General features: G+C 42.8%; 6 protein-coding genes across 6 annotated transcripts in view; 3 read left to right on the forward strand and 3 right to left on the reverse strand.

Annotated features, from left to right (window-relative positions):
- SNTB2 (syntrophin beta 2) overlaps positions 1-24,986 on the forward strand; it is a 133,511-nt gene extending 108,525 nt beyond the window's left edge. Inside the window, exons 4-7 of the mRNA XM_007940301.2 lie at positions 7,177-7,319; positions 18,925-19,121; positions 22,351-22,535; positions 24,894-24,986. Of these exons, the coding sequence (XP_007938492.1) occupies positions 7,177-7,319; positions 18,925-19,121; positions 22,351-22,535; positions 24,894-24,986 (618 nt within the window). The remainder of the gene's footprint in view (positions 1-7,176; positions 7,320-18,924; positions 19,122-22,350; positions 22,536-24,893) is intronic.
- Positions 24,987-37,878: 12,892 nt separating this feature from the next.
- VPS4A (vacuolar protein sorting 4 homolog A) lies at positions 37,879-47,886 on the forward strand. The gene is made up of 11 exons (XM_007940302.2): positions 37,879-37,899; positions 41,244-41,355; positions 41,447-41,594; positions 43,315-43,376; positions 43,489-43,608; positions 44,087-44,243; positions 44,833-44,981; positions 45,356-45,437; positions 45,712-45,931; positions 46,917-47,057; positions 47,785-47,886. The coding sequence occupies exons 1-11, from the start codon at positions 37,879-37,881 to the stop codon at positions 47,884-47,886; spliced, it is 1,314 nt and encodes a 437-aa protein (XP_007938493.1).
- Positions 47,887-50,451: 2,565 nt separating this feature from the next.
- On the reverse strand, positions 50,452-58,625 carry COG8 (component of oligomeric golgi complex 8). Its single transcript, XM_042780870.1, has 4 exons — positions 58,276-58,625; positions 56,761-56,968; positions 55,095-55,922; positions 50,452-50,577 (listed from the first exon to the last, which is right to left on the reverse strand). The coding sequence occupies exons 1-4, from the start codon at positions 58,623-58,625 to the stop codon at positions 50,452-50,454; spliced, it is 1,512 nt and encodes a 503-aa protein (XP_042636804.1).
- A 313-nt stretch (positions 58,626-58,938) lies between these two features.
- NIP7 (nucleolar pre-rRNA processing protein NIP7) lies at positions 58,939-60,763 on the forward strand. Its single transcript, XM_007940303.2, has 5 exons — positions 58,939-58,994; positions 59,107-59,193; positions 59,286-59,424; positions 60,286-60,426; positions 60,644-60,763. The coding sequence occupies exons 1-5, from the start codon at positions 58,939-58,941 to the stop codon at positions 60,761-60,763; spliced, it is 543 nt and encodes a 180-aa protein (XP_007938494.1).
- A 1,481-nt stretch (positions 60,764-62,244) lies between these two features.
- On the reverse strand, positions 62,245-69,744 carry TMED6 (transmembrane p24 trafficking protein 6). Its single transcript, XM_007940306.2, has 4 exons — positions 69,532-69,744; positions 68,006-68,132; positions 66,323-66,474; positions 62,245-62,478 (listed from the first exon to the last, which is right to left on the reverse strand). Exons 1-4 carry the CDS (start codon positions 69,742-69,744, stop codon positions 62,245-62,247), a joined length of 726 nt encoding a protein of 241 aa, XP_007938497.1.
- Positions 69,745-73,102: 3,358 nt separating this feature from the next.
- On the reverse strand, positions 73,103-98,673 carry TERF2 (telomeric repeat binding factor 2). The gene is made up of 10 exons (XM_007940307.2): positions 98,304-98,673; positions 98,102-98,197; positions 97,296-97,426; positions 86,575-86,661; positions 85,475-85,621; positions 83,905-84,011; positions 81,836-82,225; positions 77,104-77,189; positions 73,701-73,744; positions 73,103-73,261 (listed from the first exon to the last, which is right to left on the reverse strand). Exons 1-10 carry the CDS (start codon positions 98,671-98,673, stop codon positions 73,103-73,105), a joined length of 1,617 nt encoding a protein of 538 aa, XP_007938498.1.
- Between the last annotated feature and the right edge of the window lie 4,961 nt (positions 98,674-103,634).

A 103,634-nucleotide genomic window follows, 5' to 3' on the forward strand; every position in this document is an offset into this window, starting at 1 on the left:
CTTTGATCCATCTGGAGTTTGTTTTTGTGTGTGGTGTGAGGTACAGATCTTGTTTCATTTTTCTGCAAATGGATCTCCAGTTTTGCCAGCACCATTTACTCTTAAGGTTTCTTGAAGTAGTCTTTTATATTTTTCTTTGTACAGGTCTTTTGTGTCCCTGGCAAGATTTATTCCCAAGTATTTTATTTTTTTGGTAGATATTGTAAATGGTACTGATTTCTTTATTTCTTTTTCAGCAATCTCTTTGCTGGTGTAGCGGAATCCAACTGATTTTTGGATGTTGATCTTGTATCCTGCCACTATGCTAAATCTCTCAATTAGTTCCAATAGATTTTTTACTTAGTTTCTTGGTTTTCTGGGTATAGGATCATATCACCAGCGAATAGGGATAGTTTGACTTCTTCCTTACCAATGTGGATGCCTTTGATTTCTCTTTCTTCCCTTATTGCCCTGGCTAGGACTTCCAGTACAGTGTTAAATAGAAGTGATGATAGAAGGCATCCTTGTCTGGTTCCTGTTCACAAGGAGAATGGTTTCAGTCTTTTTCCATTGAGAATAATGTTGGCTGTTGATTTTGCATATGTGCCCTTTATTATGTTGAGGAATGTCCCTTTTGTTCCTTTTTTGCTGAGAGTTTTGATCATGAATGGGTGTTGGACTTAATCAAATGCCTTTTCTGCATGGATTGATACGATCACGTGGTTCTTTTCCTTTGTTTTATTTATGTGGTAGATGACATGGATTGTTTTTCTAATGTTGAACCAAGAGAGCACCATTTTCTTAACAGTAAATGATCTTTCTTTAGTTCATCTTTTTTGTTATTTTACTCTGTCATAAATTGGTTTTGCTTAAAACACGAAGTACCTCTACTATGGAGAGGTGACTGATAGCTAATAAATTCTCTGCATAAGAACTTCTGCCTGTTTATTGATACTGGTTTTTGTATGATTGATAGTTCACTTTTAATGTGTTATATTCTTAACAGGGAATTTTCTTTGAGGCTACCAAATGGTGAACATGTATTACTTCTAAACTCAGTTTTCTGAAGTTTTTGAATATTGATTAGAAAATTCATGACAGCTAAAGAGAAGCTTCAGTTCAGCAGTTCCTACTCCATCCCTGATGATTCCCAAATTATGTAAAGACTCAAACTAGGAGTGTATACATTAAACCAGGATTAATGGGATGGTTTCTTTAGTTTTTGCTGCTTTCTTTCTTGATTATAAAATAAGGGATAGAAGTACATTACCTGTCAAAAAAGAAAGATTTATAAGATTAAAAGGCTTAGAATATGAACAATAATTGTAACGATTTCCTCATCTTTAGTTCTATCCAACCATATTTATTGGAAAATAAAATTTAGACAAAGCTGTTGTTTGGCTAGGTGTATGTGTGTGTGGATGTTGAAACACAAGCAAACTAAAACTCTAACATTACTATCTCTTTTTTCTCCAGGCAAAAACTCAGTAGTGGCCTCATGGCTGCCTGTCCTGGTACCACGACCCAAAATTCATACTTTACATAGCAGGCAACATTTTGACTCAAGGGAAAGCAAACAATAACCTTATATAAGTTAAGGCAAATATCCAGTCAGGATGACTTTTTCAGGTTTCATTTTTTTTCCCATGGTTAGTAGAAGAAAGGAAAGATACTTTTAAAACAAAAAAACCACTTTGTTTTGGTTACTTAAACAAAAAGTTCTCTGTCTTGACATTGCTTCTGTTGGTGTTAGATTTTTTTTCCTTCAAAACCAAAAATATTTTCTTTAGGAGAAAATTAATTCAGTTTAGGTTTTCCAAATGTATGTATTCTAGTCTAGACTTCAGAATCTCTTGTCACTTAGAAAAGCAAAATTAATTTTAAAAATAAGATTATCATTTGAACTCCTTTTTTTTTAATGCATTTTATTGAAGTATAATTTATGTACAGCGAAATACACAAAACTAAAGTGACATGGGTCAGTGCATTGTTTTCTTCTTTTGCAGTGTTCCCTCCTCTCCCCTCCCACCCCCAGCCACCAACAAAGAAAGTTTCCCTCTATATAGAAACCTTTCCTTGACCCTCCACAACAATTAACTAATACTATATTTGTCCTTCTGTGATTGACTTACTTCACTCAGCATAATGTCCTCCAAGTTCATCCATATTATGCGGTGTTTTGCAGACTCTACATTATTCTTTAGTGCTGCATAGCATTCCATTATGTGTGTGTACCATAGTTTGGTCATCCATTCTTCCACTGGTGGGCACGTAGGTTGTTTCCATCTCTTTGCTATTGTAAATAGTGCTGTGATGAACATGAGTGTGCATTTATCTGTTCCTGTCCTGGCTCTCATCTCTCTAGGATATATACCTAGTAATGGGATTGCTGGGTCAAATGGTATCTCCAATTCCAGTTTTCTAAGGAATTGCCATATTGCTTTCCACAGTAGTTGTACTACTTCCCAGTCCCACCAGCAGTGTATGAGAATCCCAATCTCTCCACATCCCCACAAGCATTTGTTATTTTCTGTCTTGTTGAACCTTGCCATCAGTACTGGGGTGAGGCGGTATCTCATTGTTGTTTTGATTTGCATCTCTTAGATGGCCAGTGATTGTGAGCATCTCTTCATATATCAGCTGGCCACCTGAATATCCTCCTTGGTGATGTGTCTATTAATGTTTTCTGCCCATTTTTCAATTGGATTGTTAATTCCTTTGGTATTGAGGTATTGGAGTTTTCTATAAATCTTAGAGATAAGTCCCTTGCCAGATATGTCATTATTGGCAAATATGAATTTGTTGCTGTCATTTTTGTTGTATGTTTTTTCATGGTGTCGATTTCTTTGTTCCATATAATTTTCTATGCTGAGCTTGTATTTGCTAAATATTTGTGCTGATCTTCTTTTTTATTTTGATGTGAAAGTTTATCATTTTTCTTTGATGTTACCCTGTGATTTATAGTTTTCTTCCCAAGTTTGGAACAGTCCTTTCTATCTTGTAGTTGTCTTGATTTACCTACCATCTAGAAGTTCTATAACAACACAGTTTTTTCCCTCTTTTTGTTTTGTGGTTGTCCTCATTTGTCAATTGATGTCTCTGGTTCCCTGTTTACAATCTTGTAGGCTTATTTACTTTGGGTACTTCCATAGCTGGATTGGTTTCTGGGTTATGCCATTATGTGTGTTAATGGTCACTTGTTGGCTGTTGTTGCTTCTCTGTCCAAAGGATTCCCTTTAGCATCTCTTATAAGGTTAGTCTGGTTTTGACAAATTCCGTTAATTTCTGCTTATCTGGAAATGTCCTTATTTCACCATCATATTTGAGGGATAGTTTTGCTGGGTACATAATTATTGGTTGGAAATTTTTCTCTTTCAGGGTTTTATATATACCGTCCCATTATCTTCTTGCCTGCATGGTTTCTGCTAAGAAATCTGAGCTTAGTCTTATTGTTTGCCCCTTGTAGGTAACTTTTTGTTTTTCATGTGCTGCTCTCAGGATTCTTTCTTGTTCTTTGGTTTTGGTGAGTTTGATGAGGATATGTTTGGGTGATTTTCTTTTGGGGTCTATCTTGTCTGGGGTTCGTTGAATTTCCTGAATGGATAAAGTCTCATCTTTCATCATGTCAGGGAAGTTATCTTCCAACAAGTCTTGGACAATTTTCTCAGTGGTTTTATATTTCTCTTCCTGTTCTGGAATTCCAGTGACATGTAGGTTATTCCTTTTGATGGTATCCCACATGAACCTTAGGCTATCTTCATTTTGTTTTGATATTTTTTCTGACTGATCCCTTTCCAAAGCGGTATTCAGGTATTTGTCTTCAGTCTCATTAATTCTGTTTTCCATTGCATCAATTCTACTCCTTTGCCCTTTCAGTGTGTTATCTATTTCTGACAGTTTAGTATTAATCTTCTTAATTTCTATATGAATATTTTGAATAATTACTGATTTTTCATTTATTTTGTCATTTTATTCTTGTATTTTGTTTCGAAATTCTTCTAGGGTTTTGTCTGTGTTTTCCTTGATCTGTCTCTTGATCCTTTGAAGATACCTAACTATAATTCTTTTGAATTCCTTATCAGGGAGTTCCAGTGTTGCATCTTCCTCAGGGATGAGTTTTGAGTCTGTATCCTGGTCCTTTGTTTCTTCTGCTTTATCTTGTTTCTTTGAGTGAACTGTGATGTTCTTTTGTCTCCGAGGCATTGTGACATCTTGTGTTTATATTTAATTGGTGATTGTATGTTGGAGTGACTTGCCCATGATTTTCTTTGTGTGTTATCTGTGCAAGGAGGGTACTGTGCTGTGCTCCTCTGTTCACTAGTGTATAAGTGATAGCCCTTATACACTCACCACTTGTCTCCTTGTCCTGTTGTCATCCTCTTGTATGTCCCTGCCAACCTTTCCAAACAGAGCCTATTCTTAGGTCCCTGGAATCCAAATGAGAATGCTGTCACTTTAAAATCCAAAATGGTTTCCACTTATAAAGATTCATAATGACTGTACCCTTGGTCACTTTATCCAAAATGGCCACCGCTTATAAACATTCAAAATGGCTGCACCGTTGGTCACTTTAAATATCCAAAATGGCCGTGCCATCGGTCACTTTAAATATCCCAAATGGCTGCTTGTAAACATTCAAAGTGGCTGTGCCCTCAATGACTTTAAATATCCAAATGGCTGCCATGTGTAAACAATCAAAATGGCTGTACCCTCCAGACAGTGGAAAGTCAACAGCTCAGGTTGTCTCCCTCCTTGCTGCTTCCATTCCTAGTCATAGGCCACCAATGCAGTCATCCCTGCAGCCTTTGGTGACCAGGGCTGATCTTTAGGTCAGTTCTCAGGTAAATATTCAGGCTGTTGGTCCCGTCAGAATAGGGTACAGTCCGCAGCTCCAACCGTCTCTGTACTCACTGTTTTTGTTCAGGTTTTTCCACTAGTTGGTGCCTAATCAACTTCTCTGTTGTTCCTCTCAAAGCTCAGAGCTCCAGGATTATCTTCTGTATCTCTATCAATTGTTTTTCTTTTCTTTGTTGAAGAGGGTCTGTGTTGCTTGTCTGCCTATTCCTCCCTCTTACCGGAAGTCTCTCATTTGAACTCTTTAAGAAGAAAGATTTCATGCTATTTTCTCAACTGGAATTTGTCTGTAACAATCTCAGAGACACAGACTTACTAGAGAACATAAGCTAGAGACCTCTTGAGTACCTATGATCCAAAACTGTAAGAACGCAAGATACTCTCCATAGAGCTGATCTTTCCCTGCAGTGTTATACAGCGACCCACACACTAGTGTGGAGTATTAGAAAATTTGAGCTCATTGGAAAGAAAACCATGATTATTTCTATAATATTTTGCTTTAATTTTCAGTGTCAGGTCTTATTTTTTGTTGCTTACAGTACATGGTAAAACTGGGGTCACTTTATTGGTTAGAATTCACTTCCCACTGCTGGAATTGCTCGTGGTTCTGTCGAGGAGAGGAGTCTCAGTGGTAGGTTTTATAATACAGAACCGAATCACTCATGCCACTTTTCCAATTACAGATATATTCTGAAAATGCTCTGACATGTCTAAATTGCCTTCAGAAATCATTAAACCAAAACCAAACCCACTGCCATCAAGTCAATTCTGACTCATAGCATCCCCTAGGGTTTCCAAGGCTGTAAATCTTTACAGAAGTAGATTGTCTCATCTTCCTCCTGCACAGCAGCTGGTGGGTTTGCACACCAGCCTTCTGGTTAGCAGCCAAATCCCTTAACCACTGCACCAGCAGGGCTCCTTCAGAAATCATTAAGGAAGAGAAAATGAAAAGTAGCTCTGAATACACTCTTTAGAAGAGAAGTGATTCACCCATTCGAAGTCTCTGTAAAGTGTCATTGATAGTGACCTGAAGGATCAGTGTTAGGATGCACCCTTGTTAAGCTGTCCCTGCTGAAATATCTCATCTAATGAGGTTTTGATGATGTCAGGGTTTTTCTTAAACAGTCTTTTGCTTTTTGGACTTGAATCCGTGACAATATGGGTAAGTTGTGGCTGTTTTCCTCCATTTTAAAACATCTACAGAGATGGCTGACCTTTATGCAAGTAAATACAGTGGATACATTTGAAACTTCAACTTCCTAAAATATAATGGAGAACTCCGTGACAACAATATATATCAGTGTTTTTCAAAATACAACATAGCAGGTTGTTAACAGCATTTTTTAAAAAACGAAGTAGAGTAGAAACTTATCAGAGTACGTTGTACAACGTATAGGGGTTAGTGCTGTTCTGTAAAACTTTTGATTCAGTTTTACAGTCATGCGCCGTGTAACATCTCTTTGGGCAACTACTGACCAATTATGTGTCTCTCAATCCAACCCCTGTAAAGCCTATTATATTAAAAATTTGAGATACGTTAAGTGGTTTGTAATAACAAACGTGCTACTTTGCAACACACATCAAAACATTATTATTATCGCTGTATTAGGTTAAAAATGTTTTAATATCACTGGAAGTGTTTCCTTAATTTTTTTGTAAACATAGAAAGGTAACCCTATATACTATATACAAGACAAACATCTGACTAACTCACATTAGCTACAAACTGTACCTAACTGTTGTGACTTAAAAATTAGACTTAAAGGCAGACTTACGGACGGAAATTAATCATAATCCAGGGACTGCCTATATATAAAATGGTGTTCATAGAATGTATTATGGACATTAAGCAATGCATGACTATACATGTATGTATGTATTGAGTTGCAGTGTAAGATGTATTTCTTATTGTAGGTCTTGATAAAAAATATTTCAAAAACATTGATGTTTAGATTATAGAGACTTCTTTGTATTTCAGTCCTGTGCTTGGGAGCTGTCAATCAGACATACTAAAATTGCTGATCATTTTGGACAAATTACTCTGTATTTAATTAGAGTTGATGATATTCAGGTATTTTGAAATGGGAAGAAAATGTGGCTTATCAATAGATAATGTCTATAATTCATTGGGCGAGAGCTTCTTCAAAATACACAGACCATGTAACACCTTCCAATGGAGAATTCCTGTTGGTAGGAATTCCTATTGCTAGGATATTTCCCATATCTTACATCTTATTAGAATGGGGAGATGAGGACAGAGAACCACTGTGTTAGGCCATTATTGTTGGAACTTTGTAATTACATATCCTTATAGTTAGCTTTCCTTTTGAACCTTTGAAACAGGCAAAACTGGATGGTGGAAGACAACAGTGGAGACCTGTCCTCATGGCTGTGACTGAGAAGGATTTGCTGCTTTATGACTGCATGCCATGGACAAGGGATGCCTGGGCATCACCGTGTCACAGCTACCCTCTTGTTGCCACAAGGTAAGACTGAACCAAACCAAAAAAACCAACCTCATTGCCACCGAGTCACTTCCGACTCATAGTGACCCCCTTTGCATTTCCAAGGCAGTAAATCTTTACGGAGTGGCTGGTAGATTTGAAACTGCCAACCTTCTGGTTAGCAGTCCAATTGCCTTAGGCACTATGCCACCAGGGATCCTTAAAGGTAAAACTACAAACCAAAAATAAAGTATCTAGCCTAGTCTAAATCTGCTAAAGAATCTTGAAGTGAATTCTGTTATCCTCAGTGCCTAAAATATCAATTAAGTAACTGATGTAGTTGATTTAGACAAAACTTTTCATTCACCTTATTGATCTTTTTGCAGCTTCTAGCTCAGAATAAATTGTTTGTCAGTAGTATTTTTTGTTGCATTTTTAAGTAATTGAAGAAAGTATCTTTAACTGCTTTATTCAAGACTTGCCCAGTCATGAAGATAGTTAAATAGGGTTTTAGATTTTTTTCCCCTTTAATTTATTGGCAATAACTGGAACCCACTGAAACTGTGGTAGCCGTTTGACTGAGTAATGACAGTGTGTAAACCAGACGGTGGTACTGTGGAAAAACCAGGCCATGCAGGCAGATAGTCTTCAATTTCTCCTTCTAGCCTAAGAGCACAGAGCTTCGATTCCCTCAGACACTGATTCAACCTGAAGCAACAGGGTGTTTGTAGCAAGCCAGATGTGGGGAGTTAGAAGGGGAAAGAACAGAGAAATGATGATGTGAGCGCCAGAGGTCCTGAGGGATAGTAACTGTGAAGCTAGAGTACATACTCACATTCACGTTTATTTGGGCTTAAAAAATAACCAGATGTTAATGTGACTCAGAAACCACATGTTAATAAGGAACCTCACAGAAAAGTATTTGGCAATCAAGAGCTAAAGGGTGCAACTATCTGGTATGTCCCATAGGGAACAATATGGGTGTATCCTACTTTGAACAGAAAAAGAATTGTGGGAGGAAGAATATTCTCTGCACGATGGGAAGACTTTCTCTTTATTTAGGATTTCCTTTCACTTATTACAAGGAGCTCTGGTGGTGCAGTGATTAAGTCACTTGACCACTAACTAAAAGGTCGGTAGTTTGAATGCACTAGCTGCTGTATAGAAGAAAGATGAGGCAGTCTGCTTCCATAAAGATTGACAGCCTTGAAAACTCAGTGGGGGTCACCATGAGTCAGAATCAACTCACTGGCAGTGAGTTTCGTTTTTTGGGTTTCTTCTCATTTATCAAGTGCCCTTACTTATATAATTCTGTTATAATAATGTGAGCTGTGTGTATATGAATTCTATTTTGGTAATGCTATTATAACTAAAACAACACACACAAAAAAAGCCAGCAAGATTGAATAGAAGGGACTAATACCAATCCATAATAAATTGAGTTTAAATCCCTGTTCCACAGCTTACAGTTAAGTGGGACCATGTCACTTAACCTTTTGGTGCCACAGGCTTGTAATTTGTAAAAGAGATAGGGTCAGTGTGAGTTTTAAATGAGTTAATACTTGTAATATGCCTGGAATGGTGCCTGGCACATGATAAGTGCTTAGTTAATTGTTAGCTGCTTCAATTATGATTAAAAAAAAAAATTAATGAAAATTATATCAGACCAGAAGAACTACATGGTGCCTGGCTACCACTGTCAACCACCGAGAGGGGGATCTATGTAGGAGATCCTGGAGAGAGTGGAAGAACGATGTGGAACAAGACTCAAAATCATTTAAAGGGGGGGGGGGCAGGTTTGCTGGTCTGATAGAGCCTGATGGCACCACTGAGAGACTATGGCCCCTAGCTGCCCTTCAGGTCTGGAATTGAACCTACTCCTGTGGCTTCCAGACAGACAAAAGACAGGCATATGAGCTGACCATTTACATTAGGTAGATAGGTAGATACACTTCTTGGAGAGAGCAATCATGGGAGAACAGAAAGGCTGTGTATGCACAGGGAGATAGCATAGGGGGTAGGAGTGCATGGGAGGGAAGGACACAGGGAAGAGGTAACTGTGGGGAGGAAGTGGGAAGGGAGCGGTTGCATTGTGAGAAATTGCAGTCAATGTCATGAGACAAAGTGTATGTGAGCTGCTGTATGGAAAGTGAATTTGCTCTCTAAACTTTCACCCAAATCACAATAAAATTTTTTTTTAAAAAAGAAAATTATGCCAGAGAAGAAATCTATCAAAGAAGTATAGTTGCTTTAATCTGGCCATTACTAAAAGAAGAGCTCTGGTGCTACCTACTGTTTTTACAAGTAATGAAAATTCCAACTTAAATGTGAGGAATGCAGAGGTGCTATTTGGATCATGCAGACTCAACTGGCCAGCAATTACACGAGCGGCACCTATAGCTCTCTGAGTATTTTAGCTCTTAATAAGTTTAATTAATGTAACAGCAGGGATTCTTTACTCCTTATTTAGGAAATGCTGGCAGATCAGGAACAAAATGACAGGCAGATGAGAGATTTGGTTTTTCCACATAGCTCTTTTGGCCAGGTGGAATTAGTTTAAGTCACTGCATGCTAGAATTAAGTGGGGCTGAATCATCCTCTGCCAGCCTCTCAGAGAGGGTAGAGTGCAGCCACTGAGAGACCAGAGACTGGAACCAGACCAGGAGGTATCCCACAGAGAGAGGCAAGGCCAGAAAAGTAGATGCTCGTGTCTTTTTAGTAAGTGAGACAGTGAATTTGAGATCTGTGTGAGTAAAGAAAAAGGGTTGAATGTTCACTTTCACTAATGCTGTTTCTAATTCTTTGGAAAATGTTCTTATAAGTGATGTGACAGCAAAGAAAAAGATAGCATAAATACATAAGGAAAGGAAAAGAAATTAAGGACTTTGGTTGTCCATAAGGAGCTCTGGTAGCACAGTGACTGTTAACCAGAAGGTTGATGGTTCAAACCCACCAGCTACTTCACAGAAGGAAGAGTAGGCAATCTATGTCCGTAAAGATTTACTGCCTTGGAACCCCAATGAGGATTACTGTGAGTCAGAATCAACTCTGTGGCAGTGGGTTTAGTTTTGGTTTGGTGGTTATCTATGAAAGGAGATAAACTAGATGCAACCAAACTCGCTGCCATCAAGTTGGTTTCGACTCATAGCAGCCCTATATGACAGAGGAGTGCCCCAATAGAATTTCCAAGGCTGTAAATATGGAAGCAGACTGTCACATCTTTCTCCCACAGAGCAGCTGGTGAGTTTGAACTGCCATCCTTTTGGTCCACAGCCAAACACTTTATAAGCAGTGCCACCACCAGGGCTCCTCAAAAGGAGATAAACAAAAGAACTCACTGCCATCGAGTCAATTCTGACTCATAGCGACCCTCATTTGGTTACTGAGGCTGTAAATCTTTATGGAAATAGATCGCCTCATCTTCCTCCCGCAGAGTCGCTGATGGATTTGAATCGCTGGCATTCTGGTTAGCAGTCAAGTGCCTTCTCCAGTACACCACCAGAGCTCCTTCAAAAAGAGATACTCGCTGCTGTCGAGTTGGATGCGACTCATAGCGACCCCTCCTTGAGTTTCCGAGGGGGTATTGCTATGGAAGTTGATTGCCCAGTCTTCCTTCTGAGAAGTGGCTGGTGGGTTTGAAACACTAGCCTTCGGATTAGCAGGCAGATGCCTTAGGCACTACGCCACTAGAGTTCCTTCAAAAGGAGATAGTCCCTGATAAATTAAGAAATAATTATAGTCCTAAATTGGGGAACATTCTCAAGGTGATATTAATTACCAGGAGAGTTACCTCTTGTATTGGATAGCATAGTTACAGAATCCTGGAAACCAAAACTCTGTGTGTGTGTGTGTGTGTGTGTGTAGCTAATACTTCAGGTCAATGAGGCATTAAGTAAAACTTAAGTGATGAATGAAGAGGATTTTTACTTTAAATGTTTCTTGAGATTAAAGCCAGATACATGACACAGGCAGAAAGACATACGGTGGTTTTATAGGTGATGTGGATTTTGTAGTGTTTTCCTTTAAACTTTCTATGACTGAGAGAAAAAAATTCAAAGAAAGTTTAGCTACTTTACAACATGGAAAATTGAGTGGTAGTGTACTTATAAGACTTACGGGGCAAAAGCTGCTTAAAAAACCTTTGCATGAGCTCATTTGGACGCCTCTGAAAACAAGGGGGCCTTTTGGCAGTGTGTCCTAACCAACTACTGCTCAGCAAGCGTCCAGCAGCTGGTTTGAATTAGATTCCTTCTGCCAAATCTTTCATAATCAACTCTTTAGGAAAACACTCCTAGATGATATTTTTTAATGTTTGACTTGGGATTAGCAATCAACCTAATATGGTAGAAGATACCCTGTCACTTTCCTCAGCACTCCGTCTTACTTGGAGTAATTTTGAAACTTATTTAGCTCTTGCTGAGGTAGCTAATGTTTAATTGGCATGTTGTTAGTTCTGTGGTAATCAGTTGAGTGCAGTGGTTCTCAAAGTATACCTCATGGAATATGGGCATCCTTTCCTCAGGAGTCTGTGGGTTCAAAACTGTTTTCTTAGTAATACTAAGTTCTGCTTTTTCCACTGGGTTGACATTTGCACTGGGGGTACAGAAGCAGTATAGGTAACATCGCTGGCACTTTAGCATGAATCAGGGTGGGCCACCAAAGTGTATTCAGGAGTCATTGCATCCTTCATCATGACATATCTACAGGAACAAAAAATGGCATGTCACTTCAGAATGTCTTTGTTGAAGCAGAAAAAAATATTAGTTCATTTCATCTCAATCCTTGAGGATACATCTTTTTTAATATTCTTTGTTATAAAATGGAAAGTATTTACAGAGCACTTCAGCTGCAGACTGAAGATGGTTGGCTCAAAGAAAAACACAGGTGCAACTGAGTTACAAGCTGAACTAGCTGGGGCTTTGCTCTGTTCTTTTGTTGTTGATTTGTTTTTTTATGAACCACCATCTTTTTACTGCGAAGAACAACTAACAGGGTGTTGTTTTGGTTCAAGGTTTAAAGAGTATCTTGGGTTAGTAGTTTCAAGGAGGTCTCTGTTCTCAGGTGGTTCAGTTATTTGTACTTTTTTAAGAATTTGAGTTTCTGTATTTTTCTCCCATTCTATCCAGGATCGTCTATTGTGCCCTTGGTCAGATCAGTCAGTGGTAGTAGCCAGCCGGCACCATCTAGTTCTTCTCATCTCAAGGTAGTTGAGGTTATGGCTCATGTAGGCTATCAGCCTTGTAAACTTGTTTCTTCACTGAAATTTTTTTTACCTTCTTACTCTTTGGCTCCCAATGAATAGAGACCAATAGTTGTATCTTAGCTGACTGCTCATAAGTTTTAAGATCCCAGGCACTCACTTCATTAGTATACAGAACATGAACTTTATGAACTTTATTGTGTCGATGAATTGAGTTATCCCATGAGACTATGGTCCTAAACTTTTAAATCCAGAAACTAATCTGGGAAGGTGTTTATTTATGTCCAAAGAATATCTGTAATTTTGTCTTCAGTGATTGCGTGTGCTTGTCTGTGTACACCTGTATTTACACGTACATATTGATACCTCCAGGAGCTCTGATGGTGTAGTGCCTAAGGCATTTGACTGCTAAACAGAAGGCTGGCGGTTCAAACCCACCAGCCACTCCTCAGAAGGAAGATGTGGCAGTCTACTTCCGTAGCGATACTGCCTCGGAAACCTGAGGAGGGGTCGCTATGATCTGACTAGACGGCAGTGAGTCTGGTTTTTTTAGGAGTTTATAGTTACTTCATCTGTTCTCACACTTGTGCATACCTACACCTACTGGTACACATGTGTACCTGTACCCCACCATATGTGAGCCTAGACTTGTCTTTTGCCTTTGTTGGAGTTGTTGCCCTCTTGTATGTGTCAAATTCTTTGGTGCGGGCATTCTTTCCCCTGGGTGCTTCTCAGCAGCATCATTTATTCTGGTCATGCTGTGCTCACTACACACACATTTGGTGCCACTTTGCCCATCATGAAAAGTAACAAGTATCTGTGAACTAGGAGAGCTCCTTTTATCGCTGAGTTACATCGTAATTGTATGAATGTGCCTGGGTGGTACAACCAATCAATGTGCTCAGATGCCAACTGAAGGGTTAGAAGTTCAAGTCCACCCAGAGGTACCTTGGAAGAAAAGCATGGGATTTACGTCTGAAAAGTCAACCATTAAAAGCACAATATAGGGCCTAGTTCTATTCTGACAGATGTGAGGTCGCCATAAGTCAGCAACAACTCAAAGGCAACTTGTTTGTGTGGATGGTATCAATTTGTCTATGCATTCACTACTGAAGAACATTCTGGTTGCTTCTAGTTTAGGGGCAATTATGAATAAAGCTGCTTATAAACATTTGTGTGCAGGTTTTTTTGTGCATATAAGTTTCAACTCAATTGGCTAAACACTTAGGAGCACAATTGCTGTGTCATCTGGTGAGATTGTGTTTAGCTTTGTAACAAACTGCCAAGCTATCTTCCAGAGTGGCTGTACCATTTTATAGTCCCACCAGCAATGAATGAGAGTTTCTGTTGCTAGGCACCTGGCCAGCATTTGTAATTACCAGTTTCTTGTTGTTTTAATTTGTACATCCTTAATGACATAGGATGTTGAGCATTTTTCATATGCTTATTTATCATTTGTATGTCTGTTTGGTTGAGGTATCAGATCTTTTGCCCATTTTTGTAATTAGGTTGTTTTCTTATTGTTGAGGTGTTTTGTTTTTTTTTTTTTAAATTGTTGACTTTTAAGAATTCTTTATATATTTGGGATACAAGTCCTTTAGCAGATACGTGTTTTGGAGATATTTTCTCCCAGTCTGTAGCTTGTCCCTTCATTCTCTTAGCACTGTCTTCCACCAAGCAAAAGTTTTTAATTTAATAAAGTTCAGCCTGTCAATTTTTTGTTTCATTGTTTGTACTTTTGGTGTTGTATCTCAAAACTCATCACCACACCCAAAGTCACATAGACTTTTTCCCTGTGTTATCTTTTAGAAGTCTTACAGTTTTACATTAATGTCTATGACTCATTTTAATTTCCCTGAAAAGTGTAAATTCTGTGTCTAGATTCTGATTCTTTTTTTTTTTTTTTAATTTTTGTTGTTTTATGAATGATGTCCAATTGTTCCAGCACCATTTGAAAAAAATTCCCTTTCTCCATTGAATTGCCTTTGCTCCTTTGTCACAGACAAACTGATTACATTTTTGTGCATTTGTTTCTGGGCTCTCTGTTCTGTTTCATTGATCCATGTGTCTGTTCTTTCACCCTTACCACACTGTATTGATTACTGTAGGTTTTATAGTAAATCTTAAAGTCGGGTAGGTCAATCCTCTAATATTGTTCTTCTTCAGTGTTGTGTTGACTATTCTGAGTCACTTGCCTTTCCAAATAAATGTTATAATCAGTTTGTTATATCTGCAACATAACTGGCTGGGATTATGATTGGAATTACATTGAATTTGTAGATTAAGTTGGAGAAAATTGGTAACAATACTGCCTTTTCCTCAGAGTTGTGATGGTGTAGTGGTGTTAAAGCATTTAGCTGCTATCCAAAAGTCTGGTGGTTCAAACCCACCAGCTGCTCCGTGGGAGACAGATGAGGCAGTCTGCTTCCATAAAGATTTACAGCCTTGGAAACCCTATGGGGCAGTTCTGTTCTGTCTTATAGGTTCCTATGTGTTGGAACCGACTCATTGACAGGGAGTTTGGGTTTGGTATCCATGGGCATTGAATATGTTTATTTAGATCTTCTTTGATTTCTTTAATCAGAGTTTTGTAGTTTTCCCTACAGAGATCCTATAATATTTTGTTAGATTTATGCTTTCTTGGTGCTTTTTTTTTGGTGCCTATGTAAATAATACTGGATTTTTAATTTCAAAATCCAGTTGTTTGTTGTTGGTATATAGGAAAGCAGTTGACTTTCGTATATTAACCTTATATCCTGTTGCCTCGTTATAATCATTGATTACTTCCACCATTTTTTTGTTATTGTTGTTCATTCTTTGGGATTTTCCATATAGAAAATCTTGTCATCTGTAAACAAAGACGGTTTTTTTTCTTCTGAAATCATTTTTTCATGTAGCATTTCTTTATAGGTTAAGGAATTCTACAGGAAACTGCAAAATCAGCATGAATTTTAAAGATAAAACCCAAGTTTGTGCTTACTGGGAGTAAACACTAACTCCCGCTTTCTCTGTCCACCAGGATTGGCATTCACTGGCTTTTCTTATTAGTTGTTTGGCTGAAAAGTTTGAAAAGCAGTTACCCATCCATTTTTCCTTAAGGAAGCATTTTTTTTCACCTGAAGCTAATGCTAGTATCATTTTCTATCAAATTTATTTCTTTTTTTTTAATATGCATAGCCAAAGGAATATAAAAGAACCTTTGGGACATTGGAACTGTGGTCCATCCATCCTAGTGTCCTGTCTGACTGTGACATCAGGGGGTCATTTTATGGGAAAACAGGTTGTATCTTCTTCAGAGACTATACTCTTGTTTTGAAATGTACTCATCCAGAAATTGCTGGTTCAAGATGAATGGATAAACCAAATGTGGTACATACACATGATGGAATATACTCAGCCGGTAGAAGAAATGAAGTCTTGATACGTGCTATAGTATGGATGGAGCTGGAAGATACTATGCTGAGTGAAATAACCCAGTTACAAAAGGATAAATATTGTGTGGTGGCATTTATATGAAAAGACAAGGAAAGGCAAATATACAGAGACCAAAGTTTATTAGTGATCACTGGGGGCAGGAGAGAGAAGGAAAAGAGGAGTTAACAGTAATGGGAAAATCTCATTGATTAAGGGTAGGGTTGTAAAGTCAATTATTGTAATTCCTGCCAATAAGTTGTATAACTGTGAAAATTTGAATTGGCAAACGTTGCGTGTAGACCTACTTTGGTGAATAGCAACTGGGGTCTTAAAACCTTACATGGAACAATTGACGTCTCCTTGTCCGGAGCAAAAAAGAATGAAGAAAACCAAAGATGCGTGAAAACAATGAGTCCAGGGGCTAGTGGACCATCCCAAGTGGCCTACATGACTGTGAGACCAGAAGAACTAGATGGTGCCCAGCTACCACTGCAACCACTCAGAAAAGAATCAGTATAGGAGGTCCTGGATAGAGTGGGAGAAAATGTGGAACAAAACTCAAAATCATACAAAAGCCTTACTGGTCTGATAGACACCAGTGAAACCCTTGAGACTATGGCCCCTCGACACCCTTTGGGCCTGGAAGTGAACTTACTCTCGTGGCTTCCAGCCAAACAAAAGACAGGCATATAAGGTGAACCTTTACACCAGGTAGATACACTTTTGAGAACAGTCAACCATGGGAGTTCAGAAGGGCAGTATTGGCACAGAGAAATAGCTTGGAGGACAGGAATGCATAGGAAAGAAGAACACAGGAAAAAGGTAACCACAGGGAGGAAATGGGAAGAGAGCTGTTACATTATGGGGACTGCAATAAGTGTCATGAAACAAAATGTGTATGAATTATTGTATGGAAAATGAATTTGCTCTATAAACTTTGATCCAAATCACAGTGAAAAAATTAAAAAAAAAAAAAGTGTTGATAAATATATTTACAACAATGGCAAAAAGAAAGACACTTCTTGGCCATAGCCAGCACCCAGAGGGAGCAAGTAGTTGGACCTGTGGGCTTGGGACCATGGTCGCAGGGGACATAAGCTTAATTGGCATAACATACTACACAAAAACATTGTTACACATCCTAACTTTGGTGAGTAGCAGCTGAGATCTTAAAAGCTTACAACGGCCATCTAGATGCAACGACGAGTCTGTTTTCATCCAGAGCAAGGAAGAATGAGGAAAACCAAAGGCGCATGGAAACAATTAGTCCAAGTGGCTGGTAAACTATGCAATACTCAGCCTATACAAGTATGAGACCAAAAGAACTAGATGGTGCCTGGCTACCACCATCAACCACTGAGATGGGGATCTTTGTAGGACATCCTGGACAGAGTGGGAGAACAATGTGGAACAAAACTCAAAATCATTAAAAGAAAAAAAGGGACCAGGTTTGCCGGTCTGATAGAGCCTGGTGAAACCCCTGAGACTATGGCTCCTAGATGCCCTTCGGGACTGGAATTGAACCCATTTCCATGACTGCTAGCCAAACAAAAGACAAGCATATGAGCTGAACATTTACATTTGGTAGATACACTCCTTGGAGAGATCAGTCATGGGAGAATAGAAGGGCTATGTATGCACAGGGAGATAGCTCGGGGGGCAGGAGTGCATGGGAGGGAAGGACACAGTGAAGAGGTAACTATGGGGAGGATGTAGGAGGGGAGCTGTTGCATTGTGGGAAATTACAGTCACTGTCATATGAGAAAGTGTATGTGAGCTAATGTATGGAAGATGAATTTCCTCTGTAAACTTTCACCCAAATGACAATGAAAATTAAAAAGAGAGAGAGAAGCTCCTGAGGCTGGTTATGTACTCCTCATGCAATATGGATCCTTGGTTTGGAGGTATAGGGTCATGGTTTCATGGGACATCCCAGTTAATTGGCCTAGTAACATTTCATTTTCAGTGCTTCTGGTCTACCTCCTAGATCATTGCATAGTGCCTGGGTCTTAAAAGCTTGCAGGTGGCCATCTAAGGCACAACAATTGGTCTCTGTTCACCTGGAACAACAGAGGAAGAAGGAGAGTGGAGAGTAGGAAGAGGCTGTGGAATGTGTGGCTAATTGCCTCCATGATCAGCTGCCTCCTTTGCTATGAGACCAGAAGAGCTGAATGGTGCCTAGCTACCATTAATGAAAATATTGATCATAGATGCCATAGGAGAATCCTGATCAAAAGAGGGAAAATGTAGAACAGAATTTCAGATTTTCATGGACTCTAGACTTTGTGGAGCCATGAAGCTTAGATGAACCCCTGAAACTCTTGCCCTCACATAATCTTTAAACCTTAAACCAAAAATGCCCCCTGAAATCTTCTTAAAACTAAACAATAGTTTTACAACTAACTCGAGGGCACATAACAACAACAACAACAAACAATAGTTTAGCTTAACTAGTAAAAAAAAAAAGAGTCTGCCTTGAGCTGAGCATTATGCTTTTTTTAAGAACTATCTATATGGGATCACATTTGACAGCAGCAACTGAAACCATTAGATAGGAACCTTGTTGTTGTGTTGTTATGTGCCGTCGAGTCAGATCCGACTCATAGCGACCCCCCCTTGGGTTTCCGAGGAGTATCACTACGGAAGTAGATTGCCCCATCTTCCTTCCGAGGAGTGGGTTTGAACCGCCAGCCTTCTGGTTAGCAGTCAAGTGCCTTAGGTACTGTGCTACCAGAGGTCCTGTAGGAACCTTAGGGGGCAGTAAGTTTATGTTAATGAGGGAAGAACAACTCAAAAAAGGAAGGTGAGAATGGTTGTAATCAGTGTCACTGAACCGTAGATGTAGAAACTGTTGAATTGGTGTATGTTTTGCTGTATAAATTCTCAACAACAACAAAATAAATAAAATTTAAAGAAAAACACACTGCTGATGGTTTTTATAGTATTCCAGTTATCAATTGGCATAAATTCCTAACATTTTTCCTCTAATAAAGCATTAATTACGTTTGATCTCTGCTCTGTTTGTGGTCCTAGGTTGGTTCATTCTGGTTCCGGATGTCGATCACCCTCACTTGGATCTGACCTTACATTTGCTACCAGGACAGGCTCTCGACAAGGCATTGAGATGCATCTGTTCAGGGTGGAGACACATCGGGATCTGTCAACCTGGACCAGGGTGCTTGTTCAGGGTTGTCATGCTGCTGCTGAGCTGATCAAGGAGGTTTCTCTAGGTACAGATGATGACATTTCATTTCTAAGAGTAATTCAATAGAGCTGTTACAGGTGCTGGAATATGGCAGCTTAAAGGAGGGATGATGGAAACAAACCTGGTATCTCTGTTTCACTAGCAAAGCTTCCTAAGGCCTTGTACATGGTTCTAAGCACATTCATAACACCCTATATGAAACATTGCATTTTTACTGTTCTTTATTTTAATCTGCATTACATAGTTTAAGGATGCATTTCCTAAGTACTAGATGCATTCATTGACTATCTAGTTAAGAAGATGTAGAATATAAAATACAGATCCAAACCAAAACCAAACTCACTGCCATTGAGCTGATGCTGACTCACAGTGACCGCCAATGGCTTTCCACGGCTATAAATCTTTGTGGAAACAGACTGTCTTATCTTTCTTCCATGGAGCAGCTGGTGGGTCCAAACCACCAACCTTTTGATTAGCAGCCAAATGCTTTAACCACTATACCACAAAACCAAAAAAAAAAGGATAGACATTCTTAAAAATTTGAGCATCTGTCAAGCTTATGGCTATAGAAAAATAAATGACTTGGAATAAGAGCTTCTCTTATATGTGCCCATTAAGGCATTTGGCTGCTAACTAAAAAGTCAGCAGTTCAAACCCACCAGCCACCCCACAGGAGAAAGATGAGGAAGTCTGCTTTCTTAGAGATTTACCATCTTGGAAACTCTATAGGACAGTTCTACTCTGTCCTGTAGGGTCACTTTGAGTTGGAATTGACTCCATGGCATTGGATTTTGGGTTTTATATGTGCTGAACATATACTCAAATAAGCATCCAAAGGAAATAAGCTTGGTGGCCTCTTTCTAGCGTTTGAAGTGCCCTCTTGTGGCTAGTCTCTATATATGAATTGCTTTTAGTGAGCTTTGTGCGTTTCAGATATATATATATTTGTGTATGTAAATATATATGTGTATATAAAAAGAATAAAATCTTCACAGCTAGACCAGTAAGCAACAACATTATACATGGAGAAACATTGAAGTTGTCAAGGATTTCATTTTACTTAGATCTACAATCAATACCTGTGGAAGCAGCACTGAGGAAATCAAACCATGAACTGCATTGGGCAGATGTGCTGAAAAGACCTCTTTAAAGTGTTAAACAGCAAAGATGTCACTTTGAAAACTTAAGTTGTGAGTGACCCAAGCCATTGTCTTTTCAGTAGCCTCATATACATGTGACCACTGGACAGTGAGTAAGGAAGACCATAGAAGAATTGGTGCACTGAATTGTGGTGTTGGTGAAGAATACTTTAGAATTTTTAAGGTTTATTTTCATCATACCAATACCCCAAGCTATTAAAGTTTTAAAACCATCAAAAACTGTACGGAGATACTTTATAGTTCTGTAGCTTTGGCGATACAATAACTAAGAAAGAGTAGACATAGGTATAGGGATTGCATTGACAAATATGCAATTTGCTCTGACCATGCTGTTTTCTGTTTCTCTGAAATTCTTTAGCATCTCTTTTATTCATCTCCTTGGCAAATATTTATTGAATGTATAGTCCATGCTTTTACTGGCAATCCTAAAATAAATAAGATAGGCATAGCCTTCAAGTAGGAAAAGATAAACAAAAACAATATCCATTGAAAATACATATCCATTGAAAGTCAGCTTTGTTATGAGGCATAAATAGCATACATATATCATCTGACCTTCACAAATGACCCTCGAGGGCAAGCATTATCAACCTCATTTTCAAGATATGGGAACTGGGGCTAGTGTGGCTGGGGCTTGCATTTAGCTGTTTCTGACTTAAAGCCAGTGCCTTAACCATTATTCATGTGGCTAGATTAAACTCCTGGAGGACACATACAGTATGTATCAGTCTGTTAATTCATTAAATCAAGAAGCATTTGCTGTTTACTGTTTCCAAAGCACTATGCTTTGTAATGAGACAAATTAAAATATAGAAGACTTACTTCCTTCCTTTGACCAAATAGTTGTAATAGAGCAACACAGTGTCATGTTCTTTGGGACCCTGGATGTGATTACCTTATTGATTACACTTGAGGGACTGGCTGTTCCTGTAAGCAGTCACTAGGAATGCTGCCCCTGCCTTCCTCTGGGACACTCCCAGGTAGTCCAGGCCAGGAGAGTTGCCGGTCAAGCCTGCAAGGTCTGGTCCCTTCTAGGTTGTTCTGTAAGGCTGGAGACCTACAGGAGCCCTGGGTGGTCCACACAGTACTGTACCTGATAGAGGGACAGGCCAGGATTTTGCTGGAAGCACTGGAGCTCTCCAGAGCCTTCTAGCCAAGTGACTGGCCCCAAAGCAGCAGGAACAAGATTTACAGCATAAACTTTCTTTGTCATTAGGGTCTTTGTCCCCAAGTGCTTCTCCATGATATACCGGTAGCCACTGTCAGTCTCTTACTTAAAAAAGAGACAAAGTAGATAAGTTTATGTACCATTGTTCCCCTTGGTGTAAACTGAGTGATTTATTATTAGTTAATGAACTTTTGTTTCCTCCTAGCTCTGTTAAATTTTTTTTACTAATAAGGAGCTTACAAGAAGGTGATCTTTAATACATGTCATTACAATCAACAGTATCCCTATGGTCAAAAAAAAACCAGTCGCCTCTTCTCCATGGGAGCCTCAGGATCATTATGAGCAGCACTTCAGTGAATACTTAAGTACCGTTCGAGTCCTACAAGAGGCAGCCTGGAACAGAGGAAAAAGAGCATGAGCTTTGGAGTCAGGAGACACTGGCTTGAACCCCACATACTAGTTAGGTGACTCTGAGAACCCAACTTCTCTGAACCTCAAATCCTGAATTTATAAAAGTGAGGCTATTACAATTCAAAAGGTTAAGTGAGAACCTTAGGGGCAGTGAGTTATGTTGATAAGAGAACAACTCAGAAAAGGAAGGTACAAATGGTTATACAACCTAAGAATGTAATCAGGATCCCTGAATTGTTCGTGTAGAAACTGTGGAATTGGTGTATGTTTTGCTGTGTCTATTCTTAGCAGCAACAATAAAAGGAAAAATAATATATAGATAGAAGACCGCATATCTACTCTGGCACACATGGGGTCACCCTGAGTCCAAATTATTTCTATGGCAACTGATTTAAATAGGCAAGGCAACACAGAGTTTCCAGAAGATTGTGTTTCCTCTGTTAAAGTCAGAAGAATCCTTTTTCACTTGATAACTAAAATAGGAACTTATGTTGTTTTTTGTTTGTTTCCAATAGGCTGCACATTAAATAACCAAGAATTAAGACTCACTGTCCACTATGAAAATGGGTTCACTATCTCCAGGGAGAATGGAGGCTCCAGCAGCATTCTGTACCGCTACCCTTTTGAAAGGCTGAAAATGTCTGCTGATGATGGTATCAGAAATCTGTATCTGGATTTTGGTGGTCCTGAGGGAGAACTGGTAAGAGTGTTTCTGAAAAACACACTTCTTCTGTATGTATTCTCGTTCTTTCGGATCGCTTCGTACCTCTTGTATAGAAAATTACCACTTGTTCCACTCCATTTGGAACCAGGAAATTGTTCAATTTCCAAGGTGGTCTTGGGTTTGGTTTTGTGTTTGGGTTTTTTTTGTTTGTTTGTTTTTCCTCCTTTCCCTGTGTTAGGAAACCAATCACTTTTAAAACATGGTTTTGTTTGAATATTAGAAATAATAATAAGAAATAAATTTTTATCAAAAATAAGATATGAAATACTAAAAACAGCAGACTTAATTAAATAAATTCCATCCATGGCTATTATCAGCAGTTTGATAGGGTAAGAGTTAAGAGTAACAGAATGACTTGGTTGCTAAGAAATCTCATCAGAAAAAAAGATACAGAGATACACCCATACAGCCATCTTTTCTTGGCCTCTTTATCCTCAAATGAAAATATCAACAGAAAATCATGATTCCTTTAGAGAGATTAGATAGATGAATGAAGCATATTTCAGAAATAATGAATTATGAGTAAACCTATGCCTTTCCTCCCTTATCAATAGTAAGTAAGTAGTTCAAGTCTTACGTAAAATCTTACATCCACTAACAAAATCATACCAAAAAACCTAACTCACTGCCGTCAAGTTGATTCAACTCACAGCAACCCCTCCCTGGGTTTCCGAGGCGGTATCACTACAGAAGTAGATTGCCCAACCTTCCTTCCAAGGAGTGGCTGGTGGGTTTGAACTGCCAGGCTTCTGGTTAGCAGTCAGATGCCTTAAGCTCTATGCCACCAGGGCTCCTAACATTTGGAAACACAGCATCTTGAAATTTTAGAACTGACAAATATCTTAGAAGTAGTGTAGTTCAACCCAAATGAAACAACTCTGGCTAGAAACCTTATTTTAAACGAACCTTTCTTTAGGTGACTATGGACAGGCCATAGACCAGGGCTGTCCAAAGCTGGAAAGCATTAGTGAGAGTTAAATCTGTGTCTCTGTTAAACTCACTTCTATTAAATTAACCCGCTATTAATGACATTTGTCATTTAGCAAGCAAGGTGTCAATACTTAAGGCATTGATTGCTAACCAGAAGGCTGGAGGTTCAAACCCACCAGCCACTTCTCGGAAGGAAGGTTGAGCAATCTCCTTCCATACTGATACCGCCTCAGAAACCCAAGGAAGGGTTGCTGTGAGTCAGAGCCGACTCAACGGCAGCGAGTTTGGTTTTTGTGTTTTTTTTTTTTTTTTTAAATATGTATATATTTATGCTTTGTATTTAATGTATACAAAATTTAGTGATGAAATTAGTGCTCTATAATTTGTGCTTCTAATAAAGTTATGTCTTTCTTTTTAAAAAAGCTCAGTTACTAAACTGATCTCTCTCACTGGTGCCAAAGGTTGGCTAACCAGCTGGCTCATGTAGCCTGACCCCAGGTTCCTTGTTCATGTGGTGGCACCTGTGCAGACAGACTAGTATCCTGTGCTTAAAAACCAAAAACCTCACTGCCATCAAGTTGATTCCAACTCAGTGACCCCATTGTGTTTCTGAGGTGGTAAATCTTTATAGTAGATCGCCCCATCTGCTTTCTGCAGAGCGTCTAGTGGGCTTGAACTGCCAACCTTCTAGTTAGCAGTCAAATGCCTTAGGCACGGTGCCACCAGAGCTCCTTTGGGTCCTGTGTTTAGAAGGGTATCAACTGGTCTCACAAGCTATTATTCCCACCACAGACTTTATTGTTGTTGTTGTTGTTTGCCGTCGAGTCGGCCCCGACTCATAGCGACCCCTCCTTGGGTTTCCGAGGCAGTATCACTACGGAAGTAGGATTGCCCAACCTTCCTTCCGAGGAGTGGCTGGTGGGTTTGAACCGCCTGCCTTCTGGTTAGCAGTCAAGTGCCTTAGCCACTATGCTACCAGAGCTCCCACAGACTTTATTAAGGGTATCAAAAATTACACCCATAGATGGTCATGTTTCAGCTACGTTCACTGTGGTTCTGTCTGGGAAATACAATTACAACTAATGGTCTCCATATAGGATGTTCCTCTTCATTTTAAATCTACTGTTTGGTTCTTCTAGCCAGTCACAGTGGAACCCAGTGTACCACCAATTGTATCTTTACTGTAGGTGTGACCCTCATAGCAGTGTTTAATTATGACATGGAATAAATAATCTTACTTCATAGTAGACTTTTATTTATGGCTTTGAGTTCCCAAGAGTTTTCATAGCTTTGAGACATTCTTCATACAAACTCTTTTTTAAAAAGTAGAACATTACATCCAAATAGGTTAGTTTGTTAAAGCATTTGTATGTGGGAGTGATTATTGATGTCCTTTCTCTGCAGACCATGGACCTGCACTCTTGTCCGAAGCCGATTGTATTTGTGTTGCACACTTTCTTGTCAGCCAAAGTCACTCGTATGGGACTGCTTGTGTGAGCAGCAAAGAATCAGAAAAGAGCCTTGAATGTCACAAGAAGTATTTCCACCTCAGAAAAAAAAAGCACAAAAATGAAAGCTCTTTGCTCTCTCCTCCAGCACAGTGCCTTGACAAGGACCTGCACATCACTGCTGAAACATAACCACGTTTAAAGAACATTCCTTCTACAAACTCCCTTGACCAGAAATTCTAGGACCTCTAATGAGCTCCAAAATGAAGCTGTTGGTTTCTTTTCTTTTTTTTTTTTTCCCCCATAATATGAGTGATTAGGTTTGTTTTCCCTATTAAGAAGGGGTGGCTCATTGTTTTTGTTTTTGGACGTAAGCAAATATCCAAGAGTTGTTTTCTTTTTCTTCATCCTACAGGATTTGTTTGGGTTTAGTTGTGGTCTCTTGTCTGAGACAGCTGTCCCTTCCCACTTAGTCATTTGCAGTAGCTAGTTGCTTCCTGGTTGTTCCAGATGGGTCATACATTTTGTTGGAGTCTACTGTCCTCTCTTGCTCCTTTCACCGTGTGACACCCTGAGTCTGCATCACCAAGGTATTCTTCCATCTGTCCTGGCTCTTGGTACAGCCCACTCTGGCCATCACTTCCCAGTTTACCACAAGCTTTGCCAGTTCTGAGTACTAATGTTAGCACTTAGAACTTGAAAAATTTTATTTCCCTTGCTTTTCTCTCCCTTATTAGTGGTGATTAAATTAAAAAGCAGGTTGGAGACTACTGCTTTGCCAGACAAGTTTTACTTGTTTTAGTCTTTTCTGATTTTATCTTAGGTAAGAGCCAGGGGATGTTATAAGATTTATTTGAAACGAAAATTCTCATTTTAACCTAAGCCATTTTTTATTGCTTACCAAATGTGCCTTTGGTTAGGATTAGTGGAGCTTTCTTAGTGACTGTTTGGGTAACTGCGTATCATTGCCATTCCAGGGGCATTATCTAACCTAGTTTTGAGGAATTAAGTCTTTGAGGTGGGTTTCCTTAACTCTCCTTTCTAGTTGGCAGGTCTCTTTAAGGAAGACAAATCCTGATGAACCAGCTTGTTTAAAGAGTAGACTTTGCGGGTGAAGTCAGCTTCTCACATAAACATCATGTTGAGTTGCGTTGGGCTGTGTGAAACCATGTAGGATCCTGGCCTTTGTGGCAGCAGAGTGACATAGACAACAGTGCTAAGTCAAGGCTCAGTGTTGGCTCAGGAATGCATCCTTCAGTGCGCAGGCTGACGAGACCCCAGAATAGCTACCTGGGCTCCATTCAGCATTACTAGATGTTATCGTTAGGACACGGTAGCAGTTCAGAGTGTTGGTTTTGAGGTATTAGAGAATCACACTAAGCTTGTTTTCACCAATTACGAAAGAGGTAACTATCTGACAAACATTGAAATAGTTTAATGTCCATATAAAAGTTCAAGATTAGCACAGTCTTTGGATATAAAAGAAAAGACAATCTGCCTTGGGTGTCTTTTATACTCTGAAGGAAGGATAGGAGTCGCCCTCAATGAGTGGATACATCAGGAGTGTCAGAAGAGGATATGGACCTGATGGAAGGGAAGAAGGTGGAGTCACCCACCTGCATGTGTGAGATGGGCTGTTTGGTGGGAGTGCAGACCGCCCAGGTGGTGGAGCACGAGGAATGGCAGGCTCACGAGCAGCGCGTTCGGGTCAGTCGCCACAACCCTCTTGCCCTTCCTCTGCGCATGTCAGTCCTTCCCCAGGCACAGAGAGCTTAACAATATGCAGGGGGAGGGGAGAGATTTCTCTTCTTCCCCCAGCTCCAGATAATTTTAGAAGGCCCCAAGAATAAATGAACTGATTCACTTCCAACTGCAGAAATTAAAATCTAGAATAGAATATGTTTGTCAGGAGCTTTTGTACATTTTGAGAATTCAGAAACCTAATTTTCATTCCATATCAGTTTGCAAATCAGGAGGAAAAAAAAAACATGCCTTGAAGGTCCAGCTATGGACTTCTGGAAGCAGGATTTTAACAGAGTGCTTCAGGTAAAGGAGTTTAGCCACTCTTTGCAATGAGAGTATCATTAACCTGAGAAGTTTAACCATGTGGTCACAGCAGCAAAGCCATGAGGTTGAGGTTTTCTGTGTTGTCATGAAGGGCTAAACCACTGAGTAGAGTTGTGTATTCGCGGGAGTGCGTGTGCGCTCGAGGGCTGGGAGGGGTACTTCTGGAGTCACTCTGCCCACTACATGAAAAAGATCTGTGAGAAAAACTCAAATGAGAGCAGGAGAGACGAGGCATGTGTGCATTGCTGCTCATTTTGCTCCAGCTGTCATGTAGAGCACTAATGGTCGGAGTGTTCTGCCTCACTTCCAAGTCCTGATGTGAGATAAAAGTGTATGAGAGCGTTGGCTCTGTCCACTAGTAGCCCCAAGAGCAAGACCCTAAGCTGCTTGTTTGACATACTTCAGTGGCTTTCCAGTCATTAGTGACTGGGTTGTTCTTCAATGAAGTGTGTTTGTGGGCTCTTACACCACAAATGAAGTGCTTTTTATGAACGAGACAGCCTTGATAAACATGTAGTTTGTATTTAGATGCCCAAATACAGCAAATTATTTTCAAATGGTAACTAAAAATGGACATTTTTTCATAGTCCACCTCTTTTCTGAAACCAGCTAACTTTTCATTTGTTTTTCATTTTGAATTAGGAAAATGATTGAGGCGGTTGTGGGCCTTCCAGGGGTGGAATGGAAGGGAAATTGCAGAGTAGTGTCCCCCCCACTCAGATGGACCACTTCCTTTGCCCACTGAAGTTCGGGGCCCAGACGTCTTCTCCTTATTTCACACAGTTGCCTGTAAAGTAGCCAGTTCTTCCTCCTCCTTCCCTGAGACTTCTCTCCATAAAAAGAAAAGAAAAACTTAAAAAAGAAAGGCTTAGTTTGTCTTTTTCTGAAAAAGGTTCTTTCCTGAAAAGTCATCACATGAACCTTACCTGGAAACTGGTATCTAACATTTTATGTGAAGAAATACTTCAGTGTATGTGTATGCAGTATTTATTAGGTTAACTGTCAGCTCACCTGCCTCGTAGACAGAGTTTCCGGTTAAACATGGGGATATGTATGGGCAATCAAAGATAACCCGTTAAATGTCATTCACCTATTTGAAAGCCATGGGTTAGCACTTCTTAGGCCATGTAAAGACTGATAGTGCCTGCTTCTATCATCTGACTTTCACAAACTTGTTCTTGAAAATTATTGCATGATAGGAGAGAGATTATTTATTTCATATATTTTTCTAAGTAGAAAAAATGTCTAGCAAATGGCTAAACTTGTTACTGGTTATTTGTTTTCTTAAGTTATCTTCCTAAGCAGAATGGTAACAAAGCTTTTTTCAGCTGATTAAATGCACTTAGCTGATAAGCCAAAATTTTTTCTTTTTTTTTAAAAAAAAAAAATAAGCTGTGTGGAATCTGGACAAGATTATGTTTCTCCCAGGAAAATAGGTTTTGCTGTGAATGGTTTTGATTGACAAGAAGTGTGGCCACTTTTGAGCAAAGGTTACGATGGATTTTTAAAATTCCATGGGAACTTCCAGGTCTTCTTGTTTAATTTATATGCATGTGGTTATATTTGTATGTTCTCAGAAACATGGAAGAATCTCTGTCCATATTTTTATTGCAAATTACCTTGTAAGCTGCTATGCAAATTCTCTTAAAAGCCCTACCTGCTTAAAGAGCTAGACGTTTTTAAAGCTTCAGGGAAGACCTGTAGACTTAAGCACTTTCTCTGCTTTTTTGTATCTTATCTTGGACACTTACACTGAGTTATGTTCTTGTTATTTTCACTGGTTATAAGCTGTTGATTGTACAATATATTTGAACTACCCAAATATCCAGCACACATTTCTACGTTGCTGCCGTCGGTGAGGCCACAATTGAAGTGGCTGGTCAGAAAGCCAAAGGTCTTCATTTTTCAATCCCAAGAGAAGGCATAAAATGCCAGAGCTATTCAGTCCCGTTGCACATTGCTCGGGTAAGATCTGAGGATCTAGGTAATGAAAAGAGACTTATTTAAATTGGGGATTCTGCTTAAACTTTACGTTGAATTTTACTGCAGTCATACCCATTCTTTTTATAAATGTCTGTTAGGTATGATATCATGTGCCAGGGGCTATTATATTCTACCTTGAATTACCTTGAGTTTGGAAATCTCTTTCCATTAAACTTGAATTGTTACTGTGGCTTTTTTTTCCCCCCTCCTCAAGGTGAAAGTAAGAGGACTCAGCCTCTCCTCTGTAATATCTGTAATTTTCTCTCTGCCCCTATTTTAACTGTCTGGTGATCTGGAATTACTTTGACCTTTCCCATACTGTCTTTAAAAAATGACAGCAGCAGTCTTTAAAAAGATATATATATTAAAGGAAGATATGTTCCAATATATATATATATATATATATATATCTTAATGATCTCTTTCATTGTACTGGCTCTATAGACAATAAATGTTTGATGGTAATTCTACAATAGTTATGCTGTGGAACAGAATTATGTATTTTTGAGCAATATAGGAATTCCTATTCTGTAATGATAGGAAGTGACATTTATTTTATACTAGTAATAGACTGCTTAAGTGGCTGACTTAAAATCTTTTTTCTTAGAAACAAACAAATTGGCAGATCAGTGATACAAGTCTGTTCAAGTTAAGGTAGGCACATAGAGTGCATCTGTTTTCTTGTCTCTTTCTGACACTAGCTAAACTGCCAACTGGAAGAATGGCTGTTAGCTATTAATGCGAAAGAATATTTTAACAAGATACTGTATTTTCTTTTGTTTCAAAATTGATAAACTTGAGCTTAATCTCTTGCCACCTCTTCCTTCTCACTTTGGTGGCTGAACCAAAGCATATCCTAGTTTTAAAGTGAATCCATGTTTAATGCAATGCATAAATACATATTTTACAGATGAATGCTTGTGCTCCAGTGAACGTTTTCTTGTATTCAACAAAATCTACCATATGAACTGTAATCCTTGAATTGCCCCCAAAATAGATTGGTTAAAACTAGAATGTATCCTCATTGATTTCTAATTTCTGAGTCTTCTAAGGTCTCAGTTTTTCCATAATCTTACCTCCATGTCATTTTTAGTTTTTGGGTCCCTTTTTTAATGCTAGTCACATGTATATCCTTGAGACCTGATTGATCTATCATCTCTTCTAAAGTGGTAGAAGTCTCTTTTCAATAGACAAAATGTTCTTTGGGGACTTGAAGAAATTTTGAAACCTTAAGTCTAATTAATAGCATTAATTCATATATTCTTTCCTTTAATTAGAATTTATTAATGTACACTTCTGCACCAGGCACTTTGAAGAATCCAAAAGAAAGTTCCTGCCCTCAAGTAGAGCGTATAATCCATTATTTCTCAATCATGGCATGCCATCTACTTATCACTCAATGATTAAGTAATTAACCACTTTGTATTTTTACCAAAATGTGTCTGCAGTTCTGTTTCTCTGGATCTGGCAAACTGGAAAATGTTTAAAGGGATGCTTAGGCTTTGATCCATGCCAAGCACATTGAAGTAGGTCTTTTCATTTTGCATGGTTTTATTATTTTTTATTATCTTTAGTTTGGGAACAGTGGCATCACTAGGGGATGTGGGGGTGCAGAACACATACCAGGTGACCCTGTCAGAGAGGATGACACCAAAATAAAATTTTTGTGCAGTGTCTCAGCAGCAATTTACTGATTTTATAAAAATATCCTTGTAGTTAGTTACAGCAACAAAAACATTTTTCTTAAGCCCAGCTTATATGTATCAATGTGCCTACAAGGCTAAAAACTGTGCTGATTTACTTTCTGCACCTTCTAGTGCACTCAGGGCAGAGCTGTCATTATTATCGACGTACAGTGTCATGGTTCCCTCTACGTGTTGTTTTCACTGCTGCTGGCGTTTTTATAGTTGCTGATTTTGTCAACTTCTCTGGTGTTTTAGCTACAATATTGTGGCAACTAGTATTCGTGAACCTATATCAATAATTTTTTTGAGAAGTTAAAGGAGGAGTGATTAAAGGAAATGAAATTGAAGAGTAATTGAAGGAAAAGAAGGAGAAAATTCAGAAAAGCTTCTGCTGAGTTACTAATGTTGTAATTCAATGTAGAAAGATTTTACAATTTTGTTACTGTTCATATCTAAGAAATACTACAGTCAAGCAATTTACAGCTTTATCTATCATATACTATATTATCCTGTGATTAAAACTGATAGTAATCCTAAGGATTCTGTACAATCTGGTATGAGGAGAGGCCCATGGGGGGAAGTGACAACATGAGTGTTACTGCACTGGGTGACACCCACCCAAGTGGCGCCACTGTTTGGAAAGGAGAGTGTTGTTAGGAAGATCAGTCACAACAACAAAAAGTAAGTTCTGTTGCCCAAAGTGGGTCAGTGGCAAGGTCGTTTTAAAGAAATGTATCTTTTGACTATAAACAGCAAAACTAAATGTTAATTCCAACTACCCTGTATTTGACCCATTCATTTCCACACGAATGTCCTTTAAACATCTCATTTGCTGAAAGTTCTTATACATAGTAGAGAGCATGTTTCTCCATTATTGATAAAGTGAGAATCTTTAAAACTTAGCAAAATTCCACTTTTTCTACAACACTGGCTTCAAATTCAGTAGAAAAGGCACCTAAAGAAAATAGAAGGTTGATTGAATTTTTCTTAACTTTCAGACATCACAGTCCCTTTCTATCCAGCCTCCATCTCTTTATCACTAGAGTTACCTTTTCAGGCAGCATCCTTAGTCATGCCCAGAAAGTGGCTGTTATCTGTGACTGGAGTGGCATAGGTAACAGAATCACACTGAGCTCCTCCCTCTTTGTTTTAAGTATCCTGGAATGGTGCAGAAGAATTAGGCCAGCCTCGGTGTCTTGATTCTTACTTTAAACTTACCCTTTGACAATCAGGTGCTAACGATTGTAAATCATCAGAACCAGCACATAAGTATCTAAGTATCTGTTCCTCCTAGGTTGGAAGAAGGCTTTTTCATTCTGTCTTTGTCCTGTTAAAGTGGGTATCAGTTACACTTTTTCACCTGTTATGTGAATTTACACAATTTTGGGGAAAGAAAATTATTTCAATTAAGTTCTGGTTTGGCGTAATCACCAGTCTTCTCACCTTGTAACAAATCCGCCCTTACTGAAGAACCTTTTTCAGATTTTTTTTTCCCCCCCTCTCTAATATAGGTCTCCAGTGTTATGTTTACAATCTGTTGGATGAGTTCAGCATTAAATGGCCTTGAGACCCAAAAAACTCTCTTTTGGTACCAGATCCAAGGTCTTTTATAAAGTAACATGGCAAACCACTACCTATGAAGGCCTATTTTGGCTAATCTGTGCAAACTGATTCTACCCACTCCTATGTATTCTCTCATACAACTTTCATTTGTGTTAAGTATTACGGTTTAGAAAGCTAGAATAATACTTCTACAAAGAATTAAAAGTATGTGATATTCTTTTTTGTCTTCTTTTTAGAACCCTGTATTTAAACAAGAATTCTTTTTAAGTCTTATTTGAAATCTTCTGGTGTCACCAGGCTAGCAAATCAAAAAACTCATGGTGTAAAACTCGGCGGTATTTGTGTTCTTAATTTTCAAAAAGCTTTATATGTATTCTATAAATCTATAGATGCATAGACAATACTTCCCTTTGAGTTGCATATCAACATATAGCATTGTACATTACAATGAAAATTTGTAACCTAAGGGTATTATATATATAAATACATATATACCTTTGTAACCTTTATACTGTAAATAAAAATATCGCTTTTAGATTTGTATTTTTTTTCTCCCATATTTTTATGTTGGAATAGACCTACAAGAAAAATCAAAAACAATACAAAGAACTCTCAGGTCCCTTTTACCAAATCCCCTAGTTAGTAATTAACATTTTACCACATTCATCTTTCTGACATGAAACTCTATCACTCGTAAATTCTCTAGTGTGTACCACCCAACAACAAGGACACCCCCGGCTTGCCATTATACATACAACTCTGCCAATCAGGATATCAAGATTGGTACAACAGTACTATCCAATCCCATTCAAATGATGTCAACCATCCCAACAGTATCTCTTTATCCTTTCTGATCCAGGATCCTATCCAGTGCCACGTGTTAACATTTGGTTTCATGTTTCTTCAGTCTGGAACAGTCCCTCGAGCTTTCTCAAATTTTCATGTCCTTGACAGTCTTATTCTGCAGGATGACCCACACCTGGATCTGTCCCATATGATGTCATTACGGATCAGGGCACAAATACCACAAAAGTGATGCTGTGCCCTTCTCAAGAGTATCATCAGAAGGCACATGATGTCAACCCATCCCCTACTGGTGATGCTAGTTGATCACCTAGTCAAGTCAGTGTCTCCACCATTTTTCGCTTTGTAGCATTTCCCTTTGGTTAGCATTTTCTGGTGGAGATACTATGCCAGTTGGCTGTTTTTCATCCAACCCTCACCCAGCAGCCTTGGCACCCGTTGATAACTTCTACCTGTATTACCTGCCACTGTGATGGTTACCAAATGGTGATCATCTATCACTGTCATTCCTTCTGCATTTATCAGTTAGCATTCCACTGTAGGCAAGTACTTCCTCTTCTCCCCCATTTATCTATTGATTATTTATATTGAAACTTCTTGAATTTTTATTTTTTTAAATGGGTTGACAATTTTAAATGGGATTAACAATGTGTATTTATTTTTCTCCCCAAGATAGTCCTAGATTTGGCCTATAGGATACTCTTCAGACTGGCTATTGTGTCCTTTTGACATGTCCCATCACTTTTTTTTTTCATGCATTTTATTGAAATATAATTTATGTACAGTGGAATACACAAAACTGAAGTGACATGGGGGAGCTCTGGTAGCGTAGTGCCAAAGGCACTTGACTGCTAACCAGAAGGCTGGCGGTTCAAACCCACCAGCCACTCCTCAGAAGGAAGGTTGGGCAATCTACTTCCGTAGTGATACTGCCTCAGAAACCCAAGGAGGGGTCGCTATGAGTCAGTCTGACTAACAACAGTGATATAGGGCAATGCATTTTTTTTTTTTTTTTAATGTTCTTTCCCCTCCCCTCCCACCCCTGACAACCAACAAAGTTTCCCTCCATATATAAACCTGTCCTTGACCCTCCACAACAACGAACTAATACTATATTTGTCCTTCTGTGACTGACTTATTTCACTCAGCATAATGTCCTCCAAGTTCACCATATTATGTGGTGGTTTGCAGACTCAACATTATTCTTTAGTGCTGCATAGCATTCCATTATGTGTATGTACCATGGTTTGGTCATCCATTCTTCCACTGATGGGCACATAGGTTGCTTCCATCTTTTTGCTGTTGTAAGTAGTGCTGTGATGAACATGGGTGTGCATATATCTGTTCCTATCCTGGCTCTCACCTCTCTAGGATATATACCTAGTCATGGGATTGCTGGGTCAAATGGTATCTCCAATTCCAGTTTCCTAAGGAATTGCCTTAGCTGTATCACTTCCCAGTCCCACCAGCAGTGTATGAGAGTCCCAATCTCTCCACATCCCCACCAGCATTTGTTATTTTCTGCCTCATTGACCCTTGCCGTCAGTGCTGGGGTGAAACGATATCTCATTGTTTTGATCCTGTCATTCTTAAAACATTTACTTCTGGCACAACAAAGACTAATCTTGTACTTTCCCTGCTCCAGGCCTGAAATCAGCCATTTCTCCAAGAAGCTCACTGCGATATGGCGTCTGCCTCCATCACTTCACTGAAATATTGCTGGCTGAGGTCATCAGGGTCTTCCATATCACTGCTGGCCTTCTCAGCTGCATTAGGTACTACTGTCCCCTCCCTCCTAATCAACAATACTCCCCTTGAGACACTCCTCTGACTACCAAGACACTCTCTAGCTTTCTGACCTCTCCAGCTGTTGTTCTAAGCCACCTTTGCAGACTCATCCTCCCCTAGTCAGCCAACAAACTTCAAATCTCCCTAACAGGCTCTCACCTCACCTCACCCTATACCCTGGTCTTAAGAGATCTCAAGCACACAGTTTCCGTTCCCGTTCATACCAAGATGCCTCTCAGGTGTGAGTCTCCAGCCTCCTCTTCTGAGTTCCTGATGCAGTATGTCCAAATGACACTTGTTTTCCTGGGGATATTCCAAAGGAACCTCACTCTCGTGATGATGTTCACCCACCATCCATCCAGATGCTCAAGCCAAAAACCCAGGAATCATCCCTGTCCCCTCCTACCCTTCCCCATGTCCCCTTTTTAATCCATCTCCAAGTGTCTATGATTTGTCTTCCAAACTTCACTCTGCATATGTTTCTCCATGGCCCTTTCCCTGGTCTAAGTGTCCCTCAGTTTTCTGGACCACACCAACAGCTTCATACTGCAGTAATTTGCTTTGCCTCCCAATTTGTTCTCCATATTAAGTCTGGAATCTTCTATCTAAAATGGAAAGAAAAAAAATTGCTTAATACAGCTTCCCATTGTTTTTAGGTTAAAAACCAAAATCTTTATTATAGCTGAATGTCTTGGTCCCTGCCCATCTCCCCAGCACCAGTTCACACCAGTTTTTTCCTGCTCCAGCTTTCTGGGCCTGCCTTCTCTGGTTTCTTGAAATCCACCAGTGGCCTCCTCAGGGCCTTCACACAGGCTGGTTCATTAGCCTGGAATACTCTTCCTCCTCATTCCTTGAACCTCCACTTGAATGGGTGCATTTCCTGGGGTAGAGTACCTGCTAGAAGTTCACGTAGCATGTGAGCATTTACACATGGGCCTTGACACGCTTATTCCCTCCTGATGAACCTCATCTTTCACTGTCAGCTCCCCCAGGGCTGTTTGGATCATTGCTGTCGCCACAGACCAGCACAGAGCCCAGCACATGGTAGGTACTTCCTAAATGCTATTGAGAAGGAAAATTAATAACCAAACTGCTGTCTGAAGTCGCTGGGTAAAGCCCCCAGATTCAGAGGCTTAAAAAAAAAAAAAAAAAATTTTTCCTGAGGGGAAAAGTAGAAAGGTTAATAATTTAAAAACAAACAAGCCCCCCCCCCCAAAAAAAAAAAATTAGCTCTAGACAGAGCCACCGTTATCATACTAACAGTTACCAGGTACTAAGCCCCCACTTGGGAGCTCTGGTAGCATAGTGCCTAAGGCACTTGACTGATAACCAGAAGGCTGGCGGTTCAAACCCACCAGCCACTCCTCGGAAGGAAGATGGGGCAATCTACTTCGGTAGAGATACCGCCTCAGAAACCCAAGGAGGGGTCACTATGAGTCAGGTCCGACTCGACGGCACAAAGCAACAAACAACACAAGCCCCCACTTGTTTTACATAAGATTGCTCATTCTTTTCCCTCAAAACACAGGTAAGGCATTAACTACTGGTGGTGCAGTGATTAAAGCATTCACCTGGTAACCGAAATGTTGGCAGTTCCAACCTACCAGCACTCCAGAGGATAAAGAGGAGGCAGTCCGTTTCCATAAATATTTACAGCCTTGCAAACGCTATTGGGCAGTTCTACTCTGTCATATAGAGCGGCTATGAGTCAGCATCAACTGGATGGCAGAGAGCTTCGGATTTAAGAAGCCCCGGTGACACAGTGGTGCAAGTGCTGGGCTGCTCGTTGCAAGGTCTGTTGGAACCCATCAGCTGCTCTGTAGTGGAAACAGGTGGCAGTGTACTGCTGTAAACACTGTTGTTAGATGCCATGGAGTAGCATCTGACTCACACCAAACCCTACGTACAACGGAAGGAAATACTGCCCAGTCTTATGCCACCCTCACAATCGTTGCTTTTTGACCCGTGTCAGCCACTATGTCAATCCATCTCGTTAAGGGTCTTCCTTTTGGCATAGTGCCTAAGGTATTAGACTCCTAACGAGAAGGCTGGCGGTTCAAACCCACCAGCCACTCCTGGGAAGGAAGACTGGGCAATCTACTTCCCTAGAGATACTGCCTCGGAAACCCAGGGAAGGGTCACTATGAGTCGGAACCGACTCAACGGGAGTGAGGAGGTTTTTTTTTGGTCTCCTTTTCCAAGCAGTGTGCCTCTCCAAGGGACTCGCTATGAGTGGGAGTTGGCCCCACGAATTACAAGTTGTATCCATCCTACAAGACAAGGAAACCATAGCTCTAGGAAGTTAGGTTTATTGTGCCAGTAAGCCGCTCTGTTGTCAGGTGCCAAGGAGTCTAGCGACTCCGCGTGTAACAGAAGAAAATGGCGGGGCCTGCGTCATCTTCACAATTGTTACTATGAACCCATTGATGCAGCCACCGTGCCAATCTTGTTGAGGGGTTTTCTCTTTTTAGCTGACCCTCAATTTTCCCAAGCATGAGGTTCTTCTCCAGGAATTGATCTCTCCTGATTAACGTAGACGAGGCAATCTCTCCATTCTTGCTTCGAAGGAGCACTGAAGCTGTATATGCTCCATAAATTTAATTGGAAATGAAATCTAGGCACTTCCAGCCATTGGTCTCGCTTCGCTCACCTGGGCTAGCCTCGCATACTATCCCAGGCTCCGCCCCCAGCCCTTGACCAGACTTGGTCCGCCCCACCCCGACACGCCTCTTACCCAGAGCGCAGGCCACGCCCCCGTCCCGTCCAGTCCTGGCTTTAGCTACCTGATCTCCTCCAATCGACCGCGAAGTGGAACAGCCCTTGTAGTACCAACCGAGGCCGCTGGGGGGAAGCCGCACGCCTCAGACCTGACCGCTCTGGGCCGCGCTCCTCGCTAGTCCTCGGACTCGGCTTGTACTCTAGCGGCCGCCCTGCCCGCGCCCAGCGCTGATCTGCCGGTCTCTCCGCGCCAGACCCAGCACCTCGGCTCTCCGGGGCCGGACCGAGGCCGCAAGTAGCACCGCGAGGTGTGGGGCGGACCCAGGAGATGAAATGACAACGTCTACCCTCCAGGTACCTCGGCGCGGCTTTCGAAGGCCGAAGAAGGCGCGGCGGGGCCTGCGGGCCTCGGAGCCGGGCGGGCTGGCGGCCTCCCCGGAACCCGAGCCTCGAGACCCCTGCCCCACTCTGGCCTGCGTCCCCTCTTCCACGGGTTTCTGTCTTCACGCGCTCGGAGGCCAGGGACGCCTTCTCTTCCCAAGCCCCCCCAGCCCCCTGCTGGCCCAAGCCCCGAGGCCGCGACTTGCAGGCGGCGCCCTGGTACGGTCGGGTTGATCAGCCTCACCCGGGCCCACAGGCGTCTCCAGGGGAAGCTCCGGCTCTGCGTCGGGTTGGTTGCCTTCTCCTGCCACGGGTCCTGGAAGCCCTCTGCCCTACTCCGAGCAAGCCCCGTCTCCTTGCCGGGTCTCCGACTTGTTTTCTAGCACAACGACCCTTCCTTCATTCCTCAGGTCGTACGGGGTGCTGCTGGGGTAACGCCACTTAGATGAATGATTGACCCATTCTCCTGGTGCTGCCAGTCCTGCAGGACCAGAAAACATAAACATGGCTCAGGCTCCAGACCTGGGTTTGAATCTGCTCGGCCACTCACTAGCATGTGACCTTGGGCTGGTTTAGTTGATCTTGAAATCTTGAGTTTCCTCGTCTGTAAAATGGGGACGGGAATACTGTACCCTAATCCATAGGGTTGTTGTGAGAGTGGATATAGACGGAGTCATTCATTTCAGACATTCATAACACAGGGTCTGCACGTCGTTCGTCCTCAGTAAGCGATGACATAAAGTGTTTGGGGGAGTTAGACAAGACTTCATGGAGGAGGGGGTATCTGGCCAGAGCATCAAGGGATGGTAGCATGCCGATACGGGGGGGGGGGGGACTGGCGGCATGGAATAAACTGCATTATCAGGCCAGGAATTAGCTTGGGTACAAAGCCAGGCTCCAACCACAGAGCTCTGACAGGTCATCACAAGCTAACTCTAGTCTTCAGGCTAGATACCTCCCTGCCCAACCAGTTTATATATGGCCTGTGAGCTAAGAATGGTGTTTACATTTGGGGGGGGGGGAACTTTATTAAGATATAACTGACATACACCATACAATTCATCCATTTAGTGTCCGATTCAGTGCTTTTTAGTTATATTCATAGATACAGGTAACTATCACAACAGTCAATTCTAGAACATTTTTAGCACCCCAGAAAGCAGCCCCACACCCCTTAGCTGACACTCTCCAGTCCCCACAACCCTCCCAGGCCTGAGCAGCTGCTAATCTACTTTCTGTTTGTATATGTTGGTCTCTTCTGGACATACTATGTAAATGGGATCATAAAACATGCAACCCTTTGTAACTGATTCCTTTCACTTAGCATATTTTCAAGATTCAGCGATGGGGTAGGTTCTTAAACTTGTAAAGGTTGAAAAAAACAAAACTTTGTGATATGAAATTCCCGTTCCCATGTCTGCGTGTGCGGTGCAGTGTCACTGGGCACAGCTGTGCCCGTTCCTTTATGCACTTTGGATGGCCATGCACACACTGCAACAGAGGAGTTGAGTGTTTGCGACAGAGATCCTATGGCCAGCAAAGGCTAAAATGTTTACTCTGGCCCTTTACATAAAGAGGTTGCCAGCCCCTCTGTTAACACATCTCTACTGTCATCCTCTTCCTTCACCATCCGTGTTACTAGAGGTGTGGCAGGGATGGCAGTTTTGTCTGTCACCTTACCCTCCTCTTACACAAAGCTGTTCCTCTCCACACTGAAGCTACTAAGGCCTCCTGCATGTGGAAAAACTGCACGTGGTTCTAATGCACTCCTAGGTGTATTTGTTCATTGTTTTTGAAGGTGGAGGGAGGCATGGGCCAGGCCTGCTCTGCTCCACCTCCAAGTTTCGATGTTCCGGGTCTTACCTTTCAAAAGGACCAGGGCCGCTAGGGAGTCCCCGGGTGGTACAAACGGTTTAGCGCTGGACCATTAGCTGAAAGGTTGGTGGTTCAAACCTACCCAGAAACGCTTCAGAAGACAGGCCTGGCAGTCTGCTCCCGAAAGGTCACAGCCTTGACAACCCTGTGGAGCGGTTCTACTCTGCACACCCTGGGTCACCCTGCATCGGGACCAACCAGTAACAGGAAACTGGGGAAGGAAAAGGTCCAAGGGGCTGAGGCCTTTCTTCTGGAGAAAAGAAGCCACCTGGGACATGAGCACTGCCTCACAGATGTCTTCTCTGAAGGGCACCCCTGTCTGCTTACCTGGAGACCAGGTAACTGAGATTTGTGTATAAGCTGATCAAGATGGTGCAGGGCTCCTAGCTGTCTTCTATTTGTATGTAGTGGAGGGGGCTGAAGCCTGAAAATAGTAGGCAACACTCTTTTACACCTTTCCTCATCTCTTCAGTCTGGTGAGTTCCTTTACCATCAGCCTGGCCTTCTGAGAAGTCTTGCCTTCAAATGAGGAGGGGCATCTGTGTGCCCAGGGAACGGTGTTTTATCTGACCAAGGAAAGTCATATCTGGTCATGCTTCCTGGTCGATAAAGCTGCAGTTTCTGAAAGTGGGTATGCAGGTGTGGGGCAGCTGCCTGAAAGAGTGAGCATGCTTTTTGTTCAGAATGGGGCCCAGGCCTGCAGAGTTTGTGAGATTGACAAAGACTCGTTCTCAGAGTTCTCTGAAGGTTCCAGAGGACAGTCACCCTCAATTGGCAGCACATATTTGTCTCCACTGTAACCAAGCACTTTTCTTACTGGAGCTCCTAAATAGTGAACTCTGTGTCTAAGCATCCCTGCTCAGGTCTCCATCTTTAGGGCAGCTGGCTTCTCTTTTCAGTCTAGGCAAGCAAGTTGAATTAGGCCAGCAGCAGAGAGTCAGAGTCCCTTTAAATCCACCTCGTGGAAACCTCAGGTCCTTCCCTGACTGGCTGGCTCCTCTCTAGCCTTCAAGGCCAAGTGCAGTTTCTGGCCTCTGTACTGAGCTTCACAGCAATGGATTTATCCCATTGTTAGCCGATTCGAGGCTATCAGTCCACGTCTGTGTGTCTCTCCCTTGAGGTGCAGGATACAAACTCCCGAGAACTCTCTTTTGAGCCCTAACCTGAGACGTCAGGTCGGGCTTCCGTTTGCCGAGACCCAGAGCAAGAGCTGCGAGGGAGGCTCTCAGCTTCCCGTGTGTGTGCTTGCTGTGAAGAGGGACAGGCAGCTTTTAAAGCTTTGTTTTAGGACCCTGCTAGTTGGCACTGGGAAAGCAGGCTGACATACTTGTCTGTAGCTGACAAACCCACAGGCCTGGCAGGATCTCTCATCAGTGTTGCCTACTGCCAGCAGCTTTTTGGGTCTCTGTGGGAAGACTGGTCTATTCGTTTTGCCTTTCCAGAAAGCCATTGATCTGGTGACGAAAGCGACAGAAGAGGATAAAGCCAAGAACTATGAGGAGGCCCTTCGGCTCTACCAGCATGCTGTGGAGTACTTCCTACACGCCATCAAGTGTGAGTCAGGCTCCAGGCACCAGCTGTGGGGCCCGTGCGGAGGCGGGCGAGCCCCGGGCCTCACAGGGTCCTCTCGGCTTCTCTCCCGCAGATGAGGCGCACAGCGACAAGGCCAAGGAGAGCATTCGTGCCAAGTGCATGCAGTACCTAGACCGGGCCGAGAAACTGAAGGATTATTTACGAAACAAAGAGAAGCATGGCAAGAAGCCAGTGAAAGAGAACCAGACTGAGGGCAAAGGGTGAGTGTGCAGGGGAAGGGTGCGCTGCCCGGAGAGCCCCGAGCCGTGTGCCCCTTCCATGGTCACTGTCATTCTTGGTACCAGTGCTGCCTTGGACTCTCAGGGCACCTTCCTCCCCACCCCCGCCTCCAGTTTGTTTAAGGGGGAAGAGAAGGGAACTTCCCTGTGAGCGTCATAAAGAACAAATGAAATGATCCAGGCGGCCGCCCTTGGAAAAGACCTTGGCACCCAAAGACCAAAAAGCCGAACCCATTGCTGTCGAGTCAATTCCAACTCATAGCAACCATGTAGGGTTTTCAAGACCGTAAATCTTTATGGAATCCAACTGATGTATCTTTCTCCCGTGGAGCAGCTGGTGGGTTCCAGCTGCTGGCCTTCCCGTTAGAGGCTGCACAATTAACCGCTGTTTGGCATTTTTGCTTGGCACTCAGCACTCAGTAGGCGTGCACCATTAGTATCATTAAATAGTTGTCATCGTCAAGATAGACTAGGCCATGGAGATTTGCCAGAGTCACAGAGCTAGTACATGAGACAGCCTGCCCCATCCCCAGGCCTCTGGTCCTGATGCCCAGGCCAGCGCCCTCTCCACAGCCTCTGCCCTCGGGTCTGCAGTTCGCCCACCACGGTGATTCCAGCTGGTGGATGTGTGTCCCACAGGCAGCACAAAGGCCAGTGGGGAGCTGGAGGGGAGGGGAGAGAGTCCTGCTGTAGGAGGGTCCTGGAGTGGAGAGAGGTGGGGGTGTCTGCTGCCTCACCCCTCCCCCTGGAGGGAGAGTACATTCCTGATTTTATTCCCCAGAGTGGGAAGGGGCAGGTACCCACAGTACTCTAAGAAGGATGAAATAGTTTTGAGGACAGCAAATCAGTTATTTCAGGATAAGACATGGCCATCACAACAGGCCAGTTACTATGTTCTTCTCCACAGGCTCCCCTGTATGTTGAAATGCCCACCTCTTCCCTGTCCTTGGGCTGTGACTGCTGTGGAGTCTTAGCTGCCTGTTTCCAAGAGTCTGTATGGAAGGCTAATGGCAGCTGCATTTGGTTGACTGGCGCTCTTTTTTTTTTTTTTTTTTATACAAACATTCTTTGATTTTTAATGTGGATTTTTAAGGTAAAAAGCATTACATTTGACATTTTGATATGATGTTCCTGTTTTTGAAGAAAATAACATAATTCCTCTGCCAGTATTCTTTTTTTTTTTTTTTTTAATTTTATTTTATTTAGATTTGGGTGAAGATTTACAGAGCAAATTCACTCTCGATACAGCAGTTCACATATACTTTGTCTCATGTCATTGACCACAGTTTACCACAATGCAACAGCTCCTCTCCAATTTCCTCCCCAAGGTACCACTTCCCAGTGTCCATCCCTCCATACTCTCCTGCCCCCTAAGCTGTCTCCCTGTGACTGGCGCTCTTTAAAGGCAGCCAAAGCATGTTTCTCTCCCAGCCTCCTGGAGAGGACAGATGTCTCTATTTTTCTTCCATTAATAAGAAAGAAGAGTGGGTTATGAGAGCGTTTCTGGGGGAGGGAGGGTCCAGAGGTAAGGTGCTAATAACGTGGCCCTAGTGTCAGCTGCTCCTTATTGTTGAGCACGGGAAGTGTTCCTCTGCCACTGTGCCTGCAGCCAGAGCCAGCCTCGCTCTGGGAGCCGCCTTGCCAATGGCGCATTGCTCACAGGATGAAATGCCAGCTTACAGTCTTCTGTCTCCTCTCCTAGTAGCGATAGTGACAGCGAAGGGGATAATCCAGAGAAAAAGAAACTGCAAGAGCAACTGATGGGTAAGGGGCTGGAGGCCCGTGGCAACAGGAGGGATACGGCAAGGGTCCCCTGGTGGGTCAGCTCGTGCCCACTGGTCAGGCATGGCGTTGCAGCTTTCCCTCCGGGTCGCAGGTGCTGTTGTCATGGAGAAGCCCAACATCCGGTGGAGTGATGTGGCTGGGCTGGAGGGGGCCAAGGAGGCCCTGAAAGAAGCTGTCATTTTGCCAATTAAATTCCCACACTTGTTCACAGGTAAGAGTTGAGCCACTTTAGGCCCAGATATAAAAGTACCAGGCTTCTCTGGGAGCCACTCTGAAGATATCCAGAACAGGTAGCAACTCAGCTCCATTTGCCCTTAAAGGGTGAGGGCTCCGGCCTTCCGACGAGAAGGAAGAGAGAGGCCCCAGGGCCTACGGCCATGCTCCTCCATTCCTGGGCTTTTCTCTGCTGTCAGAAACACTTGGGACTAGAATTTTGAAGCGACCATCCAGTGGGTGGGCATGGTCAGGAAGCACTGCTAGCTAGCGTCACTTTGGAAGGTCACGGAGCTCATTAGCCAGGCCTGGGCTGAGCTCTCAGTGTGTAACTTTGTGCTCTTTATCCCTTTGTGTCTAGAATCAATTGCTTTTCAGAACCTCTTATTCCTGTGGTTATAGTGACTAAGGATTATTTTTCCTGTCTGTTTTCCCCAATCAGGAAGAAGCTCACTTCGGTTTATTCTCTATTGTAGGCAAACGTACCCCTTGGCGAGGGATACTGCTCTTTGGACCCCCTGGCACAGGGAAATCCTACCTGGCCAAAGCTGTGGCAACAGAGGCCAACAACTCCACCTTCTTCTCTGTGTCCTCCTCAGACTTGATGTCTAAGTGGTTGGGAGAGAGTGAGAAGTAAGTCAGCCACCAGGGCCTGCTCTGCCGGGGGCCCCCCCAGCCGCTAGTGCTCCAGCCTCCCTGCCCCTTAGAGTCACTCCCAGAGGAGCTGCTGGTGAATATTCAGAGATAAGTAGCCAGGAGAGTGATATCTTGCTAGCTCACTGAATGGGACACTGTCTTGACAAGAGGGTTGAAACTGGAAGGGAACTTAGGAAAGAGAAAGTACTGCAGAAGGGAAGGATAAGGAACTGATAGCAGTCATCAGTTGAATAGCCCCTGTTGGGGTACCTTGTTACACCTTAGTTAACTTACTCCCCACAGCAGCTCACATTTTGCAGATGAGTAAATTGAGGCCCAGAGGAAGGGAAGGGGCTTGTCCTTAGTCCACAGCTAATGAATGTGACCAGCAAGACTGGAGCTGAATCCAAGGCCTGTTCTTGGTACAGTGCTGCCAGATAATCAGTCACCGCCATTTTTGCTGTAATCCAAGCATGACTGTGGCCTCAACCTCCCTGCGGGAAGGGCAAGAGGAGCAAAATGGTGCCTGGCACCCTTGGGGGGGCATGTGAGTGCCCAGATCCCAACCCCACTGTTACCTGAACAGGCTGGTGAAGAACCTGTTTGAACTGGCCAGGCAGCACAAGCCCTCCATCATCTTCATCGATGAGGTAGATTCCCTCTGTGGATCCCGAAACGAAAATGAGAGTGAGGCTGCCCGAAGGATCAAAACCGAGTTCTTGGTCCAGATGCAGGGTGAGTGCCGGTCTTGGGTGCCACACTGCTTCTCGTTCTACTTCAGGCCAGCCCCGGGCTTGGTAATTGAGCCGTGGCTCACTCTGATTGCCCTTAGGGTGGAGGGGGGGTGGCTCCATCATAGTAGGCTTTCATGATGAGAGGTTCTGGGGCCTTTGCCACCTGCCTTTCTGCCCCTACTTCACAGCAGGGCCATAGGTCCCTTCATCCCAGCAACCCCCAGGCCAGCGCATGGTTTAATTTCGGTCAGAACCTCTGTGGGTGGCGCCTCCCAGCCACGGACACAAGAGGCTCCTGACGGCCTTCCCCAGAGGCTCTGACTGATCATTGAAGGTATTTTCCGAGTCAGTGTCTCTTGTTTCCTTCTTGCGCAGGGGTGGGCAATAACAACGATGGGACTCTGGTTCTCGGTGCCACAAATATCCCATGGGTATTGGATTCAGCGATTAGAAGGAGGTGAGTCTTCCCCAGCAGGTGCCAGGAGCTGAAGTCTTTCTCCAGCCTGGTGCAGCTGCTCCAGGCAGCCTTTGGCTGTAGCCTGGACTGTTTCCTGGCTCCTCCCAGGGTCCGCATGGGGAGAGAGCCTTTCCTGAAGCCTGCTCCTCAGGGCCACGCTGCTGGCATCACTGGCCCGTGAAGTCAACTTCTCTAGAATCTAGAACCTCCGTGTCTCCCCTTTCCACCAAGGCCAGACCATCATCAGCTCAGTTCTGCGTGCTTGGCTCTCCAGGTTTGAGAAGAGGATTTACATCCCGCTGCCTGAGGAAGCTGCCCGGGCCCAGATGTTCCGGTTGCATTTGGGGAGCACTCCCCACAGCCTCACAGATGCCAACATCCATGAGCTGGCCCGGAAGACAGAAGGCTACTCGGGCGCAGATATCAGCATCATTGTGCGGGATTCCCTCATGCAGCCCGTTAGGAAAGTACAGTCGGCAACACACTTCAAAAAGGTGAGTGGGCCTCTGGGGGGGTGTTTGGAAAATGTCACAGGACAGAAGAGCTGTTGGGTTTCTTTGCCAGCTCCCTGGCCCTGCTGCCTGGCTGCTCAGGTGACACATTCGCAGACTCTTAGGGAACCAATGGCAGATGCAGAGTGAGCCCTTGCTCCAAGGCCTCGTACATGCCGCCCCCTCCCAGCAGACTTTCTGGCCTCCGACTGTGCCCAGCAGAAGGCGGGTGCTGCCCTTTGCAGCCCCCGGTCCCCTCTGCTTGTTGTGCGTGGCAGATACCATGCTTGAACGTCTGATGTGTCAAATATAAAATTAGACTGTAAGGACTCATCCGTTATTTAGCAGGTCTTTGTTGAGTGTCTGCTATGGGTCCTACTATGTGCCTGACACTGTTCTTTGTGCTGGGAAGGCACAAGTGACCAAAAGACAAAAATCCAGGCCTCCTCCAGCCCCTTTTCTGGTGAGGGGAGACAGACTGTAAACCAACACTAGCGACTTAAGAGGGCAGCAAGCAGGGACATAGAGCAGGGTCAGTTACGGTTGTGAGGTTCCGAGCGGGTGGGCAGGGTATATTCTTAAAGGACTAGTCACACTGAGGCAACATTTGAAGGAGGTGAGGGGATGAGCCATGAAGATATTTGGGAGAATGTTCACAGTGGAACAGAATGGGTTGGAAACATCTTTGGTGTTGCTGCATCTGCACTGAGATTCAGTGGAATTGATGAGGAGGGTGTCAGGGTATTTCGGGCTACAAGGTGAGATTCTGGGGGCAGTGAGTGGAACAGTAAACCTCTCAACTGAGACCTCCAGCCACAATGACTGCTCAGCCCAAGAGCTGTAGTAGGGCCTCCCTCCTCAGACCTCTCATGGCCTTTACTCCTACCATTACCTTCTCTCTAGAAGCCAGAAATATGAAGCTTCCTGTCCTTTCCCCAAACACTGATTGGCAGCCACGCCAGCCAGTCAAACTCCCATTTGGTTGCAGGTCTGCGGCCCTTCCCGCACCAACCCTAGCATTATGATCGATGACCTCCTGACCCCGTGCTCACCAGGGGACCCGGGGGCTATGGAGATGACTTGGATGGATGTCCCTAGTGACAAACTCTTAGAGCCTGTGGTTTGCATGGTAAGTGACCAGTGGGGAGAGAGGACTGCACAGAGCCCAGAAAATTGGGGCTTGGGTCCAAGAATAAAAGTAAGTTTCTCCTCTTTTCTGTCCTGGGCTCTTAGGGTTCTTCCTAAACAGAGAATGGCCTTTGTGTCTCTGGGTGGCTGGGGCTCCTGCCTTAGATTCAAGGGGGACCCAGGATACAACAGTCAGCATTCATTTTCTTCAGCAAAGAGGAAAGATCAGATCACATGACTCCATCATGCCATGGCTTTGGCTTATTGGTTTATTTTGCACACAGAAGGAACCAGTAAATTCATGTCAGCATGATTTGATTTCGTGCAGTCCCACGGTAGCCACTCACCCGAATAGTCTCAGCCCCTTGTAACCTTGGTTTGGTCAACTCTCTTGCCTGTTCCGTTTTGCTGGATGCCTGCTGTTAGAGCTGGTGGGATGGGCACGCAGCAAAGAAAGAGCTGCTGATGGGAGTGAGGAGATGACAGGTGCTCTCTCTCAGCCCAGAAAGAGGCCCAGGTGGAAATGATGTGGGGGTGCCTCAGAAGGAGGTCCATCACAGGGAGCATCAAGCAGGAGCTGGCAACTGGAAGGACTTGTGCATTTGGGGAACGGGGTCTGGGTGACCTAAGTCAGGCCCCTTCCCACCTTAGACTGTGTGGTTCTGAGCTGAGGGGGGCGAGGACCGGGCACGTGGCCCCTGCCCAGCTGCCTGCTCTTGTCTTGGCAGTCGGACATGCTCCGGTCTTTGGCCACCACCCGGCCCACTGTGAATGCAGATGACCTTCTGAAAGTAAAGAAGTTCTCAGAGGACTTTGGACAAGAGAGTTAAAAGCTTTTTCACGTGGATGATGGTGAAGGTGGGAGGTTGATCAGGGCAAATCCATGGTACTCCCCACGTTGCTGGCCGAGCTCCAGGGCTCGTCCCTGGACTACTGCAGCATCCCTGCCGCTGTCCGGCCACCTGCAGAGCCGGCAAGAATGCCGTCTAGGCGGCAGAGATGCTGTGAAGCCCATCCTGCTCCCGGTGGAGTCCAGCTCCCCTCCACCTCTTCTGGATGCTCACCAACTTGTTTCTGCCCCCATGTCTTTTTTTTTTTTTTTAAAAAAAACCTTTGTTCCCCTAAGTTAATGCTGCTTGGATTTTTGTCTTGTTTATAATTACACCTGGAAGCACCAAGGAGTGGGAGCAGCCCTGCCGTGGGGTGGGGGCTGCCATCCCACAGGACGGCTTGCATCCCCAACCCCCGGTTTACACCCAAGTGGAACTGGAGGATGGACTGACTGATGGCCCTGGGTCCCAGCCCACACTCTGCCTACAAAGATCTCTCTGGGGAGTCCATTCCCTCCCTCCTCAGGGTGCATCCAGGGCCCTGTCTTCCTTGCAAGAGGAGGTGGTGGTCTTTGTGGGCAGAGCTGTGTAGATGAGAGTGTTTGCGTGAAGGCGCAGTCGGGTGGGCTTCACTGCTGCCTTGTCTTCCCTCTGAATGTGACAACGCTGAGCCCAGCCACTGCCCTGGGCCCTGCCCTGGAGATGGTCTAATAAATCCTTTTCCCTCTGGAGCCCTGAGTGAGCTCATCTTTGACTCTCGTCTAGTCCTCTTTGAAGGCCACTCTTGTTTCGCATGAAAAGACCCTCTGGTTTTCTCTCTCTCATGAGCAGTCATCCCAGGCCTGGTCTCCAGTTGGGTGTGCAAGGCCCTTTCTCCCTAAAACCTCAGGTTTCAGGGAGGTGTTGAAAGAACCTGGACACTTCTTCCTGTTGTCCAACCTCCTGATCAAAATCTGTAAACTGGGAGGCCCTTGGGCCAGACCTGGCCTACAGGTGTTTGGTTTGGTCAGCTGTCAATGCTGACAACTCAGGAGTAAAAATTGAGTTTTCTGGTTTCTGAGAGATTAGGGTAGGTAACGCTGGGCCTGCTTCCCCACACGCCACATTCTATTCTGAGCAATCGTATACCCTTGGGCTGCCCTGTAAGGAAGCTGGAGGCAGATGCTACTGATCTGTGTCACAGAGATGTTACTAAGGACTCTTGGCCTTGGAACACTAAATGGAAGCAGCAGAATGTCCCAGTGTCACCCTGTAGGAGTTCTGGAACATTACTCAAGTGAAAGGAGGCTCAATGAATTCTGATTTTTATAAAGACCCATATTTTGGGTACAAAGGGGAATCTTCCATAAAATTCCCCAAAGGCCAAGTCTCTAACTTTGGGCCAGTGCTAGGTTATGATCCTTTTCTGAAGTTTTAATGCACAGAATCCATTTACTTTGGTTGGCCCATGTCCCCAGAGTTGGCTTACTTGGAGGAAGTCTTTAGGGACAGTGAGTCTTTCCTGGATTCATTTAATAACCTGCTGTTTAAAACACTTGTTCTCTAGACATCGTACTGGATTTCCTGTGTGTCTGTTTCAATCTTAAGGACATTGTTTGGCAAAGGTATCCACATCGCACAATTTCTCAGGACAGAAAAATCAGATGAGACAATGCTCACCTCTTGAAACCCTTCCAGTTTCTAAAAGCCAATGTTTACACTCATGAGTGTGATACTACTTATTTTTCCAAATTAATTGTGACCAAGAAGCATATATTCTGCTTTCTGTGTCTATCCTAATTATGACTAAAGAAGAGGCTCATTGCTTCCTCTCGGCCATCAACCTGTCCCCAGCCCTGCTCCATGGCCTCCACCCAGTGAATGAGCCAGGTACCAGCTGCCCGTGAAATGTGAGCAGAAACCTATTCCCCAAGTCTGTGAAAGGGTGGAGACCTAAACTATATCTGAACCTGTTAAAATGAGTGGGTGCTTATTTACGTTAACATAGTCATCAAACACTTCCTTAAACAGGGAGCACGCTGTGCTGTGTTGACTTGCACAAGCAAGCTGGCGTCCAAGGCTAACCACGGACTCTGCAGGTCAGACACATACACACGAGCCCTTCTGCACAAGGAATTCAGTGAAGATGGTCAACAGCCTTAACTGCATTTTTAAACAAAGATTTCCACCAGATATTTGAGAACCATGTTATTATGAAATCTTGTTTTAGGGAACGGATCATACAGGTCTTAGGAAATTGTTTCTTCTAAAAATGGTTATTTACTTGCCCCCACTTATCACCAAACAAAATTGTCAGGATTGCTATCTCAGGCGGTTTGTTTTCCTTCTCAAGTTGAAGGCAATATTGTATCCATAGCTGATTTCAGGCAAACATTTCTAATGTCTTCTTGCAACCGGGTTTGGCATGCTAGACAGTCCATTGTATTCTATCAGATCCAAGCCAGCATCAAACTGACGCCAAGGAACACGTGCCCAGCTCAAAGCCAAAGAGTGTGTCCTGGTTTTCAGAATCCTCAGCAGCACCAGGACAGCTTCAGTCATTCACCTCCATCCAATGGACGTTTGTCAACGTCCTGCTGTCCATTTTGTCAATGAATAGGCAGCCCTGCAAGTGGTCCATCTCATGTTGGATGATGCGAGCTGCCCACCCACTTGCCTGCCATACCACCTGCTCTCCCCTTGGATCCAGCCCTGCAAAGGGAATGACAACCTCAGTGAGAACATTCTAAACTGCAGCGCTCACTCTTGACCTCTTCATCCATTCCCCCAGCCCCCACCCAACCCTTGGCTGTTTGTATCCACAGGAGCAAGTCAGAAAGGGATGTAGACACCTCAGGCTGAATTATCAAGTATTCAGCCTGGTTCTCCTGTCTGAAGATCAGTTTGCTGGTTCACTATGGGGTTGAGAAATGAGACTGTCTTCCTAAGGTGCTTCTCTTTTGAACACTCCTCCCACTTCTGAAGAATTGCTGTTTACAGTACACTAGCCAAAGGGTTCGAACACACCCAGAAGCCCTTCAGAAGACAGGCCTGATGGTCGGCTTCCCATAAGCCACAGCCCTGAAAACCCTACAAGTTCTACTTGGCACATAATCACCATGAGTCCCAACTGACGACAACTAACACCCCCACCACTATAAAATGAAGTCGACTTTCTGACCTTGGATCAAGTGGATTGCTCAGGAGCTACTATCATGCCCGCCTGGTCAAAGATCTACATTCCACAAGGCATCCTCTGGAGTGCCTTATAACACTAGGTTGGACAAAGGTGGCCACTTCTGCAACCCCAGCCTGACAGATCCAACTGGGCCAGAAGTGTGCGTGTTAGAACAGAGACAGAGGGACACCATGAAGCTGAGACAGGGTGGGAGCTAACAACTAGGCAACCCTCACAATGCTACCTCCACAAAACCCCTGAAGCCGGCTGTGCTCTCACAGGCGTCTCCTGCCCCATCACAGGCTGTTCATCCTGAGTCCCGACCTGCTCGCTCTTGATGCCAGGAGACCCGAATGATCCGCCAGCAAGTCTGCACTTTTAACTGGAGCTTTGCTGAATGAAACAAGGTCGACGAGAGGGGAGGCGCCTCAGAGCCACCGCCACCCCTCACCTGAGATCTGCACGGCCTGGAAGCGGGGCACGCAGGCCAGGAAGCCGGAGAAGCTCTCGCAGCCCTCAGGAAAGGTTACCAGGTGGCTGTCCAGCACGCGCAGGCTGGGGTTCACGAACACACGCAGGGGGAAGGGTTCCATCTGGCGGGCCTCGCGCACGCGCGGCGCGTAGGCTCGGAGGAGCGCCTTCGGGAGCTCCAGAGCCAGTACCTGCAGCGGCACCCCAAGCTGCGGCGCGCTCAGCCCCACGCAGTGCCGGCGCCGCATTACCTGCACCAGCCGCTGCACTAGCCGCTGCAGCTCGGGTCCCGCCAGCCGTCCTGGCTCCACAGGGGCGGCCACGGTGCGCAGCACCGGGTCCCCCACTTGGCACACGTGCGCGTACGGCGGCTGCGGCGGGCCCCGCACCAACCGCCTCACGTAGCGCCAGTAGGAGCGCGCACGCGCCGGGCCCTCGAGACTGTGCGGGCCGGACGTGGAGCTGCAGACCCTGGCGGCCCCGGGCCCCCTCCCCACGGCAGGGCCAGTCGCACGCCCCGACGTGCCTGCAGCGCCGCCAGCAGCAGCCTACCCACTAGCCGGCTCATGGAGATCCCGGAGCAGGAACCCTGCAAACCGCACCGCCCCCTCTGGCCACAGCCGATCACTTCCGCCGCCAGGGACGCCGGGAAGCTGCGTCTGCCGCGGAGGGCGAATGACGGCACCTGAATTAGAACACGGCAGCACTCGGTGACAATCAGCTTTATTATTTAATTCCATTTTTTAGTTCGTATCATTTACATGCCATTTATAGCCATGAAATTTCCGTTTTAAATACCCGCGGAAACACTTCTCCGCTTCTGTTGTCCTGCTCGTTCCCAGGCGGGGCCAGGTCTCCCCGACCTCAGCACTGCCAGCAATTCTCCTTCCCACCGGCTGCCACCTCGTAGAGCCCCTGGTCACCCAGGCACTAGGCCCAATTATGGGAGCGGGGCACATATGTTACACCCCGATAGTAGGTAGATCTGCCTGCGGTGCCTCCCTCTGCAATAGCTCCTCGGGCAGGGGCTGCGGCTCCGTCTGCAGCAGCTCTGTCTTCTCCCGCCCACCCTCAGGAGAAGCTGGAGTGATAGGTTTCGGGCTTGGCTCTTCCACCGGAAGTTCTGGGGCTACAGGTGGGACTTCAGGCACTACTTCCTTCTCCTCGAGAGAGAAGACTATCTCTGTCTTCGGCAGGATAAAGGCGAGAGGCTTCTGGATGATACTGATGTTCACATGCCCGAGGTTGCCATACTTGGAGAGCTGCGTGGGTGGAATGCCTGGGCCGGATAGAATGCAAGTGAAATTTAAAATATATAAATGAAATTCAATATAGATGTCACAGGTAAAAGATGTCACGATTACTTCATTACGATACAGCAAAAGCCAGTTGTGACATGGGACAGGCTGCTGTAAAGGGAGACTCTGAGGGTCATGTGGAGCAGCAAGTACAGGGCAGACCAAACAAGAGCTCAGAGAACCTCAGTAAGCCTCGGGCCTCCCAACCACCGACCCCAGGGGAAAGCAGCGAGCAGGCAGTCTGTTCATGGGATCAGCACCCACTATCGTCTGGCAAGCTGTGCCTTCTCGCGCTCCTCCCCCTCCACCACTGAACAGAGTGTACATGGGGAAGTTAAAGCAAATGGGGAAAAATTGGTTAAAAACCCCTCCTCTGGATATTTCATACAAATGAGATCTTCAACTTGGACCAAAAAGCCACGTATTATATGATTTCATTGATGTGCAGTATCCAGAAAAGGCAAATCTCTAGAGACAGAAAGTAGGGCAGAGCTGCTTGGGGCTGAGGATGGGAATGGGGACTTCTTTCCATGGGTATGAGGGATCTTTCGGAGATGACAGAAATGTCCTACAATTGGACTGTGATAATGGCTACAGATCCCTGGACATTTACTTAAAAAAAAAAAAAAACACCCAGAATTGTACACTTAAACATACTTCTTCTTCTTGTTATGTGCCATCAAGTCAGACCCGACTCATAAAGCCCCCTCCTTGAGTTTCCGAGGCAGTATCACTACAGAAGTAGATTGCCCAATCTTCCTTCCGAGGAGTGGCTGGTGGGTTTGAATCGCCAGCCTTCTGGTTAGCAGTCAAGTGCCTTAGGCACTACGCTACCAGAGCTCCTTCAAACATACTTAGAATTTGAGTTACAGCTCAGTAAGTTTAAAAAAGCCTTTCTCTTACCTAAAGTCTGTGCTATCTGAGCTGGTGGGAAAAGCAACTGAAGACAGCGATTTAAGTAAGGAACAAGGTCTTCCAGGAAGACGGTGCAGAACTGGACGAAGAGCTCTTGCTCCCCACTGGTGAAGGCAGCCTCCTCAGCCCGATGGAAGGCCAGGATGACTCGGGTTACCTGAGAGAAAAGGGTGCATCAATCACCTGGGGCAGTCTGTCACCACGGAGGAGATGAAACCATGCACAAGTGTGCAGCCGTCATATCATGATAAAGTTGTTCCAAACAGTACATTCTACCTATTCTTTCTTAAGCACAGTATTGTTGCTCCTAAAATCTGTCACTTCACACTTGTATTTCTCACTCAACTTACTTCATTAGTTCCAATAAAGCAATGTCCTGAAATTATCCAGACCAGACCAGACTGTGATGGATGAAGCAAACCTAGACGTTCTACTAAGTAAAATCGTATCACAAATGCCACCAACAGCTGACGCCATCGCTTGCAAGAAGCATCTCAACAGCTAAAGGTTTAAATTGTATAAAATCCATGCTCCTCGCTGGGATAGGATATCATCATTATTACTGTGTCAGCAGAATCCTAAGGTAGCCCTCAGGACGCCTGCCCTCTGGTATCTACCCTTTTGTGTAATCCTCTCCCCTTGAGTATGGAAACCCTGTGATTTGCTTCTAACCAACAGAATATGGCAAAGGTGAAGGATTTTGAAGATGTGATTAAAGTCTCTAATCTCTCCCTAATCAAAAGGAGTGTGTGTGACCTAATCAGAGAAGCCTTTGAAAAGTGGGTCCAGGCTTTTCCTGAGATAAAAGACTCAAGCAGCAGAGACTCTCTTCAGCTGGCCTTGAAGAAGCAAACAGCCAAGGCTGTGAACTGCCTATGGAGCACAGAGGCCTCTGGGTCCTGAGGGCCTCAGTACTACAAATGCAAGGAAATGAATCCTGCCAACAGCCTGAATGAGCCTAAAGGAGGACCCCGAGCTCCAGCTGGGCCGCCACCTGGCGGAAGCTTTGTTGGAGCCTGAGCCGGGGACCCAGTATGCTGTGCCTAGACTCCTGACCCACAGAAACTGAGATCATAAATGTACGTTGTTTTAAGCCATTCAGTTTACAGTCATTTGTTATGCAGGAAGAAAAAAGAAAAATCCCTTACTACATTACCGAACTCTTGCTCCAGGTGACCCACTTTACAGGTTGTTCTAGGTTCCACGAATGAGGGTCTACCAGAGCTGCTCCACCAAAAACCCATGACACCATGCTGAACATCTCCAGTTGCAGGCACCACAATCATCTGGGCTGGTTTATTACAAAATTGTGGCCACCTGTTACCAACCAAGGCCAGGGCAGCAGAAAGCCAACAGAATGTACTCACCTTGGTAAGGGCATCCTCCAGGGCCCTGGTCACATCCTGCACCAGGGCTATAGGGCAGCAGAGGCGCAGGTCATTGAAGGCAACCAGGATATTGTTGAGGAAGCAGGCAAGGGGTGGGAAGTCTAACAGCACCATGGGTGGCTGCAGCGTCCCCGGCTGAGTCACTGGCACAGCAGCAGGAATGTTACTGCTGCCCAGGATAGCTGGAATCAAGAGGAGGGTGTACGAGTTCATTTCATCCTGGAATTTCTCCACTGCTTCCTGAATGGCTCTTTGGAAGGTGTTGATAGCTACCCGCTGGAAAACAGGAGCCAGCTGGCCCCGGAAATCAGCCCCCACTCGACTGAAGGACAGCCCGAAGTACATGCACTGGCCCAGCAGGGAGTCCAGGCGGCCACCTACTCCTCGGTGAAGGTCGGTCTCCAGCACCTGCAGGAACTGTGACACTTTCTGTAGCACCCACCCATGGAAGATGGCACTCTCGTTCACGGTGTGCTCCCCCACAGCAGGGGGCAGCAGGGGGTCCTCGTCCGAGAAGATGGCACGGTACTGGGTGATGATATCGAAGAGGTGAACTCGGCAGGCCTCGATGGTTTTGGTGATGTGGAAATAGGGATCGTCATTGGGGATGGCAGTCAGGATGGAACGGAGCCAAGCATCTCTTGCCTGAAGAAACTTGACCCTCAGCTCGGCCTCTGTAAAGACGTCCATGCGCCGCAGGTAACCAATGACGCGGAGGCAGGCGGGGAGCTGGATGTTGGTTCTCAGTTGCTGGATCAGCTGGCTCAGCATCAGCTGCATGGACTGGCGCACTTCATTCACGATGCCCTGACAATACAGGCATTACACCCGCTAGTGAAGACTCTCACTGGAACCCGTACCACTACAGACTAACATTCCCGCTGCTCCTGCAGTATGAGGTAGGTGTCCTAAAACTCATGCCACCAGATTCACCAGCAAGGGTCTGGTTGAGCCATTCACTTACCTAAAATGCTCCAATGACTTCCTGTTACAATTATTAAAATTCAAATATTCCCCCAGCCTGGCTCTGCAGGTTCCTAATGTTCTTCCTCTGTTCACCAGGATCCAGTCCCACGGGCTGTCTTTGAATCTTCTAAACATGCCAACTCCTTCCCACCTAAGCCTGCTGTACGTGTTCTTCCCACTTTCTGGTTTGCCCTTCTCCCAGATCTCAATGTGGCTGGTCCCTTTCATCATTCGGATCTCACCTAAACATCATCTCTGCAGAAACACCTTCCCTCAGTACTTTACCTAATGTAACCCAACCTAGTCTCCCTCTACTCCATTCTGGTGTTTTTTTGTTTTTTTTTTTAAACACTTATCACTGTCTGCAACAATAATATTTATTTGTCAGTTATCAGACTTCCTATGAGAATGCAAGCTTTAGGAGAGCACCACAGCCGCCTTTTTTTGGTTCACACTGTATCCCCAAAGTCTGTGTCAGTATTTGGTACATGATTAATATGTATCAGTTGAATGAATCAACAAATGAATGTTTTATGTTCAAGGTTGCCTAGTTTGTAGAAACTGATGTGAAACATGCAAGGGGTTTCTTTAAGATTCCTGCCTAAAGGTTTAGTGATGACCACAGAAATATCGGTTGTGAGAACATCAGTTTGAGTCCTCTCTGGGCAAGCTGGCTTACCTGGATGACAGGGATGGAGGAGTATTTTCTTTCCAGTCGGCGGACGTAGGCTGCAAGCTCCAGGGCCTCTTCGTAATAGCTGTTGCGGACGCAGGTGTCCATGAGCTGCGGAATCTCCAGGATTTCCAGGATCTCCGTGTGCCGGTTCAGAGTCAGGGTGTTCATTCGGCGGTTGGAGCTGATCTGCTCGGCCTCCTTCACAAAGTCCCTAGTAATAATCAGGAGAAATTTGGTCCCTCATTGCTCTACACCCAAACCATAAGTACAGTTAGCTACCAAGCACTTACTATGAATTGAGCACTGGGCTGGAATGGTTTTTGTATTTAATTCTCACACCAAACCTATGAGGTAATTAATGCTATTGCCCTTGAGGAGACTTTAATTCTAGAGAGATCAGCAACTCGTGTAAGGTCACAAGACTAATAAACCATAGAGCACAGTCAGGAACTCACATCTCTTGGCCACTTACTAGCCGTGGCAATGGACTTAGCCTCTCTGAACATGGTTTCCTTAATAAGAGGACCCCTCATCAAGCTGTGAGGATTGAAGTAGTTGACCAGGGTAAAGCACTTAACATGGACCCAGACATGGAGTGAATGTTCTTTAATAAAACATATTAGAATTCTTTTCATAAAAGCGGTAACTAGCCTAGAAGTCAAAGCCTTACCTCCAAGTTCTCCCAGCCTCTTAACCTTCTGTACTATATTGTTCAACTTTAGTTCCCACCAGTCTCCTCTCTCCATTTTCCTTCCACCAGAGCAAAGCTCTGCTTTATGAAGTTCCTTATCTATTCCAGGAGATGGAAGGGTACAAAAGCTGCTGTCAGACATCCAAAGGCTCAAAGAATGAATTACATTTTTTTCAAGAAGGGTTAGAAGGCAGTTAGGGATAGTGGATTGAAGATATGGGAAGGCAGAAAAAAGAGTGACTTTTTCCCTCTCGGTTCATCAGCACTTAAAATTTTGGAGCAGAGGGTTACTGGCGCTAGCTGTCTCATGGAAATATGCACATGTCTATTAACATACGTGTATTTCAATCTGTTGTACACAGAGTAGCTATGAGTGGGAGCCAACTCAAAGGCACCTAACAACAATTAATATATGTCAATTATAAATGTTTAGTGATCACAAAAGCCCATGAGGGAAGGGTGTGCTCTTGGGTTCCAATTTTGAGCCTAAAACTAGCTGTGCCCTTGACGGAGTCACTAACCTCTTTCATGTGTGCGGTGGGAACGACAGAACCTAACCTGCTGTGAGAATTAAATGGCTTAATGAAGCGATCCTCGGAAGGAAGGTTGGGCAATCCTACTTCCGTAGTGATACTGCCTCGGAAACCCAAGGAGGGGTCGCTATGAGTCGGGGCCGACTCGACGGCACATAACAACAACAACAACAACAATGAAGCGATCAGAGGAGAACTGAACACACGGTTAGCGTTTTGTGTCACCTATTTCTACCACCATAAATGCCAATTATTACAGCTGTTAAAAGCCCCTTTAGCGCGAGGCCACCGCACCTGCAGTTCTGCTGGAAGCCGGGCAAGCGGTCAAGCAGACGGCCGAGCGACGCCTCCACGTCGCCGAAGAGGCGATGGATGCGCTCAGTGCACTCGGCTCCGCGGATGAAGGTCTTGTAGTTGGCGAAGGCCAAGTCGCGCGTCTGCTGCAGCAGCTGCGCCCGCTCCTCCGCCAGGCGCTCGGGCTCGCGCCGCAAGCTCTCCAACCCCGAGCCGCTCAACTCTCGTAGGTAACGGCCCACATCGGGCCGCTCCCGCCACTGGGCCTCGGGGAAGCGGTCGCGGAACAGGGATGCCAGGAGTCCCTCATCTTCCACCTCCCCGAGAGCCGCTGCTGTGGCCGTCGCCATAGCCGGAGCCGTAGTGGAGGACGAGAGAGTAACCGTGGCGGCCATCTTTACAGTTGCAGCGTTGTTTTCCCTCCCAGCCAGCGAGGGCGCCGGCTCCAAATCTAGGACCGGAAGAAACAGGAGCTCGTTTCTGGTCTCTATGGCTTCTTACCCGGTTGGCTCCACTTCCCCCAGGTTACGAGTCGCTGGCGTGGAGAGCGGATGCAAAGTGGCTGGAGAGGCAAGCTTTGGAGTTGTTAGGCTACGGCTGGCGGCCGACTTCCGTTTCCGGTGACTGAGGCACGAGGATTTCGTGTTCCTCGCTAGCGGGAAAATGCGGCCTTTGACTGAAGAGGAGACCCGTGTAATGTTCGAGAAGATCGCCAAATAGTAAGAGCGTGCGGGGCACAGGAGAGCCTGTGACGGGTAGGGCCGTGGGGGGCATGGGGCGCGAAACCGGGACGACTCAGCGCGGTGCAGCCTCCCGTCCTTCTCCCCTCAGCATCGGGGAGAATCTTCAGCTGCTCGTTGACAGACCCGACGGCACCTACTGTTTCAGGCTGCACAACGACCGGGTGTACTACGTGAGGTAAGACGAGGCCGGCTGCACGGACTCGGGTGGGGACCTAGAGTCTACAAGCCTCTCTCATCTGACGCCTTTCTCCCCTTGACAACTTTCAGTGAGAAGATCCTGAAGTTGGCCGCCAACATTTCTGGGGACAAACTGGTGTCACTGGGGACCTGCTTCGGAAAATTCACTAAGACCCACAAGTTCCGGTTGCACATCACAGCTCTAGATTATCTTGCGCCCTATGCCAAGGTTTGTGGGATGCTTTCCAATCTGGGTACAGAGGAAGTTAAGAATGAGGGCCACGTTCGAATGCGTTTTACTGGGTAGCTTCTCTCCCACGGAGTCCTGACAGTGCTTAGGTCTGTGCTAGCACACGGGCATGTTTGTCGGTCCTGCTGCTTGGACGGGGTAAGGGTTACAGGTGTGGGACTGCTGTGTGCCCATATAGTCCTAGTTATTGCCAGCAAAGTAGAGAAGCCTCTGCAGGCCCCCTCAAGATTGAGAAACAAATAGATGACTGTGATGAGGAGGGTAGTCAGTACAGGAAAAAAAAAAAAAAAAAACTCCTGCCTTCAAGTCGGTCTCATAGTGACCCCTCCTTGGGTTTCTGAGGCGGTATCACTACGGAAGTAGATTGCCCAACCTTCCTTCCCAGGTGTGGCTGGTGGGTTTGAACCGCCAGCTTCTGGTTAGCAGTCAGATGCCTTAGCCACTACGCCATGAGCACTCCCGGCTACAGGAAAAGAGCTGTTAAGTGGTCCATGAAAAGATTTGTTCTTAGAGTTGAGGGAAGACCCTCCTGGAAATGCCCTCCCACCCCCAGAGTGAACAATTTAGGGAAAATAATATGCTTAAGAAGCTCTTGGGCTGTGCAGTTAGCACTGTCAACCACTAACCCACCCAAAGACGTGACAGACGAAAGGCTGGGCATCCCCTTCTGAAGAATCAGCCATGGAAAGCCCTAGGGAGCATGGTCTACACTCATTGCCATGAGTCCAGATCAGCTCCCCAGCAGGTGGTGCTGCTAGTATATTTCCATGTTCATCTTTCTCTCTTTCGCTTAAAATTCTTGCAAGATATTAACCATGGATTTAATACATTCTCTTATAGTATAAAGTATGGATAAAATCTGGAGCAGAGCAGGCCTTTCTATATGGGAATCATGTATTGAAATCTGGTCTTGGTCGAATTACTGAAAACACCTCTCAGTACCAGGGAGTGGTGGTGTACTCTATGGCAGACATCCCTTTGGTGAGTAGAGATGGTATTTGTCTATTAAAGAAAATTCAAGTACCTTTTTATTCAGGAAGGATGTGTTTTCAAGCGGTGTGCTGCGAGACTCAATTCTTAATACTCTCTGAATTCCTCAAAGGCAAAGACCATGCTTTTTATCTTTTGTTGTTCCCAGTCCTCAATACGTGCTTATTGAATGACTCAGTGAATCAGTGTCTCTTCTCTTGAATCCCAGGGTTTTGGGGTGGCAGCAAAGTCTACACAAGACTGCAGGAAAGTAGACCCCATGGCGATTGTGGTATTTCATCAAGCAGATATTGGGGAATATGTGCGGCATGAAGAGACATTGACTTAAAACGAAGTCATCGCAAGGACTTGTGGCTCTGTGGAAGGGCCTGGGTCTGTTTCCTGTGTCTGTTGGTGCCACCATCATGTTGAGTTTTGTCAACAAAGTGACTTCTTCAGGGACTTCTTGGTTTAATATTCTCTACTGGGAAATGTAGGCTGGATTCTTGCTGTACAGAAATGAATTGAAAATGGGCTTTAAGATCTTTGTGACTAAATAGAAAAATGTTTTTTATTTGACTTCATGGGCTTCTTGTTAATCGTTGGAATTAAGGACAAGAATAGCTTATTACTGTTATCTGTGATAACATTTTGCTTTCCAGACTCAAAAGAACATGATGGATTTCCCTATTATTAATATTGTGAAAGATTTGGGATTTTAGAAATGAGCTTTGGCTAAAATGATAAGAGCAGTTTATTCTTTTTCTATACGGTAAATGTGTGGTGTTGATAAAAACCTGGATTCACACCCTAGTTCTATTAGTTAGCAGCTCTATAGCCTTGGATGATTTCACTTTTCTAAGCTTTGTTATCGTTATAAATATATGTATATATATATTTTTTTTTTAAAAAGCAGCATTAACCGTCTACCTATGTGGTTCCATCTACCTATGTGGTTTTTAAAATTAGGACATCATAATTGTAAAGCCCCTAGTACCAGAAAAACAAACTAAACCCACTGCCGTTGAGTCAATTCTGACTCATAGCAACACTGTAGGATAGAGTAGAACTACCCCACAGGGTTTCCAAGCCTGTAAATCCTTATGGAACCAAACTACCTCATCTGTCTCCCTGAGAGCAGCTGGTAGGTTTGAACCACTAACCACTACATCACTCAAGTTGCATATACCATTTTCTATTATGAAGAGTAGAGGCTTAGGAATATAATTTGATTACAGTCTCTTGGTTTTTACAAGCTGTTTAGTTGATCTTTTCTTGTATGGTATGATCTCAAGCTGAACTGTCTTTTTCATCCCATTGACTTCATAAAACAAAATTTCTTTAGTGAAATCGATCCACCTGGACTGGTCAGAAAGCGCTAGTGAGAGATCCTGAAATAATAATTCAACTCTTTGCTCCTTCCCCGTGCTTTCCAAAAGTATTTTCAGAATTATAAAACATCTTACATACAAAAATCCAAAATAAATAAAACAATTTCTTTGACAGATTCACTGCTTATTTTTTATTCCAAAGGTGACATCTCTGAAAATAAAACATTTTTCAACTGCAAAAAGGCACTCTACCAACTTGTTTTTATGTGCAAGCTGTAACTTGATTTTGTCCCAACTTTTTCAGCTTTCCTCCTTTCCAGCTTCTCTGTTAACCTCTAAACACTGCTATGTGACGGATAATGTTTTGGTGGTAGCATTTGTGTGTACCTAGAAATAGCCAAGCTCAGGACTTTCACATTGTTTTTGTTGTTGTTGCCATTGTGTCTTTGACCGTTTTCTGGCTCAGAAGAAAAGAGACAGGTGCTGTAGTCTTCCTAGCTTAGCATCTCGGCTTGTTTGTCTGAGTAGTTGCTGGAGCATTGAAGAGACGTTTCAAGAAATATAGCTGCAGGATTCCAGAAAGAACAATAACAAGGCTCTGGGCTGTCGACCACCAGTTCACGTAGTTATAGTTAGACTGGAGAAGGAAAAAGTCGGCCGTTTTCCTCATCCGGGCAAAGTTGTAGTATCGCCACATGTGAAAGATATTGTTCTGCACCTTTTGAGTACTGTCCTATGGGAGAGAAAACACACTTTTAGAGAAGGATCCCATCACCCTCGTCCCACCTGGTGTTCATAAGCACTAACCTGTCTGGAAGTTAGTTACTTACTCATACAGCTTTATGATACATAAAAAGCTTTGATAGGTGTTGATAAATGGTTAGTTTTGCTGTATATGAAAAAACGGCTTGGACTTCAGTTTTAAAAAATAATTTTTATAGTGGAAGCTTTAGTAGTCAAACTAGAGAGTTTTTCTACAGGATCTCTGATGCACGCTCAACACATCATTGCACTATCGAATGCTCTTCTCTCTGTAGTAGAAGATGGGCCAGCAAACCTTTTATTAAAAGTGCCAGACAGTAAATATTTTAGATTTTGCAGGCCTTACCTACAGGCTGTGTTGCAGCTACTCAACTCTGCCTTTGTATTTCAGAAGCAGCCATAGTGTGTGAGTGAGTGAGCATGGCTATGTTCAGTACAACTTTATTTACAAAAACAGGCAGCGGACTTGTGTACTTCAAAGGACATTATCAAGAAAGTGAAAAGACAGCCTATAGAAGGAGAGAAGATATTTGTAAATCAGAAATCTAGTAAGGGTCTAGGATCCAGATATGTTCTTGTTGTTGTTTTTGTTACGTGCTGTCGAGTCGGCCCCGACTCATAGCGACCCTTGCTTGGGTTGCCAAGGCAGTATCACTACGGAAGTAGATTGCCCAACCTTCCTTCTGAGGAGTGGCTGGTGGGTTTGAACCACCAGCCTTCTGGTTAGCAGTCAAGTGCCTTAGGCACTATGGATCCAGATATATAACCCACTAACTCACTGCCATCATGTTGGTTCTGACTCATAGTCACCCCCACTGTGTATCCAAGTCTGTAAATCTTTATAAAAGTAGACTGTCATCTTCCTCCCAGAGTAGCTGGTGGGTTTGAAGCACTGGCCTGGTTATCAGCCAAATACCTTACCCGCTACACATGAGAGCTCTTCTCCAATACATAAAGAACTATTTGAAACAATCAAAAAAAAAAAAAAACCAGACAAAGATTGAATAGACATTTCTCCAAAGAAGATATACAACTGGCCAATAAGCACATGAAAAGATAGTTGACATCGTTAGACATTGGGAAGTTGCAACTCAAAATGACTGTGAGGTTTGACATCAGACTAGTATAGTTATTATCAAAAAGAAAAGATAATAACAAGTGTTAGGAAGGATGTGGACATATTTGAAACCCTCATACATTGTTAGTGGGATTGTAAAATACAGCCACTATGGAACACAGTTTGATGGTTTTGCAAAGTTAAACAATGACCATATACCCTAACAATTCCATCTAGGTATGTACCCACAAGACTTGAAAACAGAGACTCAAATACTTGTACACCAACATTCACAGAATTAATAATAGCCAAAAGGTGGAAACAGTCCAGGTGTTTATCAGTAGATGAATGGAGAAACCAAATATATACACATACACTGGAATATTATCCAGCCACAAAAAAGGGATCATGTACTGATATGTGCTAGATACAAACATCATGCTGAGTAAAAGAAGCCAGACACGGGCACATACTACTGTATGATTGCATTTGTATGAAATGTCCAGAATAGGCAAATGGGTGGAGACAAAGTAGCTTAGTGGTTCCCAGGGACTAAAGGGATAGGGATTAGAGTGACTGCTAGTGGTTATGGAGTTTGGGGGAGGGGGTAAAAATGTCCTCAAATTCAGTAATGGTGATGATTGTACAACTTTGGGAATACTTAAAATGACTGAATCTTGAACACTTCAAAATGGTGAATTTTAGGGTATGTATATTATATCTTAATTTAAAAAAAGGGCCAGATTTGGCCTGTGAGCCAACCCCTAGTATGAGACAAATGAGAGATTTCAAGATTTCTCAAGTCATAAAAGTTTATATTAAAGTCCCTTTGATAAATTGGCCCCTGTCATTTTTTTTCCCCCTTGCTTTCTACCTCGTCTTTTATTTCCTGTCCAGCCCTAGAATGAACCACTTCTCCAAAGACCCTAAAAGAAAATGATATTAAAATCCACAGTTTGGGTACTAGCTGTATTCATTGTTATGGATTATAAACATTGTTTCTAGGCCTTTTCAGCGTACAAAAGTAGAAGATAAATTTTTAAAAATGAAATGTATATGTAAAAACACGTTCATACTGATACTGTGATTCAAGTTCAGGCCAAGGTTGCTGTTAATCTCATTTATCTTCACTGATCTTTATCTTCCTTTTCCAGTACCCAAAATTCCAGTTCTCAAGGACACTAACATAATTACTCTCTGCCTTATCTTACAATACTGGTCCCAGGAATCAGATTATGATTACTGCCACCAACAGTATACTTACTAAAAATAATTTTTAAATTTTTTGCCTTTCTTTTTGTTCTTAGGGTATATTTCCTTAGATGTATATAATCAAATTACTGTGGTTTAAAGTTTGTTTTTTCCTACTTTGTCTACCTTCTGGTTAGTGGTTTACCCTGCCTTCCCCTCCCACCCCTGGAACAAAGAATATTTCTTTTTGGGTGAAAATTTTTTCTTGACTTAATGGTCTACAATACTTGTCCTTTGGTGATTTACTAATTTCACTCAGCATAATGTCCTCTAGGTTTGTCTCATGAGGTTTCGCAGATTCATCATTGTTCTTTAACATTGCATAGCAGTCATTTGTGTATATGTACCATAGTTTGTTCATCCATTCCTCCATTGATGAGCATTTAGGTTGCTTTCATCTTTTCGTTATTATGAATAGTGCTGCGATAAACATGGGGGTGCATATGTCTGTTTGTGTCAAGGCATTTATTTTTCGAGGATATGTACCTAGCAGTGGGATTGCTGGATCATATGGTATTTCTCTCTCCACCTTTTTAAGGAAGTGCCATGGTGTTTTCCCCAATGACTGAACCATTTCACTGTCCCACCAGCAGTATATGAGGATTCCAGTGTCTCCGCACCCTTGCCAGCATTTATTGTTTCCTGTTTTTTTGAACCTTACTATTAGTGTCGGGGTGAGATGATAGCTCATTGTTTTGATTCATGTCTCTAATGGCTAATACCGGAGCTCTGGTGGTGTAGTGATTAAAGCATTTGGCTGCTCACCAAAACGTCATTGGTTCACACCTACCAGCTGCTCCATGAAAGAAAGATGAGGCACTCTGCTTCTGTAAAGATTTACAGCCTTGGAAACCCAGTGGGAGTCCATAGGAGTTGGAATCTACTTGATGGCAGTGAGTGTAGGTAGTAATTTTTTGTTTTTTTTCCCGTAATCATGAACATTTCTTTATGTTTTTGTTGGTAAAGTGTCTGTTATGTCCTTTGCCCTTTTTTTTTTTTTTTTAATTGTGATTTGGGTGAAAGTTTACAGAGCAATTCCATTTTTCATACAGCAGTTCATACACATTTTGTCTCATGATGTTGACTACAGTTTCCCACAGCTCTCTTCCCACTTCCTCCCTATAGGTACCTCTTCCCTGTGTCCTTCCCTCCCATGCACTCCTGCCCCCGAGCAGTCTCCCTGTACATACACTGCCCTTCTGTTCTGCCATGATTGATCTCTCCAAGGAGTAGATCTGCCTGATTTTTTTGCCCATTTTTTTAATTGGACCATTTGTCCTTTTGTTTTTGAGGTATTGACGTTTTCTATAAATTCAGAGATTAGACCATTGTCCAGTATGGCCCCTGTCTTCTGTCATATACCAAGAAGAATAAGAAACAGCATCCAGTTGCCGGTTCGGGTTATACCCAAACGTGTAGTCACTCCAGTAGCAGTACTGCCATAATTTTAGTCTCTCTCCAAATTTAAATTTCTTTTCCATGAATGGGTCTCACATAAAAGACTTACCTCAATTGCATCCAGAGTATCATTCAGTTGTTTTCTTTCATTCTTCTCTTCGTGGTCCATCTCAGGCCCCTCATAGAAGACTCCAAAGTTTAGATACACTTGTACAGAACCAAAGTGGTTTTGCTGGTTTCCTAGACAAAGCTGATAAAAACCTGTAGGGGATCCCTAGATTGTTACCAAATTTGTGGTCTTCTGTCCTTTTTTAAGTTTTCCCTACAGATATCTATTCTCCAGTGTTAAATTTGCTAGTACAGCACCTTCTTTTCACTTGGGAAGTACAGAGATTAAAGTTTTGACCTGCAAGACATTATCGTATATCACTTACTTTATTAAATATAATGACTTTTTATAAATATAGTACCAAATATTAGTAAAGATGGTTCTATTCTGGGTACAAACTTCTGTTCTCCCTCTTTTGCACCCTATAATTTTTTGTTAAGTAACTCCTTATTACTTAAGATGAAGGCTCAACAAATTGAATGGAAATTAAAAGCACGATGTTAACTTCCTGCACATTGTACAGCACTGAACCAGGGGCCACCATCATGAACTTGAAATTAAAGAAAAAATCGATGCATTGTGAATGAAAGGCTCTCCTACTAGAGTGAAGTCCCCGTAAGGTGGTTTTTCCAGGGTGCTGATGATTGGGGTGTATACTAGGACTGGTTCTCAACTAGGGTCATCTCCCAGTGTCGGGGTTGGGTAGAGGCGCTGGGATTGGAAATGTGTGGCAGTGGTTTTGATTGTCAAAATTACTGGAAGGTACTAGTAGCATGTAAGGGCCAGGATGCTAAATACCCTATGTTGTCCAATGAAGGACTGTCCTGTGTCAGTGGGGCCTCTCTTGAGAAATGCTGTCTGATAGGACTCCAGACAGGTAAAGAAGAATCTGAGGGTGAAGTAAACAATTAGTTGTCTTGGCCACTAAGTGACAAGTTAAAGGGTTGTGTCCACCCAGAGGTGCCTTGCAAAAAAGGCCTGTTGATGTGCTCTGAGAACTCTGCCGCTGAAAACCATGTGGAGCCCAGCTGTACTCTGAGACACGTGGGTCGCCGTGAGCCACAGCTCACTCAGCAGCAACTGGCTTGGTTGACTGTAATGAAGAAGGTGGTGGCTAAAGCATGGGTGAGGGGGTTCGAGGTGGGGATTGGCTCTATCTGGCTGGGAATCTTCTGATGACATGACAACTGTGCTTTGTTGTAGAATGCAGTTGTCTCACGTGACCATTCCCTTCTAAATCTGCCTTTAGGTAATTGAGTCAAGTGTTCTGATGACTAGAAAGAAATGCTAACTCATAATAAATTTATTAATTGAGATTCTGTATTAGAAACAATCCTCTCTATTTTGGTCACTTTTCCAAAATCTGATCAGTTGGGGATGATGAGATAAAATTGAGCTTCTGGACCCTGGAGTTATCGTAATAGTTAGTAAGCCAGAGACCTTGATCCCAAACTGCCAGTGGACTGCCTGCACTGGGTGGCCTTGGATAACAGCAGTCTCCCAGAAAAGTAAGTACTTGGGTAATGGGTTGAAGCCTGCTCTTTTTTTTTTTTTTTTCTTCCTCCCTCTCCCCTCCCCCATTTCAACATCCCTGTGTGTACTTAATTTCAGTACCTCCTCATTATTTTCTCAATTTTGTAGAAATGTATGATTATTTTAATAGCTGTAGTAATGAGAACAGACCTGTCTCTTGGGTATAGAAGTTAATCTGACCCCGAACGTCCTGGGAGGTATCTATCAGGAAACCTTGTGGGGTATGTGCAGTAGCAGCAACATGCCGGTCATGTGACATTCCCAGTGTCCGCTGAACCTGCCAAGACACATTAAAAGAGAAAAGCCCCTGCTATCTCACCAAAAAGCTATCTTAAAAAAAAAAAAAGCCCAATGATAAAGTTGACATCCCATAATCATCAGCACAGTGGTTGTCAGTCAGAGATGGTACAGCCTCCCCACCCCTGCCTTCTGGGAGCTTTGGAATTGAAAAGAGCCGCTTTCTAGTTGTCATAATGATGGGCTTGCAGCAGTGCTAAATGTCCTGCACTGTTGGGGACAATACTGCAAGAACAAAGAGTCATTTTGCCCAGAATTCCAACAGCGCCCATCCTATTGAGAAAGAAGACATGTCTCATGGCTGGTGCGTATTGGTTGGCAGTACTTTTATTTGGCTGAATGAGCTTGCTTGGTTGTTGTGCTTCCTGGTAGTATCCCACACTTAGGCTTATTTGCTGCTTGATAGCCCATGCCTCCGGCAGGCACTCTATGGACACTTGTCCTCAAGCTGGGTCTTGATGAACCCAGGCTACAAAGAGCTGACTAGTAGCTACTGTTCTACTACAAATTCAGAGATAAGAAAAAGCTCTTAGTGCATTTTAAGTTACAGTGGAATAGAGTAAGATCAACATAGACTATTACTATGTAAACGAAAACTAGAAGGCTAACAGGTTTCTAAGATAAAGAAGTAAGCAGCTCTAACTTTGAATTCACTATCCTTGGGCACTATGGTGTAAGATCACATATGGGTAAAACTACTCGGTCTTTGGGGCATTTCACAAATTCAAGGGGAGGATATTTAAGATGCCAGTTCCTCTTTACAACTGATAAGTCTCCGGGTGGCACAAATTCAAGTATTAGAATTTCAGTATAACCAGGTAACTTGAAAACATTTACCTTCCTGAAAGAAAGCGGATTGTCTGGCTGAATAGGGAAACCTGGCACCAGTGGTTCTCCAATTTGCAGGAATTACCCTAAAGATAGGAGAGCAGATGTTGCTTCCCTGCTTGTTCAACTGAAGCAGCTTTCTTTGAAATCTCTGGATCTGTCTCCAAAGTTCCTATGACTTTTTCATTCAACTTTGTACCACATCCGTGTTTTACTAGTTTAATAATGTACTCACGCCCTCTCATCTTAAATCTGATCAATTTGATTGCCTTTTCAGGAATGAGTGTCCTCAGTTGAGCACTGATTTGGTGCTTTGAGCACACTTCCATAGCCCCCAGTTTGAGGAAGCCAAGCCATATGTTTCAGCTCCCATTAATGATTATTCACCTACCAGAAGTTTCTGTATAGCTACTGGTCAGGTCTGTTTCATTAGCATGTAGGAAATAACAGCATAATAAAAACTAGAACCTATAGTCTGAAACCTGAGCTACTTTAGACAAAAGGAAAAAAGGGCAAGTCCCCAATATGGCCAGAAGAGCCCAAGAACCCACCTCATAGCTGAAATAGAAATATCCAGTCTGGTGGGCAAACTGCCAAAAGCATTCTATGCCTCCCGGTGGGATCATGATGGCAAAATCATAACGATCAGCTCCACGGAAGAGTGGCTGGTCCCTGGAGCCACTGAGGGGTTCTGTCTTCTGGCTTCTCACAGAGGCCACTAGGTTCAGGACCACCAGCCCAGCACCAAAGAGCAAAGGAGACATGCTGTTTTCTGGAGATTGCTCTGCAGGTGTGGTGCTCGCAGCCCAGTGGAACCAAGTTGTTCATGCAGCTGCTGGGTAATCATTAACTCCAACAATCACATTTAGGCCGATTTCAGGGTGACACCTGGATGTTCCATAATAGAACTGGCATGATATTCCCATGTCTGGCTCACAGGTAGTTATTTTTACCTCAAAAACTTAATGGTTTCTCAGACATACTTCATAGCTGATACATAGAAGCTACCTCAGAATAGATATTTCTACCCATCCTTGAAGCTGTTTTCTGTTCTTGCTGTTTAGGGATAAAATATTGGTTAAGTTTATTTACAACCACCTGGATATACTGACAGAAGTTGGCTGGGGACTTTTATCTCCTTATTGATGTCAGATTGCTAGGTGATACCTATTGATCTTTTAAGACCCATGGGTTCAACAGAAATTTTTCTGTAGCTTAGACAGCAAAGCACAACATTTAAATGTGCACTAGTTCAAGTGGATGAATACAGCAAGCAGCAAGAGACAGTGGTCAAAACCTCTCCACTGAGGATCCTTCTCATTCTGGATCTGCTACCATCCATCTCACAAGATACAGTTATCAAAAGCTATCTAAAACCACTCCTTGGCAGGAAGGTTGGGCAGTCTACTTCCATAGTGATACTGCCTCAGAAACCCAAGGAGGGGTCGGTATGAGACGGGTCCGACTTGACAGCACATAACAACAACTTCCAAAACCCACTCGTTGTTGTTGTTGTCATGTGCCGTCGAGTCAAACCCGACTCATAGCGACCCCTCCTTGGGTTTCCGAGGCAGTATCACTACGGAAGTAGGATTGCCCAACCTTCCTTCCGAGGAGTGGCTGGTGGGTTTGAACCACCAGCCGTCTGGTTAGCAGGCAAGTGTCTTAGCCACTATGCTACCAGAGCTCCCCTGCTATATTGTTCAGAGCTTTTGTTCAGTTTTTCCTCTTCTCCGTGATGTCACGCACAGGATACAGGATCATTTAACACCTGCTGATGTTTAACACGTGCTGTGCTGAGATTTACCTGCATTTATTTTCCCAGTGACACCAAAAGTGGGAGGTACTGTTACCAACTGCCCTCCAAAAACCAAACCAAACTCACTGCAATCGAGTCAATTCTCACTCATATTGACCCGTTGACTTTCCGAGGTGATAAATCTTCACGGAAATAGATCACTGCATCTTCCTTCTGCAGAGCAGCTGGTGGGTTTGAACTGCAAACCTACCAGTTAGCAGCCAAAATGCCTTATTCATTATGCCACAAGAACTTCTTACCCACTGCCCTAGAGATGAGGAAATGGCGTCAGATGGCTTGCGCACCACACTTGGCAGAGCTGGGCAGAGTTTTTCTCAAACTGTCAGTCTCTGAGTTCTAAAAATGACTATTCACTGATAGCTTTTTTTTTTTTTTTAAAAAAAAAAAAAAAAAAAAGAACTAATACCTTCTAACCAAGCACGGCTTCAGAATTCATCACATTGTCTCCAAGTCGTACTTGGCATTCAGTTTCAACGACGGCCAAATGACACTATGGTACTCCAGGGGCATGGTGTAGCAATGCAGGAGCAGAGACTAGAGCCATCTCCCAGAGGTACAGAGACACACCTCACACGAGTGCCACTGCTGCCACGGTCCTCACTACTTGAGTCATGAGCAGTGACTTAGGTTCGGCAAGACAGCCATCAAGTCATGTTAAGCTTCATAGTTTTAGAAAAGCTGTAAGCATGGTTTTATGTGTGTACACCTTTCAGTAACTACAATAAAACATTCTGTGAAAAAAATGTGAAGGGGCTTCTTCATCCTGTTTGGAAAGCACCAATTAGGATATTTTCCATCCCTGAATGCCTCGCAGTTTGTCTCTTCTGCTTCAAGAACACCATCCGATGATGTGAGAATTGAGGGGAGCAAAGCCCCTGGACTCTAATCCTGTTTGGAAGGAGACCACAACTAGTTGCAACCAGGTAGCTGGACTGACAGGACCTCGTCATGGTGGTTTAACTTGGGATTGGTTGATACAGTACAAACCCCAAAACACACAGCTGATTACAGGATCAATTTTATAACTTCCACATTTCTTTCAACCTTGACTTTGACTCACTCAGAAATGAGAAGGGAAATTCTTTTGGCCCCAAAAAAAGTATGTTATGTTAGGGAATTGACAAATTAATTGGAAACTTCCACATGATCTGTTTGACAGGGCTTCTGTGGATTAGAAAATACAGATTGACACCAGCTTCTTGATCAGTGTAATTCAACAGTTTGCTGCCCCCATCTGCGGATACATGCTGTGCTGCAATTAAAAGACTACTTAAATCTGAGAGAAGCAAGACTTTAATGAAGAATGCTACAAGTTACAGACAGTAATTCTCATATTTTAAAAAAAGAATACAGAAAACACTTTACTGAATTTTTTTTCTTTTTTCTTTTTTTTGCTAAAAAGACAGTCTTTAAGGATGTCCGAGAGAGACAGCAAGCACAACACAGTACAAAAGGACAAGGGAATGTTGAATTCCAGTGCAAGACACTAACATAGCACAATTAAGGGAGTCAGGCAGAAGCCACCAGTTCACAAAGAATGGAATTAGGCATTTATATTCTGTCAAGGTATGTTTTACTTTTTTAAGCTTTAAAAGTCCAGCAATAAGGAAGGGAACTGGTAAGGGAGGATGGGCAGAAGAGAGGGGGAGCTAAGCTTATCTACAATCACCATTTTACCAAAAATCACACTGGTTCAACCACATGGGAAGCAAAGGTTAAACTGGCCTATGTAGCCCAGCAAATATTAAGAGCTTATACCAAGGCAGTCAGGTCTGAGTGTGGCTGTCACAGCTGGCTAAATGATTCTTAAAGGGACTCCCAATTCCACAAGGCCTGATGCCTCATCAATCTGAGCTCATGACAAAGTTCCTTTGTATTTGTTTCAGAAACAATACAAAGAAGTTTTACCTGGAACAAGTTCACTCCAAAAACTGCTCATGTTGCTGGTTTTAACAGGTCATGGAATCATGTGGCTCCTAACAGACTCCACCATTTCTTAGAAGGTTCTACTGATTACTGGGGATTTAAATTCAAGCAGACCACTAAAGAAGGAGAGATTAATGCTACCTTGGCATATACAAGCTGTACACCTGTCTTCTATGCCAAGGACATGGGTGGGCTTGGCTTGGCTTCTTGGCTCCATGATCTCCAAAAGAAGTGAAGTGGAACTGGGCCTTCCCTCACATAGAAGGAGGATGCCCAGCATGCTCCTCCCAGCCTAGCTTCCAAAAGAAACAGCAGACTATCAGGGGCTATTATTAGGAACCATGCTCCTGTTAATGCTGTGGAAACAAGAGCCTGTTTCAGTTCATGCCAAGTTTTTTCATGGTCCGCCAGCGATCCTTAATCATCACAGCTGTTCGATTAACAAATGGGTAATTTTTAGAAATGGCAGCCCAGTTTCCTTCTCCATATTTCTGCACTCCAGACTTGATCCATTCGCTTTCTTCCACAGTCCATTTCTGCAAAAGAAAATCAAGACTCATCACAACCTGTCCGCCCACTTCCTCACATCTCTGACCAAGGGAAGAGAAAAATCGAGAATCCTAGAGAGAATATTCTGAGCCCAAAAGCAGGGATTATATTTGGAAAACATGATACAGATAATATATTAACACTATGGATTTGGGCCTTTAATGATTTTCAATGTCTTTGTCATTTTATTCTCAACTAATTATCAATCTTGAGCTTAAAGCTTCAAACAAATGTGTGATATTCATGTTTGAGAAAGAGTGTCAGGCTTCTGTTCTCGGTTCTTCTCCAGACGATTGACTATTTAACCTGGTTCAGATTATATGAAAATCCACAAAACAGACTTGTAACAGGTACACGCCTCTGAGAAATGGGGACTTATCTGACTTCTGTCCTACCCACAGATGAGAAAAGATAATCTCTAATTACCTGTTTTTTTGTTATGCTGGTTATACTCTCTTCTCCTGGTGCTGCTGAAAAACATTAAAAGTAGGCTTGTTTTAGAATCCCTAACTTTCACAAACTACACACACAAAAAGACACAGGATGTTTCCACAGGGAAAACTTAATTCAAATTTCTCAAATACTGGTAAGAGAAGGAACACTGCTACAGGACAGTTTCTTTTTTCCCTTAATTTGCAAGATACCAGTCATTTTACCCCATGAGAATCCATCCAAACAAAATGCTTTATAACCAGGCATTCAATAAATGTCTTAGGGTGGATTTTAAAGTTCTGGTGATACAGTGGTTAAAGCACTTGGCCACTAACCAAAAGGTTGGAGACTTAATGCACCAGCTGCTCCATGGGAGAAAGATGTGGTAATCCACAAAGATTACAGCCTCAGAAACCCTAGGGGGCTTCCTACAGGGTCACTGTGATTCAGAATCAACTGGACAGCAACAGTCTGAGCTTGGTTTATGACGGCTTTCAGTTTCTTTAGCAAAACCAGTATCAGTTTCTAAAATTACTGTGGGACTGTGATACTTAAAACCTGTGTTATGTGTAATTTCTGCTTAATAACTCCTTGCTAAGTGCTGCTTTGAAATAACATGGTTTTATACCAGACTTTTTAAATCCCTTTTCATTTTACATAAGTACAGCGTGGTTCAGTTCCCTAAACAAAAGAACAGGGCAATTACTGCTTCTTATTCCCGTGGAACAGGCAAGCTCAAGCTACATGCACCAAGGTAATTTTTAAAATAGGCCAATGGGCTATAGATGATGAAAGTATAAGACATGCCATTTCAAGCCTTCAAGAGCTGGTTAAAAAGCTACAAGAAAAGGCAAAGTTGCATAAACATGAAACTTGCAGAGCATCTGCCACATCAGATGCCACTATCCTAACAATGTTTTCTAAACAGTGGAGGAAGGTGGTTCAGGAAAAGGATACTTAGAGGAGTACGTTATTCTAAGATAATAAAGTATTTCTTACTCTAGAAGTAGATTTCTAAAGGTGACAAATCTGGACAACAGAAATAGATGTTTCTAGAACTCTTGACATCATGTTTAAAATATTCAATGCCATTTTTACTGTTTTTCTGTTGATTCCCCATTTTCTGTTTGATCCTGATCTTAACCATCTATGTTTTTGCCAACGAAGGTACTTTTCAGGGATAAAAAGGATTACCATTGTTTATATTCAAATGTCTTATTGTTGTGTGCTACAGAGTTGATGCTGACTCTTGACAACCTTATATGACAGAGTAGAACTGCCCCATATGGTTTTCTAGACTGTAATCTTTACAGGAACAAGTTGCCAGGTATTTTCTCCCAGTGGAGCTAGTGGGTTCAAACTGCTAACTTTCTGGTTAGCAGACAAGTGATTTCACTACTACACCACCAGGGCTCCTATAACCCACAGCCATTGTGTTGATTCTGACTCATTCCAGTCCCATAGGACAGAGTAGGACTGTCTCGTAGGGTTTCCAAGGCTGAAATGTTTACAGAAGCAGACTGTCACATCTTTTTCCCATGGAGTAGCTGATAGCTTCAAACCACTGGCCTTTTGGTTTGTGGCTTAGCACTTTAACAACTGTGCCACCAGGGCTCCTTAAGCCTCCAATAGAACTCCCACAACCTAGATTTAGCATTTAGATATTTTCCACTCAGACGTAAAATATGTAGTGGGAGAGATTTTAATGCACATGCTATAAAGTTTAGTATGAATTATGCAAAAGCAAAATTTTTCATCTTAAGAAAAATAATTTCTATGCAGAAACTGGTAAAGAGATTCTTTTACTTACTTTAACAAGTAATGCATGGAAAGACAATTCTATGTTTTCTAATTAAACCATTTAGAAGGACACCAACCACAACAGCATGTTATTATTAGGTGCTGCCAAGTTGGTTTCAATTCATAATAAAACCCTGCCTGGTCCTACGCCATCCTCAGTCATTGCTATATGTCTGAACCCATTGTTGTAGCCACTGTGTCAATCCATCTCATTGAGCGTCTTCCTCTTTTTTGCTGATCCTCTACTTTACCAAGCATGATGTCATCCTCCAGGGATTGGCGCCCCCAGATAACATGTCCTCAATTCTAAGGTACACTCTGGCTGTACTTCTTCTAAGACACATTTGTTCATTCTTCTGGCAGTCCATGGTATATTTAATGTTCTTCACCAACACCCTAATTTGAAGGCATCAATTCTTCAGTCTTCCTTATTCACTGTTCAGCTTTTGCATGCATTATGAGGCAACTGAAAATATCATAGCTGGGGTCAGATTAACCCTCAAAGTAACATCTTTGCTTATTAACAATTTAAAGAGGTCTTTTGCCCAATGCAATATTCCATGTGATTGTGGATCTAAGTAAAATTAAATCTTAACAACTTCAACCTTTTCTCCATTTATTATAGTACTACTTTTTGGTCCAATTGTGAGATTTGTTTTCTTTATGTTGAGGTGTAACCCATACTGATGGCTCTAGTCTTTGATCTTCGTCAGTAAGAGCTTCGAGTGCTCTTCACCTTCAGCAAGGCTGTGTCATCTGCAGACTGCAGGCTGTTAGTAAGTCTCCCACCAGTCCTGATGCTGCATTCTTCTTTAGTCCAATTTCCTGGATTATTTGCTCAGCTCACAGATTGAATGCATATGGTGAAAGGACACCCTGAGACATACCTTTCCTGATCTTAACCCACGCAGTATTCCCTTATTCTACATGAATGACTACCTCTTCGTCCATCTACAGGCACAAATCTAGAATGCCCATTCTTTGCAATATTATCCGTAATTTGTCGTGATCCACTCAGTCAGAGGCCTTTGCATAGTCAATGTTGTTGTTACGTGCCATCGAGTCGGGCCCGACTCACAGGGACCCTTCCTTGGGTTTCCGAGGCAGTATCACTACGGAAGTAGATTGCCCCATCTTCCTTCCGAGGAGTGGCTGGTGGGTTTGAACCGCCAGTCTTCTGGTTAGCAGTCAAGTGCCTCAGGCACTACGCTACCAGAGCTCCCTGCATAGTCAGTAGGACACAGGCAGACATTTTTCTGGAATTCTCTTGCTCTCAGCCAAGATCCATCTGGTATCAGCAATGATGTTCTTCATTCCATGTCATCTTCTGAATCCTGCTTGAATTTCTTGTATAGGATTTTTTAAAAATAAATGCTATACAGTAGGTTTTATTAAAAACAGGAATTTTCTTTAAAGTGATGCTTCCACACTCTCCTCTGTTTAATGAGAAAGGAGATAAAAATGACTCCTTATGAATCAAAATGACGTCAAGAACCTTTTAAACTTTTTCTAACTTGAAGATGCAGTTTCTAGAACATTTATGTGACAATAATACACATATGTGTACTTCAGCAATGCTAAGAATCTCCTAGCTTACCCTGAACTTGAAATAATTCGTCCTCTTCCATCCAAGTATCTTTTTCTTCAATCCCATTAGAGTTGTTCCACTTGCCTCTGGGTAGTCTGAGGGGAGATCAACAGAATGACACGGTATAAAACAAATTCATCTTGAGCCCTTGGCTCACTCTTCCCAGTCTCACTGTGACTACACGCAAGGTTCATCCACACACTACTCCCAGATCCAGTGCCTTTTTCCCAAGCTACCTGGTTGTCTCCTAGACTACAAGACCATCCAGCAAACGCTGCACCTAATACATCACTGCCCCCTCAAACTGTGGTACTGCTAAATACTGCTAATTTCTGCCTCCAGACTGATCTTTCTCTTCCCAGTCCCCAAGTTCAAGCCCATGATGTCTTTCACCATTATTACTCCAGGCTCTCAACTGCTACTAGCTCCTTTCCCTTCCAAAGCCACCAGAACAACTGTTCTAAAATTGCATTCCTCCTCTGTTCTGTGATGGCTTCCCACTGCCTATAGAATGAAGCCTAAATGCCTATGAGAATCAAGATCATCCAGTTTGGCCCCTTTCTATTTCTTACTAGGCAGGCCCTTCTTCCCATCAACTCCCAACCACAGCCACAGCCACTTTGCCACCCTGCTTTTCTCACTGTCCTGCAGTAAGCTCTGCACTCTCTTTCCTCTCTAGATTCTAAATTCCCTTCCCTGGCAAGTAAAATCCTACCTATCTCTGGGCCATCCTTCTTAATGACGCCTTCACTAACTGCCCCAGCACACACAGAAAGCAACCCCTCCTCTGCCCCTACAGCACAGGACTTAACACTTTACTAAACAGCTGTTTCACAGTGTACCCCTAACTCTAACCTCCTTGTAGGCAGTGGCCATATCTTCATTTGTATACCTCAGATACCTAGCACAGTAACACACACCCTAAAATGAGGTGGAGAAACATTAGCTAAACTAATACTGGGATTATCAAAGAACTGGGATTATGCAAAGGAATTTTACCATCAAAGATCAGAATAAACAACAAGAATCCTTTAAACATGAAATGTTAAGTACCATGACAGCCAAAAAAGTTCCTAAGCATAAAAAATAATCTGAAGCCCCAATTATTTTAAGAAATTAAAATTATAGCTCATCTTTTCTACTCAACTTCAACTGTGTTCACCTGATTAATCACTCTGAACACTGTGCACATCACAGAGATAACTGCCCCACACAAATCTGACCTCAGAATTACATCTTTTACAAAACATACAAAAAGTCTCAATTAAAAGTTTTAAGGTGTTTAAGATCACAATGACCTGTAAAAGTTGACCAAGAGAGCAGACACAAACATCTGTCCCCTTCCTTCTGTCCTGTGAAAAACTGTTACCTTTAAGGCTGTCCGAGAATTTTGCAAGGAAGTAATGAAAGTGACTTGCTTAACCAGTACAAAGGCTCTGCTTGTAAAATTCCTTGAGTTCCAGGAGTTAACTCTGAGATTACCTAACCAAGAACTGAGACAGATGGTAGGCTGTTGACTTCCTTTGTTTTTTAGTTGAATCATATCCCAAAATGTTATTTCTGAGAAAAATTAATTTACTTGAGACAAAATGGGGAAAAAAATGATACTAGCTTTGTTAATTTCTACTTATAAATAAAGGTCAGGCTGAAGTACAATTTAAGTTTCTATCTACTCATCCAAATGCTGGAATAAAACGGATTTTAATTCGTCTTTTAGTGAGTCATGTCCGTGGGAGTGGCTGTAACCTCTGCCTGCCCACAATCTTCCAAGATCCCTTTAGTAACTGCTTCCTCCTTTGAATTCTATATGAAGGTTCTGGTACTCAGTTGATGCTGCCTGGTGAATCTCTCGTATGACAGTTTTGCACTGACTGCCTTTCCTGACTTCTGTCGTGTAAAGCACCGAGATCTGAGTTCTGATCTTAACCATTAGGTGTCTGTATGATCCTGGGCGAGTCAGGTCACTTCGTGGTCCTAACACTCCTCACTGGTTAAGTTGGAAGAAAGCAATAGCTTAGCAGGTTTGGCAAACTACAGCCTGTTGTTTTTTTTCCTAAGTCCCTTGAACTAAGAATTATTTTTGTTTTTGAAGAGTTAAAAAAACAAAAAAGTATACGGCAAAGACCATATGTGACTAAGTCATATTAATCCTCTGGCCTTTTTCAGACATTTTGGGAGTCATCCTTTAAGCAGGAAGAACCCAGACTTATTACTTGGTTAGTATCTGTTCAATTCTTGCCATGTGTGAGGTGCTGTGGGATTTAAAAATCTGTTAGCTGTAGCCACTGCCCCAGGTGGCAGGCCCTGCTCCTGCCTCGCCTTCCTCCTGAGTTTACTTCACCTGATTTCTTCCAGGCCCTCACCCCTCAACTGACAGTCTGCGACCTCCGTTGTTCCTTCCAATACAAAGCAGATGTCATTGCCTGTTCAAAGTCCCTAGTGACGTCTCATGGGGTTTTCAGATTCGTTATATTAGAATTTTCTGGGGCATATTTAGAAGATAAAAAAAAAAAAAGCTCTGGTGGTAGCACCTAAGGCATTTGACTGCTAACCAGAAGGCTGGCAGTTCAAACCCACCAGCCACTCCTCAGAAAGACTGGGCAATCTACTTCCATGGAGATACCATCTCGGAAACCTGAGGAGGGGTGCTGTGAATCGGAAACAACTCGACAGCAGTGAGTTTGAATGTTTTTTGTATATAGAAAAACAGACTCCAGAACACCATGACCTCCTCCCTTTCTAATGCAGCAACCAGGGGCCTAGGAATATTTTTATAAATGTTACACCAAAGAAAACCCAAACTCACTGCCATCAAGTCAGACCTGACTCATAGTGACCCCTCCTTGGGTTTCCAAGGCAGTATCACTACAAAAGTAGATTGCCCAGCCTTCCTTCCGAGGAGTAGTTAATTATAATTATAATGAAGCCCAATTTGAGAATCTCTGCTTGATAGAATAAAACAGAATCTCCAGATGGAGCCCATCTACCTATCCAGGCTTTTCTCCCTTCCTGAGAATGTTCTCTGTGTGTGAGGCTTTCTCATGTCTTTATGCAGTCAGCTCCCACTGCCTAGAACCCCTGCCCCCAATATGCTTAATGACTACCTACTTCTCCTTGAAGGCCACGGTTGCTCCACCTATAGCTTTGTTGAACCGTATCAGATCTTCTTCCCCTGAGCTCCCAAGGTACCCATCATGTTTTTCTGTTAAAGCAGGGGTCACTATACTTCTGTAAAAGGCCAGATAGTATTTTTGGCTTTATAGCCCATACTGTCTCTGTCACAACTACCCAAAGCTGCCACAGACAATACGTAAACGAAAAGGTATGTTGGTGTCCCAATAATTATAAAAAGTGACAGCAGATGTATTTGTCCCAAATGCTATTATTTTTCCCAATTTCCACTTTAAAGTACCCATGACATTTCATTACATAGCCCTGGTACATGAGTGAGGAGAGACCTTCACAAATCCTTTACAAAGACCACTATAATCATGCCCTCTCCCCGACACTTCCTCATCTGTTAATGGGACCAATACCTACATTTCACATCATTGTAAATGAGGTCACATATCCAATGAGAATAGAAGTGCCCATCAGCTATGCCCATCTGTCAATAAAGAGACTGGCTTCCAAAGGCAGGTAGTGGTGTGAATAGTGCCAATTTGTGCTGGAATATAAATCATGCATCAGGAGCCACAGCCCATCAGGGCACCTAGCACACACATGCCAGAGAACAGGTCCTCAAATAACTACAACACAGAGCAGTGGCACAGATGGCAACAGCTCTAGGAGTCCAGCAAGGTGACCGGGGAAACGTTCATGGTGGCAGAATTTTAAGAGGCAACTTGGTCTGTGTGGTGTACAGGACCTGGGCTTTTGTGTCATGACTTGGATTAAAAATCCCAAAGCCCAATTCTGCTGCTTTTCAGCTTTGTGACTTTTCTGAGCTTTCTTCCCCTATAAAATGGGGCTACTATATCACCTCACAGCATGAGGATTGCAGACTGTAGAGAGATTCAATCATATCATCTATGTAAGTGCTTGGGCCACAGAAAGCACTTCATTAACATCAGCTCCTCTTGCCTCTGAAGAACGAATGGGAATCTGACAAGTAATGATGGAGGGATGATAGTCCAATGTGGGGAATGAGAGGAGAAACAAAAGTCCAGTAGTAGAAACAAACACAGCGTGTTCCTGAGAGAAAGCAGACCAGCTTGTCTGGAAGAAGGATCCACAACAGAGCACAGAGGGGAGCAAAACTCAGACGCCTGGTGGGGGTCATATTACGGAGAGTAAAATTCTAGCATTCTGATCAGTGCTCCACAGTACCTAGCAGAATGTGGGACATTAGTAAAGGGTGCAAAACAAGAAACATCAGTCTCTTGTAAGAGTCAAAGTATAAGGTGGCCCAATTCAAACAAATTTCCTTTAACAAACAAGGCCAATATTTAGTAGTCAAGGCACTCAGAAGTTTGCTAAAAAATGAGTAGGAGGCTCTGAAACCCTTTCATTCTCACTCATGCCCTAGCGCAATGCCCAGAAGCTACGTGTGGGGCTTCAGAATTGGCAAGGATGGCTATGTCATCACTCCCCATTACCAAGTCATGTTCTAGCAGTCTGAGCAAGCCTTGGTGGTAAATAACTTAGCTGACGTTTACTTCATTCATGGATGCAATACCAGGCCAGGCCCAACCAGGGCCAGCAACCAGCCCCAAAACTGCTACAAAGAGAGTCTTCATACTTGAGATTCTTCTCCCTGGAGAGAGGCTGGTTGAGAGCGGTGGCCTTGGATAGTGACGCCGGAACGACCTCCTGGGTGTTGTTGAAGCCAGTGGTTGGCTCTGAACTCTGGCTGTCCTCCTCCAAAACCAATCTGCTTATTGTCATGCGCTTGGCCTTGGGCTGCAGTTCAGAGCCACCCTCAACCTCAGCAGGGGCTGAACTTTCTTCATCTTTTCTCGGTCTCTTGTTTTTGAGGCCTGCGGATGGTAGGGGTGCTTGATGAGGAAGTACCAGATCCTTCTGGTCTAGTTTTAAGAAGGCTGCCTCAGAATCCTTGGCAGTGGACAGGGCCTTGAAAGCTGCTTTCAAAGTCATAATCCCAATGGTGGTTGGAGGATTCTGTTGCTGCCTAAAAAAACGCCACAAACATACAAGGATCAATTTCACAACTACTGGTACTCATCCATTGAAACAGCCATAGCTTTTTCAAAGTCTGACACTTCAAATTAGAGGACTTGAGGACTCACCATTTAAACAAAAAGTAAGAGATAAGTTAGTATAACACAACTGTTACTTGTACATGCCTCTAATTTAATAAATATAGAGACTTTGAACATGATCTCTAAATTGAATTACAGCATTTAAGCGCCAAGTCAGAAAACTGTAAAGAAACTATAGGCATTGGTACCCCCTCCAGAGATCTCCTGAGGCAATGTGCTAGTCTAACCCTTTAAAGCAATGTTTTCCATTATGTAAGAACCCTGAATAGTGCTAAAACCAAAACCAAAACCAAACTCACTGCCGTTGAATCAGATCCCTCCTTGGGTTTCTGAGGCTATATCACTACAGGAGTAGATTGCCCCATCTTCCTTCTGAAGAGTGGCTGGTGGGTTTGAACCACCAGCCATTCTGGTTAGCAGTCAAGTGCCTTAGGCACTACGCCCCCAGAGCTCCACCTGGGCAACAACAGATGATCCCGCAATCGCGACTCTTGTTCCAGCCATCCCATCTAACCCTCATGTGACAGAAGGAAAAGCTGAGTCTCCACTCTGCCCCCTTCTCCGACGGTACACTTATGAACAGATCTGGAGGATTCTCAAAGTAAGAAGCATGTCTTGGAACTATGAGAAACTGCTTTTTAAAAATGAAGCTTATCTTTCATTTGAAACAGCTAACATGCTTTAAAAGGAGCCCAGGTGGCACAGTGGTTAAGCACCCAGCTGCTAACTTAAAGGTGAACAGTTTGAACCCACCAGCTGCTCCACAGGAGAAAGACATGACAATTCTGCTTCTGTTAAGATTTATAGCCCTAGCAACCCGATGGGAGAGTTTTCCTCTGTTCTATAGGGTCACTATGAGTCGTCAGGATTGACTTGACAGTGGGTTCTGGCAATGGGTTAAGATGCCTTAAGTGAAAACTGTTACAAGGGTCAACTGCCAGTCTGCAGACCAAGGCCAATTGGCAGGTGTGTTCTGTTGGCCTAACCTATGGGAAATTTCTTTTTCTTTTTACATTGGACTAACATTCAAAAGTTGGGAAATCTCACACAAAAATCTAAACTGGAGTTGGGGCATCCTCAGACATTCCCACATAGCAACAAACATATGAAACTGAAAAGGCCTGCCCTCCCTAGTTCACACAATCCCACTCTCTCGCCTGTCTCATCCTAGGTCTGCTTCCCTCCTGTACGTTTTCTGCCAGGCCCCCCAAAGGCATCTAAACTTGTGACCCCTACTTTAGCAGCTGGTCTTGGGAATCCAATTCATAGATCTCGATATTGCTTTCTAAGTATATTAAGAGATCAGGTATCCACAAGAAAGTGCTGAGTAGATACCGGCAAAGCAAGGAGAGAGAAATAGAAGGAAAGGACCTGTGAGCAATAGCCAGTTGGGAACTTCTATCACAGGTCCCAAATATCCTGCCTTCAATATGCTCATTTTCCTAGGGTATGCTCTGTATCTCCCACAGAGCCTTGTACAAGTAACCCAGTAACGTGTCAGCAAGCCAGTCACTGAGAGAAACTGATCCCACTCTAAGGACATGACCCCAGAGTCTCCCCCAGTTTCACAAAAGGGCATCCCTCTCACCTGGTGGGTTCTCTGAGCGGCTTTTCCATAGACTCTGGTACTGGCTGCTTATCTTCCTTCACTGTGCTTGAGGCAGGAGACTCAGATTTCAAAGCCTTTTTGGCCATCTTAGAAAGGAAGAACGTCATCAGGAACAGGAAGCCACAGAACTTCACTAATTCTCTGCTGCTTTCACCATGAACACACTCAGTAAGCAAACAAGGTCACTTGCAAACGCAATCTAGGCATAAACTGGAGGAGGATGTAAAAAGGAAGAGACCTTACAGTTGTCTCAAATTTCTGCCTTTACTTCCTAAAAAAAATTGTAACATCTCCAAACATGGCTATAGATGTTAACCATCTTGACATTTTAAGAATTCTTTAATCTTTTCAACATCCAATCATTATATGATTTTACTCATTTCCTCTTTTCATCCATCCTACAAATCTTCCTCATCCCTGACCCAGTGTTTTTGGTGTTATGTACAAAACTCCAAGTTTTTTTTCAAGGTTAGGATAATAATAAATATTAGTATCTTCTAATTTATGTACAGAATTAGCACTGACTGTATTTCCACAAATGTGTTATACCTTAGTAACAACCGGTTGGAATTTCTTAACTACACCGTACCTACAGCCCTCAGTACATCAGTTTTGCTCTAATGCTGCCTGCTCATCTGCTACCCTCTGACTTAAGTTTTATCCATTTCTAGCCAACCCAGTATCCTTCCATTTCAGATATGTGTATCTGTGATGCGTGATGTCTTAGGAGCAGAGAGTTCTAGCCTCACATACAGGCAGGGCAGGTTACTATTTTTCAGTTACCTGGAACAAAGGAGTGGATCCTAGGTCACATTCAAGTGAACTGAGATTTGTTCCTTAAATATTCCAAACTACCTACTTTTCATGTAATTTAAGATTTGTAAAATCACTGATAGATCATTGACATTACCCTAATATAGGCCTGACAGATACACAACTATGTGATAGGATGTTTTCAGCATTCTCAAAATCCTACTTTGGGAAAAAAAAAAAAAAAAACCAACTTCTCATTCAGTGTTCCTTTATCACAGCCCCACCATCCAGGACAGCCTGGGCTCTGGCTCTTCCGCAGGCTGTCCAGAGCCCTGCTGCTTCTGGTCTTTCTGTGTCTTCATTTGGCCTTTTCTGACTTTTATCATACTTCTAGTCACACAGTTCCTCCAAGTCCTTGCCTTTTTCCTGTTAACAACCCTGTTGTGCCACATCTACTGTCTTTCTCCCAAAGCTCAGCTCAAATTTTGCCTCCTTTGGGGAGCAAGCGTCAATTTTAAGTGAATGTTCTCCCACTTGAATCACAACAGATTAATTACATGTAAAGGAGGTAAAAATGGGAGGCGAGAGAGTCCAGGTGTGTTCCATTTGTCTCTGCCAGGATGTCTGCTTCTGCATATTTAAAGCATTTAATTAAGGAAGACAGTAACTAAAATTCAGTCTTTTCCACACATTCATTCCTTTAAAAAAACTTGTGGAAAGAGCTGTCCTTTTCTATTCCGTGCACATGCTCAAGGCCACAGGACAGGCACAGGCAGAGAGGAAAGGCAAGGCCCACCGTGAGGAGGTAGGGCTCCGAGTGATCCAGGTGGCTCTCCAGAAAGCGCAGCATCTTCTGCTGGAAGATCTCGTAGGAGAAGTTCTGGATCACAGGGTGAGCCACGTTCTTTTCACGGATAATATTCAGGAGGTCATTTCTCAGTTTCTACACAAAGGACCAATTGTTGCAACATGAGAAAGGAACACTCAGTAAAAATTCAATGATGACAAGTCAAGAGAGAACACTATCACAACTTTCCCAAGACTGCCAATGAAGATCACTGGCGCAAACGTGGGAAGGGAAGCCTAGCGCAAAGAACTGGTCATATAAAATGGTTCAGACATAATGGTTTACTGTACAGTAAAATACATAATATATGAGTAAGTTCCTTATATATGAATATAGAATGATCTACAGTGAAAAATAAAATTTTAAAAAGATTCAAAATATTTAGAATACGTTGTAATGTGTATGACAATAGGAGAAATGGCTGTATGTCTGTGTGTCTGTGTATACTCACACATATATCTGTGTATGTGCTTGCATACACAGAATATCTTTGAAAGGATAAAAGGAAAAGTAACCAGGTTGCTTCTGAAGAGGGGAATTACAAGTAATGGTCAGAGAAGAGAAAATTTTCTCTAAATTTTTGTGGTACCTTTTGAATTTTGCATTATGTACATGTATTACCTTTGCAAAAAATACAATTTAAATTTAAAAATAAGAACAAGGCTCTGACAGAGCTTTTGAAACCAGAAAACAGAGGTGTTAATCCTCACCAAGGCAGATTCTCCTCAAGTGTGTGGGATTAGCATTTATGTAAACAAAGTTAGAAGCATTATAGATTTGTTAGCTTAGTACCTGGCACTAACGGCTTAAATAAATGTTCTGTCACAAACCAGACAGGAATGTGGTAAGTAAATTATTTATGTAATTTGTCTAAAGAAAATATATTTTTGAAGCCAGTCTAACATAAGTCATCTTTGGATATAAAATACCGCATGCAAAAGGTGTTGAATATTTAGAAAATATTCCTGACAAAGAACCCTTTCCTTATTTCCCCACAAAAAGCAGTGAGTTGGATATAAGTGGTAAAAGCAGAAATTTATCAAATTTACCTGAGTTGTGGGGTCCTTGGACATATGTTTTTTCAAAATTTTTGAAGCCTTTTCAAATTCTTTGTTTTTGATACAAATAATGACAGCCTACAGAAGGGATAAAAAAAAATTTACTGTTGTAATAACAACAGGTGTAATCATAACATGAAAGAGCAAAATTAACTACTAGAAGTAAAACAAATCTTACATACCCTTGAGCTTTTTCACATCATTCCAGATGCTTGTTCTTAACAGCTACCCATTCCTCAAGTACTGTGAACAACTGCAGCCCTGCACGGAAGTGTGTTGCTACCTCAGTTTGTGGGGAGGAGCATTTCCATATGACATTGGATTTTGTGAAAAGCTGATACAGCAAAACCTGATGATCCCTTGCATTATGGACCATATACCCAATTGCAAACAGGGCCTCTTAAGAAAAGGTAGAATGGACCAGAGTTATTCCAGGTCCCTGCAAAGTTCACAACTGGTTCTCTCTTTATGGAAGCAAAAGCTTTGATTTAATTTTGGGGGAAGTATACTGTGAAAGGGAGCTCTGGTAGCATAGTGCCTAAGGCATATGACTGCTAACCAGAAGGCTGGCGGTTCAAACCCACCAGCCACTCCTTGGAAGGAAGGCTGGGCAATCTACTTCCATTGAGATACAGCCTCGAAAACCCAAGGAGGGGTTGCTATGAGTCGAATAGACTCAATGGCCATGAGTTTGGTTTTTGGCTTTGATACTGTGAAACGAAGCAGTGGTTAAGCACTTGGCTGCTAACCAAAAGTCTGGCAGTTCAAATCTATCAGCTCCTCCGTAGGAGAAAGATGTGGCAGTCTGCCTCCATAAAGATGACAGCCTTAGAAACCCAGTGGGGACAGTTCTACTCTGTCCTGCAGGGTTGCTATGAATAGGAATGTACTTGATGGCAATGGATTTTTGGTCATACTGTGAATAAATAAATAACCTGCTGACCACAGAGCTGTTTCCACTCAGAAAAGGCCTGAGGCCAGATATGCACCCGAATGAATACAGCCTCTCACTGCAGTAAACCCAGCCAGCATCTTCAGTACGTGCGCAGGGGATTACAGAGACTGACAATCCCAGCTCAGCTAAGGGCAGCAAAGCAAACAAAGTTCCAGGTAGGATGAGAAGCTCTCATCAGCCAGAGACAAAGAAGAGCCTTTCTGTAAAGAAACCCTGAGAGAATGAATATATGTAGAAGAAAAAGGACAGTGACTGAAAATTACAAAAGAAACTTTTAATATTCACCCACATTTGAAAAAAATCAGAAAAACCAACTAAAAGTTGTGAGTAATTTAGTTTTCTGATGGAATAATGTACCTTAAATCCTGACTCACAGAGAGAAGAGCACAGACAAATAGAGACTTTCTTTAAACATAAAAAAACACATACAAAAAAATGGAAGGAAAACTGGGCCGTATTTTCAGTTTTCACGAGGAAGAATATTTAAGGAAATAAAGACTGAAAAGAATAAACAGCCTGAAAATCCATTGCTGGTGATTCCCACCTTAATATGGTCAGCACAACCATACACAGCAAAAGGCAACTGGTATTAAATGCTCTTGTGTAAGCAACTGGAAGTTTTGCTGGTCAGAGAAGGTATGAAATAATTTTCACTTTAATCGATGACCATATTCACTTATATGTCATTTTCAGCAAAAAACAGTACTTACTTTCTTGATAAAGGTTTTACGTTTTAGAAACATATAGGTTCTATCATCTGTGTTTTTGTTGTTAAGCATCATCCACCCAGTCACTCCAACTCACAGCGACCCTCAGTACAACAGAACAAAACACTGCCTGATCCTGCACCATCCTCAGAATCCCTGCTGCGTTGGAGCCTATTTTTGTAGCCACTGGGTCAGTTCATCTCATTGAGGATCTTCCCTTTTTGCACTGACCCTCTACTTCACCAAGCATGATATTCTTCACCAGGGACTGGTATCTTCTAACACTACCAAAGTAGGTGAGACGAAGTCTGGCCATTCTTGCTTGAAAGGAGAATTCCGGCTGCAGTTCTTCCAGGACCCATTTGTTTGTTCTTGTGGAAATCCATGGTATTTTCACTATTCTTCACCAACACCATGAGAGCTCTGGTGGCATAGTGCCTAAGGCACTTGACTGCTAACCAGAAGACTGGTGGTTCAAACCCACCAGCCACTCCCCAGAAGGAAGGTTGGGCAGTCTACTTCCCTAGTGATACTGCCTCAGAAACCCAAGGTGGGGTTGCTATGAGTCAGTCGCTTTGGTTTGGTCTGGTCACCAACACTACAATTCAAAAGCATCTACTCTTCTTCCTCTTCCTTATTCATTGTCCAGCTTTTACATGCATATGAGGTGAGTGAAAATACCATGGTTTGGGTTAGGCACACCTTAGTCTTCAAAGTGACATCTTTTCTTCTTGACACTTTAAAGGTCTTTTGCAGCAGACCTGCCCAGTGCAATACGACATCTGATTTCCTGACTGCTGCTTCCATGGGTGTTGATTGTGGGTCCAAGTAAAATGAAATCACTGACAACTTTAATCTTTTCTCCATTTATCATGATGTGGCTTATTGGCACATTTGTGAGGATTTTTGCTTTATGTTGAGGTGTAATCCATACCAAAGACTATTCTTTTATCTCCATCAGTAAGTGCTTCTAGTCATCTTCACTTTCAGTAAGGAAGGTTGTTACTGAATCTTCCTCCAATCCTGATGCCGTGTTCTTCTTCAAATTGTTATATATAACACTTTTTATTAACTGGTTGTTGTTAATTGCTGTCAACTCACCCCCAACTAATGGCAGCCTTATATATAACAGAAAGGGCTGCTCAGTCTTCTGCCATCTTCATGATTGCCAGTATGTATAAGTCCACTTTGTTGCTGTTATGTCAGTATATCTCACCACACGTTTCCTTCTCTTCACTAACATTCTGCTTCACCAAATGTGGTGTCCTTTTGTAGGACACCTCTCTTGATGACACATCCAAAGTGTGTTAGTTATGTAGTGCTGCTGTAACATACAACACAAGTGGGTGTCTTTAAGGAACAAAATTTTATTTTCGCACAGTTTCAGAGGCTGGAAGCCTGAATTCAGGGCACTGGCTATAGAGGAAGGCCCAGGGGAAAGAGCTTTGTCTCAGCTTCTGCAGCCCAGGCGTTTCTCAGTCCTTTGGCAATCTTTCCATGGCATTTATCTTCCCCAGTCTGTTAGATTCTGTGTCTGTTCTGCTCTTTTTATCATTTAGAAGTGATCTGGTTTAGGAGAAACCCTACACTGACATGGACTCATTAACAAAGAAGGCCCTATTCCCAAATGGAATCACATCCACAGGTTTGGGGGTGGGGAGGGGGGTTAGGATTCCAATACCTATCTTAGGGAGACACGATTCAGTCTATAACAGTAAGTTGAGATCTTGCCTTCTTCACTTCTAAGGAGAATTTTGTTGGCAATTTCTTCAGAATCAATTTGTTCATTCTTCTTGCAATCTGTGATATACTCAATATTCTTTGTCAACATCTCAATTCAGATGCATTAATTCCTCTGTCCTGCATTTTTTATTATTTGGGTTTTGCATGCATATGTGGTGATCGAGAAGACAAAGTCCAGATGCATCTTAGCCATCAAAGTGACATCTTTCTCTTTTGCAGCTGATTTGCCCAGTACGGTATGTCATTTACTTTCCTAACAGCTGTTTGCATGATACTGATTGTTGATCCAAGTAGCATGAAACTGTTAACAATGCAACTTTTTCTCCTTTTATCATGATGCTATTTACTGCTCCAATTGTAAGGACTTCCATTTTCTTCATGTCCAGGCATACTTGAAGCTGTAGTCTTTGCTTGACATCATTAAGTGTGTCAAGTTGTATTAACTTTCAGGAGGTTGTGTCATCTGCATTTTATAGGTTGCTAATAAGTCTTCCTCCATGCCATGTTCTTCTTCATAGTAAATTTAACTTCTTGGGGATATACAGTCCAAGTTTTAACCCATGTATAAATTCCTGTAGTCACCACCCCAGTGAAGATAAAAATCATCAATCCAAAAACTTCCCTCATGCTGCTCTTCTGTAGTCACACCTTCCTCTATCTCTAAACCCTGGAAACCACTGTTCTTTTCTCTATCATTTTGTGTTTTCAGGAATGTCACATAGATGGAATCATATGGTATGTGTTGTTCTAAGGTACGATCATGTCAATTCCAACTTACAAACATCTTATGTACAAAAGAACAAAATACTGCCCAGTCCTATGCCATCCTCATAATAGTTGCTGTGTGTGAGCCCACCATTACAGCCACTTTGTCAACCCATCTCACTGATGGTCTTTCTCTTTTTCACTGACCCTCTGCTTCACCAAGCATTGTGTCCTACTTCAGGAACTGATCTCTCCTGATAACATGTCCAAATTACATGAGACGAAGTCTTGTCATCTTCACTCCTAAGGAGCCCAGCCATACTTCTTCCAAGACAGATTTGTTTGTTCTTTTGGCAGTCCATGGTATATTTAATAATCTTCACCAAAACCCTAATTCAAAGGTATCACTTCTTCATCAGTCATCCTTATTTAGTGCCCAGCTTTCACATGGATAAGAGGCAGTTGAAAGTACCATAGTTTGGGTCAGGTGCATCTTACTGCTCAAAGTGACATCTTTGCTTCTTAACACTTTAAAGAGGTCTTTTGAATATATGGCCATCTCAGTATGTAGTTTTATTTTCTTACATGCTGCATCCATGGGCATTGATTGTGGATCCAAGTAAAATGTAATCAATGACAATTTCAATATTTTCTTTGCTTATCATGATATTTACTGGTCCATCTATGAGGATTTGTTTTATATTAAGATATAATCCATACTGAAAACTGTAGTCTTTAATTTTCATCAGTAAGTGCTTCAAGTGTTCTTCAGTTTTATCAAGCTCCATTATGTTGTTTTTATTTTTCAAAGGATGTAGCCTTAGATTGGCTTCTTTCACTCAGTATAAATTCTGAGATCCATCCATGTTGTTGCAGTATAAATTGTTCATTGTTTTTCATTGCTAAGTATTTTTCCATTGTATGGAAGTACTCCATTTTGTTCATCCATTCACCGATTAAAACACATTTGGGTGGCTTCTAATTATTAGTGATTATAAATAAAGCTACTAAAACATTGAAGGGCAGGTTTTGGTATGAACAGAACTTTTCATTTCTCTAATATAAATACCTAGGAGTAGGGTTGTTGAGTTATATGGTGAGTATAAGGGAGCTCTGGTAGCATAGTGGCTAAGACACTTGCCTGCTAACCAGACGGCTGGCGGTTCAAACCCACCAGCCACTCCTCGGAAGGAAGGTTGGGCAATCCTACTTCCGTAGTGATACTGCCTCGGAAACCCAAGGAGGGGTCGCTATGAGTCGGGGCCGACTCAACGGCACATAACAACAACAACAACAACATAAGTTAAACTTTATAAGAAATAGTCAAAGTTTTCTAGCATGGTTATACCATTTTGTACTATCAGTAATAAGAGTTCCAGTTGCTCCACATCCTTACAGCTCTTGGTATTGTTAGTATGTTTTAAAGTTTAGCCATTCTAACAGGTGTGCACTGGTATTCATTGTGGTTTTAATTTTTATTTCCCTAATGGATAAATAGGAGCTCTGGTAGCGCAGTGCCTAAGGCACTTGACTGATAACCAGAAGGCTGGAGGTTCAAACCCACCAGCCACTCCTTGGAAAGAAGGTTGGGCAATCTAGTGATAACTACCTCAGAAACCCAAGGAGGGTACACTATGAGTCGGGTCCCACTCGATGGCACATAACAACAACAACAATGGATAAATGATATTGAACATTTTTCATAATGCTTATTTGTCATATATCTCTTTGTTGAGTCTTTTGCCCATTTTATAATGGGTTTTATAGAATGGCTTTTTTCCTTTTGAATGTTCTTTATATATTTTGGATACAAGTCCTTTCTCAGATATGTCATTTGCAAATGTCTATTCCCAGGCTGCAGCTTTTTATTTAACAACTCCTTTCTCAGAGCAAAAATGTTAAATGTTGATGAAGTCCAGTTGATCGATTTTTTTTTAATGCATCATTGCTTTTGTCATATCTAAACACAGTTTGCCTAGTCTGAAGTCATGAAAATTGTATGTATTCTTCTAAAAGTTTTATTATTTTATATTTAGATTGTGATCCATTTTGAGATAATTTTTATATGTGTTTCAAGTCAAGGTTCACTTTTTTGCATATGGACATCCAGTTGTTTCAACGCTGTTTGTGAAAAGATTGTCCTTGTTCCACTGAGTAATTTTTTTCTCATTGTCTTTGAATCTTTGTTAAAAATCAGTTAGTCATATTTGTGTATGTCTTTTTTAGACTCTTTCCTGCTCCACCATCTATATGTCTATCTGTTCACCAGTACCACATCAGACTTGTAGTTATACAGTAATTCTTAAAATTCGGTACTGTGAGTCCTCCACTTTGATCTGTTTTTCAAAATGTTTATTCTTGGTCCTCTGCCTCCTCACGTAAATTTTAGAATCACTCAAGGAGGGGTCGCTGTGAGTCACAATGGACTCAACAGCATGAGTTTGGGTTTTTTTCTTTTTTCAGTCTGTACCTAAAGAAAACCCTGTTAGGATTAGGACTAGAATTGTATTGTTAGGATATCAATTGGAGAGAATTGATGTCTTAGCTATATTAAGTTTTCTGGACCATGAACATAGGGTGCCTTTACATTTATTCAGTCTTGATTTCATTCATTAGCATTTTTATATTTTTCCACATACAGATCCTGCATGTTTTGCAAGACTTATACTTAAGTATTTCTTTTTCTTCCTTTTCTTTTTGGAGTAAATGGCATTGTTTTGGTGATTTAATTTCAAATTGTTCATTGCTAGTATATGGAAATACAATTGATATTTGCATGTTGATCTTGTATCCTGCAACTTTGATAAGCCTGTAACTTTTGTATATTCTATGAGATAATCTATATTGACTATTATGTCATCTGCAATTTTATTCCTTCTTTTTTGCAATCTGTAATGCCTTTTCTTTTTCTTGCCTTATTGCACTAGCTAGTCCTCCTGGTATCATGCTGAGTAATGTGATGAAATGGACTTCCTTGCATTGTTTACAATCTTAGGATCAAAGCATTCCATTTTTTACCCTTATATATGATGTAAGTTGTAGGTTTTCTTAGATAACATTTATCAAGTTGAGGAATCTCCCTTCTGTTGTTAGCTTGCTCAGTGCCTTTTACCATAAACTAATGCTGAATTCTTTCAAAGACTTTTCTGTGTCAATTGATATGGTCATATGGTTTTCCTTTTTTAACAGTGATCGATTTTCATTGAACCAGACTTGCATTCCAGGGCTTTAATGTCCCCACTCAGCCATGTACTTCCACAATTGCACCTGCATCCACAGTCCGGTAGCAAGAGGACAGAGCAAAATAAGCAAGAGTGATTCCCCCCAAGTTCTCAGGAATCACAGCTTCCAGATTTAGAAACCTAGGGATTTCTTTCACCCTCTTTGACCTCCTCTAGGAAGTCTCTTTCCTGCTTCTCAGACCAGAAGGTTTCTCTTGAAGCTCTGTTTACACCTGAGTCCAACCTGGGCATAAAAGAGATGAACCTCTGCATTTTCACTTGGCAGTTTTCAAAAATAAGCAGTTTCTTCTCTTACTATTATCTGTTAGGGTTTCATAGACTATAAGCAACAGCAATGGTTTCTGGCTAATTTAAACAAAAGGAAAATTCTAAGCATAGTTTTCCAATATTGGTGTGAAAGTTCAGGGAAAATGCCAGAAAAGACATATTAACAAAAGAAAAGAAAACTAAAACTCATAGAACTAAAGAAAAGTTTTAAGCAGCAGACACAAAAAGAAACTAGTACATTCTGGGAAGTAGGAATGTTCACTAAGTCTTGACAAAGCTTTTTGTTTTAAAAATTAAAGTCCTAAGAGAGTTTGTCTGAGGAACAGAGTCCCTTGATTTATAGGTTCACCAAGATCAAATAATGGGGCAAGGCCACAAAAGAAAATCAAGCTGTTATCAGAAGAGATGCAAAGGACAACCACGAGAGATCAAAAGGGCAGCATGTGCCCAAGTATAAAGTGCAGATAGGAAAGGATGAATGGAAATAGTAAAAGAGGGAGAAATGGGAAGAGTGCTGTTACCTTGTAGGGAAAGCAACGAATATGATGAATCAAATGTATGAACTGTTGAATGGAAAATCATTGTTATATAAACTTTCATCCAAATCATAATAAAAAGGGAAAAAGAAAAGAAGGAGAAACAAACAAAACAAAGGTGTGCAAGGGAAAATGTTACACAGAAAAAAATAAATGCTTCTCCAGGATCATGTCATACATGTTGCCTTCCCTAATTTCCAAAGAAATCTACCTTGGGAATATTTTAGTTATGAAGAGAAAACCAATGTAGTCTCAATATATCTAAAATCTTGCAGAAGCAGTTCTCAAACTTTTTGGTCTCAAGATTTCTTGATAGTTTTAAATGTTAATGAGGACCCCAAAAAGCTTTGTTTGTGTAGGTTATATATCTGTTGATATTCACTGTTATTAGAAATATAAAACTGAGAAAATGTTTAAATATTTATTAATTCATTAAAAGATAACAATAAAATTCATTAATGTTAACATAAATAACATTTTTATATAAAGTAACTACTTTCTAAAACAAAAGTTTAATGAGAAGGATGGCACTGTTTTACATTTTTTACAAATCTCTTTAATATCTGGTTTAATAGAAGACAGCTGGATTCTCATATCTGCTTCTGCATTCATTCTGCTGTAATATATTGTTTTGGTTGAAGTATTAAAAAAAAAAATCTGGCCCCAAACAGATATGAAGATAGCATTTTCAGAAAATGATGCGTTTTCTTCTTTGATTCTACACCAAAGTTTCACAAGTGAACTTCTCATACTGTTAAACATTAAAATTCATTAGTCTCAATAGTCTATCTTGCACTTACCCATGACTGGTTTTGTTAATAGTGTGCAACGAACATTTAGAAAATACTGGTTGACTGACTTATTTAGATCTTCCAAATGTTGATACAGCCATTAAAAATATTTTTAAAATCACATTTGTTAATAATCACAACTGATCTCATCAGGAAAGTATAAGTACTAGGAAGCTATCAAGCTCATGAATACAAGTTTCCCAAAATTACAGTTTTCATTAAAAAGTTGGAATTTTATCATTGGCAACAAATACTGATTGTTTTCCTAGAAGGCATAGATTCACTTTGCACATTTTCAAGAAAATGCCTGCCAATAACCCAACTCTGAATAATCATAGTTCATCAGTTGTTCTTTCAAATAAAAACTGTTCCATAAAAAAATTCCAGCTAGGTGAATAAGAACTCAAACAATCCCACAAGTGCTCAAGACAACCATAGTTTGATAAGCAGCAGCAATGCTTTATGAGCGCTTCCTAGTTCACCATACAAAATCCTAACGAGATGTTTAGCCGTGGATCTAGACTTAATACAAGTATTCGTTTGTACTGCTTCATCAAAGAGATTCTTAATTGAAACTAGCATTTTCTAATCTTGCAAGTGTGTGGCAATGAAAAATAGAAAGACTGCTAGTACAACTGGTCATGGCCTTGATTGTGCTAAAACACCAGCAGTTTTACCCATGACAGGGCATTAGCACCATCAGTGCAATGTCAGGGTGGTAAAAAGGCCACTGTTTTTAATATTGTTATGTAAATAGATCTGACCTCATGGATCCCCAGAATGGGTCCCAGACACCTCCACAGATCCCCAGACCGTAAACTGAGAACTTCCAGCTTAACATATAACTTATTTAATACTTAAAAAAAAAAAAAAGTCATAAACTTCAAACAGTGATCTTTACAAAGTTTCAATGCATTAAAAAGCCTCATTGAGCCTGAGCATCCATGTCATTGTTCCAAAGATGAACATTAATAGAGTCTATGACTCTAAATGAGAAACTGAAAAAAATAAATTGAAGAGACAAGTAATGAAGTATCATTTAATTACTAGGAGATCAGGTAACTCCAGCAGTCAGCTTCTAAGATGGCCCCCCATGATCTCCACCTCCTGGCTAGTCCCCATGGTCACCTCTATGCTATAGATGAAAATGAGCTCTACTACCTGAAGCCACCTGGGCCATGACACAGTGACAGTCCCCAAGTCCTATGCTAGCTTTTTTCTTGGTTTCAAGAATACTGCTGTGCGGATCTCCGTTTCTAGCTGGTTGATTATGCCAGTACCTCTGATTCTAATCTCTCTCCTCAGAAAGAATATTCCCTAGGCCTCTCTTTCTGTAAACAGTTGTAGGGAACAATAGCACAAAGTCAGGCCATTTCTCAAGGTCCCAGCTATCCACCTTGGTTTACTTAAACAAGGATAACCAAACCCAAGGCTCAGCTACTTGTACCCTTTCATAGTGCTCTTGACCAGTGCAATAACCTCTCAAATGCCAACCCATTTCCTGTATACTGTAGCTCCTCTTGCTAAAGCCACATGGAAGACACCAAAATGTCAAAAGGAGAGCATATGACATTAATGGTGCTTTTCAGGTGTGGAGGTCGAGGATGCCTGAAGAGATAACATCCATATGCATGTGTACTCAGAGACAGAATGTACAGAATCATCCCTGCTTTCCCTCCACCCTACACAGAAAAGATTAAGCACTTATATCCTCAAAGATCTCCAATTTTTGTCAAAACAAAAATAAATAAAAAACAGATCCTTACAGCCTCCTTGACCAGTTTTCTACTGGATTCGATCACTGCCTCTGTCAGTGTAAATTCCGTTTTAATCATCTCCAGCACATTAATAGCTGATTCCAGGGGTGTGAGCTCAGCCTCCATATCAAAGGAACAGTCTAGGACAAAGAGCAGTTTTCACTTTAAGCAATTTTTTAAGGAAGGAAAAAGTTATGTCAAAAATAAATAAATATATATATGCAAATTCAAGATTTGCATTCAATTTGCTGACATATAGCAAAAGCCTTACACACATGGATAAACTGTTGAGAAAAATAGGGGAGAAGATAATGCAATGAATGAAATCAATGAATGTAAAGTGACCATCTTTTAACACAGTTAAAAAATAAGATTACATTGTAGCATATGCATTTGCCTCTCAAATTTCAGGATACGCACATCCTCCTCAGGTCCAACTGGCCAGAAACTGAAGACAGTTTGCTAAACAGCTGTCCAGTTGAATTCAGAAATTAAGATGTGCTCAGACACTGGTAAACAGTTTCCCATTGGGGAAAAAATATCCACCTTAACATAATTCATCTTTGATACAACAAAACAGCTGTGGCAAGCAAGAAACAGGTGGGAGAAAATAAAACAAAAGCAACCAAGAAAACCGTAACTGAAGAAAAGTAGAGCCAGAGGGCAGACTCGTCGTAGAATGAAAAAGACCACTGTGATGGAAACCTCAGTAGCACACGTTAACCCGGAATCCTTCAATGCCGGATGGAAGTTTGAAAACAACAACATAACCCTACGTTAAGTAAACCCAGAGAACAACACGAAAACAGCCATACCTAAATTTTCCCCTTCTTCAATGCGCGACAGACACTGCATAACCCGCAGCAGCCGGGACACCGTATGCTCCTTCCCCAAGGGCCTCACAAGCAAAGCTGGGAAAGAAGACATCGTTGGCTCGGCGACCCCCAGCACCGACACCCAGTCCTCACTGATTCCCTTCCCCCACACTCCAACCCCCTTCCGCCGGCCGGCCCTCACCCTGCATGATGTCCCGGATCTGCCTGAAGTCCCCGTACCGGCTACCCCGAAAGGCCCGCAAAGCCTCGTGGAAGTAGAACTTGAGCACCCAGCGGTTGACCGCCGCCTCCAGCCTCGCCTCCCCCGCGCCCCGCTCCGCGGCGCCCCCCAGCCCCAGCTCGTGGCGCCCCCGTCGGGCCCGCCCGCCGCTGCGGGATGCCCGTCGGCCTGATGATCGCCCGTTGCCGTCGCTGCTCCCGCCTCCTCCCGCCATCGTGTCCGATCGCCGCGCGCCCTCGCCGCCGGACCGCTTCCTCGGCTGTGACGCCGATGGGTCACGCACGACGCCCGATCCGGAAGCAAGGCCTGTCGCCCCGGCGCCGGCGGCCATGATGTGAACGGTGCCCCGAGCCGCCCGCGGGCTTTTGGGAGGGAAAGGAATGTGGAGCCCCGAGGCCCCCTCTCGGACTCCGTAGTTCCCGGTGTGCTGCCGCAATGCCTGCTGGGACTCGGAGTCTGCGCCGTCCAGCTTGTGAAGAGAACCGGGTTTTGCAGTCCAGTGGTAACTTTTGCCGTATATTTACAGACTGCTTTACTAGAGAGACAGGGAGGGAGCTCTGGTGGCAGTAGTGCCTAAGGCATTTGACTTCTAACTAGAAGGCTGGGGGTTCAAACTCACAAGCCCCTCCTCGGTAGGAAGATTGGGCAATCTACTTCCACAGAGATTTGTTGTTGTTGTTATTTGCCGTCGAGTCGGCCCGACTCATAGCGACCCCTCCATGGGTTTCCGAGGCAGTATCACTATGGAAGTAGGATTGCCCAACCTTCCTTCCGAGGATTGGCTGGTGGGTTTGAACCGCCAGCCTTCTGGTTAGCAGTCAAGTGCCTTAGGTACTACGCTACCAGAGATACTGCCTGGGAAACGCAAGGAGGGGTCGTTATGAGTCACATGGACTCGATGGCAGTGAGTTTGGCCCGGTATACTAGAGACAAGGAGCCATGGTGGCGCAGTTAGCGCTTGGCTGCCAACAAAAAAGTTGATGGTATTTAAAAAAAAAAAAAAAAGTGGATGGTTTGAACACAGCCTTTGAACATTTACATCAGGTAGATACACTAGGAGAAAAGAAGGGCAGTGTTTGCACGGGGAGATAGCACAGGGGGACGCATCGAGAGCGCATGGGAGGGGAGAACACAGGGAAAGATAACTACGGGGAGGAAATGGGAAGAGAGCTGTTACATTGGGGGGAATGGTAGTAAGTGTCATGAAACAAAATGTGTATGAACTGCTCTATGGAAAATGAATTTGCTCTAAACTTTCACCCAAATCACAATAAAAATTTAAAAAAGAAAGAAAAAAAATACAGCCTTGGAAACTCTATGGGGGCAGTTCTAGTCCTATTGTAGGAAAACAAGGCCCTTACTCCCTGTAGCGAGGAGCCAGTGGTCACAACAGTTTGAAGAGAGAAAGCAAAAGGTTCCTTGAGTACTGAGACCCAAGGAGACAGTGAGCCCCGAGCTGGAGAATTGTTAGGGTTTTTAAAGGGAATTGGGCTGAGGGACTCCAGGAGGGTTTGAGGGATGCTGATAATGTTCCCGACTTATTTTGGGGACGAGTTGTTGCGTGGCGGCCTTTCTGCTCTTTCTGGTCAGTGATAAAAACCGTCCTTGGTCAGGACAAGTGCCCTTCAGGTTCCCCACACCTACCTAGAGAGATTAACTCTACTAGAGGGGCGGGGAGAGTATGGGAGTGGGCACCCTCAGGCCTCTCTGTCCCCTAGAGCATCTCAGTTTCTCTTTTATCTTGGTTGCTCCAAGGTTCGGTGTTTCCTTTCTCAGGGTTATCTTGTATGCTACAGTTCTCAGCTGAAACTAGTAGTCGGAGAGAGTTATGTTTAAAAGAGTACATAATTGGAAATAGCAAATCTAAAGAACCCAGCGCCTGTGGGAAAAAAGGCTGGCTATACTATGTATTTGAAAGAAAATTATAAAAGAGGGAAAAACAGTGAGTTAGTCTACTTTAATCATGCCTGTTAACTTGTCAAGGTTTTGTGATTTTCAGTGAGAGGTCTTCACAGCCTTCCATTTCAGCCTTCTTCACTATAGGGTCGCTGAGATAGCATGGCCTTGAAGGCAATGGGTTTTTTATACTAGAGGCTCAGGCCTATGTATAAGGTATTCAAACATAAATACACACAGCTTATTAAACACTTATAAAATTGTGAAAAATAGTATAAACGAAGAAACGTTTGTTAAATAAATTTGCATTTTAACAAATAATTATAAAGCAAAGGCTAGGGTTACTCCCTGGGAGCTCTGGTAGCGTAGTGCCTAAGGCACTTGACTGCTAACCAAAGGGCTGGTGGTTCAAACCCACCAGTCACTCCTCGGAAGGAAGATGAGGCAATCTATTCCGTAGTGATACTGCCTCGGAAACTCACTATGAGTCAGTTCTGACTCGGCAGCACATAACAACACCAACAGGGTTACCCCTGTCAAGGTCAAGAAATAAAATATGATCAGCACCCTAGAAAGCCTTAAATATATGATATGTAACTTTTAAATTGTAAAAACAACATATTTTGTTGTAGAAGAGTTAGGGGGAAAATAAGCAAAAGGTTACCATTTAAATCACCCATGGTCTGATGTGAAAAAATTTAGGTCTTTAGCTTTCCAGTGCCTTTTATATAGCTATGGGTATATGCATGTTGTTGTTGTTGTTATGTGCTGTCGATTCAGAACTGACTCATAGCGACCCTCTCCTTGGGTTTCTGAGGTGGTATCACTACAGAAGTAGATTGCCCAACCTTTCTTCCGAGGAGTGGCTGGTTGGTTTGAACCACCAACCTTTTGGTTAACAGTCAAGTGCCTTAGGTACTACGCTACCAGAGCTCGTCATCAGTGTATGTATATTTCTCCATTTTTTTTTTAATCAAAAATATTAAAAGATGGGCTTACCCACATCTTTTTTATTTTTAAATGAATAATAGTGAGATATCAAATAACTATGGTATTTATATTTCATTGAATACACTTATGACTGATATGTTTTATTTTAAAATGTTAATATTTACAATATACCAGAAACTAACATCTTTTGCATCAACTCAGAGAGTTCCCTTGTGCCCATCTCAAGTAGGTCCCCCAGCCTGCCATTGGCATCCTGAAACTGATGTTTCCATTTCCGTCATGGTAAATTAGTTTTGTCTGTTGAACTTGATATAAACAGCACAGGTACTCTTTGTATCTGGCTTCTTTTGCATAAGAAAGTTCTTGAGAATCATCGTTTGTTCCTTTGTATTGCTGAGTAGAGTTCCATTGTATTTATAAAACACACTATTTATCAATTCAATTGTTAGTCCTTTCGGTTGTTTCTAGTTTTTGGCTGTTCTGAATAAGGTTGTGCAATGCACTGAATTACTTAATATGGCCCTTCCAGCCACAGCCCTCCATCTTGTGATGTGTTGTAAATCTACCCTCTATGCTTGTGGTTAGAAGCTCTGGTGGCGTAGTGCCTAAGGCACTTGACTGCTAACCAGAAGGCTGGCGGTTCAAACCCACCAGCCACTCCTCGGAAGGAAGGTTGGGCAGTCTACTTCCATAGTGATACTGCCTCAGAAACCCAAGGAGAGGTTGCTATGAGTCAGAGGGGTCTGACTCGACAGCACATAACAACACAACAACATGCTTATGTTAAGGTCCCATTTTGGAGTGAGTTGCCCGTTATATTGAGGCAGGATTAGAGTAGGATGTATCTTGAGTCATCACCTTGCTAGAGGATATGACTCAAATTATCACCTTTACCCCAGTCACCACCCTGCACACTCTTGTACCTCCCCACTCAAGTAGGGTATGCTCTGTGTCCCATATATATATGAATGCTTTGGCAAAGTTCTTTCTCTTGCTCTGGATCCTGCATTCAGCTCATCCTCTGACCTGCAGTTCTTGGGATGTCAGTGAGCATCCTCTCATCTGACCTAATCACCAGCTTCCATAGCCTTGTGAGCCAGCAGCCTGTCTTCTGACCAGCCTATTTGGGTTTATCAGCCCATGTAAGTCAGGAGAAGCCTCCAGCTGAGGCCTGACCCACAGATAGGGGATTCAACAACCTCCATGACCACAGAGCCATTTCCGTGAAGGTTTAACGGTTTATGCGTTCTATGAGGCAAGATGTTGCAGCGAATTATGGAACCAGAAGATGCAAGGGAGAGTACTGAAAGAAGGAGTAATTGATGTTAGAGATGATGGAGTGGTACGACAATTTGGAAAAGTTGAACATGGGACATCTTCAACCGCCACCTCATAGGGACTAGCTTTGTGCTGATCTTTCAGAAAAATTTCTCAGTCCACTTGCTATGAACATTCTTACTGAAGTAAATAAAACTTGGATGAGAACTTTTAGTTGTCAGCTTAAAAATGTGCAAGAGGATACACATTTTTAGGTGATGGTTGGTTGGTTTAATGTTTTTTATTGTGAAATACAACATACAGAAGAATGCAAACCGTTTACCAAAGTAGTTGTATGGACTAATACTTTGACCGTATCCTTTACAACTTGGCATTACAATAATAAGATGAGTATATAGTTACATTTATTGCAAATATCTTCTTTAACTTTGTAGTTTATCTTTTATTTTCTTTATGGAGTATATTTATGAAGCACAGTCGGTAACTTTAGTACAGTTGATTGAATATATCATTCTTTTCCTTTATCATGAATGCATTTACTGACTTGTTTACGAATTTTTTTTCTATTCAGAAGTCACAGAGTTATTTTCCCATGTTATCTTCTAAAAAGCTGTGGTGTTTTGCCTTTCACATGGAGATCTTTTATCCACCTGGATTTGATGTTTATGTATGGCTTGAAGTAGAGTCCAATTTAATTTTTTCCCCCTTTTGGATATCCACTGTTGTTGTTGTTGTTGTTAAGTGCCATCAAGTTGTCCCTGACTCGTAGCAACCCTATGCACAGCAGAACAAAACACCACCCGGTCCTGAGCCAGCTCCATGATTCTTGCTATACTTGAGCCAATTGCCACCGCCGCCGTGTCAATCCACCTCGTTGAGGGCCTTCCCCTCTTTTGTCGACCCTGCACCTTACCAAACCTGACATCCTTCTCCAGGAATGGTCCCTTCTGACAACATGACCAAAGTATGTGAGATGAAGTCTGGCCATTCTCGCCTCCAAGAAGCATTCTGGCAGCACTTCCTCCAGGACAGACCTGTTAGTTCTTTTAGTAGTCCACGGTACTTTCAGCATTCTTCGCCAGCACCATAGCTCAAAAGCATCAACTCTTCTTTGGTCTTCCTTATTCATTGTCCAGCTCTCACATGCATATGAGGTGACTGAAAATA

Source organism: Orycteropus afer, unplaced genomic scaffold (genome assembly GCF_000298275.1).
Source record: "Orycteropus afer afer isolate SDZICR_OR568_19922 unplaced genomic scaffold, OryAfe1.0 scaffold00067, whole genome shotgun sequence".
Taxonomy (NCBI): domain Eukaryota; kingdom Metazoa; phylum Chordata; class Mammalia; order Tubulidentata; family Orycteropodidae; genus Orycteropus; species Orycteropus afer.

Bases quoted from the DNA above. Each gene is read 5' to 3' on its own strand.
- TMED6 (XM_007940306.2), bottom strand. From the start codon at position 69,744: ATGTCTCCTTTGCTCTTTGGTGCTGGGCTGGTGGTCCTGAACCTAGTG. The intron at 68,133-69,531 runs GTGGGTTCTTGG...GTGTCTTGGCAG, and splicing joins ATTTCTATTTCAGCTATGAG to GTTCAGCGGACACTGGGAAT. The intron at 62,479-66,322 runs GTAAGTCTTTTA...TCTCTCCCATAG, and splicing joins ATACTCTGGATGCAATTGAG to GACAGTACTCAAAAGGTGCA.
- VPS4A (XM_007940302.2), top strand. From the start codon at position 37,879: ATGACAACGTCTACCCTCCAG. The intron at 41,356-41,446 runs GTGAGTCAGGCT...TCTCTCCCGCAG, and splicing joins CTTCCTACACGCCATCAAGT to ATGAGGCGCACAGCGACAAG. The intron at 45,932-46,916 runs GTGAGTGGGCCT...ATTTGGTTGCAG, and splicing joins CGGCAACACACTTCAAAAAG to GTCTGCGGCCCTTCCCGCAC.
- NIP7 (XM_007940303.2), top strand. From the start codon at position 58,939: ATGCGGCCTTTGACTGAAGAGGAGACCCGTGTAATGTTCGAGAAGATC. The intron at 59,194-59,285 runs GTAAGACGAGGC...GACAACTTTCAG, and splicing joins GACCGGGTGTACTACGTGAG to TGAGAAGATCCTGAAGTTGG. The intron at 60,427-60,643 runs GTGAGTAGAGAT...CTTGAATCCCAG, and splicing joins CTATGGCAGACATCCCTTTG to GGTTTTGGGGTGGCAGCAAA.
- COG8 (XM_042780870.1), bottom strand. From the start codon at position 58,625: ATGGCGACGGCCACAGCAGCGGCTCTCGGGGAGGTGGAAGATGAGGGA. The intron at 55,923-56,760 runs GTAAGCCAGCTT...CTGTATTGTCAG, and splicing joins CCTCCATCCCTGTCATCCAG to GGCATCGTGAATGAAGTGCG. The intron at 50,578-55,094 runs GTGAGTACATTC...TTCCCTTTGCAG, and splicing joins TGGAGGATGCCCTTACCAAG to GGCTGGATCCAAGGGGAGAG.
- TERF2 (XM_007940307.2), bottom strand. From the start codon at position 98,673: ATGGCCGCCGGCGCCGGGGCGACAGGCCTTGCTTCCGGATCGGGCGTC. The intron at 98,198-98,303 runs GTGAGGGCCGGC...CTTCTTTCCCAG, and splicing joins GATCCGGGACATCATGCAGG to CTTTGCTTGTGAGGCCCTTG. The intron at 73,262-73,700 runs GTAATTAGAGAT...TTTCTTTTGCAG, and splicing joins CCAGCATAACAAAAAAACAG to AAATGGACTGTGGAAGAAAG.